Raw genomic sequence first — 144179 nt, 5'->3', positions numbered from 1 at the left:
AATACTTACATTAAAAGTAACACTTTCATTTGAAAAAATACAGCAACACCAAACTTTTGAAGTCTCTTATTTAAGTGGTATTTTTAAAGAAAATTCAGAGCATCTCCCTCCCCATCTGGCAAAATCTAATTAATTTCTGAAGCATCCAGGAGTAGCTCAATGTCTTTTTGCCAAAAAACCTTTTATGTGAAGATTTTTGCCCAGCAATTTTGCTAATCACAGTTACCTTGTATACAACAGTTCTAATTGTGAACACTAAAAACATACTTTTCAGAGTTTTCTGATAGTTTGAGATAAATGAAATAGATAAAAACCAAGATAGGAAACCAGATCCCCATGTGACCAATGCAGCCAGAGGTGTCTGTTACAGCCTGCTCTGGGAATCGGTGAGATCTTGCCACACATGATCCACTGGAAGATGAGGTTATCTGCTGGAGGACAAGGTTTATCTTATGGAGGATGAGGTTTATCTCCTGGAGGACATGGTTTATCTGTGAGAGGATGAGGTTTATCTCCTGGAGGACATGGTTTATCTGTGAGAGGATGAGGTTTATCTCCTGCAGGACATGGTTTATCTGTGAGAGGATGAGGTTTATCTACTGGAGGATGAGGTTTATCTGTGAGAGGATGAGGTTTATCTACTGGAGGATGAGGTTTATCTGCTGGAAGACAGGGTTTATCTGTGGAAGGATGAGGTTTATCTGCTGGAGGATGAAGTTTATCTGATGAAGAATGAGGTTTATCTGCTGGAGGACACTGCATCTCCTCATTGCTGATGAAAAGAGGCTGGAGATGAAGACCTCCTAATCCAAGCATCCACCCTGGCAAGGAGAAGTGAGGCTTTCTGAGTTCTCTGTCCACTTGCAGCACATTTTCCACCCATTTTTCTTCTCACTCACTCTCTTATGCTTCACATGAAAACAAGACTTTATTGATAATCCATCTCTTCTTTAGAGCCTGAAGGCACTCACTCATGATCACAATTTGATCATGAGGGGGCCACAAGAAAGTCATGTTTGTCATCTTTTCTTTATCTGACAAACAGATGATGTACACACAGGAAAATAATTAAGTGATTGTCTTGAAAAATTCTCACCTTGAAGGAATATTCCAGACCAAATGAAAGGATCTGTCCTGTCTATAGTTTTATATATTTATAATCTCAGAAATTAATGTGATGGTTCCCTGTTTTCTCATTCAGAGACCTCAGAATGAAAGGATCTGTCCTGTCTATAGTTTTATATATTTATAATCTCAGAAATTAATGTGATGGTTCCCTGTTTTCTCATTCAGAGACCTCAGATTACTCTGCATGAGGGTCACTTTTTCCCATCTCTTTAGCAATTCATTCAGATCAGGCATAAGATTTTGCACTAAGGTACCTGACCAATTACACAGTAGGAGGAAAACCCTCAATTTTCTTTAATAATAACACTGATTTCCATTGTATACCTTTCAGGAGGGCAAAAACCAGATGTCAGTGACATGCTCTTCCCTTATGACTGCAATTCAATAGATCTTGAGTTCATAACAGATGGTTTTGGAAACAGTTTCCAAGCACAAGTATAGGATTTATTTTTTTTTTTTATTTTCAAGGAAGAAGACATTCATGCTGTGCAAAGTATTTTTACTAACTATTAGCATGCTTTCAAGGGATTCATGTTGGGTACTCACCCCTATGCCTTTAAAAGAGGGAAAATTGTGAGTATATAGTTACTTTAGTAAAATCATACCAGAGTCTTCTGAGAACACATAGAAGGTAAATATGTAAAGCAATGAAACCAAGGGAGTTACAAGGACTTATCCTAAAGTAAATGAGTTAATGTGGTGCATGGATCAGTAATAGCTCCTATAGCTGCCAACAGATGCATAAGTAAGAAGTTGTATATATTTTCTTACCATAAAGCATGGTAATTGGAATTGTTCTTTGCAGGTGAACAAATGCTGAGCGTGTTGCACAGAGACAACCCTCCAGCCCTCTGGAAGAGAAAGTGTTTTCCCCTGGTATTTAATGACCCTTGGTTAATGTAAAAGTACTGTTTATAGGCCTAACTGAGATCAGTAATTAGCTTTTTGTAGGTAGGAGGTAGATTGAGTTAATGTAAACTCTGATGGTAATGGACAAAAAAAAATAATTAAATCCTCAGAGTGGAAATCATTTGAAGGAGTGTTCTAAGGAAAGAAGAAAGGAAAACCTGTGAGTTCCTGATTGACTTAGGGCATTATTTGGAGTCATGCACAAGAATAATGGTGTTACAGTTTTGTTTCTTTTATTTTAAGGCTACATATTGACTGAGACCTGTCAGGGGACCTCATTATTATTTTCTGACTGGTTTTCCATTTATTGTTTAAATTGAGTGTATATTAGGCAGCTTATTTTCATGGTAGAACCATTTTTCTTCCAATAGCAATTGAGTCTGAAAATACCAATACATGTCGGCTTTGCAATCTGACTAGAACTACCTCCTGAAACTGAGCACTGCCATCACAACGAGCTGATAATTCCAATCTCTTCTTTCCTCCCTCTGTGCTGTTACAGCCAGGCAGGTGTGGCCATCTCCAGAGGAACTGCAGCTGGAAACCCTCAGCACTTCTACAGGGTCCTTCTTGATGTTGCTTTTATTTGTTTCTCCTATGAAGTTCTAGCTGCCAATGGTGTATATTTGGTCATGGGAGGGCCAAAAGAAAGTCATGTTTGTCATCTTTTCTTAATCTTGAGCTTCACAGGGGATAGAGCACTGTGCAAAGGATAAAAAAAAATCTGATTTCCTATAATAATGATTCAATTAAAATGTGAATGGGATACGCATCTGTCTTTGTGGTACTGGAAGGGTTGTTAGAAACAGGTGGCTTTTATTTATAAAATAAGTATGTAAGAAATTTATTTGTATTTAAAAATGAGAGAACAACTTAATTCTAATTGCTACCTATGGAAGCAGCAAACAATCTTCAGCTTTAAGCTTGTAAGGAATTTAGCAAGGCTACAGATACAGAAGATTTCAAAGAAAAACACATAGAATACAGATGTTGAAGGAATCTTCTAATGTTAATTAAGTAAATTATACTTAATTGGCCAATGATTCAGTCAGACCAACTTTTATTTTTCATTTACACAACAGAGTGTGTTTGTCAAGACTAAATGCTTTGATACTTTGCTTAAATATTGTGTTCTGTGAAGGACACTCTATCAGCTTGTATGTTCAGTGCTTTGGTTTTTCCTGTTAGTCTGAGTATCTTCCTCATCTGTGTTTGATATTAAAAAAAAATCTCTTGCTGAGTATTACAAGGCTATTTTTCCACTTTGAAGTGTATTTTCTCTCCAAGATGAGAGTACTGTGAAAATAAATAAATTCAATACACCATCTATATAAGAGCATGACAGATTAATTTTGGGTCTCATTATGTGAGTGCCAAAGCCCTCATCATCCTCTCCAAGGAAGGATTTTGCATCATATGTATTCAGAAAGCCAGTCTTATTTACAGAGAGACTACTTTACTGTTATTGTTCAATAATTAGCAATGTTTTAATGTTGGGTCAGCAGTGAGTTTCCATAAAATATTTTAAAAGAAGCCCTAAGTTAGAAATTGTGCAGCACTCCTCCAGCATTTCCCTGGAGCTCAGGTGTGCATTTGCTGCACAGATGGTGCAGCAGCAACACCACGCAGGGCTGTCAGCTCCCTGATATACCTGTGCAGCACCATGAGTGCAAGATAAATGAAAGCCTGAGCTCCACATTTCCCAGTGTTTTAGGGATTAATTCTCCTCTTTATTGATTCACTGATGCCTCCCGGAAAACTTAAAAAATATCTCTGTGAGAATATTATTCTGCATTTGAGTTATACTAGATGGTGTCTTAGTTTGCTTTGATAATTTTTCATTATTATTGATATTTCTTTAAATTTATGTGAGGTGGTTTTATATCTTTTTTTTTTTTCCTGAGGAGTTCATAATCCATTGGGTGGAATTCTATCAGATATCATAGTCATGGTTTGTGAGGCCAAAGGCTTCCATAATTTATCTCTGCTGTTAAGGGGCCATTGCTCAACTCTTGATTTTGTAAGGCCTTGTACAATCTTCAATTAAATTTTGGGGGAGAGTTTTTTTCAAATTTGATTTAATTTTTTGCATGTAGTTAGGAGCTACATATATGTACTTACTGTGTTATAGGTAAATATGAATATTTTGGCATGCATTATATTGCACTGAGGCTTACACAGACACAGTGAATGAGTAATTCCTGATTTACTGGCAAAGTTTTGCATTTGTACAAAGAAGAAACACATAAGAACTCTCTGAGCTTTTCTTTCATGGGAAAATGGACTTGAGGGCGTCCTGATGTATCTGCCCAGCCTTTATTGGAATTATTTTAGGACATTGAACATTCTGGTCAATGTTGTTGTTTAATTTGTGTTATAGTAGTTTCTAAAAAGCCTCTCTGTACATTCATAGTGAGGGACCCTCACTTTAAAAAATAATTAAAATTAAAGAAGTTACTTCCTCTGCCATACAGAGACAGACCTGGTATGGTAAAGAAATGGGTTATTTGTCCAAACATATAATGGACATACAGCCAATGGGACTCCTTATCTGCAAAGCACCGTGCCTTAGGTCAGTTCTTTCTGCTGCTGCTGATGAGTATTTGTGCATTTGGAAGTGCTCATTTTGTGCTATCACCCTGCTGACATGAAGGACTGGTACTAAATGATTGCAAAGGTAATGCAGCCAAAGCTGGGCTTGGCAAGAGGCCATGTCCAAGTCAGGACATCACAGCACCTCTGCTACATCCAAAACCTGGATGTATTCACTCTGCTTCTATTATAAAATGGAACACCTGATTAGAGCAGGTTTTCTAAGGTGATGTCAAATCACACAACAGGAATTAAACCCCAAAGTTTTACAAGTGCCAGATGCTGGAAATAGTAAAATGTTTATCATTCTCATGGGCTGCTGCTCAGCCAGCAGTTCCAAAAATCTAAATTCTACTTATTCCCCATTATGTGCACAGTAGCATTTTGCTAGAAGGGAAAGAGGAATTTGTGAGGTTTCAGGGAAGAGGTGATGCTGCAGCATTTCCTAGCTAATGTACTGTCAGAGCACATCCATTTGTAATGTGCTGAGTTCCCTGGTTGATTGCCCAGGGTAGTGCTCAACCTACCAGAACAGCATGGCAACAGATACAGTGGCAAAGTTAGAAATAAAGCCAAAGGTGGTGGATGAAAGATATTGACTTTCTAACAGTGAGAAAGTGGATCAATGCTGGACTCAGACTTGTGGCATAGGGCTGTTCTCAAGCAATCACTCTGTTGATTTAAGATCATTGGTCTGGAGATGCTACAGGAAGCTGAATAGGTATGAAATCTTTATTGTGTGTCACCTGCTTTCTTCTTTCTCCTGTACTGAAAAATTTAAAATGTGTCTGTTCTCCTATGAAATAAGACTGGGTTTAAAGACTCCATAGTTGAGGAGTAAAACCCAAAATTCTAGTGCAATAATTGTCAGCCAGTGAGGAATTAAATACTCTTTAGCTTAACTAATTTAGTTCTGGGTTTAGCCATTTAAAATCAGAAAGGATTATACATTAAGTGTTATACAACTGGTATTGGAACAGTTTTATTTTGGATTAGATTTGATCAAAAGTCGCTTCTATGTTACACAATAAAGTGTGGTTTTTTCTAAGAAGAAAGAAAAGGTCCATTATCCCAAATTTGTGCCCATGATCGTTGCCAGCAGCTCCATGCCTCTGGCAGGTAATGGGGATGGTTTATTTCTGGGGCATGGTCTCACCACCCCTCTCTCAGACCTTCCCTCTCCAGTGCAGGGAGCTCTCAGCTGCTCCTGCACTGGCCTCACAGCATCTCTAGGTTCTTAAACTGACCCAAAGGCAAACCTCTTGACACGTGGCGCCCTTAAATAACTACAAAACACCCACATGAGGTGCCTCAGAGAGGGCCAGGTAGGCAGCTGGGGGTCAGAATTGCTGCATCCATCTCAGGCTGAACCATTCTGCCCTTCAAAGAAAGAAGGTAAATTATCTGTGGAAAGATCTGCATGTCCATGGAATCCTAAAATCGCATACCCAGAGCGGCAGTCAGCTGCTCCACTCTTCATGCTCTCCCAGGCCATTTCCTGCACGTCCTTTAGATAACAGTTTGAAAGAGAACATCCTGAAAGCCATTGTGCAAATGCTAATGGGGCTTCACACAGGTAAGGAGAAAATAAAATGGCAATTTGTGCTTGAGCTCAAACTCATGTACAATGCTTATTTTTATCCAAAGAGATCAAAGATATTTTCATATATAAACTCTTTTTCCCTTTTATTCAAATTGGCTTCAGCAGAACAAAATGATTATGAAGCCCATTAATCTTAATTTTTCACACTGAGATTCATTTTACAGAACTGGAAGCTACAGAAATGGAACCATCCGCCTCTTTCTCTGTCACTTGGACATCTAAATGTAATGCAGATTGAAAATTAAATGCAAGAGACAAGATAGCAGTTCTAATAACCCAGTAATTTCTAAATAAATAGATTGATGGAGGGGAAAAAAATCTGTTTACCCAATAACACATGATAGCAGTACTTGTATAAAGAGTCTTGTGTTGATTAAGATTTTCTAAAGTTTAAAATGTATTCCTCCAATCTATTTAAATATATGTGGAGTAGAACTGATACTCATATCTACTTCAGCCACTAACAGGAACTTGTAAACTGGGGCAGATTTGGATGACAGGATTTCAAATCTCCTTTTTAGAGTTTTCTCAAAAGGGCAAAATAATCAAGAACTTGATTTGGCATGTTGAATAAATATTCACTTTTCTTAATGTAGTATGCAACCTCCATGAAGTGCACAGCCCCATCCAGCAATGTAACATTAAATGCTGTGATATTTTAAGAAGACTTTTTGGATCATGTTTTATCTAGTTGACATCAATTGTTATCTAAAAAAAAAATAATGAAAGAATGCTATTTTGACTAACACTTTTACTGGAGAAGAAAAGGAATAATTTTCCACTACTGAAAGGTTTGTGAATTTAAAATAGTAGGATAGAATTCAGAAAATTATTGGTTCAGGGTTAACCTGTATATCCTCCTAAAACGGAATTTGTATTATTTTACATCTTTGAACTTGCTTTTGTTATGTGATATTTCAGTATTCCCCAAAAAATAAAAATAGAAAAATCTCTCACTTTTCTTGCTTTCATTTAAACTCCAACAAGGTTATCTAAACCCATTAATTTCAGCTGATATTGGTGGAAAACTACTCCAAGATACCTTAAAATTTGACATTTTCACAATTCAGTTCAGAATCTCTGTTATGAAAATTTCAAGACACTCAGGTATTTTTTGAAAATGTTATTTTTGATAAACTTTAAGGGATGGACTATGAACTTCCCACACACATTTATAGTCTGTCAGTAATTACCGGGTGTGTTTGACAGGAACTTTGTGGCTTTTGTTTTGATTAGGAAACCATTAACACACTTAACTCATGTGAGTGCCTGCAAGGCCTCTGGGTTTGTCAGCAGCTCTTGAGATCGACTCTGCCCCTGGATGATGGCAAAGGTGGATTGGAATCATGTTTGAGTGCCTCTGCTCCTCACTCCCAGAGAGATCCCAGAGGAAGGTGCTGGGTAATTGCTCCTTCACTAGGAGAGCTCTCTCTTCATTATAAAATAAATAAATGAATGAAAATGAAAGAGGAAATTGCACCATTTGCTAAGTAGACCAAATGTTACTTCATAATTGTTCAGCAGAGAAGAGGGGAAACCAAATCCTGAGCTCTGAAGCGTGCAAGCACAAGAGAAGAAATAGAAGAAGCTTCTGGATCTGTGTTGCAGAGAACTGTCTGTCTTTCACCTGGCTATTAGGTAAGGAACTTCCCTTTGTAAAGCCATTTTGCTGATCAACATTAGACCGGAATTAAAAAAAAAAAAAAGCTGAAGCTGAACAGGCTATTTTTGTAAATTATGAACGCTGTTACAGTTCTCTTTTTGTAGTACAGATGTGAGGGGTTTTTGTATATGTCAGTTTTATTATGACAGAGGTTTGAGGAATGTGTAAATCCAGCTAAGATGGACATACTACCCAAGTGTAGCAGTAAATTTATTCTATCACTTCTGCTTCTTGAATTGCTTGGCACACCCCAGTAGAGTGGGATGGAATGGCAGGTGTCTCTCTGTCAGGGTCTTGTGACCATTAAATGTGAACTGACACCTGCCAGGAGCAAGGCCAGGGCAGCCAGGAGGGACCAGGCAGCAGCAGAGGAGAAGGCTGAGGTAGAACTGATGGAGAAGGTGGTGTTTAGGACATGGAGCACACACTGCAGCTCTCAGGTGGTGTTTAGGACATGGAGCACACAGCACACACTGCTGCTCTCAGGTGGTGTTTAGGACATGGAGCACACAGCACACACTGTGGCTCTCAGGTTGTGTTTAGGACATGGAGCACACACTGCTGTTCTCAGGTGGTGTTTAGGACATGGAGCACACAGCACACACCGTGGCTCTCAGGTGGTGTTTAGGACATGGAGCACACAGCACACACTGTGGCTCTCAGGTGGTGTTTAGGACATGGAGCACACAGCACACACTGCTGCTCTCAGGTGGTGTTTAGGACATGGAGCACATAGCACACACTGCTGCTCTTCCTGAGTGTGTCAGGTGCCTTGCTTTGCAGTAGATGTGGCAGGCAGGCTCTGGGATCTCCTTTCAAGCCAACCAGGACAAGTTTAGGAAGAGAATAGTTTATAATTTGCTGCCTTGCTAATAAAAGGGAGATGTGGAAGAGAAGAGCAGTTGTCTGCTGGGCTGAGTGACTGAGGAACAGACATCAGAGCTCTGCAGGTGCAGGGGAGGGTGGGAAAAGTCGTGTTTGCAGCTCAGCCTGACAGCAGAAACAAGGGTGTTGAACCAAGGATTTTGTAGTGGACAAGGTTGGATGGAAGCAGTTTAAAAGGCAGCAAGATAAACCCACTCAGGGCTGCAGCTGCTTCGTGATCCAGGACACAAATAGACACTTTGCTTCACTATTCCCTTGGATTTCAGCTATAGAGGTGAATTAAATTGGAGCTGTTTTGTTTCAGGTGCCTTAGTGTTTTGGTATTTTAGAATTTTATTTCTCTGCTTTTCTATTACAACATTTCCTATTGCCAGGTTCTCATTTGAAAATGTAAGCAAAGAATTGCATGTTTTTATCTCAGGGTTAGATTAGACAGCATGCTGATCAGTCAGATTCCCCTGACACAGGCTGCCTTCAGAGAACACTGGGGCTCTGTGCTGATCCAGGAAACTAATGGCACCTGCAGATTAAACCTGCAACAAATCAACAAAAGTCTGAAAAGAGACAAGAGTGCACAGTCTTCCTCAAATAATGCACAGTGTTATAAAAGAATATATTTATTATATAAATATAATTCTCTATTTGCACATGTTCACAAAACAATATATTGCTATCAGATTGGCATTTGCTAAAAGGGAGACTTAGGATAACTCACCAAGGCTTTGGAAGAAACAGTAAAAGGACACTCAGTTAAAATATTCTTGTTTGTCGGTCACCTCTCCATAATATTTTTCTTTTTCTGACAAGAATCCAGAGATGACCAATAAAACGAATAAGGAAAGACACTGAGGAAAAGCCATTTGGGGTTACAAGAAATTGCTTTAGAACAAACTTGATACAAGGATAAGCCTCTCCATTTGAAGAAGTAACTCTTTTGCCATTTCCTCTCCCAAATTCTCTCTGATGTCTCTGATATTTCTAATTGCAACACATCACTTAAAATAAACTTGAGAGCACAATAGTCATATGGCATAGAGGTAAAAATTAGAAATAACTGCAAATATTTAGGCTGTTACTGTCTTGTACATGGAAGTTCCCAGGACTGATGGCAGGAAATGCGGGAATTCCTCAGCTGCTGCCCCTCAGTCCTGCCCTGGCACAAGGGCCTGGCAGGGCTGCTGGCTCTGTGGAACCTTCTGGCAGTTTGAGCAGGACCAGACAAGGGTCCCTGCTTGTGCTCATGCTCTGCAGGAAATCTTCCCAAGTCCCACATTTGCCAATCTATTGTATGCAGAGTGCCCTCAATCTCTAATCATAAGAAGGAGAACTAAATCTTCAAAAGGATATCCATTAAACATATAGATATGGATACATATATACAGAGAGTGAGAGATTTACACACATGCACATACACAATGTGCTTTATGTTTTCTTACTTCTATGAAAACTGATGAATACTAAAGAACAATAATCATGCAGAACCAGAAGGCTGTTGGATTGGGAATTTGTTTCGTGGTCATCACAGGGAGAGAAAAGTGTGGAACACTATTTCACAACATGACACATGTCTATTTTTTTTTTGTAAATATAAGAAAAAGTTGTGGCTATCATCTTTTTAGTTGTTAATTACACAACACGAGTCCAAAAGTCCCCAGATGTAAATAGACCTAAATATTTATAGTTGCATCTGCATATTTGGAAATACAGTATCTTGCATATAATTCTACCACTCTATGGGGAGTATAATCTTGACAGAAATAAGATATTTTGATTCACTAGAAAATACTTAAAAATACAGCAGTAACAAAGTAGTGAACAAATATAAAAATAATGATGGTATTTTTATATGTACATATAGTGAATTTCTTGGAATATATTATGTCAATCCTCATTTATTTCATCTTGAAATACCCAAACTGTTATTTCCTATATTACACCCAGTCTTGTAATAATCCCAAAACATTATTAGTGTCCAATATTGTGAAGTCAATGGCTTCTAAAAAAAACCTCTTGAGCTCAGTGCAAAGAAACCCACATCCTAAGAGTTATTTCTGATGGAGTGCAGGACATTAAAATGCTGCTAGATGATATCCCAGCTTGGGTTTAAAGAATTAATGAAGAACAAATGTTCTAACTGACATGTAAGCATGAAATTCTCTCTGTGGGTTGACCTTCATTCTTCTGCAGTTAGTTAATGAGGATTCTCTCTGTTATCTTTCTTGCTGAAGAACCTCAGGGCCTTGTATCATTATTGAATGAACACAATGTCACCTCAGCTGGCAGAAATGTTTTGTCTTTTGTCAGGAAAAGAAGTTTCCTCGTGTCAGCTGGTGAAAGCACAACACAGCAACAAGCAATTGAGACCAGACATTTCAGTTCAGCTAACTTAGCCCAGTGGAGATGTTGAACCTGCTGGAGTTGTTTTGATCAAAATATTCAGCCTTCATTATTCTACGACTCTTGCCTGTACTCCTCAAGTTTTTGATGCATTGTTATAAATTAATGATAAACAAAAGCATTTTATCTGGAGAGCTGCTCTCAATATTCCCCTTTTGACAGCTAATTGCCATTTGTTGCAGAACAGGATGTATTTCCTTTGAAATGAAAGCTTAAAGAACAGCTGCTTTTTATCCAATTCAAAATGACAAGTGTATTGTTAACTACCTGAGGATCTTGTGAGGTGGGGATCACATCTGCTCAGAAAACTGGAGCTGTAACTCTGAGCTCTTCTGTGAGCTGTAGCTATTATGCAGAGCTGTAGAAGTGGTAGAATGATAATTGCTAATTTCATCCAACATGAGTGCATTATTTGGGGTGCCTCCAACACTTGTGTGGTTTCCCCATTGCTCAGGGTACCTATGGTCATTGCACACAGCAGAAAAGTCCCTCTCTCCAGCAAACCCCACCCCCCCTCAAAAAAAGAGAAAAAAACATAAAAAAAAAAATCACAAAAAAAAATCCCCTTTTTCTATCTGTACTTAAAACTGGTGCAGGATGAAAGTGCACATAGGAGGTGAAAAAAGGCGTCCATGGGAAACAGTGCAAGAAAAAATTATTCATTAATTATTCATCCAACCATAACAAAACTCACAGAGCCAAATCCTGGCCTTGAACACTTCCAGGGACAGGGAATCCACAATTCTCTGGGCAGCCTGCAGTGCCTCAGGCAGTGCCAGTGTCTCACTAACCTCCCAGCAGTGAAGAATATTTTCCCAATGTCCTGTCTAACCCTGCCCTCTGGCAGCGGGAAGCCATTCCCCTCATCCTGTCACTCCAGGTCCTTGTCCAAAATCCCTCCCCGGCTCTCTTGGAGCCTCTGCAGGCTCTGGAAGGGGCTCTGAGGTGTCCCCAGAGCTTTCTCTTCTCCAGGCAGAGCAGCCCCAGCTCTCTCAGCCTGGCTCCCTTGGAGAGCTGCTCCAGCCCTCTGAGCACCTCCCTGGCCCTCCTGTGCTCTTTCCCATCACACAAAGACACATTCACATCTTAATCAATCACAGCAGGATCAGTCTGCTCTCTGTCAAAGCTTCCTATGAGAACCATCCCAGAAAAGACAAAACATCAGTGATCAGGCTTTCCTTTGGAAGTGAGAGACATAGGCAGGAATCCTTATTCCAGTTAATATTTGTCTATTGTTTTTACTCAGAGATGGCCTCTCTCTAGGATTTTTACTAGAATTTCATTTTGCCACTTTTTCTTTCAAAAGTGTGGGGGAGCTAGGATATCATAAAATAAATTGTATGTGATAAATCAGATGAGAAAACAAATGTGGTTGGAAATTTCAGATCACTCCAAGCTGAACTCTTGTGTGGGATAATAGTGATTATTTTATTTAAATGGATTTGCCTACTTTAATACTGTGAAGAGCAATAGTCTGTTATAGTCTGTGTCATAAGGTAATGAACAACAGCAAATGATACCTGAAATTATATATTTTCAGAGGTTTTTTTATGTTGCACTTTGCCTTATAGTCACTTTCCCTTTTCTTTTAAAGTGTATTAGATTATTAGATACACATTATTATCAATCCCATTAGTTATTAACGTAAAAAGGGAAGGAATGGCATTTGTGAGGTTTTTTTATCCCAATATTCAGCCTGAGTCTCACAAACTGCATTTTTGAGCTGACAGGGACATATGTTTTCTTAAAGTCATTAAAATAATGCTGTATTAAATACTTATCTAAAGTAAGACAAGTACAACTGTGATACCTTCTGGTTATTAGGATTCATATGTCTAATATACATTCATTTTAGAGTCCCTTAGGGGACAGCCTTGTTATTAATACAGCAAAGAGCAGCTGAGTGAGCATATGGTTTATTAAGACATGCTTATATTAATTATATGTGAATACTATTCAAAAGGGTCACTGTTCTATAACTGAGAGACCCTTTGTGATCACTGCTTAGGAAGTCAAAGCTCAGTAGGATTATTCTTGATCCAATCTATTTGTCTCTGGCTGGAAAAATCATTATATTTGTGTCTAGGCTGGAAATTAAAGAAACACTTCAGAACTTAAGGACAACTCAAGCAATTAATGAATATGCAAAACGGAAGGAAATTTTGCAGGCATGATGATACAGAGTGTGGGAAGTCTCACATATTTCTGTTATACCTATGCAGCAAACTGATACATAAAGCAGCCTTGCACAATGTACACAATAAAGCAGAAAAATTTGGTAGTTGCAGGCCAAAACTAAAAACCAACTATAATCCTGTCTGCATGGCTCCCATCCATCTATTGCACAACTGATTTGTTTTTTGGAATATTGTGATTCCTGCTCTCTTACCTAAAGCAGTGAATATTGCTGCTGATCTGTTACTCTCAAGGCTGTTTTTCATTGCAGGAGATGCCCCAGCCCACCCTGTCTCCTGCAGAGCATCACTGCATCTTTCACTGGAGTGCCAGGCAGAAGATTGTTTCAGCATGAAAACAAAAGCCACGCGGATTCCATCTTGGAGAAGGACACCCAGTGGGGAGGAAGCTGAGGACTGCTCAGTTTTATCTTTATTGTTCCCACTCTAAATCTCCTCTGAGCCCAGAGGAGGCGCAGTTCATACCTGACACCTGGACTGACACGGTCTGTGTGAGCTTTGTGTGACTCCTGAGCGGCTGCAGGGCTGCTGCGGCAGTGCTGGAGCAGAGCAGGCTGCCCTCGGTGTCCCCTGGCTCCTGGGCACAGGCTGCACAGGGCACAACTGCAGGGAAAACTGCAACAGGAGGAAAGATGGTCTCATTAATCTGCCTCTTTGTCCTGTGGATAGAGAATGCCATACTGGATTATTTCCCTCTGTTAGCAGCACCCGAAAATTCAAACATAACGTGTTGGGCTCCAGAACTGTGAAAGTAAACCTGAACAGTAAGAACAGCCTTCCAGTAAGATTTTCTATTCAGTGTATTTCCTCTCTAGTTTTTGAAAATTTGGGCATATTTCTCAGTATTACATCAAGACTATTATTAATTCACTTCTGAAGTCCTTTCCCCATTATGCCATCAGTCTTGAAGCATTGAAGCATTCATACAAGCACCTGCTTTTTACAGTGCAGGGAGACATCTGTTAGTTTCATTGGAAATGCAAACATACATTTATAGAAAGTTTGGTGGCTGAAATGGAATTTTTATCTATTAAGGTTCATACTTAAAACTTTTTTTTTTCTTTTATGTGATTGTTTTTTCCTAGCCTAATTAGTGAACACTGCTGGTGTTTCACATATATTAAGTATCCTGGAAGCGGAAAAACAAAGTTCTTAAATGATGGTGTAGTTGGTAAAGGACTGAAATCTTCTGACACATTCAAACTGAAAATACTTGAAATGTAAGGAGCTGAGCATTTAAAAATTGACACAATTCCATAAAGTCTTAATACCAGAAGAGACAGGTGTTGTACTTTAATCACACTAGAAGAAACAGCTGATGCATAGTGCAACAGCAATAATTCCAAGCTAGAAGCCTACAAATAATCTAGCTGCAAATTATATTGTCAAGAGAATCCAAATACTTTGTAATATATTCTAATGCATATTAATTTGAGAGCCCTATAGGGGACAGTCTTGTTATTAATACACAGAGGAACAGATGTGATAGCATATGGTTTACCAACTTGTATTTATGTTAATTCTATGTAAATAGGATTTTAATAAGGTACCATTAGTCTATAGCTTCATTTTCCTAATATGTCTTTCTTCTTTGAAGATAATGGAATTATCTAAATTGGGGTCTAGGTTCATAGGAAAGGTTACTGGAAAGAGTCCATTTTATGTAAGACATAAAAGGGGGTAAAACACCATCCCTTTTTGAACATTTTATCATCATTTAAGCTTTCAATGAAAAAGTTTGAATTATTTTATTCACCAAAACTGCTTGATACCTACTCTTACAATTTTTAGATTCTTACCTATTTTGTGTTGATTTTTGGTAGTTTGAACTTCCCATTCACCTGTCTTTGGGAAACTTGTGAAATTTAGTAGAATGCCATACCATTCCCAGCATTGCCTTGTATCTGATGTCTATTGAACTTGGAGTGCAGCTCCTCTTGGCTGTCAGCTGGAAAAGCTGTGAGTGCATTTCTCAGTTAGCTCAGGCTTCTCTGCAGCTTTCTCTGGGGCACAACTTTTTTTAATTATGCTCCCAGGCACTGCTTGGAGCCATTTCAGTTTGTGATGAGAACAGAGTAAGCAATCTGTGTTCCTGCAAGCAGGAGAGGAAATACAGCCCTAATCAGCACTAGTGCTTCAGAGGACTTTGGAAAAGTTTCTGCCTGCTATTAGGGATTTCTGGTTTCAACTGTTGAATCAAACTTTTGTGCCAACTTCCGTTGAGCTGCACTGTTATAGTTTGGAATATTGTGTGTCTGGCCTAAAAAGCCCTAAGTTTCATTGCCTGTAACTTCCAGTTAATACTGGAAAACTGTAAATTGAGGAAAAGAATTATTTTTTCCCCAGTAGAGCTATTGCTTTCTTCTTTCAAGAAAAAAAAAAAAAAACACACTTGAAACTTATTTTGCAGATCTAAAGAAGAGGGAGCTTGGAGGGTGAGAAGTGGAAATGCTAAACTTGCTTAGCTTAAAAGCAGTTTATAAAGGAGTCTAGCAAAACTTTGTTGTGCAGGTATGTCAGAAATACTTTGGGTTTAGTTGATTTCATTTTTCCTCCAAGTTAAGAGAAGTTTAGAATACCCCATGTGCCAGCGTTCTGTGACGATGTTTTGAATAAGTCAGCAGAAGGATTTGGAATTGTAATTATTTGAAAAATGCTGATAAATGTAATAATTCAGTGTAAATACCAAAAAACTTAAGGTGCTTGGCTCTTCCCTAGTGTCTTCTTCCAATCCTGTGTGTAATCAAGGACCCACAAAAGTAACAGGTGATTCTTTCTAGCAAAATCCTACTTCTAGGGTGTAGTGGAGAGAGCAGGAATGCACAGTAATCACAGAACGGGAAAGGCTGGAAGGGTCCAACTTCCCTGCTCAGGCTTTTGGAAATAGCAAATATGCATCTGGACAGCTCTATGGAAACAGTACTTAGGACACAAGAGACAATGAAAGTACTTTTATTTTTTAATTGTCTAGATAGATAAACAAATACCCTGGGAAAAAAGTGAAATCCAAGCAAAATAATTTAAAAAATTTAGGAGTTTTGTGTTCCTGTGTCAAGTGGTCAGCAAGGAATATTTCCTCTCACCACGAGATACATCTCTGCTCATAGTAAGAAACACTGGAGATTCATTATACTTAAAAGTGAAAGGACTGTTTGTGTCATCAGCAGCAGGGGGATATCTGATCATACATCTTTACCTGACAAGAGGTGGCAATTTAATCTGACAAGTTTCCTGCCAATGAGGACAGCTTTAGGAGTTCAGCTGCCTTGGTAAGGATTTGACATGTCACTGAGGGATGTTGTGCACAAGCTTGACAATAAACTGGAACTTGCTAATTCAGTTTAGGGTAGATGTGAAAATTTATTAGAAACCTGAGTCTGTAAAATTACTGTACTCCAGAAATGTTTTTCCTTCCCTGCTGAATATATGCGATATTTAATGCATAACTCACATTTAAAAAATTGTTTCCTGATCATGTAAAACAAATCTACAGTAATGCCCATAAAATGGCAAGGAATTCAGTTAAAGACATGGGAGAATAAGCAGAATGAGAGGGCAGCCTTCTGTATCCAGAGCAGAAGCCTGTCTAAAGTGAAGGTTTGATTGCTGAATTGATGTGTCCTGCTTGGAAATCTTACCAATGTACCTGGACAGGGCTTGTGGAGTTTAGAGGCATGAAAAGCTTCAGGTGCTATCTGAGGAACACTTGCAGCTCGACACCAGGCTCATGATATGGGTACTGGACCAAAGCTTGCAGACACCTTTCAGCAAACACTCCAACTGCACTTTTAATTCTGGCTACCAGCTGAACATCAAGGACAAATAATTTTTTGGTTTTTTGAAAAAGTATGGAAGCCCTGCAATGAGATGACACTAAATGTGAAGTGAAAAAAACATCATCTACATATGAAATAAATTTCTAAGTTTGATATGGGGATTTTTGAGGTGTTTGGGATAAGGCATTCCTAATCCCAAATGGTAAAACAGCTCTTGTAGCAGTTTAGCACTCTGAGGTGTGTTGACAAATGCCACCTGGAAGAATATTAGTTATGAACTCATAAAATTTGTGAATAAACTTTTGAATGCAATAAGTGTGTATAAAAAGAAAACTGGAAAGAATTGAAGGATCTGCCAGAGTGCATGTTAAATCATAGAGCCTCTTTTGAATCATTTCCTAGTTAGCTCCTGATAACCCTTGGAGAAAGGCACATTTAATACACCTACCTTTCCTAATGTGGGTATTTTTATAATTTCTAACCAGGCAGTAATCTTGAAATTTCATGGTAACAGAAAATGGTGTCATTGCTTGAAAATGTCTTTGATTGCTGAAGAAAGATGAATCCTTGTACTCTTGCTGCACACTTTGTGACTTCCCTGAGGCAGATGTCTGGGCAAACTATCCCTAATAGTGTTTGGATAGATTTTTATAGTTGTCAATATTAAGGTGGGTTATGATACCAAAATCCTGACTCTTCTTTCTAATGGCTGTCTTTAGTCAAAAGGGGAGTAAATTAAATGTCAGAGCCTGCTCCAGAACAGACATAACTTGGTACATATCAAGGCTGGGAAAATCCCAAGAATGTTTCAAAGCTGGTTTAGTTTGTCCTAATTTGTTCCTTTTATTCTCTTAGTACAGAGAGACTGTATTGATCTCACAAGTTAATGAAAAGCCTACTAAAGTCTTCAGAGAGTCCTTCCAATGGCTTTCAAACACATTACAACCAATTAGGAAACCGAGGTCACCATGGGTGTCGCTGGTGGCCAGAGCCAGTCTGAGAGTGCACAGGGAGCTGTTCTCAGGGTGGGCTCACACCTTCCACCTGGCTTTGCTGTTTCTGAAGCTCTGCTTCTCTCTGTAGCTGCAGTTGTTCACTAATTGCACACTTTGGCTCTTCTTTTGGCATATTTCTGGCATGTGGTGGCATCAGCAGTCTAATTGTATTTTAATTAAAAGTAGTTCATGGACTTCAACAGCATGTCTTGGCAGCTGGGATCTTGCTGGGGCAAGAGGCTGGAAAAGAAGGGAATGCAGTTTTGAAGAGTAGTTGTGTGCAAGGGGGCACCTTTTTAATAAAATTCCTTGGACAGCAACCCCTATTTTATAAGTGATAATAGAAGAGCAAAGGTCAGTTAGGGAACTTGGGTTGTATGTAATTTTATGTTATTAGGCCTGATGACATGATTTGTATTTGCTCCTGACTCTTGAGATGGCTTCTGTAATGCTGTAACAACTTGGCCATTGAACTGCAGAGTGTAAGCACTGTTCAAAGCCAATTTGTGCTGGAAGGGAGTTATATTTTGGAAATGAACAAGGATATCCTGCTTTGAGCATGGTTTAACTGTTAAAATATACCCAAAATAGATCGAAATAACATCAGGGGGTTTTTGTTGTTGTTTAAACAAAAATTGTAATAATAAAATGAATATGAAAAGTGGTGTCACAGATGCCAGGATTTTGCTGAGAAGTGAAAACTGTAATTCTTGAGCAGATTATTTTGTGACGGGCAGGTAGGGCATGTTTGTTCTACCAGAAAGTGCCTTCCTGGACAGCCTGCCTTTCATGCTTATTGTTCGTATACATCTATTCCTTGTCTACCCGAACTCCACTGTTGCTGAAACTGCAGCAGCCCCCCAGCCTTGCACACTTCTCTGCTGGAGGGGCTGGTGAGCTGCAGTGTGCAAGAGCAGCTCAGCCAGAGCCACACTGGGCAGGGCATTGCTCAGACTGTCTTACCCACCTTTGTGCTCTTTGTTTGCTTCTCTCCCCTGCTGCTGCGGGGGGGATCAGCTGTGTGTTGCCAATTAGGCTCATCAGCATTGTCAATAACAGATGTGGAGCTCCTGGTAATCCCCCACCCTTGTTAGTGGACTGCAAGGGCTTCTGGCTGTTTGTGATGAGATTTAACCCTCATCCCCCACAGGGAGCCAAGTCGCTCTGTCAAAGATCAGGAGTCATTTTATTCTGTTCTGTATTTTAAGGATTCTTTTACCACTGCCTTAGTCCCAGTTGGTTTGATTAGACTTTGGTTTTGGCTGTGGGTTCCAGCTTGCAGTAAAACATAATTAACTTCATCAGAAATCAATATGAAAATGATAGTTGAAGCACTCTGCTTCAAGCTAAAGGTAATTGCAAGAGGTTTCATTATCTGTCAAGTATATTATTTGGACATGTTTTGAAATGCAAGCTGCGAGCGAAACTTTTCAGTTACCAGCCAGTATGCCATGACAGGGCAGACCTGAAAACGTGTTCATTATACAGGATGCTCAAAGATTTCAGCTTTTGCATGCTTGCTGTCACTTTTGCTTGGGGCATCCCCTCAATGCATGTTCTTTATTTATTCCAAGATGAGGCAACTTCAGTGCTTGTGCTACAGTGACTCTGCTCCTCCCAGGGGAGTGATTCTGTTTAGGGAGAATGTAACACTTGGTGACTTCTGCAAACAAGTACAAATCAAAGTGGTCTAGACTGTAAATTTGTTCCTGTGAAAATCTGTCTTGCAGGGTTCAGTTTTCCTGTGAGAGCAAGCTCTACCTGATCTTAACATTTTTTTGCCATCTTACTAATGGCAGGGATTGCTGGTCTAGACATGTCATGGAGCCTGTAGCTGTACAGGGAACCTACAGATTTGTTCTGTGGCCATTAAACAGGAGTGGGTGAGTGTCACAGCAGAGTGCTCGTGTTCTCTCTTTGAGCTCAAGAATAGTATTGGAGGACTGCCACAATAATGAGTCTAAATTGCTGCCTAATTACTAATAGTGTTAAGATAAATATTTACTATCTGAAGTTACTCTCTCATGAGCAACCTCTACAGAGTGACATATCAAAGTATTTATGTGCATGCTATGGAGCCTTGACACTGTGAGTTAAACAAGGAAACAAAATCACAGTGTTTGGTGAGCCGCTTGCAGCCAATGACAAGGTAATGCTCATGAGCCTCTACCTTTAGGTGCCAATGACAATAAGTCAAGAACATAGGGAAGTATAGCACAAAATTGGAATTTAATTTCAGAAGGTATCATAATTTTATTTTTTTTAATTTGACAAAGACTGTATGACAGCCTGAGGCGCAATTTCTGTGAGGAAGATGAATTATGGTGCTAGGGAAATGCATAGTGATCTGAAATAAGCACAGAGTATTTGACTTGTCTGATTTGCAGCTCTGAATAACAAACTTGTTCTCACCAGTAACACTCTTGATGCATTTACCTATTGAGATTGTGTTTTCTGGGATACCTAAAGTCTGAACTCAGACCTAAGCAAAGCACCTTGCTGCTGCCTTTTTTTTTCATTAATCAATGCAGTAATTTTTTCAAAGCTGAACAGAACATCCTTAGCTATTCTTCTCAGAAATTTTAGTAGAAATTTAAATGCCAATACAATACCATGGCTGATGGACTATTGATTAATAACAAAGTTTTAATCCTCCGGATATTGAGTATATTATGAAGGTATTACACTGATATGAATGCCTTCCATCTCATTAGTCATTAGCAAGTTAAAAATTATTTAACTTTGGTGCTTTGTCAGCAAACTTTTGTTGAAATTAAATTTGCTCAAGTTAACACCTACAACAAATTTTTGAAGTGAATTATGAATCACTTGAAATGAGTTGATACCAATTGATGAGTGCTTAGGAGTTAATATTTGAATTCTATCTGAGGGGGGAAGACTAGGTTTTCTGGAAGGTAACTTGTAAGTGTTATATCTTGAAAAGGAGTTTAATATCATATTCTATACAAGGATGAGTTTGTTCTCAATGATTATTTTGCTTTCTATTTTGCTGAGCCCACTGGGATCTGTGGGAAAAGCATTTCATGGGAAAATGTGCACTGGGGTGAACATACAGGTCTGTTTATGTCACTCTGGATTGGCAGAATGGGGAGTGTCTGAAGAATATTAGGTTAAAACAAAAATGTCAACTGGAGATACAGGTTCCATCATCAAAAGTGCCATACCTTTGCCTAAATTAGGATTAAATGACAATTGCTGCATAGCCCTGAGTGTTGATTTTTACTTTCTTTGTATATCTGAAAAGTGGGTTTTCATTTACTCCTGCTATCAGTTCCTGAGTTGATATCTTTGGGTTTCCCATGGCAACAGATTTCTTTGTGACTGAGCAAGTATCATTTTCTTGCTTTGGGTGTTAGCTAAGGTATGAATGCAGAGCCTCAAACAAAGAGATGGTAAAATACACTTTTCAAGGAATTCTTTCTTTAAATCTTAACTGTTGTGTTTGTTGTTTTGGTTAAAAAAAAAACCACATTAAATTGGTGTATGGTTTCTTATCCATTTAGTGCACGTAAATACTGCTAGGATTGATAGCAAGAGTCTTTGAAAGCAAAATGCCTTTAGTGCTGGAGATCAGAACTTGTGGAAAGTTGAATGAATAGCTCAACTTGGTGGTTTGCTTATTGCTTTTGTGCTTGGCTTGTGATCATTTAAATGCTTGGAAGAGGCTGTGATGCTAATTACACTAAATACACCTCTAGTCTTCTCTTTTTATAGAGATATCTAATTTTATTTCCACTTTTGTAGGTGATTTCTGTGGAAAAGCCACTTTTTGCCCAATAAATTCAGTTATTATAAGATTAGTTATGTCCACTATTTCTATCCTGATAAAAGGGTTTTTTAATCCCCAGGGGTTACATTGACAAAATGTGAGATGCATCCCAAAGAGCAGAAGACTCCCTTCCAAGAGACATGGTGTTGACAAAAACACGTGGTAGTGAGGAATGGATCTTTACTTTTCCTGATTTGTTTCATTATGTATAATAACTCCCACAGACACAAGAGTCAGTAGTTGCACTGCTGAAACTTGAAACATCCAAACCAATGGATGTAAGGCTGATACAAATGTCTCATAATTAACAATCAGTCAGAAATCAAAGCAAGCACAAAGGCAACATTTCACTGCCATGAATTTCTGCCCTGATGAAAATACAAATACTTTTGATAGGAATTTCTTGTTGCTACAACCCTGTGAGATCTGGAACTTGAGATTTTTAGGACCAACTTGACTGTGCTGTAGACAGCTGCTTGAGTCAATTTTGAGTTCACTTTCTCTAAGTGGCATGATCTGCCAAGCTGGTCTTTCTTCAAAAAGCTGTAGGTGCAAGTAGTTCTCTGTTAGTATTTGTTCAATGAAAAGGAAGCAGTTTTTTAAAATAAGATAGAATAAAATGAAACAAAAAAAAAAAAAAAAAAACAAAAAAAAAAAAACAAAAAAAACCCAAACAAAAGTTCTTCATGTTATTTTTATTCTTAGTAGAAAAATAATAGTGTCTGTAGCAAAGAGCCAGAAGCAGATAGTGATGCAATCTCTAGGCAGTGCTCTATATGTCATTATCTTGCAGTTAGACATAAGCCAATTTTGTGCAGTTTTTCTGCCCTGAGTATTGCAAGAGCCGATTGCAAATACCCCTTGACCATCCAGTCACTTTTTCCTTCTCCTATCTTCTACCACAGTCTTAACCCAGCAGATGTATGTTGCTAAGAACACGGAGTTGTGGTGCAGCTCCATTCTGAAAATGTGGGCTTGTTCTTATTTTTGTGTCATACTCTGCCTTTATTCTGTACAGAGATTGGAAATCAATGAGTTTGACTGAACTTGTTTAAGTGCCAGGATATTTTCCCACTTTTTGAGTCAATGTGCTGCAGCTCTGTGATAAGTAACATCAAAGCACATTTTGTTAATTCATTACTCTGCACAAGGTTTAATGTTTGCTGCTCTGCAACTGTGCTCCTTAAGCCTGTCTTACCTCTGACTTTTGATATATGAGAAATAGGAACCTGTCATTTCACTCAATTGGTTAGTTGTTAAACAAGATGGATACTGGCTGAATAAGTTTGTCAATACTGTTCTGTTTTAAAAGTGAAGAAAGTCCACAAAATCTTGTAGAAGAGTAGCAATAAACTTTAAATTTAAATATGAAACTGAAACCTAGGCTTAAAAATACTTATAAATTTAAAAATAAAATTTATAAAAATATTTTAAATTATAAATTAATATTTATAAATTATTTTTTAAATATTTATTAGAAGTCTAACCTTCTTATTCAGTACTTGTCACATGCTGGTTTCTGCATGCCCAGTATGCAGAATGCAATGAGGGTAAGGTGAATCTTCAAAGTGGCCTGTATTATTATACTTGTCCAAAAGTTAGTTAATTTTCTGTTTTCATTGTTTTGTTATTGTTTAAATGGTGATTTGGAAAAAGATGCATGATGTCCCCAAACAAACCCACTAGCAAGCAGAACATTTGTCAGGCAGTAATCACTGCCAGTGTTTGAGGGATGAGATTATTGCAATGGAGCTAGCAATGGTTGACTTAGCACTGAGCAGCTCTTAGTTGCAAGGCATTTATTCTTCATCAGGATGCCAAATTGGAAGGGCATCTTTTCATATGGTCATTTTTTATAGGAGATATTAATAGCTATTTATTAAGGTTGAAACTTGGGTACAGCACAAAAGCTCTCATCAACTCTATTGTGTGATTGATAAAGCATGATATTGATGATTCATCACAATAAAAAAAAAGATTAAAATCTTTGTTGAATAAGATTATTTTTTGTCATGTATTGAATTATGAGAACTCAACATCATAAATCTTTGTTAGAGAGGGAGGATATTTCCTTTGCAGGTCTGCTGATCAGATTTCTGCAAAATTGTTGACATGTTAGAAAGCAATTTAAAGAAGAGAAATACCAAATAGTCACCTTCAAAATTGTGTAATTGGACCCAGCTTGCTTAGGTTGCCAGTAAACTGCTGCAGAACTAGAATTCTCTCTGGAGTCTGGTTTTAAAATCTGTGGTTGTAAGGAGAGGACTTTCTCAAAGCACCAGTGTAAAATTTTCATTCCCAAGGACTTCTATCAAGCATTCTCTAGGCAGTGGTCAGTTATGGTTTAAAGGGTGTTTAAGGAATAGGCACCATTTGACTATGAAGGCATGTCCAGTTTTGCTTATGTAAGAGGTTTTGGGCAAACCATAACATTTTCCTTCGAAGTTTGAAGCTGGAGCTCTGCATTAGAGCCTTGAAACTCTAGAGGTGCTGCATTTCTCATACTGCTTGTGTTGTGTGTGTAAGAACGAAGCTAGGAAATAATTGGGAGGCTTTTTGTTGTTTATTAGCCTGTAACAGATTTAAGAAATGCACATCTAAATATGTCCAACTACTTAGAGAAACCACATCCATTGTGTTGTACATTGTTTTTCACACACCTTTTTTGCCTCTTAAATATGGAGCACTTCTTTATCAAGCAGCAGGAAGTTTTACAGTGTTTTGCACCAGTCATTTTAGTGTTACCATAAAACCTCCTTTCCCCTTCCACCTATAAAACTCATAATTTGCTGCAAGATCAGTGGAACCATTTGTAATATTTTTTTAGGTTTAGTCTTTACCATGAGCCCAATGGGCAGATTTACTGGGAAAATGAGACTATAGGTTGAATGGGAATTTTTTGAGAGTTTGCTCCAGGGACAAAAGTTTTTGCTGTTGCATCTATCCTTGGTACTATTTTTTCGAAGTAATCAGGTTTTAGAAATGATTAAGTTTATTAGACCATCATCAAACTAGCATTTTGAGGAACTAAAGCAATTGAGATGTGACTTAATCCTCTGACTGTGTTTATATGAAGCACTGTGGTTTATAGAGAAGTGTTTGAGAGTGCTTTTTGAGGTGTCTGAGAAATGCAGGCCTACAAAGCGCTCAGGCCTGGATGATGTAACTTGACATTCATTTCAGAGCAAAAAGCTTTGATAGAGCAATTAGAAATAAATTGAGTGGCTCTGTTATACCTGGCAATCTGAAATTAATTTGGTTCATTAGTTCATTATAGCTTAAGCTTCACATTTAAATATCAAAAATGTTGTAATTGTATTTGCAGATTAGCTTTGTGTTTTTCTGCTTTCTGTGATACATGGGCAGCTGTCATTGCTAATTTCAGGGAAATGCAATCAGAGAGAGTTTAATTTCTTGCGTGCGCAGCTTTTTTGCTATGGTAACAAAAGCCTTATGAAGCTTTTTGTCTCTGGATCTCACAAATATATAGATGATGACCTACCCTTGAACCATAGCTATGCGATGTTTTTCATGGTGAAAGGTTCTCTATTGTGAGTGAGTAAACCAACTGGGTTTGTTTTGACATTTATGAAAGGAAGGGAAGGAGAAAGCACAGCTTGGTTCCATTAAAAAATGATTATTCCATTTTAAGTATTGGTTTTGAACAGATTTAGGAACTTAGAGCTCAACTCGGCACTGAAAGCTGTCCCTTAATGCAGGCTGATGGCAAGAATGAAGCTCTGGAAGGGAATATGGGGGGACAAGCAGAGGCAGTGCTCATTCAGGGTCCCTTCAGTGCTGTCACCTGCCTCTCCATGGCAGGGAGCACAGAGCCTCCTCATCAGTGTGTTCTTTGATGATATTTGCATAGATAATCTGATAAATAATACCTCTGACTTACTGTGTTTAGGGTAACTGGCCCAGCTGGGTCATGTCATTACTGAAACAAGCTTTACATTAATTGCTGTTTGGGTCCTTAAATTGATTATGTGCTTTGACAATGATCTTGGAGGCCCTTAATTTCCCATTAAAACTTGTCCTTGTAACCTAAAGAGGCCTCTCATTCATGCCTGTTACTGTAATGTCCCATTCCTAAATGAACTTCTGCCCTTTGGGGCCTGAGCTAAATTCTTGAAAATACTTGCACTGAAAACTTCCAGTTTTGAATGAATTCTTGTGAATAACTCAAGTAGTTGTTATGCTGCTTAAGTAACTGCAGCTGGTTTTATACTGTCCTGTGGTTTTTTTGCTTGTAATACCATAATTTTTAAGCAAATCTCTTCAAAATTACTTGCTAAAACATCTAGCTGGAGAAAAAAATAATATATTGCCTGAGGTATTTGCCTTATTTAGGACATGTAGTTTGGACAGCAAGACAATGAGCCTCAGCTTCATGAATAGTCAAAGAAGTCTGAAGAAAACACTCCATTAATTTAATGTTATGATTACCCATGTGTTATTCCTAGCCTTCAGTGGATCCTAAAACGAGGACTTGCACATCTAGCTAAATCATGGACTCCCTTAAAGAATGGGTGTTCCAATGTCTGCAGTCTATTTTTTTCCTCTGTCTTTAAATGAACATCTTTTGCTGAGCCTCCACACCTCACCATTTGTCTGCAAGGCAGGATCTTCCCTGTCAGCAATTCCCAAACCCTCTGGAAGAGCTCTGGGGCAGAGTCTCTGGCTTAGATTTTTCTTTAACATTTCAGGACAGTGCATTTTATCTGGCTTTCTGCTTGAGCCCACCCAAAGACTGCTTTGCTGCTTGCACATTGCTCTGCTTCTATTTTTCTGAGTTTCACGTTCTTTATCAGTAAGGATTTTTCCTCTGCTGTAATCGAGTTTAAGTTGGAGCCCCATTAAATTAATAGCTGATTATGGAAATTAGGAAAGAGGGATTTGGTTTTGTTGCCTTTTTTTGTCATTATAGAAGATAATTGTTGGCTTTGTAGGACACACGACCTGCCCTGCACTGAAGGGTGCAGGTGCCACCAGGCTGAGCTGGGCTCCTGCTTTGGCTGCCTGGGCCATCATCTGTCCCTGTCCCAGGGTGCCAGCACAGCTGTCCTCTCCCAGCCTGTGGCTGAGAGCAGTGAGTGCCTGCAAGGGCAGGTGTCTGGCTCTGTGAGCAGATGCTCCTGCATCTGGGTGCTGTTTGTCACTTTAATGAGTTGGCGCCTCACCATCCCTGCTCTGAATTCCCTTAATGTGCTTGTAACCACCAGTCCCATATTGTGGCCACGGGCTGATTTATGGGTTCCTGTCTTGCTGACCACTCTGCTGGAGCTTCTTGTGTGCTGCTGAAGCACGTGGAATGTTTGGTGTGGCTTTCAAGCACCTGAACAGTCTAAAGACCACCATGGCCAAATTGGGCCATCTGCCCCCAACATACCCTTATCCTTTCCTGCCCTGGGTCACTGAGCCAAAAGTAATACTGACATAGAAAAAATAACTTCAGAGTTTCTGAAAGCTATTGGAAAAGGCCAGGAGCTGTATATGGCATTTGCTTCATTTGTTGACAAGTGGGTGAAAATAGGCAAGAATTAAATTTCAGGTAACTATTTACTCCCCTCTGCAGTGTAAGTAGCTGGCACATTGTTGGAATGCTTTACTTTTGACCTTCATCCACAGGACCTCCCTCTTTTAGAGGGGATTTGTGTCTGGTTGCCTGAGGATGCAGGATAGTTACACAAAAAAAACCCTGGATCTCAGATATTTGTAAAAGTTTATTCATTATTCCTTCAATAATACCTTTTTACTTCAGCTGGTTTGTATCTAAGCTGGTTCTAAATGCATGTTATATTTTTAAAGCCCAGGAAAATAGGCATACAAATATGAACATTTGTTAGGGAATTTAAATTTTTAACAAGGTTTTCACTTGTCAGTTTCCTTACCTGAATTTTCCTTAGAGCTATTCCCAGGGGAAAAGCTGTTACATGGAGGGCACTGCTTTCCTTGAAAAGGCTGAATACTAAAGGATGGCTGTTCTATACTGAGCTCCTCCAGACAGCTTTAACAAAACTGCTGCAAGCAATATGTTGGAGAGGGATGCTGCTGCTGAGGCCAGGTGAGGACAGAGCTCCCCAAACCTGCAGTGTGTGCAGGTGAGGGCACTTGTTGTTGGCTTGAGCTGATGCTGTCCTAGCAGAGAAAAAGTGACTGGGGCTACTTGGTTTTGACAGACTCCCTTCTTCCCCATCATGATTTTTGGGGTTTTTTTGTAATGAATATTTTTCTTCTCACAGAGATGGTTGTTATTGAGAATCAAAACTTCCACAAATGTGATGTTTCCATCATGTCCAAACCTGCACAAAGTACTAAAGCACACAAATTCAAATTGACTGGCATGAGAACCATTCTATCCATGGATATCCTGCAGCATATCCAGTACTGATTTCTTATCAAAAATATCTATCTACATTTCCAGTACTGATTTCTTATCAAAATTTTAGTCCAGTTTTGTACCAAAAAATATTTTGTCAATTGTTTATTAATAAAAATATTTTTGAAGGAGAAATGCCAAGTTTCTATATGGGAAGTACATTCTTGTGGAAAACCTCAGCTGATCCTTCATTAGCAGATGTGTTGCTTCTTTACCAATAGAGGAATGAATTATTTATTCAGTTTCTCTCGAATTTAAATGCTAAAAGAAATATAATATATTCTTTACCTACACCTTTTGGTAGACAATGATACAGTTAATTTCTTCCAATTTTGTCATGGACAACATAAACTTATCGGTGCCTAAACAACTAACTGGGAACTACAACACTGCTGAGCATAATGCAATATGAACAGCACAGAATTATTCACCGAGACCTGAAATAGATCTGAGTGCAGCTAAGTCAGTGCTGCACTGCTCCAGGTAATGGCTCAGACTTTGAAAGAGAGTGTAACCAAAGAGACTTGAATTGATTTTGCTTCAAACAGCACAACTTAGGAGGATAAAATTGAAAGGAAGATAAGCAACACTGTGTTGCACCAATACTTAGTGCTTCTCCAGGGGTTTTCTGTGTGTGTGCTTGCTGGGAACGGCTCTGCAGACCATGGCACTTAAATCTGAAAGGTCGCTGGCAAGGGCTTTGTGCCCAAAAAGTAATTGTAAGGTATTGTATTTAACTAAATGAGGAAAAAAAAATTGAGGTTCAATTTAAGGTTTTCTTCTATGTAGATGGCTTGTGTGCTTTAGATGTGTTTTTCTGTCATGTATGAAGTTGTTACTAGATTTGCAAATCAAGAAGAAGAAGGTAGGTAACAGTGATAGTATTCTAACAAAGGGGAAAGGCAAATCCAGCTCTGATTCTGTTGATAATGGGCAAGAGCAGCAATAATTCAGCTTTGAGTCATGACCCAAAGATGTTACCTGGATAATGTGGTGTACAGAAAAGACACATATTTTTTGTAAGAATTATTAATGCACATTCTACAGGATAATGTGGATTGCCTAATCTGATTTTGGGCTGTCATAGTAGCAAATCATATACAGGGCTAGATTTTAGCAGGAACAGAGAGGAGATATGCTAATGGCAAGAGATTGGAGGATGGCAGTGAGACTAGCTCATCATAAACTAAATTGTGGCTGTTCTTTCCTAAATCTGCAGCCACTTCCACTTCAGGTTGCTCTGGGTACACTCCAGCATCAGTGGAGTTACTGCTGTCACACAGATGTTCCAACTCTCTTCTACAGCTATGCTTTGTGCATCTCAGCTAAACTCTGTCCTTTGATTTCTTCTTTTATTCCTAGATAGGTCACATCTCTGAGAATGTTTCTAAGAGTACTCTTTTAAAGGAAATAATAAGAAAAAACAAAATTGTGGAATTGCTTTCTTCAGTAAAGTAATTTTGCATTGTTTTCTGCTAGTTTGGGATTTGTCCTAAATCCAATTTTTTTTTGTTAAGTGAAAACTGGAGAAATAATGGAAGGGGGGTGAGGAAAACAAACCTTACTGCTGAATTTCCATCTGAATTTAGTTTCTCTTCTCTGGTCTCTAGTCACTGCTGCACTGTTATATAGGCTGCTTATTGTTAGGTAATGTGCAAGAAAGAACAATCTAATTTCTTACTGAAATGATTTAGAGTGTTTTTGGGGTTTTTTCTTGGTTTTTTGTTTGTGGGGTTTTTTTGTTTTTTTGTTTTATGTTTTGTGTTGGTTGGTTGATTTTTTTATTTTTTTTTCCCCCTGTGGAAAAAGTGCTCAAGCTGGCGCAGCAGTCTTAAAGGACCAAAATGGAGTTTTTGCATTTGTGAATCACTGAGCTAAGGGGAGATGATCATGAAGAAACTCATTTATGCAATGGAGGAAGTTCATATTATCGTGACTGCACCCAAGGACAAGGCTGTCCAACAACAATGACAAAACCACCCTTTTATAGTTCTGGAGGAGATGAGTAGCAGGGTTTTCATTATTGACAAAAAGCATGGACTTAGTACAGCAAATGAGTTCATTGTTTGTGGCACCTGCAGAGTGCAGGCACCTTGGAGAGGAGCTGTCCCCAGTGGAGCTGTGGGTATTTACAGAAGCAAAGCTTTGCTGTGAAGAGCTGTAAAACTGCCAGAGGGCATAAACAATGCTTGAAATGCATTCAAACACACTGGTCATGAATTATAAATGTCTTTTTGTGACCCTTCCTCAGCGAACTGGCCACTGGGGTTAACTGTCATCTAGTCAGGGTTTATGATCCCATGGAAATGTGGTGCTGGATTACTTTGTGGTTCTGCAGCCTGGAGGAGCTACCAACAACAGGAGGAAATAATTACAGACAGGCTTGAAGAGAAGAAAGAGGAAATAAAAGCTTTCTAACAAGTTCTTATTGCATTAGTCCATTAAGAGAGAAAAAAAGGCATTCCTTTAATATAAAAAAGCACTTTAACTTGTGAACAAAATTGTTATTTTTGCTTTATTATTCCTTTTATAACTTTTGATTCACATGATGTTAATTTCTTTAATGCTTTGTGAATTATTTATGACAAAGAGAACTGCAATGTTTGTGCCCCTTTCTCAAAGATGGTAAATGGGCTTCTAATGTTGGTAACTTCACTTCTGTAAGGTGGTGCTACTGTTTGATTTTGCACACAGCCAGGCGGCTTCTTCAGCAGAATAAAAGTTGATACAGAGACCATAATGTACACCACAAAATGTAGCTTCATAGAAAGAAAAAAGGCATGTGTGTCTGTCTGTGACTGTGTGTGATAACTTGTGCCTCCCAAAGTGACTGTGTCCAAAATTTAGTGAGCCTCAGATAACCTCCCCTGTGAGTACTCCCTAAAGCAGTCGTGTTTTCTGAGCCTTCACTAGATGGTCTGAGGCATATCCAGATAACTAAAGCTTAAGATGGATAATTTTTCTAATATTTACAGTACGTGAAGCCCAGATTCAGGTAAGCCATGCAAATAAGTGGTGAATAAAAGCATTTCTGGAGTGAATGGGGTTTGAAAACTGCCAGGTACAGCAATGAGTGGCTGGCTTTGTTGTGAATATGACACCTCTTGTGGTGTTTGCTACATAGATCTGACAGTGAGGTGAGCTCTGCTGTATCCCAGCAGAAAGATGGAATGTTCCACAGATTGTACCTAACTAATTAAAAGGTGATTTTCTCTTGATCTTTCAGTGGTCGTTGTCAAACCAGCCTGACTGTCTTGGATAAATGATGTTATTCTTTTGGAGGATGTGCTGAGCAGCCAAAGCACTTGTAAAGGAATCCCTGTATTCTGTTGGGTTTTTTTTTTTCACTTTTTCTGCCTTTAGGAGTTATGTCCTTTTTAGAATGTTACCTTGAAGTTCCCCTTGATTCAAGCCAGATTAAGGTAAAATGCAAATAAAGGATTTATTTTCATAATACCTAGAATACACAGCACAGCTGCAAGTGTTTATATAGAAGATATAAATGAAGGAATAAATAGGTGGGGGAGAGATTAAATCTGAAAAATCTCTCTTTTGTATATCTACTTTGCTGCAGCTGCTTTCCCAAAGAGATATTATCAGGGATTCCTTTTTCTGTGTATTTCCTATCTCAGGGAGCATTTTTGAGAAAGTGACCTCTTGAATGCTCTGGATTACTTGTCATCGTTTTCATTTCTGTACAGTCATTTTTTAGGATACATAAGTGAAAAATGGATAAGGTAGAAGTAGCCAGTTAGTAATAAATTACTTCTTCTTGTGACAGTGTTCACAGGGGTCCAAGGAAGAGGGAAAAGATGAAGGTCTGACTCCATCTTTCAGAAGGCTTGATTTATTATTTTATCATATGTATTATATTAAAACTATACTAAAAGAATAGAAGAAAGGATTTCATCAGAAGGCTAGCTAAGAATAGAAAAAGAAAGAATAATAACAGAAGGTTGTGTCTTGGACAGAGAGTCCGAGCCAGCTGACTGTGATTGGCCATTAATTAGAAACAACCACATGAGACCAATCACAGATGCACCTGTTGCATTCCACAGCAGCAGATAACCATTGTTTACATTTTGTTCCTGAGTCCTTTCAGCTTCTCAGGAGGAAAAATCCTAAGGGTAGGATTTTTCAGATAATATCACGGCTACAGCTTCTTACTTACTTGCTCTACTTGTCCCAAACTGAATGCAGAACCACTTAATGTTACTTGATGTATTTGTGATAATCCAGTCAATCTGTGTGGAAATCTTCCATTTACAATTTTAAATTGCGCATTTTGGAGAAGGAGAACCATGGAAACTCAGTAGTTTTCTGTTCCAAGGCTATTCCATACCTTTCACATCCCTGCCAAAGACAGAGGAGTTACCTAGTTAGTCAGTAAATCTGTGTTTAGCTGGCAATTGAAGAATTCTGCAGGTTTTAGTTTGATCTTAATTCAAATACCAACACTGACTATTTTTCCTGTCTGGAATAAGCCAACCTCAGTCGTGCAGTGACCATGGCCCTCAGCTACTGTGGGCTGAGCTGACCTTGAGCATCCCCTGAGCAGCAGCAGGAATTTCTCAGCTGTGGTTGCCCAGGGCTCTCCTCACTGGTGCTGCCCTCAAGGCCCCTTTTCCCCCTGCAGGAACTGCAGCAGATAAATCTGAGAAACAAAATAAGAAAGTTGGTGTTGGCTGCACTGAGTAATGTTCTCTTTGCAGTGCTCTCATTTGGAGTGCGGTGCTGATGGCAGATGGGAGGTGGATGAGTTATTGTTGTCAGATTATTTTTTCAGTTAATGATTATGCAGTGCTTTGAAGAACTAAAGTGCTATATCACTGTTAAGTATTATTATTATTCAGTTCCCAAAAGATCACAGAGCAGATAAGGTTTTTATGATATTTTTCCCTTGGATTTTTTACTAGTGTGGTTGAAGCAGAATGTGAACAGGCTCTTTGGCTGTGGGCAGTTTAAATGTGTGTGATTTAAAAAAAGATTAGATGTGATGTTTCTAACTATCTCATTCAAACTCATTCCAAAACACTTCATCTTCTGAGTGAAACAGTTCTCCTGCCTGAAAATTAATCCAAAACAAGATTCTGTGCTAGCTTTGAAGAGCTGGATTGAGCTAATTCATTTGTTGGGTCCAATCCATCCGTACAAATGTGTGTAATACAGATCCTGCTTCTCGTGTCATTGCCTTCTTGAGACTATGCAAGCCCTGCACTGTTTTATCATCTTTAATAAAAATTGAGGCACTGATTTCTGAAGCTAGAAGCAAGACAGGGAGAATAATAAAACTGTAGAGCTAGATTATTTATGAATTTCAACACCTGTAGGTTTTTTCTTCCCCCAAAAAGTATGAAATTGAACTCTCCTGTAATTCTGCCCCCAGCAGACATCACATTACACTGCATTCCTCATCAATATTTGTTAACTTTAACCTTGCATTATGATCTTCTATCCAAATCCCCTGGTTTTCAGAGGTGGAGCCAACCCCATATTTGGGTTCTTTGTTCCCTTTCTGGAATGCTTTGGCAATAGCAGTTCATGTTCATGTGTTTTGCCTCCTAGGTTTGAAGCCACATAGCTAAAATAAATTTTCAGTGAGAATTGCTGCAGAATTGAGCCAAGAGGAGCAGTTGTTTTGACTCTGAGGGAGACTTTGATTCATTGATTTGAGTCAGTGCATGCAGTACGTGAAGGATCTTTTATTTGGGCACCGAGTACAAGCAAAGTTAATTTTGAATGTGCTGTTCTCTCCTGCTGCAGAGTGGGAGGTGGGTGGTGCTCAGCTTCTTGAGTTATTTGCTCCTGGGTTGAAAAATACCAATTTTCAACACACATGGTTAAAGTTTAAGTTCTGATGAAGTTTCAGTGCTTGACAAAATTCTGTCAATTTTAATAAATTTTATTTTAGGAAGGGAGAAATATTTCTGTGAGGAGAAATGGGAAACATTTTTTTGTTGTTCTTTTGGAGGGTGAAAGCTTTAAATTGTGCTATTGATTTATCATATTGAAAATTTTAAATGCTAATAATTCACTTATACTGAGGGAAAAATTCCTTTGACATTTTCTTTCATAAAAAAGAATGGCATCTTCATGACCTAGATTTCTTTGGCACAGCTGTTCTTTCAGAATGAAACTTGTTACTACCTACCAAAAAAAAATAGATTTCTTTTAAAAAGACCCATTATCCTCAGTGACAGTGAGGATTTCTGGCTCAAATTCATTACATAAAAAAATTCTCTTGTGCTGTAAGGTTTTGGGAGCACTGGCAGAGACAGATGGGAGAGTTCTTGGGGATGTTCATAATAAACAGAACCCACTCCAGAGCATTCTGTTGCAGCTGCCTCTGCTCAAAGATTGGGGTGGGAATGCAGATGCCATGTCCAGCCTTAAATATATTTGAACATGTAGTCAATTCTTCTGAGTTTGTCTAAAATAGAAAACATTTGACACTGGGAGAAGCATTTAAAGAGGGAGAATACTACACTTGTTTTTGGGTTTGGCTTGGCTTGTAGTGGATCTTGTTCCATTTCTCATTTTCACCCTGTTCAAGTATCATGGTTAGTTGTGCTGTTGATCTTAATTGAAAGTCCTACAAAAGAATATTTTGAGTGCCTAGAGCAAATGAGCTGGGTGAATGAAAAGATTATTAAAGATTTAGATCTGGAATAGCCCAGGATCCTTTGGACAAGGCAGTGGTCAGGACAAAAGGTGGGAAATGAGTTCTTTGAGGCAAAATTTTCCTAGAAGATATTGTTGAACTATTTCTTTTCAAAAATGTGGTAGCACGAGTATTCACTGTGCAATTTAAATAAGCTGAACTGCAGATAAAGCAGCAAGGTTCTAAACAGATCAAATTTGCAAGTGGGTTTCAATGTATTTTATGCCTTGGGAATCCCAAGCTACCAAACAGCCTGATATGCTAATACTGTGCAGCAATTGTTTTTCCTATTTTAGTGTTTCCACACTCAGTACATTGCCAACTAACTTCTGGCATGTGAAGAAAAAAGTGAATTTGTCACTAAAGACTGAAACTTGTCCCTAAATTCTAAATGTAACTGCAGGCAGGTTGAACTGGATATTGTACAATGCATCCTCCACTGATTAATTTGTCTAATCTAATTCTGTCTGATCTGGTACCTGACTGATTTAACACTGCAGGCCTGAGTTAATAAAGTCTTCAGGGAATTGGACACTGGGCTGGTTTTAACCAGTCTTATTTGGAGGAGTAAAAGGGGACAATGTGTGTCTTTATACATTGGGACCTTGGTAATAAGTTGCAGTAGTCCATGTTTCTACTGTTAGCATTAATGTAGTTAGTTTTGGTATTATTAGAAGAGCAATTAACACCTGCAGATATGATCAGAGATACTATCAGAGAGGAGGAATGCAATTTCACACTGAAAAGCTTAGACTTTTATTTCTGAAACAAAAACTGGGTACACACCATAGTTGTGGCATTCTGTTTCTAAATGTGACTTAACTCATTATAAAACTGTAATTACTCTAAATAATGTTTACATTAAATCTCAGTGGGAGTAAACATAAACTCAGTGTAAGGGAAACTCCCAGGATACTCCCTGGGACAGGGTGATCCAGGCAGATCTGCTCTCAAATCCTATGTTTGAGAGGTTGTAGCAGCAACAACACTGCAGTAAACAGTTGTAACCTTGGATAAAGACCATGAATGACCATGGCTGTGAAAACGTCTAGGAAATATTGTCTCAGATCTGAAGTGACATTCACATGTGAACACTTCATGTGTGGAAATCCCTTGTGTGTTCATTCTGAGTATTCCAGCATTAAAATGTGAATACAAGTAACACAGTGATGAGTAAGGGGAAGACCTGGCAGTGGTGACTGGCTGGATGCAGACACACTACATGCAAATTCTCACTGTTGGTGGTATGTTTTGGCAAGTAACATGTAATTGCTTTTAGACAACTGAGAAGCTGATAGCACATGTATCACTTACCACCACCGTGTAGAAAGAAGTGTGGTGGAAAGCTGAGAGCAGTAATTGAGCCTTTGATTTCTGTCCCTCTTTCTGTGTGGAATTTCATATTTCACTGGGGATCCCTGACATGCTGTTCCTGACCAGGGATGTACTTTGATGCACAAGCTGTGGTTGGGATCACCAGTTGCAGTCAGGCACTATGCAGATGGGATTTGTCCCCTGTGCAGGGCCCTTGTGAAATACTGAAGTCCTGTTTGAAGAAGTCTAGACAAACAAAATTATGGGGATCGAGGAAAAAAGTCATGGGTCAAATAGAGGGGGAGATGTTTTAATTTTGTCTCTCAGATAAATGGGACTCTTCACTATTTCTAGTTAACATCTCCAGTATTATTTCTGGAAGTAACGTTAAATGACTCCTTGCTGCATATTGTGAGGTGTCATGGAGAAAAGAGATTTATCACCATCCATGGGCTTAAAAATTTGGATGCACTAATGTGTTCCCCTGTAGTCCAGGAGACAAACAACTTGTTCTTTTCTAGGCTGAAACTTTTTTGTGTTACAGCTCAAATTTTGGCTTGGTGTTGGATTTTGTTTGATTGTTTGGTTTGTTTGGGGGTTTTTTGTTTGTTTAAAAATAGTGAAGTCTGTTTCGAATAATTTTTCCAAATGGTTTGAGGATAAATAGCACCAATACTTCCTGATAAAATTGCACCCTCTCACTTTTTGGTCTCAGCTGAGACAGAAAACTGCCGAAAACCAAGGAGGAAACCTCCAAGACGTAAAACTGTTGCCTCTTCCAGTGCGACAAATAATTACAGAGTGCTGATTGTCCAGCTAAACCCCTGAAGCTCTGGCCCCTGTGCCCTTGATAAGGTAAGCCTACAGGCTGTATATAATGCCCTGGGCTAATACCAGTGTGGAGGTGTGGGGACTAAGCTGCTTAGGGCACGCTCTGGCTTTTGTTCTGCGCCGGGGTCGCCTCCGGAGCCGTGGGCTGTGACAGCTCTGGGGACTCTGCAGGGCTGATCTGCAGCAGCGCACAGCTCCCAGGGTCTCTGTGTGTCTGTGGGATTTGTTTTCATTGCTTTATACCCTAAACTTGTAGCACAGCCCTCCCAAAAACACCCGAACATATTTTCACTGTGAATTGGCACTGATTATTTCCTTTTGTATTTATTTATCTATTTTAGGAACGACTCAATTTCATTTTTCCCTTCAGTTTAGGTTGTCTATCTGCTAGAAATATTGTCTGATATTGTCTTCCCTTTATCATGGTCAAAAGAGTGTTGCCCAAACTCTGTCTCATCCTCTTGAAAATGTCTGAATAGGCTTTTCATGTAGACATTTAGGTTTGCTTCAGAAAAAAACCAAAAAACAGCCCTAAGTGAAATTAAGCATTTAGTAGGACTTTTTATTATGATTCAAAAGAGCTACTAGACATAAAAAATAAATTACAAGTAATGAAACATGGCACAACAGCTTTTCTTAATGTATTCATCTGCTACTTATGTAATATTGCTATGCAGAGTCAGTATTTGACAGATCTCCACAGAGGAAAAAAGGCCCCCAAAACACTTCCACAGCAAATAAAAAGGTTCACAAGAAAAAATAAAATATTGCTCCCATTGACCACTAGGTGATAGCCTTGCTCAATTTATTCATTTTATCAAGGTCATTTATATAAGGATTAAAAATGTTTCACACTGAAGCTCTTAAAGAATTGGATTCATGAAAAATAAATCTTTTCTTTCCTGAACACCAAACCCAACTTTACTGTTTTCCTGGTTTATAAATATTTATGAGTCATAACACAACCTTTTTCATTGCTATATTGGATTTATTTTGCTATGATGACTCCCCAACAAACACAAAACAGTGCACACTAAATGCACATATACTCATCTTATTAGTCTGCCTCAATGACACCAGTGCAATTAAAACTGTTGGGTTTTGGTGTAGACTCAAGTGTTGACATTTTAAGTTTGATTTTTTTCATTATTAGTCTTCATAACCAAGGAGTCTAAAATATTTTCTTGATGTTGCTGACTTCATCTGTTATTTAAAGATGTATTTTTTAACAAAATAATTCCCAATCTTTTTTATATATCAAGACACTGAGACACAAAAGTATTTTGATTTTGTGAAAGGATTTTCTCAAATCAGGCTAGAAAAACCCAAAATATAACCTAGTTAATAATTGAAGCATTGAGTCTTCAAAATATTGAAATTCTTTCTGGAGAATTTATTAAGACTTCTCAAGACGTGACCAGCAATAGCCTTTGCAGCTTTATTAAGTTAAGAAATTTCCAACATTATAGTATGAGTCAAAACCAGTAACTTTGAAGGTATTTTCTTTGATCCAGTAATACATTAATATGTTTGGTACTATTTTATTAATTCTTACAATATTGTATCTCTATCTTCATATTTTTGAGGAGTAATAAAGACACTGTGATGATTTCTTTTCTAGAATAAGAAAAGGGTAAATACCTGTGAATGAATCCTTTGAATTGCCTTCAGTACTGCTGTAGTGTCTCTGAGTCTTTGCTTGGATGTGCTGACAGTCTGACATTGAAAAGTAGCTCTCCACATTGCCTGCCCTTACTTTCATGCCAGAAATCTTTATCAAAGATGAATATAGAATAAACCAATTCTATGGAAATATTATGCATACCACTGTAGTGCTAGAAGTGGAAGCAGGACTCCAGAGAACATGCTGAAATCCATATTCTATGAAAATGTGTCTTTGAAAATTTGCATTGTTCAGGTTTCATTTATTTGTAAATCATCTACTGAATGCTCACACCAGGATCTTCTTAGCTTTGCCAGAACTCCACTTTTGTAAAATCATTTCACATTCTTTCCTGTGAAGCTCTGGGCATTTAGGGCCGAGGAACTGGGTGGAATTTTTGGAAGAATTGTCATGATCCAGATGATCCATTAATGATATCTGCATCCCTGTTCCAGTCCTGGCAGCAGTTACTCTTCCTTCTCCTACCAGTCTGTTCCAAAAGAAAACCAAATCTGCTTTGAAGTTAACTTTTATTTTTGCCTTGTGCTAGGAGTGCTCATGGCTGATGCATTGACAAATGGATGTTGAAATCAGGGAAAGTTGTCTTACCTGGCCTTGATGAGAATGCAGAATACTTTGCCTTACTTTGGGGAACTGACTTCACTGAGACCAAGATTCAAAAGACACTTAATCCTGTCTGCCTGTGGTCTGTAGTAAGTTTTCCTGACTCCTAATCTTATTTAGAATTAGGAAGAAAGAAGAGTTATCATGGTTAAAAAATCCAAAGGAAATCAAAACAAAACCCAAAACCAACCCTAAAACAAAACATCCTGTTAATTGTATTCCAGAGGAAATGAGATTTAAAGTGTAGTTCATGAGGTCATTTCCTTTAGACATAGTCAGGTCCTTCTGTCAAAGCCATTCCCTTTTGTCAGGAATGGCCATCCCAAAGCAGAGCTGTATTTGTGACACTCATCCTCCCCTGCCATTGCTTCCATTGCCTCATTGTCCATAATAGTTCATTTCAAAAAGAGAGTACAGCAGATTGATGGGACTCAGAACTTCTGGGAGGAGACGCTGGAACTGGCTGTGTCCAGACATGGAACAAATTGGGAACAAGAGCTGATGAATTTGAATTAATTGAGAGAGTCAGAGAGGGGGCTCAAAGGAAACAAAGAGCACTGTCAATTTTTGTCTTTGAAGAATGTTAGTCTGATGTAAAAGCCATCTACAACCCATCAATGTGTGCAGACTTCAGCCAGGAGAAAATATGAGAAAGCAAAACCAACAAAATGTAAGGAAGAAGGCAAAATGTTGCTGCGGCTCCTTGTGAGGACTCAGGAGAAGTGAACATGTGCAGCCCTGGATGGTGAGGCACTCTGTGATGAGCAGCTGGAAGAACGCTAAGTGGCATCTGCAGTTATGATACATTCCCATGTACCACATGCTTTTAGAATAGAGCTCATTCAGATATAGCCTGATGACTGATCTCAAACTTGCCCTTTCTCTTTTTTTTTTTTTTTCTTTTTAACATTTTCCTTCCATTTCCTACTGCTTACCTCAAACCCAGCAGGCACTGGAGAGTATTGAGTAATGCTGTGTCAGTAAAACTGCTGAACCTTGGGCCAGTGCTGTGATTTCTCATGTTTAGCTGGCTGAAATTTCATTTTCTAGTATTACTGGATGGTTAACTTTACTAGGTTTTGTATTTGTGTCTGTAATAGGCATTTTGTTTTTAATGAGGGGGAAAGAAATCCATGCTGCTACTTACAGGGCAGGTTTGAGCTCAGATGGGGGAGATACCAGGAGTTTTACGGTCATCCTTCATAATTGCATTTGTAGAACACTCATGAGAATGAATGAGCTTTTGGTACTTCCTGTACAAGTCATATTTCCACGCATTTTTCCTGGTCCCATGCTACTGTCAGCTGTACTTATTCTTTTAGTTATTAGGAAGAAAAGACTAATAAATTATATCCTAGTAGAGAAACAGGGCTCAAATCCAAGCCTAATTTAGAATTCATCAAGATTTTGACTGGAAGTGTTCTGTAGCCATGCAATAACTATTTGTGTAATAAATTTTAAAAATATCCTACAAATGACTGACTTAATGGCAGCAGTAAGTACAGAAAGGCAGCAGGTAGTAAGGGTGGCATGGTGAATTAGTATTACTCAAGATGTTAAAATTGTTAGGGGTTTGGAGTACAATATATGGGGACACACTGGAAGAGCTGGGTCTCTTCTAAGGAAAGACTTTAGGGAGGATCCCATTGCTGTTTGCAATTACTCAAAAGGGTTTTATAGAGAAGATGAAGACTCCTGGAGGGGTGTAGCAAAAGGGCTGAGGAGAACAGATATAAGCTAGAACAAGAGAAATTGCTCTTGAATGTGAGGGGAGAGGGCAGATCCCAAAGTGATGGGAGCTGGAGCTAAGAAAAAAGTTTGTGTTCAGACATGTTCAGAACTCTGCTGGATATACAGTAATGTAGTCTTGCCTTGGCTTAAACTTGAAGCAGTGGGGCAGTGCTGGGGTCCACATGGGGCTGCACTCCCACTGCTGCTCCTTGCACTGCCCAAACACAGCCATCGGCAGTGCCAGCCCCACTTCTCTGCTGTGTGTCCAAGGAAAACTGAAAGTGTTCATCTTCCTGCAGGGCTTATCTGAGGGGCAGGAAATTTGTATGGATCCTGTGAGAAGTGAGTTGATATTTTGGAATTAGGTAAATCAGCTTAGAAGAGGCCAGCCACCTTCAGAAGAGATGGTGTGGCTTTTAGAACTCCTTTGTTAGAAAAAATTAATGACTGTAATGCTCCTTATATCAAAATTTTCATTTTCTGGTGTGTGCCATGCTTTATTTTTATGTGTGTATCACTTTAATTTAGATTCTAATTACAGTATACATGCAGCATTAGAAATCTGAAGCTACCAAGAGTTTCAGATTTTCTCAGTTCTCTGAGTACATTCCACCCCACTGAAGCTGCACAGAAGCTTTCCTGTCATTTTCAACTCTAATACAAACAAAAGTAATTTCTCTGCTTCAACAGATTTAAAAAATAATTATACTGCACTTGAATAAAGTAATCTATTTCTTTTAACTAGTGTGTCAAAAGATGTTCTGATCTTTTGTGTTATCCACATCCACCAAATGTCTGACATGTGTCCAAAAGAATCTTAAAGAACAAAACTGCTTTTTAGAGACTGAATTCCTTTTTCAAAGATAGAGTACTCATTTAGGGAAAGACATACCACACTTAACCTAATCTTTTGAACTGCCATCCTTATCTTAATATTGCTTAAGTCATGAATGTAATGTAGGATGCTTATGATTGAAGCATATATGTAAGAGTTTCTGGAGGATTTGATATCTTCTCCTTGAATGATTCAAATTATTTGCCTTTATACTGGGACCATGAAAACAATGTTGAATTTAACAGTAAATTAGTGAAGTATAGACACTCCCATCTTTTTGGGAGAGTTTTTGTCTGAAAATTGAGATATGAATGATACATCAGGTAACAGCTCCTTTGTAATTTTTGTACTCTCACAGTGCACTAAGGCTGCATTTTCATAACTGATTCAACTAGGGCTTTATATTTCTTAATTTGTGAAGATTTGTAAAAGCTATAAAAACTTTTTACCCCAAATGTTTGCAAATAAATAGAATATCGTAAAGCTTTCACAGCTTTGCCCCTTTCATAGAATTGGCTAAAAAATCCACTACTGCTGGTACCAGGTTGTAGGGGGATAGAATATAAGAAAATAAAGATAGTGTAGAAAGTAGTCTTACCCCTAAGGAGGTGCAGCTGGGCCAATTATCAAAGATCAGGAACAGGCCTGGCTTTAACAGGCTACAGCTGTGAGCAGTGAGAAGAAGCGGCTATAAAAGAGTGGGGTGGCTGGGTGAGAGGGGAACTGGAGTCAGTGGCTGCTTTGTGAAGAAGAAAGAGTCAGTGCTCTGAGGAACTGTCCATGAGAAACATCAAGAAGGTATGGAACTTTTGTGATAAGGAGACAGCAGTATGGAACCCTTGCAATAAGATGGTAATAAAATGTAGAGTTGTTCTGAACTCTACAGAGGCTACATGGGACAGAAAGAGCTAGAGGTTCTACAGTTTGCATTTAGGAGCATGAATTGAGCCTGTGTCAGTAGTGGAACCGAAAAAATATTACCTTTGAAATTTCTTTTATGGGCTCAGAAGCACTGTTTCCAGGGCAGAAACATTTTTGACTTTGAATTTCAGTGAAGGGTTTGTGCTGTAAATTCCTATACTCTGGCGTCTTGATTTCTGCAGTGATAACAAACACCAGCTGCTCTCACAAACTGAAAGGACACTTCATTTCCTCACTGCATACACCTTCCCTGTTGTATAATCATGCAATGTAATGGATAGCACCACTGGTTGCTTAATGCCATTGTATATGAAATTAAGGTGATTGTGAAGTGGTAAATGTGTCACTGTTTCTGTTCCGTGCAGTGTAATGTAGCACTGGGACATGCAAAGGCTCCACAACAGAAGCAATGTCAACAACTATAATAGCCCCATCTATCTTAATCCTAAATTTCATCTTTTTGTATCCAGGAGAAAGGCACTCACAAGAGATCAGTGACTGTGTTTCTTTTGTTTAATCAGTAGCGATGGCTTGAATCAGGAAAGAGAATTAATAGAAATCCGATGTGAAAGCCTAACAGGTGGTTGGAGTGAGAGCCTGTGAGTTCTGGCACACATCCAAGTGACTTGCACAAAGGTGTGAAAAGGGGCAAATTAGTGATAGAAGATGGACTTTAGGAATCCCCAGTTACTGACTGAAAAAAATGTAGCTGACATCTGTTAGTCGTTTCTCTATAGAAAAGATAAGAATTGCTCTGCTGTTATTATGTGGAAGAAAGTGAGCACTTGCCATTAAGCAGAAGCTTTCACGTGTGGCTTGTCACAAGCTGACAGCAGCCACGTGTCCTGATCGAGTTAGTGCATTCACTTGGGTAAGAAAGGGCTGTAGCATGAGAAGAATTGGCTGCTGCTGCAGGAGGAAATGTGGACACAAAGGTCTCGTTCCTGCCTTACCTGAGGGAGCAGAGAACAGCCCCAGCATCAGGAGGGCAGCGTTTGAACCCTGCCAGAATGCTCCATTAATGCGTGTGACTGCTTCATTAAACAAGTTGGCGTGACAAAACAAATGTGCCATCCCACAATGAGAGCTGCTACCTGCTGATGGACACAGAGGCAAAAGGGCAATTTCTGATGGGTGTAAAATAGCCTCATGCCTCAGCCTCCTGCTAGTGCAACTAGTGGACAAAATATGGGAAAATTCTGCTGCCATTAGTCATGTGCTCAAACCCACCAATGTCACAGTCATGTTTTATGAAAAATCCTATCCTCAGGATTTTTTCTTCTGAGAAGCTGAGAGACTCAGGAACAAAATGTAAACAATGGTTATCTGCTGCTGTGGAATGCAACAGGTGGATCTGTGATTGATCTTATGTGGTTGTTTCTAATTAGTGGCCAATCACAGTCAGCTGGCTCAGACTCTCAGACACAAGCTTTTGTTATCATTGTTTTTCTTGCTTGCGAGCTTTCTAATGAAATCCTTTCTTCTATTCTTTTAGTGCAGTTTTAATATAATATATATCATAAAATAATAAACCAGCCTTCTGAAATGTGTAGTCAAGATTCTCATCTCTTCCCTCTTCCTGGGGCCCATATGAACACCACCACACACCAGCACACCTTGCCAATCACTTGATTTTTCCACAGGATTTCCTCATTGCAGTAATGCAGCCTCTGCTGAGTTTTGGGGTGTCCCTGGTGGGCTGCAATGGGTCTGGATAGCTCAGTCCTGCTCGGCACAGCCTGTCCCAGTTCCCAAGCAGCTCCCAGCATTTGGCCACCTTAGCAACCTTGGCTGATATCAGCTCCCGTGGTTATCAGCTCACTTTGTGATTTCAGCTCTTTGCTTGCTAGGTGCTGAGGCAGGGAGAGAGAGGAGAAGGCTGGGTGAGGTTCCACAGGGATGTCTTTATTGAACCTTCTGTGAAGGTCTCAGGGACGGCTCTTCTGCCGAGATGGGCAAAAGCAGAGTTTTTATAGGATATAGGGGTTTTAGGAATTGTCCAATAGTAAGAGTCAAAAGGAAAGTGACCTGTGTTCTTACAGAGAGATAAGCAAGAGTCTGAGAGTGGGAAAAGTTACTTGGGTCCAGCCATCATGACTCGGCATTTCCTATCTTGGGCTGCGGACGGCCATGGAGGCCTGGCAGGCCTCAGGCCTGCTACATTGCAGATTGACGGAAAAAGTGTTAAACCCCCCCATTTATTGCACAGTCACTCAAACTGCTAGAACCAGGCCCACAAACTCTAACCTGCATTAACGTGGAATAAAGTGTTTTAAACTAACCATTTGGGTTTAGAAAATTATTAGAAATTCTTGTCGTGCTTACTTAGGCCCAGTGATTTCCACTTCCCGCTTAGTTCTACTCACCTAAAATCTCTGACATAAAGAATATGTTTTTATATCATCTTATGTCTTCCTAGTAGTATCACAAAATCCTCTCTGTCCACAGCTGGAATCCTAGAGATTCTGTAGTAGAAATAGTAAATAAGCAGGTATAATAGCTGCTCTGCACTTGTAAAAATGTCTGTCTTAACATGAGCTTGCTGAAAAAGCCTTTTCCAGAATAAGACTGTTATTAAAAAGAATATTATGTTATATTGTTATAACTAAGAATACTTATTCCTGAATGAATCCATATTAATGCTGCATAAACAATCTAAAACATTTCTGTTTTGACAGGGAATTTTCAAGCTGCCTTTTCCTGACATAATTTTCATTTTATATTCTTTCAGGAGAAAACTTAGCTGGTTCTCATCAGAGTACATCAAATACAACACTCCTTCTGGTAAGAATATCTGATTATTTAAGTTGTATTATAAAATGTAGCTCTCTGCAATCTGACACATTCAGCTGTTTTTCATTTTCAGTAACTGCATTTAACAGTTCCATCTTCCTTTCAGCAGCGCTTTAATTCTTTTTATTCCTTTGTTACTATCTCCTCTGCTTTCTGAATTTATTCTGCAACTTCATGAACAATGCTGTAAATCTTCCTGCAGTCAGTATTTCAGACAGTCAGAGTCAGCATGTGGTGTGTGAAATCCAGGCATTCTAAGATCTACTTTTATTTATCCTCTTGTGTTTCTGCTCATTTTGTGAAGGTTTTGGCATCGTTAGTGATGCCAAAATTGAGCATGTTGCCCTAGAAAGACAAATATAATAATATTTTTTCCTGTGGAAAAGGAGAATGTTCAGGAGACACCTAACTGACTCCACTGTGTTTTGCCTTTCAAAGAACACACTACAGGGATTTTTTGTCAATGTCCCATCCTTTCTCTTTGGAGGACCATGCTATGTTCCTCCATCACTGTTTTTTTTGCATCCAAATTTACTATTTTTTACTGGTTCTTTTTAAATAAAAATTATGCTCTTTTTTATGCTATATTTGGGAAGGTTTTGAGAGCACTGCTTATGTAGCTCTGTCTTATTTTGCCTTCTGTGATTTTGGATAATAACCTTCACATCATGGTTTATAATACTTAGTCCTGATGCTGCAGCATTTTTTTTCCTGCCAATGAACTGAGGAGGGGAGGAAGCTGCTGCTTCAAATAGTTTAAAACAGTATAAAGGAAAATATTGTAGGTCATCTCTTCTTTGGACTATTCTATGTTTATAAATGGAGTGCTGAACTTGTGGCAGTCCCAGGGGATCTGGAGGCCCAGACATAAGAATTTCATATGTGCAACTCTACAGAAAGGAAGGAATTCTTAAATCTATACCTTTAGAGAGTTGTGCTTGCAAAGGTGAACTATCCCTTCCTAAATGCATGCCTTCATATTTCAGTGTAAATTATTTCTGCATGGTGTGTGAACTCATTTCATGTTTAAATGAATGCCAAACAAATAACAAAACCAAATGAATACAAGCTTCTGAAAACTGTCATCCCTTCAAACTTACTCTGAACTGTAGAAAAGTTTGGAATTTGACAGTGATTCTGTTACAGTGCAGATATTTGTAAGAGATACCATGTTACTGCTGAAATGAAAGTGCTGCAAGAGAAATACATCAAGAGGATTAATAGACAAAATGCTTGATGTCAAAATGCAGAGCTTTTTAGTTTGTTAGATCCATGGAAACCCTTTTCCTCTGTTAAGAAATAGAAAAATTGAATGCTGACCCTAAAGAGACTCAGTCACTTCAGCTGTGTAAGTGGGAGGGTCCAGCTTTTTCATCTTTTGTTTGCTGGTGATAACAGAAGTTCTATTTCTATTTAATTTGGCAGTCTAGGAGAAAGGATTTTCTTTTCATTGTTTTACATTTTCAATGAATGTGTGTGATGACTTGAGTTGCTGAATGCTATTTTTATGCCCAGTTCCTATTAAATCAGACAATTTATTCAGAAAAACCAATTCCACCGTGTCATAACTGGTACTGCAATCTGTCCTGTTGTCTGTGGGCATGACCTCCTGAAGTCCTTCCAATCTCAATTATTCCCTGATTCTCTGATTCATATCAAAGTCCAGTTCTGTGAGCCTAATTTTCAATTATTCGTTTGCCATCAACCCTTCCACTCTGAGCTGTGCTGTCTGCAGTCCTTTTTTGACTTCTATTGTATACCAAATATGACCATCTTTTCTCATAGCAGAAGAAGTGCTTTTAAAAGTATTTATATTTTTATTTTATTTTAAATAATCTGCAGAGGAACTAATGAATCTAGAATTAATGAATATAGTTCAGCATTCAGATTGATTGAACTTAAACTGACTTTTTTTGCTGTTCCAAAATATCTCTCATGATTTATTTTAAGAAAACTTTGTCACCTTTCTTCTTGTGTAAAGTCAGTAGTCCAGGAAAACTTGTGTTTTCTCCTGCCTTGAGTAACAGATTTGTGTTTACATTTATAAATTTAACCCAGAAATAGTTTTTTATCCTTGTGGTTAGTCACACTATCATTCATCTCATGATCTCCTATTAGAAACAATTAATTGATTAAGCTGCAAGATATAACAATACTTAAATATGTAGGAATTTCTTCCTTCAATATGTAAGAATTTCTTACTTAAATAATGTAAGAAATGTAAGAAATATACAATAGTCACTTGCCACTGCACTAATGTGCAGTCACCTCTGGAATAAGAAGTTGACACTTCACCTGTGTGCTTTCAGAGGGTCAGTGCATGCAGGTGAAGTTTCATTCAGAATTCAGGGAATGTAATTATTTTAATAATTAATTTTACTTTGATTGGCATTTGGCCAGTATGCTTAGTCAAATAATACTTCTAAAAATAAAAAGAACAAGTGGGGAAAGTTTTGTTATTCCCAAGTGTTGTGATTTTCTGCCTTGGAATAAAAGTATCACTAAGCAAAACAAAATTCAAAACAACAAACCCACTCCTTGAAACAATTCAAAGCAAACTGTGAAACTTGGAGACTGGACTATGATGAAATGACAAAGTGTCCCCTGCTAAGTGATGGATGCATCTCTGCATTACTGAAGTATTGATTTGAGATCTTTCCAACATTGACTGGAATTAGGTCACAGTATTTGACAGAACTTTTGCTCAAGACACACGATAAACTTGGATGCCTTGGATATTTCAGATATGTTAAGTTGATATCAGCAGGTGACACTTTATACCACTGTGATTTAAATCCCTCACAAATCGTTTGGCATCAGCAGGAAAGAGAAGTAAGTGGAATTATTAATAGGATATTGAATGAGCAAACACCTGTTTGTCCAGATGTTTGTTTAAATAGATATGTTCACCCTGTCACTGTATAAAACTATTAATGATTGTGTTTACAGTCATAAAATCAGTATTTCCTAAATTTGAAATATATCAATTTTAAAGATTCCAAGGGCAGAATTAAGGAAAAAAAAAGATAATTTTAGTAGTAGCTAATATTTGTATTTAAAATGTTAATCTTTTAAAGCATCAGGATTGGTGCAACACTATTCAGCTGAAATCTGTTAATGAAATAACATTTCCAGTTCAGTCCATTTTCCAGAAATTCCTTGGTTTTGTAGGCTTAGTTTTGCTGTTAACCTCAAGGAAAGTTAAACCAGTCCCGACAAATACAATCATTGTGGCTTCCTGGGGCAGGATACCTTGTGCAGGGTAATAAATAAATGTGTTCAGCAGTGGATGCGAGGTGTTCTGCCTGCTCTGCAGTTCCTGGGACATTTTAAAAGTAGGAAGAAGGAAAGAACCTCATCATGAAAGAATTTTCAGGCATTTAGAAGCAGGTAAATTCCAAGTATGATTTATGTAAAGGTATAGGCGAGTCTTTCTTAAACTGCTCCATGTGATGCTCAGGTGTTGTTTAATACTTTGTTGCTTTAATCACACAGAAAATAATTCTTGATTCCTTCCTTTCAGAAAAGCTGGCATCAGCCCAGTTCTTCTAGGATAAGGCCAGAAGTAAAACACAGCTGCAATGTTTGTCTGTTTATTTTTGTGAGCCAAATTATCCCAACTACCCTCAATTTGGGGTCCTGTGCTTTAACCAGGAGGAGAGCAAGTGATGCAGGTCATAGTTATGGAAATAATTTTGGGTTTATGCTATTAACATTTTGAGCATTTTTAAGAAGTATCTTTTTGTGCCAAGCAGATGGAAAGGTTTATAAAGCATGAAGGATGGTGCAATGGAATAGGGCTTGAATTTCTAGAATTCAATCTCTTGAAAATCCCATCCTGAAAACACTGACACGATTTCGTGGTTTTTATGTAAAATGCAGGATTTTTACGAATGGCTAACTTTCTTACAAGTACTTCCTTATAAAAGATACTAATAACTTTAAAGGAACAATTAAAATTGTGGGAAGAAGTTCTAGTGAGTGAGGACCACTTGCTTTAATCCTTGAGAAATAATAAGGAAATGAGCTAACACCATTTACCATCAGAGTCCTGTCAGAGCCAAACAAAGGAGGGCTGAGAAAGATGTGATAATGGCTCAGGAAGGGTTGGATCACACTTTCTCTGGCCAACACCAGCAATTATCAGTCAGATGCTGTTTGTTTTCACTTCAATTAACTGCACTATTACTGAGCTACAAGAACTGCAGACCAAATAGGCAACACGTTTGCTGGCATTTGCCTTGAGAACCGGCCTGTTTCCATAGCTGTTCTTGTGTGGAAATTAGAGTGCTTTTATGATAATACCGCTTTTATTTCCTCCATCCTCCCTTCCCCCCCCGCTGCTTTTACTTTAGCTTAATGAAACTCAGAGCATTTCTTTGGAAGAAAGCTTGTTCCATAGGAGTGGTTTGGTTGGTTGGGTTTGGGTTTTTTGTCCCTGTGCTTTCCTTCCCAGCTACTCTTCTAATCCATTTTCTCTCTTGTTTTCTCCAGGAGATTAAATTCGTAATCCTCTCTTTGCAGCATCACCAAATAATAGCATCATGCACACACACAGAGCAGCCCATCTTGCTGAGCTTTTTATTTCTCCAAGAGCATTCATATGGCTTGTGGCTCCTCCTTAGGGGAAAGCAATATGGGCCAAAGTGAAGCACTCATTCAGTTTGTGTGTGGTACAGATATTTATAAAATATTTTTAAAAACCCCAAACAAACAAGAGGAAAGTCCGAAGTTTGCATTAAACCTCTCATACCTCAGCTGTTGCCAGAAGCCAAAGGAGGCAAGGCCATTGTTCTCAGAATAAAAAGTTGAACAATTGAACAATTTCATTGTTTGGCTTCATGATCTTACAAATCCAACACGTGAAGATTAAGGTCAGGACTTTGGATCCACCTCGAACAGGCAAATGCCTGCTGGGTACTCCAAGGCACAGGGGCTCAGATTGTAGAAGAATTTTGATATTGGTCCAAGCTTGATAGTGGAACAGTGTGATATCTCCCATTATTGGGGATTGCTCCACTAGGATATTAATTTTTAAAATCTTAGAACTTTTTTTTTGACTTCAGCATCAATTACATTTTGTATCCACAAATGCACTGGATTATCTTTCATACCTAAGCAATTAGTTGAGAAAAGAAAAAAGTACCTCTGTAAAATGAAATAAAAAGAAAAGCAAAGATGAGTTGTTAAAAGAAATACCATTACAGATGTTGCTTCGCTGTTCAACTTTGAATTATCTGTTAATTTTCTACTGAACATAAAAAAGTCATAAGAGAGAGCAATATTTCATGTGAGAGATAAACCTTAATAGGATTATGAGTTTAATAGCAAAAGTAATAAAATTTACCTTCTCAAAATGCAGAAGGAATTATTACAATTTCCCCTTTATCTTGAAATTATAGGTGGGGCAGGGTGGTAATGGGGAAGTAGATGTAGAATTTGTTTTTTTAGTGAGTTGCAGAGCAGGTGAAAAAGAATAGGCTTGGTTGTTTGGGGATTGAACATTGAAGCTAATAATGGTAATAATGTTCTTGTCTTTTTGATCCATAAACTGAAATTGCAGCGATAACTAGTGCTTGGACAAAGCAGTATTTTTTGAAACAAAAATCCAGGAAAATATTTTTTCAGTTCATGTAAGAAACAAAAGCTTCTAGAAAAAGAGAATTTAATGAGAAGTGATTTTGTTTTTAAGAAAATTATTATTTCAGTTTGGCATTTGAATGCAAATAGTTCTTTTTCAATGAATTTAAAGTTAAAATGTCACTTCATTTTGATTTGGTGGCTAAAAAAAACAAATTGACATTTCAAAATTAAATAAAAATATCATTTTGAATCAATGTTAATATGAAAGGTCACTTGGTTTTCATAGCCAAAAAAATCCTTCTGGAACAGAATATTTCGTAGTTAAGCAAGAATTAGTTTTTTTTCAGAATGTCTTATAGAAAAAATATAATTTATTTTATATGCAGGAGCATCAGCTCTCATTCACACTACTTGCATGAGAAATATGTTGTCTGGCTGTACCAAAGCTATATTTTGTTTGAATTTCATATCTCTGCTGTGTTAGAAATACTTCCCAACTCTCTGCAGCTGGAGCTTGGTTAGAAATGTGGAAATGGGCTTTCCACCTGTGAGCCTGGGCAGGCTGCTGCACCTTCCCATGGCCTGCGGGTGCTCCTGGAAATGCCCTTCCGTCCTCTCCTGGGCTGGGATGCCAGAGCTGAGAGCAGCTGCCCCAGGGCTGGTGGTGCCTGCATGGCAGGGGAGCTCCTGTGCTGCCATTTAGGGCTTGAACACGGGCTGGGGAGAGATTGGGGTCCCTCTCCTAACCTCAATCCTGTAGGACTTTGTGGGCACAGCGCTTCATCCCTCAGCTGTGGAACATGCAGATAAGGATAAGATGATACTCAGTTGTAGAAGAGTTCAAAAATATTGGCTTGTTCCTTTTATTGTTTTTCTTGTTTCCTTTCCCAAATGAGGGAGTCTCGTGCTGTGCTTTGCAGTGTACTCCTGCTTGTTCTACAGGAATGTTTACCATTTTTCTCAGCTCTTGCAAGCAATTAGTGAAGATGCAATTTTGTGCTTAATGAGCAGCTGAGCACTGAACCTTAAAAGAAAAAAAAAATGCTTCCCCTCTCCAAATAGTAATTAATCTTTCAAGTTAAAATACTGTAACCCAAGCATCCAATTTTAAACACTCTGACTCTCAAATACTTTTCAAATGGTCAGATCGTTCATTTTCTTTCAAGGGCTCACAGAAGGCAGCACAGAATAAAGAAGCAAACTTGTAAGGTTTTCCTGCTTGTTTGGTTGTGTACGCTTCCTTTGGTATCCACAGTGCCCAAAGGTTTTTCAGATGAAGGTGCTGTTAGTGCAGCTGGAGACTGAGCAGCTCTTCCCCTTCCCTGCCTGCCGTAGAACCTCTTTGCCTGGTGCAGGTTTCCTTCTGGTTTCCCCTCGGGCTGGGACTGGTCCCTGCTGCAGGGAGGAATATCCAGCCTGTGGAGCCCCTGCCTGCAGCTGGGACCAAGCTGGGCCGGGGAGCAGCTGCTACTGGGCCTTGGTGCCTCCAGTTTTATAATTTCCAGAAACTGGGAAAGCTGCTGCACCTCCTTCTCTGGGGTGAAGCAAGTATTAACGGGCAGTAGAGTCGGTAGGATCTTAAAACCTCTTGTGTCTGTTTCTAGTTAAGTAAAATTGATATTTGATGGAAGCTTGTTGCACAATTTCAGTTTGTTTTTTTTTTTTTTCAAACTAGCTAATGAAAGAAGGTAGATATTGCTGTACTTTGATGTTTGCACTTGAAAAGAGAGAAAAGCTAAGTTTGTAAGATTTTTGTTCAAGGTCTTTTAGTTTCTCTAAAAGCTTCTGAATACTTACTCTTTAGCCTAGCTTGATTGTCTCTGAACTCAAACTGTACAAAGCCAGAAGGAAAAATAGGTGTAGATAAATCAAATTGGATGATAATTTTCATTCCTATTGTGGCACTTTCAGAGAAAACAGCCACAGCCACATGGGTGCTTTCAGACTGGCAGCTTTGCCAGTAAACAAAGGTGTAGGTGAACCAGATCTTTGATACTTGAATCTAGGAAAGGATTATCTGTAATGTTAGAATTCATCTCCAAGAGAAAACCACAACCCAGATATAGTGAACGTGTGTTTCAACAGAGAAACTAGACAAAAGAAATCTTCCAGAGTGCCCACCCACCCTGTTTAGAGAAACAGCAGCTGGTGCTCCTGCCTGCTGCTCACTGTGGTGCATGGACCCAGCAGAGCAGAGGAAATCCCTGCCCTGAAGTGCTTGCAAGGGAGAGGCAGGAGCTCAGTGAGACCTGCGGTGTGGTAGGAAGTGTGCAGGCTCTCATGGGTACAGAGCACAGAGCTCATTTGGATATTGCGGCTTTTGGCATGTGGGCTCTGAGAAATATTCACTGTTCTCTCAAGGTTTGGTTTTCATTAGTGTCTCCAAAGAAGGAAAAATGGCTTTTCAATTTTATTAAATTGAAGGCACTGCTATTAGTGATGTCAGCAGCTGAAAAAGTAGAGAAAAGATGTGATTATGGCATGTAGTAATTCATCACTGACATTGATGTAACTTTTTGCAAAACTGTAAACATTGTGAGGCTGACATAGGTGCACAGGATCTTGTTTTGTTCTTGTTTTTTTCAACCTTAGTGCAAAAATATGGCTGGGTTTTATTCTTGCTTTGCTGGAAATGCTGGAGAGCGAGTAATGTGGGTTCCCATGCTGTTATGTAGGGACATTTCAGTTTACTTTCAACAAGTTTGTTCTAGCAGGCAGTTAATTATAATCAAGGGAAGTGAAAAACATGCTAATATCTTTCATAGTTTCATAGTGATACTATTACAATGAACATGGTATCCACAGATTTCCAACTACGTGCAATGAAATAAATCTGATATTCTCTTCCTATGGTTTTCCTGTTAAGAATGAAAATACACCATAAGATTAAACTAGACAGGGAGAGATATCAGTAGGATCTTGGAGCTGTTCTGATTAACAGCTGAGCACTTCCAAGTCATAAATAAATAAAATAAAAATATACATTCAGCTTGTCAGCCTCTGGGCAAAACTGCCTTTGGTTGTTGCAGCCCTCTAGGTAGCATTACTATAAAGTGTTAGCAGAAATGCAAAGGGGAAAATACTTCAGTATTTTTCCTTCTTTTTTTTTTTTTTTTCCTTTCTTTCACACTTAAATTTTGCATTCATTTCAGGGCTGTGTTTGAACAAGCCAGAGGGCTAGGATGTGGATGCAATGTTAATATGTTGTGGGTGTATACACATGTGTATGAGGATGTGCCTCATATATCTACACAAATGCTTTTGTTTGGGGAACCTGTACACAGAATAATGTGCTCAAGTAGGGCAAGCCCTTTTTCCTAGTCTCTTTTTTGTTTATTGACACCTTCTTCAAACAGTATATGTATAAAAATATTTATGAAGATAATGCATTTGTAAGTAAGATAGTGTAATTTTTAAAATGTATTTTACTGGCTATTACATTATGCTGTAATAGATTCTCTCAGTGCTATCTAATCTTAGAACTGTACCATGCAGTGAAACCTCCATGAATTATTAATTCCTAAAAGGGTCATATCAGAGAATATTTTCAATGGGATAGTTCAAAATAAAAGTGCAGCACCGGGCAGAAAAGTGACTGGTTAAATGGGAGAAAAACTCTTAGTTGGCATAAAGACTATATTGTATTGTGTTATTTTTGCCTTTTTTAGGAGTAGCGTGTATGCATGTTCTGCCCTGAAAGGCTTGGGGTTTTCTACTTTTTTCTTTTTTTGCTCTTTTAACTTCTCTGTGTTGCAGGATCTGAGTGTACTTTCTATTTCAGTCTGTATTGTCAACTGAATTCTAATCAAAAAGTAATAGCAAAGTCAAAGAGAGGAGGCTAGTGTCTTTCTTGGTAGAAAGAAAGGGGCCTAATATTATCCTGAGTATCAACATTTTTATTATGAAAAACATCAAGTGTTGTTATGGAGCCCTCCATGATTACACAGTCTCTATTCTATTCGGGCATGAGGGGCAGAGAGGCTGCTTCCTTCTAGAAAATATCCACAACATTTTTTCAAATGGCTCATGAGCAAGGGATGTGCCATTGACCTTGCTCTGCTGCTGAGGCAGGTTTGAGAACGTGGTGCTGCCATTCCCAGTCTGGGCTGGCCCTGCTCTCAAGGCAGCATTGAGATGTCCATGGCTTTCCCCTCCTGAAATGGATGGGATGGGCTCACAGGAGGCAGTGCTCCAGCTCTCAGAAAGGAGCTGCTCTGACAGTCAGCTGGAGAGATTAATTTGCATCTTTAACTGACGAGGCTCTTTGTGAAGTGAACATCTGACCATAGCTTCAGATTTATGAGATCTTATTCCATGTTGTATGTAATGCACTGACTGCAGTCAGGTGAAAAATTCATCTGTGACTTCCTCTGGGTTGTTTCCATCCCATCTGTACAGCCCAGTGAGATCCTTCTGAAGGTGTTTGCTTTGAATTTCTTATGTCTTTATCAACTAGAATTGTTTCAAGGTTTTTAGTTTATTGCTAAGGGGAGGTTTTATACTAAAAGGATGTCTCATTTGATCTCTTACTGTAATCTGTGAATACAGACCCACAGTAGAGAGACAGCAAAATAAATAACAAAATGTCCATATGGTTTAGTGGCTTTGCTTGAATCTTGGTGGAGAGAAACCAAAAGTCTTTTTTGTGATGAACAACTCTATCCTTGTAATGTATGGCCATATGCTTTCAAGGGATGCCATGTATGTCTTTCAACACAGGAACATGGCAAAACCAGTTGGAAAGAACTCTGTTCACCCACATTATTTTCATGAGTTATTTTTTCTGAGTAAAATTATGCCTACTCTGAAAGTTACGTCTTCAAAAGGAAAACCTCTGAAAAGGAGATAACAAAGTGACTGCAAAGCCACTGGAAGATTCTGTCCTACATGCAGATTGGCTGCACTCGATGTAGATAAGAAGGATATTTCAGTCACATAAACAGATGGAACAGGAGTGACACTTCTGGTCACCTCTACAGACTCGTGTTTGACACTGGCAAACAGAAGTGGGTTAGAACCCTCATGCAAATGCACAAATAGATCTGCAGCTTCTCACATTGACCTGCAGTGATAACAAACAGATGTTTTTGGCTTAATGTTCGCTTCTGAGGATTATTACCATAGGTTTAGGTAATACATTCATGCTGGCAAAAATAATAAACGTGATTAAAAGGCCTCCTTCAATGAGCCTTGTCCCTGCCCAGTGAGTTCATGTCGAAGCTTTATTGACAACTTGACCTTGAAAATAAAAGATAATGGTCCTTTCTGACACTTCATTTTCCTATCACTTTATTAGCTGAGGGAATCTGGCACAGAAACATTAACTAGACATAATTAATTTGCATTGATGACATCAATCAACCTCTATTTAACTAATATAATCAAGTGCTGTAATTTGTTTCCAAATATGATGAAAGACATGGCACTCTGTGTCCAATGACAAAAGGAAGAAACACAGTGTGAATGTTATGACAGAAACTTTGCCTACACTATGTGGAGGTCTAAAATAGAGAGTTGGAACAAAATAGCCATTATTTTACATTTGGATATGCTTCTTTTTACCTTAGATGGCAGGCAGAACACAGCACATTCAAAACCAGCAGTCTGCTTTCATTTGGGCAGGTTGTAGATTTTCATTGGGAAGGTGGTAAGTGCTGCTTGTAGTTACAACTTTTCAAATGGGAAAGAAATTCTTTTTTTTTCTTCAGGTGGGAAGGCATATTTTTAGCAATTTAGTGGTAGCAAAAATCTTATTCCCATGACACCTCCTTTCTGTCCACTGCTATAACTTTTTTCCCTGTTACTATGTGAAGAATAATGCAGAATGTAACTGCTTTGAAAATAAAAGAATGGTTGTGCCATCAATTGCATGGTGGGTAAAAAGATGGAGGGAGCAGGAGGGCAAACAAATGTGACTTCAAGTAAGACAAAATGTAAGGAAAGCAGGCTAAAGAGAGGTCTGCATCAACATCTGATTAACATAGATGACAGATCTTCAATAGTGATGGGAGTATCTTATTGCTGTGGTTGTGTTAGCTCCTCCTAAGGGGTCAAACTCCTGTAAACAGAAGATGCAAATGCACCTATAATTACCTAAATGTCTTGCATAGTGATGAAAGACAGCAGGTATCTTATGAAATGATCTGTAGATAGACATTATCATAGAAAACAGTTGTCCACAAAACTTTGTGCTGTGTAGCTTTCTCTGCCTGACAAAATCTTGAGTAGAAATACAAGGAAGAGGATAGACTTTTTCAAAAGATAGGATTTCTTCTGTAGAGAAATTCTAAATAATAATGAGACTTAAATATTTCTGTAAAAAATCTTCCATGCAGCTTGTGGTTGAACTAAGTTTTTTTTGGTTTCTTTTTTTTGATTTCCATGAAAAATACTCATCTGTAACTCCAACTAAATACAGAAAGTCATTTATTCTCCCGATTTCAGACACAAATGGGTCAAAACAAGTCAGCACAAAATAGCCACCAGTGTCAGGAAAAGCTGGAACACAAGGTATTTTGTCGACATGTAACAAATGTAGAGACAACACAAATTTTTTACGTTTTCTTTATAATACTTCTATAAGAAATACACATTTGTATGAAAGAAGTGTCTCAGATAAGTAGATATTTTGATAGAAGCAAAAGTTCCTCCATAGATAAAATAGTTTAGGCTCTGTTCACATTTCTTTTCTGATTCTAAACCTTGTTTTAAAATTTCATTCAGAAACTCATGGTCAAAGTGTGGAATCTTTTTTTGTCTCAAAAGAAATACTATAGCAATATGAATCTTAAAGTAATTGAAGGGAATTGATCGCAGAAGCTCTGTGATCCTGATCATTGGTGTTTGGTAACTCGCCCTGGCTTGACATAAGTGGTATTAGAGCTCTCCTACTTCGGTATAATTACATTATCGCTGATCAGATTTAGTTCTCTGGCTTGCTCTGCTTTGATCTCGCCTCTCTCATTCTGTTCTATCCAGCTCTTCTTTTTTACGTTCCTTGTTTATATCCTTGTTTATATCCATTATATCCTTATCTAATATTTTACAATGGCTCTTTTTCATTGCTCAGGTTCTTGTGGTTTTTCCTGCTGGCCAGTGAATTAGAAAGCAGTCTGTTTATATAAGCAGGTGAGCTGCACATTCCTTTATCAGGAGTGCTGTATCTAACACATTGGAGTTGGAGACCAGGGGTTATTGAAGTTAATAGAAGTCTGCTCTAACAGCCTCTTTCTAATAATTGATTTGATTTGGAGAGATGTTGTTTGTTCATATAATTGATCTCCCTTTTTTTTTCTACATGTACTTAGTCTAGTTTCCTGTGTTCATTAGCAACAAACTTGCATCTCTATGCTTGTGATCTGGATAATAGATGCTTGCAACATGTGATGGTTCTGTCACCATTTGGGGCCAGAAAGAAAACCAGGTGCTCGTATCATAGTGGAGTTCTTCTGCAGAGTGGGTTGAAATCTTTCTGTTCCAATATTCAAAACCCTCAGCTTGGTAAATTTGAAGTTATGCCATCATTTATCCAGTACAGTAGCAAAGAAACAGTTTACTAATTTGCAGTAGAGAAATGAAAAGAAGGAAGCATAACCTCTAGCTGATACAATAAATGAATCATTTATCCAGGGCACAATAAGCACTTAGCTGTTTCCATTCCTGCTTCTTTTACTGAATTATTTTCCTTCATTTTCTGTCTATTTCTGAATGCTGTTCATATTAAAGGGAAAAAGGTCTCTATCTCCCAACTTTATTTCCTCATTGTTATTCATTGGTCCAAAGAAGCTGAGATGGGCATCTCAGTTTATTTAATCAATAGCTCTCTGCAAGGGAGGTTAGGAATCATCTCTGTGTATCAGAACTGATATGTAGCAATGCCCGTCAGAAGAGATTAGTAGGTCCATGTCGAGGTGGAAGCAGCAGGGTAAAATGAAATCTGAAACTGGGTTAAGTAATTGGGTTCTTGTTCAATAAAAGTGCTTGTTTGTGTGTTGTAATGAAAGATCTTTGGTGCTATGGACGTCTGAATCCAAATATCCTCCGGATTTTCTGACGGATAAAGTGATAAGGGTGAAAGGGATTTAATTTAGGACTGCTGAAAAACTTTAAAGAGATTAGAAATTTGTAAATGTGCTCTCTCTCCTCCTTATCATGGTGGCTTTTGTGTCTTACCAGAGCCCAGCTGGGTAAGGAGAGGAACCCAAGGTCAGGGTTCTGGCTTGGGGTGGGGCTGCTCCTTTCCAATGCCCATTTGAGGTGCAAGTGCAGAAAAGATAATGAAGAAATTTTTGACTTTGTTTGGGTTCCCTTATTTTGGACTAAGCAGGATGACTCAATATTTTATTTTTCCAAATTCATGATCAATAGCGTTTGCAATTTTATTGAAGTATTTATTTTTTTTATTTTTATTTTGCTTCATTGTAGGATTGTTTTCAAGGCTTGATTGCCATCAGATCTCTGGTAACTCCACATGCCATGTTTCTTAAAGCTTAGACATTCTTTTTGTCATGTTTTATTCAGGTGTGGTGATTTTCTCTGACTGCAAAATTATGGTTCTGTGAAACTACTCTAGAAAGTTCTCCGGATTAATTTTTTATATAGAAAAAAATAACAAACATGTAAGAATAGAATGCTGAGAAAATGGATAATGAAATCTTGCCTACCTTTGAGACATTGCTATCTCTGAATCTTTTTTTCTGTGTCTGAACAGAACTACAACATCCAGCTTGGAGCCAAGTTTTGTCTTGATCACAATTTTCTATAAGGGTTAATTGTCTTTTTGCATTACTATATCAGCTTTGGAAAAGATATCAAACTCTGTGAAAATAGACTGGTTTGGTTTGTTTTCTCATTTTTTTTTTTTTCTCAAAGTTGATTTAATGTACTTGTTTTGCCACAAATTCAGAAGAGTTAAAAGACAGAGTAAGACCAAAGGTTTCTAGAATTAAAATGTTGTGTGAAAGCAGCTGTCCTTGGAAAACTCTGCATTTACAGGCACATGTGTGCACATGTATAAGGAGAAAAGGCCACATGCTTGAAGGAATTTAAATGTGAAGCACTTCCCTTGACTTGTTTATGCCAGTGCTTATTTTACAATGTTGCTAACCTCAGGCATCCTGACATTGCTTGTACCTCTTGTCCGTGCCGTCCTCTTCCCTTTGTTCCCTGAGATTACAGGGATGCATTAGGGATGCTTTGTTTTCCTGGCTTTTGCTACAATTCTAAAGAAGTAAATAGAAATCTTTTGTGCTCTTTTGTTCTGAGGATTGCTATAGCAAACACTTCCACAACTGTATTATAAAAAAATAAGATTTGGAATGAACATCAGAGTTGGTAGCCTGTGGCAGCTCAGATGATCTGAAATGCTCAAAGAAACCTTTCCTTGTAGTGGGGAGTTTTTTTCAAAATGTCTTGCTCCTTAGGTATTTTCAGTGAGAATCATATTTTACTTCTAGTTAAAAAACAAAATGAAAACAAGACAAAAAACCCCAAAACAATGAACTTTTACTTTCCATCATGTACTGGAGAATCCTCTGCAAAAGGTAACATACCCTGCCTTGTGATTGCCGTATTGCATCTATGCATTTGTCCACAAGGTCATTGTAGTGAGACAGTAATGGATTTAATCAAATTTGAAGATAGATAAGTTATTAAATGTTTACAGTTTCTGCAAACAATAATATCATCTGATCAGGTCTTAAAATCTGACATCTTTCATTTTATGAATCAAGATTTGTCTGGGTTTCTTCACATTTCAGTCTCCATGCAGGTGTTACAGAACAGCCAGAAGAAATGGTCTCAAAGTCAGAAACTTTTCTTTGGCTTGTGAGGTCGGGGTGGCTGCACAGCTCATTAATTTCCACTGATATTGACACCAGGTGCTTCACTTCAGGAACTGTGTAACTTTTGCCTTTGCCTGCAAGTGTAAAAGGATATTTTCAATATTTATTTCCTGTCTGCTAACATGAAACTCTACCTCTCAGAGGACAAGTCTGAGTCAGATGATCAGACTGTCTCTGCTTATCTCCATTTGGAGCTGCAGGAGAGGATATAATTGATGTCCCTGTGATAGATGAGGGGAGCTCCCCTGCTGCCCCAGCTCATGCCAAGGCTATTTCCTACCAGCCTGGCAGTCAGTTTGGGGATGATCTTCTCCTTTTTGTAAGTGATGCCAAAGGACAATCCTTCCCTGTGGTGGTGTTTGCAGGGGTCTTAGGATGAGGGAAGAGACAAGAATGTCGACTCCATGTTTCTGAAGGCTTGATTTATTATTTTATTATATATATTATATTAAAACTATACTAAAAGAATAGAAGAAAGGATTTCATCAGAAGGCTGGCTAACAATAGAAAAAGAAAGAATAATAAATCCTGTGACTGACCAAGACAGTCTGGACAGCTGGACTGTGATTGGCCATTAATTAGAAACAACCACAGATGCACCTGTTGCATTCCACAGCAGCAGATAATCAATGTTTACATTTTGTTCCTGAGGCCTCGTAGCTTCTCAGGAGGAAAAATCCTAAGGAAAGGATTTTTCATAAAACATGTCTGTGACACTTCCCCTTGCAGCTGGGTACAGCCAGGGGCATGCCTGCTCCAGTGGTGCCCTTTTTGTCACTTGGGGAGGGGTGCAAACAGAAATTGTCACTCACACTCACAAAGGAAAAAAGGGGTCCTAAGTAACAGCCTGGCTACTGGAGCTAAGGGATTCCTGACCCCAAAGGAGGGTGAAAAGTGTTTTTTCCCCCTGCCTTGACATGCTCTTTAATTGGTACCTTGTATCTGAGTGTTTAAACCTTGATCACGTTTTTAGCTTCTACCCCCAAAGTCCGGTCCCTGCTCCCCCAGCAGAGCAGCCAGACCTCACAGGGGGAATGCTTCCCTTGGGCCCTCTGCCATGTCCTCTTTCCTTGTTCTGACAGTGCCTCCTGGTAACTTGTGTGCTTGATAAATGATGGTTCTTACAGCAACATCTCTATTAAATGCCTTTTTTATTTTTGTAGTGTGTACTAATTGTATCGGGTAGTGATGGCATGCATGACGAGCTAGATATGCATAGCTTTTCCAAGCCATGCTATTTCTTAAAAATAACCCTGATCTCTTCTTTCCCCAATTAATTCAAGCAATTAAAATTGAATAACTTTGGGAAAAGCAGAGCTAAGTTTGGGGCAGAGCTTGTATTTTTCAAAAGGGAGTGGTTAATAGCTGATAAAAATATTTTCAGATACAAAAGTGGACACATTGGTCTCTTCTGTGCATTTTTGTATATTTAGAATAGAATTGTTTCAGGGAGAGAATTATTTATGTCATTCATTAGAAGCATACTTTCCAAGCTTTAGTTTACTTAAAAATAACAAAATTACTTAATAAATAATCACAATTTTTCATTGGGTTAGCTAATGTCAAAAAAGAAATTATTTCTCAATGCTCTATTTCCAGAGATAAAAAGGTTGATTATTGGAAAAATTGCTTAGATTTATTTTGTTTATATATAAAAAAACAAGGCTGCTTCAATTTTTATGAAAAATTAGCTCCCAGACAGAGGGGTACTTTATGGTGTAATAAGGATTTCCCTGCATCAATTTCTGTGTTTGTGTATCTGTGACACTTTTACAGTGATGAAAACCCACCCAAACCAGCTATCAATATGCCACCTCAATAATATTTCTGTGAAGGATTTAACTTATGTTTCACTTTGCTGTCAAGATATGTCCCAAGGTAAATTTGATGTAGATCCATTTTTTGAGCTGAAGCTCTCACAGGTGGCCAGTGCCAGCCTGAGATTCCCACCCAGCCCAAAGGCTGCAGTGCCATTCACATGGAGCAGCACAGTTCTGGTTGTGTCACCGTGTCCCCTTCCCCCCAGGTAGTGGCACTTAGTGCTGGCACTCACTTTACCATGGAAAAGCAAAATCAACAGTTGTGGCCAGAGATGTAGGCCTGCTTTATTCCATGGAATGAAATCTTATTCTATTCTATTTTTTTTTAAGGCAGCAAGCTCTGTTGAATTTTTTTTTTTTATGCCTTTTTTCTTCCCAGAATATGTGGCCTATATTAAAAGCAGGCAAGGATTTTCCTAGCTGGCCAGCCCTATACATTATTATTTCTAGTGATAAAATGCCAAAAGGATAATGCAGCTTTACACACCTAATGACAGGGGGGTTGTCTCTTAAAACTGACATTATTGAACAACTTCACAAGGCTGGTGCTGATTTAAACCAGCTTATGTTCTCAACCACAATATTCAGCCTCTGGTGGTTAATCACAGAGTTTGTAATGAAAAAGATGTTAAGAAAGATTTCTGAGTACTGGGGGGAAAAAAGTCAACTCTAAAGTAATTGATGTATTTTCTCTGTGCAGGATTCAGTGCCAACTGTTTGATAAACAGGAATAGGGAGATAGCATGTAAAATAGTGCCTTTTTAATACATGTTCTGCACACCTGTCTAAAGCATTCCTTGCTCCTTTTCAGCACAAATTCCTACAGTATTTTACTTCTTCCAACCACTGTTTCATCAAAAGGATAAGTTATTTTCAACTTTCTCAGCTTCATTCTCAAATGCTATTAATATTATCAGCTAAGCAATGGCTCTAAATTCTGTCCTTTACTGGTGGAAATATGGATGCTTCAGATCACTATAATTTATGGCCCCTCCTGGGAAGGAAATATTTCCCTCAAAGTGAGTAAGTAAATGAGAAATCACTCGTTCCCTTTCTCTGCACTTGTTGAAAAAACCACAACCTTGTTTTAATAACTAAATATCATCCAGAGGAGAGTCACCTGCAGTAGCTCTCCAGGTACCATAAATCATTTGTCAGAGATGTAACTAAGAGACATGTGAAAAGTCATGGTTACAAAAGGTCTGTTTTAATTGTAGAGGAAAAGAAACTGTAGTAATTTTCAGCTAGAAATAAAGCTGCCATTTTCTTTTTTAGGGGAACAACACTGAAAAGATGCTTTGTAATGACATATTTATCAACAATTTGTCACATAGGGAGAAATAATTGGGGCATTAGTACTTGTGCTATGTTCAAAGGATAGTTATTCTACATGTTGCACAGCTTTTATGGAAATTGTAAAAATCTTTATTCTTATAAAAAGAGGGAAGACATTGAGGAGCTGATGACATTAACTTATTTTGCCTCTATCATCCCACAATTATTAACAATCTATATATACATGAAGCTTAAAATATTAAGCTGTGCCCCCTTTGGATAGCAGCTTGTTACCCTGACCAGGAGGAGATTACCTTGTGGACAAAACTAATGGGGTAAAGTGCTGTTCTTTTGGGTAAAAAAACCAAAATAGCCAATTTTTCTTAGGATTTTTACTAGCACTAGGTGCATGCACTGAAGAATAAGCTCTGCCAGTGAAGCTGGTTTAGGCCTTTCTGCCATTGAATATTTTTGTAAGAGAGCTGCTTCTACAGACTAGAAATCCAGACAAGAGGGGGCAGGCTGGCAGGTGGCCACGTACAATTCCCACCTGTTCCAGGTGTGTTCCAGAGCTTTTTGTGTTGGGCTTTGCCCCAGAGCCGGACCAGTGGGGAGGAATGAGAGGAGCATGACTTCTCTGCTAATATATTTGTGTGTTTTAGATTGGGAATGCTACAACTTTAGGTCATAAAAATCAGTGAAGATGAAATAAATGTCTTTAGGAAATGTTGCAAGTTTCTGCTTATACCACCACCACAACAGCACAGAAGTTCTAGCTTTTAAAATTCAGCTCATCCAAACCATGTCTGCTTTTTGCTCTCCCCTTTTTCTTCATTATACTGTTCAATCATCCAACCCATAGTATTTCTTGCTCTGGAAATTTCAAATAATATGAAAAGAGAAATAAAACTGTTATCAGGACAAGTTTGAAGGAGAAAAAAAAGAGAAAATTCTAGTTATGGAAGAGAACATGGTATCATACAAGCACTCAAATCAAAGAAACAGTGAATCAAGAGATGCCTGTCTGAATGCATGAGACAGGAATTTTGGTGATGTGTAATTTACACAAAGGCACAATTTATATAATGCAATAGCTGAGAGCATGCAGTTGTGTGGGCTCTCAGATGAATAATTGTGATTCCGCAAATCATGTGTCAGGAGCCCTGGATGCTGGAAGAAAACAGGAGACAGATGAATAGTCTGGTAAAGAGAAAATTTTATTTATAAGCAGCATATGAAGCAGCTTTTTTTTCTGTATTTTTGACCACAAATTGATGTCTGCAAACTTTCTTTTAAGGTTTTTATTTATCGGGGAAAAGCTCTTCTTAACAGGAGAAAACTGTAGCTGAGGCAAGTTAAAAATACTTGTCATTTAAGCTGGGTGAAAAGCAGAACACAGTGAATGAAATATTTTTCTCCATCCTAAATTTTTCTGGTGCTTGAACAGATGACATCTGTGAATCTGCCACCTTCTTAAGCCAATGATTAAGTGATGTGTGATTACCAGAAGGAAGTTGTGTTCCCTGTGGGGTTGGTTCGGGACTGTAACTGTCTGGGGTTGTAGCAATACCCCAAAAATGATGGGTTTGCCCCAGCTGAGACCTCAGCAGCCTGCCCAGAAGGGCTGTGTCCCTCTGGCTGCCCAGGCTGGAAATCTGTGCTGAGCCTCTCTGGTGCCTCTGCCTGTCCCACAGGGCACTCAGGGCCCTGGGTGTTCCTCAAGCCAAGTGTGGCTGAATTCTCTTCCATTCCCCTGGCACTGATGTAAATATCAGCTGAATCTCTGGGTAATTTAATTTATAGAGAGGAAATTCCAGTCTGAGTCTCAGTGTTACATTTGTTGCTGATATTTTGTTTTTCTTCTTTTTGTTGGGTAGGAATAGGGGAAGAGGAAAGAAGAAAATGTTTTTCAGGGATCATATGTTTTCTTCTTTTTCTAGAGCTGTAAATGTGGAGAGTAGAAAATACCACAGCAATTTAAATGTTTTTTCCAGCCTGTTTGACTCCTAATATTCTACAGTGTTTTTTACCTAGTTCTTCTAATAAATTTTAAATTCCTTTTTTTGACTTAACTAAATCTTATGAATGAAACACCAATGGGGAAAAAATAAAGCAGAAGATGATTTTTTAAATGGGTTCTACATTATATTTCTAATTTTGAAGACAGAAGACTGCTTGTCTAAGGAAGTTCTCTCTTAGGACACACTGCAAACATTTCCAGTTTGTATTACATCTACCTAATTCAACAGTATGAAAATGGCTAATCTATTTTAATAGCAACCAAAATTACAGGGTCAAAAGAGAAACAAATAATAATGTAAAACATCTTACCCTGCAGTCCTGGCTGTAGGATGGCAGACCTCCACAACAAAACATGGTCAGAGTTCTGTGGAAGCTTGGTGCAAAGCTGCAGTACAAGAAGAAATCTGAGTTACACTTGGTTCTGGTTTGTTAGCTTTCCTCATTTTTGAGAGAAAAAGGGAGGAGATGAGGCTATAGGAGCAGTAGGTATGATATAAGGTCCATGAAGGTACAGTGATTTGAAAAGTCTGAGTGGCATTGACCCCAATATAATCTAGCTAGTAGCTTTATGGATAGGAAAAAAAAAAATTGATTTTTCTTTTTTTTTTTTTTTTTCAAGCTGCTGCTGTATGATTTCTTAACTCTTGAGGTTTTGCTTTTGCTGTATTGATCTCTGCTGATGCTTATCTCTGAGTCTGCATGCAGTCTATCCCAAAGAGTCATCTGCCCAACCCTCAGTCCAGTGCAGGCTGCCTCCAGTTGACCTCAGTTAAACTTTCTTGCTTTGGCAACATCAAATGCTGAGAGAAGCCAGCCCTGCTCTGGGATCCTGATCCTGCCTGTTGTGTGCAAGGCCTTGCTGTCTGTGGAAACCTTTGCTTAGGATGAAGTGCAGGCAGTGATTGTGCTTTGGATACAGGCTGCTATTCCTTTGCAAATGTGAGGACAGAGTCAAAGCACATTCTCTTTTAGCTTTTCTTCACCTTTGCAGAAGACTGTAGAGGTGTGGATTCTGATCTCATGGTACTGTGAGACAGGATGAGCCCTTCTGAGCATAATGCAACAATATCAGTATAAAACCAGAATAAAAGTGGTTAGAATCTGTTCCTCAAAGCTCTAATTTTAAAAGGTGAAGTCCTTGTGACAGTTAAGATAGCAATATATTAACTGATTTATTTAATATCTTTTTAAGGTCAGAATGTTTTTTTAATGTTTTTTACTTGGAATCAAGGTCATAGGTCCCAATTAGTAATAAAATAAATTGGAGCTCCAGTAAATTGGAGCATACCAATATTTTTTTTAAATATTTATGGTATTCCATATATTAAGGTTAAGGTTACTGGGTTGAGCTCTAGCTCTCTGAATGTAAAATTTGGGGGCAGAGGAGCAAGACAGACCAAAAGTACTACTCCTTTCATTATGCTCTATCTGTAATAAGTAGTATCTGATTCTGCAGCTTGTTAAGTCATCTGATATTCTGTAGCATGTATGAGAAAATCAATGACAGAAGCAGTGTTGTGTAAATAGACATGAGAACCTAAACAATCAACAAAAGATACTTCACAGAGTTCATGCTATAATGTTCTGTAAACGTGTGTCTGTCAGGACACTGAGATCCAACAAAGTGCAATTGCATAATGATAAAATCCTTAGTACATGCCCACTCAAGGTAGTAATGCCCATTCCTTAAATTCTCTGTTCTTGTGGCAGCATTTCTTGCCTCTACAGGAAGAGATAGGTACCTTTCCATTAGGAAAAGCAAATAACCTTAAACTCCTTGTTTATACCCTTCATTCAGATAAAGCAGAATTCACAGAAAAATAGCTATTTTGAGACTGGATTTTTAAAATACAGTAATGGTCTTAAGAGATATTTTCAAAAATAGAAACTTGACCAGAATTGCTGGCTTTGCTTTAATTTCCTGTTTCCTTATTATTCATATAACAAGGAATTGCTCTGAAAGAGTTTCTGTGCCCTTACTCAAGCTCCAGTCCTTCTCAGAGAGTTCACAGGAATTGCTGTAAATCCTCTTTCCAGACCTTTCTCAAGAGAATACAGTTGTGCCTTGATGCTCACAGTGTGTGAAACAAGTGCAGGATTTGGGTTTATATTTAGGAGCTAGGAAATACTTTTGCTTTTCAATGTGGAAGCTCTGTGGATGCTGCTGATCTGTACAGAGACTGCAGATCTATGTGAATGAGAGCTGAAATGAGTTTTCTGAACTATATGGAGAAAGAGGCCTCCCCAGAGTATTTTTAGTTCCTGGCCTTTTATGGCATAAAAAGAAACATATTAACGAGTGCATCACTCACTGTTACATGCACACAGGACATTATGTATGTTCATAAAATATAACGAAGCTGATCTCAGTTTCAGTAGAGGTGAGCCTTCATAATGTCCTCTGATCATTTACCAATGGCATTTGGTTAGCACCCAGAGATGGAATCATCTTTATGTCAACTTGGTGCTGCTGTAGGAAACTGCTCAGCTGCCCTTCTTTGAGATAGGGCTAAAAATACATTTCCTTTAAGAGGCTGGACTTGGAATGTGAAAAAAGAGTAGGTTTAGGTTTTTCACACTAAGTGCAGATGCTATTTGATGCTTTCAGACAGACTTCATGGTACCCTTTCTGCCCAAGATAACATTCTTGAGTGTGCCTCTATGGCATTGAAATGATTTGGAACAAATTATCTTCCTCTGTGGCAGTCAGCTGACTCCTGTGAAGTTGAACCAGTAGAACTGGGGTAATTTTGTTGACTTTAAAGCTTCCTCTGCTTCCAAACACCATCCATGCTCAAAATGCAGTCAGTTACCAGCACAACTGCTGTTATTTTGGATTGTTTGACATGCACCATTGATTTTAAATTGTTTAAGAAGTTGTAAACAATTTCTTTATATGTGAGAGGGATGTGAGTAAACAGAGGATTAAAAATAAGTATTGCTTGCATATAAAACATAGATGTGGACTTTTAGAGAATTGATTTCATTAAACATTTGTAATGCTTTAGGTGTTGAATTGCTTGAATTTCTGGTGAGGGCTGTATAACACCACTGCTAAATGCATGATGAAGCACTATCACTTCTCTTAGTATTCAGGGAATTAGCTTGAATGCTTCTGGATTATTCCAGCTTTAAAATTTCATTGTAACTGTAAGTCTGAATGAACTCTTACTTGCTCAAAAGTGTTAATAACTACTGATTTATTGCAACAGTGCTGGATAAAGGAGCTTAAGAAAGCATATAAATTAAATATAAATTAAAATGGGGTTTATGATAGTGTCAAACTGCATCAAGGTTTTCTTGAATGTTTGCTTTCAAATTTTTAATTTAGAAATGTTCTTTCAACAAATAGGCATGTGGCAGTGTCAAAGAAGAACTTTCCCTTTCACAGTGCTAGTTGAACCACATTTATAGAGTATGAGCAAAGTGTAAAATCAATAAAGGAAGTTGATTGTTTTGTAATATCCCTCTATTTCCCCAGCAAGTCGTAATAACTTGTTCTGACTTTTGCAGTAGAGAGTGCATTCCTGCTGTTAAAAGTAAGAAAAGGTGTTCACACCATACTTTTCAAATGTGTGGTTGGAAAAATTGACCACTTGAAGGTCATTAGATTTTCTGCTTTTTCAATTTTTTGGGGTTTTTTAATAGGAGTTTATAAATCAGGAGTGAAAATTAATTTATTAATCTGCCTACATAACAGTAATATTTTAAAAACATAGTAAAAAATTTATCTAAAATATTTGACAAATCTTATCTCCTCACATAAATTAAACAAAAGGATCAACCCTAAGACAGTTGAGCAGGAAGACCTCTCTTTCATGATGGCCCAGGCTGAATTTGATATATAGGTAAATTATCTGGTAGAAAGCTCTTTGCAGATTTGCACATATTAGCAGTGCTGTGCTTTAGTGAGTACAGATACTCTGTGTGTACACTTGGAGCCTGAGCCTGAGATCTCATTTATTACCTTCAATTAAAATGAGCAACAATCAGGAATATGATTTAGCATAAACCCAAAACACAAGCCACAGCCCTTTAGTAAAGAGCACTTGCTTCAGTTTTGGGCATTGTTCCTGAAAAAAAAAAAACACTGAATGTTTGGAGAAGGACTGGGAGACAATAAAGAATACACAGCAAACTCAATATTTCCTAAGAGGACAGGAACTGGCATTTTTGGGGCTAGAATGGTGGAAAATGAGTAGACGCATTAAAACTCTTTAAATATGTAGTCAGCCACTGCAAAGAGAAATGGAGATGTATTCTGACATTTATTTGGAAAAAGTGAAGAATGTATCCTGAAGGAAAATTTGCTTTTAAAAAAATCCTTTTCTAGCAGTAAGAGACCCGAAGCATTGCAATATTGCTTTGGGAAACTGAGGAAGCCTTGTTATACAGAAAATCTTTTAGAGCAGGTTATGCAAATTTCTTTCTGAATCATAAGCTACAATGAATGGATTAAATGGTCTAACACCCTTTCCACCTCACTTTTTCCCATATTCTGTGATTATTACATCTTTATGCATAAGGATATGGTATGGGTAATCAGTCTTTTTGGAACCAATCTCTGTCTTGTGGAAATCACCTGAAAGAAGCTCTAACCCACAAATGACTGGAATACATTTATGTCAGTCATGATTTTGAGCATCTAGCATTATCCTTCAACAAAGCTAAGTGAATAATTTGGACTGGTAAAAATGTTAATGGAAAATGATTGCTCAACTCAAGAAGCAGGGACAATCCTAGGGAACATATCTAGCCAAAAATAACTGGGGAGTGCTTCTACAGTTTGGTTAGAAAAGTGCATTTGATTTTGAAATCACTCTGTCATTAGTGTGTGTAGGAGTATTTATTTATTTATCATGCTATATTTTTCTCTGCACTGATTCATGTTTTTTATTTTATTGGGTTGAAAGTATGCCAAGTTTGACATTTTAACTACCTTTGAACTACTTAAAATGGAAATAATTTCCATCCCCTCCCACTTATTCTTCAGTATGCTTCCTCTGCTCAAAATTGCAGAATGAACTAGTGCAGGTCAAAAGTTTTGTTTAATGAGAGTTGAGCATTTTCACCGTGGAATAAAAGAAGAAGAAAATGAGGTTACCTTACTTATAGAGATGTTCTGCAGTGAGGAATCCAAATGCATTTTGGTTCAATTCAGATTGCAATGAAACTAGAGAAATTAAAGGTCTAGTATTTGATAAAATGTTTTATAACTTAGCTGTGCCCCACATCAACCCTGCAATATCTGCCACATCTTCTCTTAAAAGAACAACTTTTAATCTTCATGCTGGAAGGAGATTTCACAATGAATCATAAGCTTAGTAGAAGCTGAAGTCTGAAATTCTCCCAAAAGCAACTTTATGTGCATTTTAAAAATCACAGGCACATTTTAATGCAATACTATTTCAAATTATTTTGCTCTCCCTGATGGAAATGTAGGATCCCCTAAATAATGAGCAAAATGTGGTGTGAAAAATTTTGTGTTCTAGAAACATTAAGTGAAAGACAGAGATTTGCAGAGGGAATGAAGTATCCTGCCAGGATGTAAAATTATTTCAGGCCAAGAAAACTGAGTCCAAGCTGTTAGACATACTGTGGGTATCCTGTTTGGGCAAAGGAATGAAATGCTAGATTGGAACATTCTCTAAAGTGTTCGAACCCAGCTGGTATTATATTTCACTTTGTGGTTTCTAGCACAGTCACACTGACAGAAGTTTTCAACTACAGTTGGCAACTTCTAGAATGCAATTCTCTTGAGGGTGGTGAAATTTGCCTTCACAATCAAATCATGAAAGGTCACGGAGCCAAACATGTCAATAGAGTCTGCCTGCAAGTGTCAGGTCTGGGAAAACGTGATGGGATCACTGCTCTTAGCATGGCTATGCAAATGTCTCAGTGAGCTGCTAATGGCGGGTTAGGGGAGCAAAGTGTGGCCATTTCCCTTTCACTGGCTGGATTCTGCCTGACTTCAGCTGGGAAACTGAGCCTGCCCAGGACCAGAGCCATCAGGGGGGGACCAGCTCTGTGCAAACCCAGGGCACCAGGAATATTTCTGTGTCTGCTCTGGGGTGCCCTGAGCAGACACTGAGCCTGTGGGTCAGGGCACCCCAGAGCAGACCCTGATTTGTGGAGAGTTTCCTAGACTTCAACATAGACTGGAATCCACAAAAGTGTGAAATAGGTTATAGAGAACAGTGTAGGTGTATCACTTGGTGAGAAATTTAGGGTTTGAGATTTTTAGTGTGTTGTGGATGGCAGCTAGATGGAGGGCACAGGGTGTCATGCTGGGTTTCTTCTTCATGCTTCTTCTTCCTTCTTCTCCGTGGGTTTGGGTGGCATTTTGTAATTGGGTAGAAAAGTCCACACTGGGGGCTCTTTGGGATCAGTTATTGGGTTTAAAAAGGAAAATAATCTAGGTGTCAGTTCTTAATTGGATAGTTTAGTCTTAAAAGACCTTGTAACCAGAGATTGTTGGCCATTTTGTGCCTTCTAATGAAAAGCTGCCAAACTCACAATAGTGAGACTGTTTCACTGGTAAGAAATAATAAGTTGAGTCCAAACATGAACTACTGTCTCAAGTGCCTTCAATCCAGACCCAGAGAAACCCACAACTGGGGCCCCCACACAGCTCCTCCTGGTCAAACTCAGGAGTGCAAAAATACTGCATGAAAAAGCAGTAGAGGGCATATGAAATCTGTGTGCAGCTGTGAAGCTCCTCTTTAAATGCCAATACCCTGTGTGTAAGAAATACTGTGTGTCTAGCATTTTAAATAACAGGGATCATGCTTTAATTATTGGATTAGACTGAAGTAATCTCCGGTGTTGTGCAGTTTTGTGGTCATAAATTCTGGCAAAGATATTGTACTGAGTGGTTGACTTGTTACTGCATTTTAAAATGTTACAGGAAGGAGGAAAATTTATCAGCTCAAAAATCTTCATTTGTCAGAAAACAGTAAATTTAAAGATAGTTTAATGTTTATAACCTGGGAGACAAAGTTTGTTACATATGCAAAGATTTCATTTCAGTAGAATTAAAAACAGTTTTAATTTAAACTGAGATGGTGAGGAAAAATTGCTTAATACAAGTTTTTTTTAAAAAACAAAACAGGATGTCAAGAACAGTTATTATAGCATGCACTTCATAAACTATTACAAACTTGGTAGATCACAGCAAACTTTAGTATAAATAACATTTTGGACTTTTCACTTACAGTTGTATGGTTGTGTTTCATCAAAGACTGTTTTTTAAAGACAAGCAATATCAAATAATTGCTTCTTATCAATTCTGTAGACAATCTAATAACTTGTAAATCTCCAGCTAAAAGCATGTGGCATGTACTGAATCTGAAAATGCATGCACTTTTGAGAGGCTCTATAGGAACTGTGAAATCATTAGTATGGTATATCTAGTGCCAAAATCTTAAAAAACTACTACATGCAGCACATATTTGTGCAACCTGACCTTGTTCTTAGCCATGGATGTATTGATTCAGGCTTTGGATGGACAATGAATATGCCAGGAGAACTTGTGAGTAGCAGAGTTAAAGGTAACACCTCAGGTTCTGCACAAAGCTTCTGAGCACACAGAGGGCAAAGGAAACACAGCTGACAAATGTGCCTCAAACACTGTTCAAAAGTGCCACAAGATTTCCTGCCTTCCCTTCCCTCTGCTTGCTCCTGTGGTTATTGGCTGAAATTTGGAAGACCTAACAAAATTTGTCAAGGTGTGTGGCAAGGCAGTGTAAATGTAAAGGAACCTTAGGGCAGTGTGGTCATCACACTGGAAATCATTACAGCTGCCCCCTGTGGGATTCTGCAGCTTTATTGAGGCTAGGCAAATTTGATAACTAGTGGCACAAAACATATCCCTTGTCAGGGAAGCTTTCACCTGTCTGAACTGCAAAAGTCACTTCCAAACTACTGAAATTTCTATGGAAGTTTTTGTATATGAGGACTGGAAAGGCTTTATGGACATGGTCTGTCCCAGGTTTCCTGTCAGGAGGAGTATTGATACTGTCCCTCTTTGCTTTTGGAAAGCACTGATTTGTGTAAGACTAATTTAATTATTGAAAAAAGGTTTTCTCCAAGTTCTTTCCTCCAAAGACATTTGGATACTTCTAGTCAGGATCTGGATGTTTGTGGAACAGTGTCCAGCTCTGGGGCTCCCAACATAAGGACACAGATCTCTGGGAGAGTCTGCAGGATGGCCAGGGAGATGTTTAGGGGCTGGAGCACTTTTGCTCTGGAGCCAGGCTGAGGCTGTTCAGCCTGGATAAAGAGAAGGCTCTGGGGAGACCCCACAGTCCCTTCCAGTGCCTAAAGAGGCCCCAAGAGAGCTGGAGAGGGGCTTTGCATAAGGGTGACAAGAAGGGAATGGCTTCACATCATAGAGGGCAGTGTTAGAGGGACGTTAGTAAGAATTTGTTCCCTGTGAGGGTGGGGAGGCCCTGGCACAGGGTGCCCAGAGGAGCTGTGGATGCCCCACCCCTGGAAGTGTCCAAGGCCAGCCTGGATGGGGCTTGGAACAACCTGGGATAGGGGAAGGTGTCCCTGCCCATGATGAGGGTTTGGAATTAGATGAGTTTAACGTTCATGTCAGCCTAAACCATTCTGTAATTCTATGTAATTGTTGCAGGGCATATGATGCACTCCATGGTCCTAAATAGGAACCTACTGCTTGATGAATGAGTGAAAGGAATAAAATGAAATGCTAATGAAAGTGGGTAAGGGCTAAAAAACTGTATTTGAATATCTATTTAAGACTTTAGGGGCCTGTTTCTTATGAATTCAAATATTTGTTCTTTCAGCAACTGAAAGAAAATTTGGGATGATCTTTGATAGATAACCATGGCTGTGAGATGCAGGCTTAATGAGCTTTGTTATTCAGTGGACTTTAAGTATCCCTTAACTCATGGCTAAGCTGATTATAACTGCATTAAAAAATTCCCTTCTGTGCTGGAATAGTTAGAGATGCTTCTGCACTTCCTTTGATATGTACCAAAATGCATTTCCATTTGCACAGAAGCTCAGCACAGAAGTGCTCTGGTGTTATGGAAGGCAGCAGCAATAGCTGTTATTGAAACTTGATGCTTAAGGATTAATAAGAAGCATCTAAACTGAAAGCTCTTTTTTTTCCCTCTGAAAAATCTGGCACATTGCTTCATGTTTTCCCTTGTTTTTGCAAAAATAAAAATATGATAATAATTTTTAAAAAAAAGTTTATTTCAGAGTTCTGTGACTCTGGAGAAGTAATCATTTGCAACAACCTGAACATATCCCATGCTTTTACTCTTTTTGCAGTGCTGTACAATGTCTGCATGTAGATCATTGTTTTGCTAAAACACACCAGTTATTCAGAAAGATTTAATTTTGTTCTCTTAGAATGTGTTTTTAAATTCCTGTATTAATGGCAAGTTGTTTATGCAAACATTTCATTTGTATAGACCCAGTCAAGGCTGTAGTTGTAGATACATTATTGCTCCTGATTCCAGGGTGAAAGAATGCTCAAAAGACTTCTGCTGTCAACAACTTTCATTATGAATGTAAAATTAATTGCCCACAAGTTTTTTCTCATATATCTTTTGGTGTTAAATTTCTATGAACATTCATGCCAGTTAAAACTCTTCTGTCAACAAAAGCAGAAGAATCAAGACATCAAGACCAAAACAAGTTTGTCGCAGAATTAATCTTTGCAAACCTAGGACATTAATTTGAATCTGTTACAGATAATGTTTAAAATACTGGTATTTCAAAGCTGTCTGTGTCAGCTGTATTTTGCAGCTATTGGAAATTAATAATTAGAGATATTAATGCAAAAAATTAACCAAAGCCTCCCTCTCATTTTAATAAAGTGCTGGTTTGCTGTCACCTTGGGAGACCTCACTACTGTCCAACGCCTTTGCTGTGTAACTGGTCAGTGGTGTGCACAGTCATTCAGTGGGCAGCGAATATTCAGTTACCAGAGGAGTCTGGCTTTGTCTGAAGCCATAACAGCAGGACTGTGCTGAAAGCTGGAGATTGGGAGCACCTTCCTGCACTCTGCCAGTGCCTGGCTTTGCTGGCATAGCCGAGGCTCAGTGACAGTCACTGTGTGCGTGACACACAGCGCCCGGGGGGGTCACTCTGTGTGTGACAGCACCTGGCAGTCACTCTGTGTGTGACAGTGCCTGGCAGTCACTCTGGATGGGACATACACACCATGGCGGTCACTCTGTGTGTGACACACAGTGCCTGGCAGGGTCACTCTGTGTGTGACAGCACCTGGCAGTCACTCTGTGTGTGACAGTGCCTGGCAGTCACTCTGGATGGGACATACACACCATGGCGGTCACTCTGTGTGTGACACACAGTGCCTGGCAGGGTCGCTCTGTGTGTGACACACAGTGCCTGGCGGTCGCTCTGTGTGTGACACACAGTGCCTGGCAGTCACTGCACGTGTGACAGTGCGTGGCAGTCAGTCTGTGACACACAGTGACACACTGTGCATGGTGGTCACATACGGCACTCAGTGCATGGCAGTCACTCTGTGTGTGACACTCAGTGGGTGGCAGTCACTCTGTGTGTGACACACAGCCCATGGCAGTCACTCTGAGTGTGACACACAGTGAGTGTCAGTCAATCTGGGTGTGACACTCAGTGCCTGGTGGTCACTGCGGGGTGGCTCCTTCAGCCGTGGCTGTGGTGGCAGCTCCGGGCCAGGTCCTGCAGCCCAGAGCCCGCTGTCCCTGCAGGATGGGATGTGCTCTCAGCCTGCCCAGGGAGCAGCTCCCCTTGTACCTGAACCTCACACTGAAATGGCAAGAGCACTCACATAAAATACAGGCTGAGAGGGAAAATGTGCCTGCAGTCTGGAATAATGCAGAGCTGTGGCAAGTAAAACTGGCACTTCAGCAAAGGATAACTTTTTTTTTAAGGTAGTCTGTATTTTTGCCTATTTCTTCTTAGAACCCCCAGGGGTTGACTGTGCAGACCAATGGTAGGATGAAGGCATTGAAAATAAAAGTTCTGCAGTAATTTGCTTTCTCCCTGGGCTGACCTTGCTCACAATGCTGATGGCAGAGGTGAACTTCTGCCTCTTCTCACCGAGGCTCCCAGCTGAGGTGGCTTAAACAGTTGACAGGGCAAATGATTGAGGCCACAGTGTCAGGAAAATGATCGAGGAGGGTAGGACTTGCTCAGTGTGCGAGGAGCAACGCAGCATTTCCCTGACAGAGGCACAGAAAGGGACCCAAGGCTGTCAATGGTGTCACTTGCTTGACCTTGCTTGACCTGCAGGTTCCTTAAGATGGAGTTGTGCTGAATATGATTACATTTTTCTCCACTTGTTGTCCTACAGTGTCCACAGACTGGCTGTACAGCGTGCACATCTTTGTGCAATAGTTACAGTGGCACTCTGTAGCACACCGTGTCTCTGTATCTATTGGATCATAAGTTGCTCTAAATTACTTTCTATCAAAAAAAGTCTTGTTCTCTGACACATCTTCTAATTAGACTAAAAATTTTGATCAACAGCATGTATTAAACATCCATTCCTCTTTAAGTTTCCTTCTGGGCACCTGCTGTAGTGCAGGTCACCTTTTACTATGCTTGGGTGCAAAGTTCTGCAAGATAATTTTATTTTTTTTTAATACTACAGGTTGTTGGATAGGTTTGCTGAATAAGCAATCAAGCTTGTCCTCCAGGGACCCCTACAGTAAATATATTACTTTTTAAATTCTGCATAAACTTTGCTGTAATGGCTGTTTTGAAGACTCGAAGTTCACTTTTCTGCAAATATCACTTGACTCATGAGCCATAAGAAAATAATAAATTAATTTTGTCCAGTAGAGGTAACTCAAAAACTCATGTCATTTTCACATATCCAGTGCAGTAAAATATTTCAACCAATTCATATAGTCCAGGTCTCATGGAAGATCATGGAAATATGGAATTTAAAGCAAAATATGTGGAGAAAGTATCAGTAGTTTAGAGAACCTCTTCTGAGCAAAGCATCAGCTAAATTATTTGTTCTGATTTATTTGCTTGGCTTGAAAACCTTCCATCATGTTACTTTTTCAGCTCTACAAATCTAATAATTTGACTTTTAGGAATATCAACTTATCTTCCTCATTACATCATAGCACTTTTACAAAATCCCCTGCCTGTTATACCAAGTAATTGTTTCTATCAGCATTATCCTCTCCCTTCATATCCATCATCTCTAGAACATATATTGCTTTGCCAGCTCTGTTTTACCCTGTCTGCATCATATTAATAATGGCACAGATGGAAGAGTTCTCTGAGGTCACTCAGTACAATCCATTTCCTGATGCAATGTTGGGCTTTTATATATTTTCCAATATATGTAGCCTGATGGTGAAGGAGTCAAGTGACTGGATTTTCACAATCTCATTCCAGCCTTAATGCAGTATATTTTTTTCATCTATATTTTTCCCCTTCTCCCTTCTTACATTTCTTGCAGTAGCTAAAAAGTGCTTCTTGACAGATAAGAAATTGCATAGGCTTATGAAATCTGTGGCACCGTGTCAAGCACATCATATTCTTAACAGCATTATTAATATGTTAACAGGTGGAAGCTTATTATTATTCAGTGCTTTAAGTGTAAAATATCTAATATTCTTTTCTATTTTTTTATTCACCTTTGTAGTTTCCAGTTAATTTGATTAACAGCTTTGGCTGATAACATCTTAAATTTTGTTTCACAGAGGCAAAATACAGTAGTTTGAAATTCTTTTGGTTTTGATTCCGCAGCAACACTCCCTTTAGCTTTTAGTATGCACAAAATCTAATTTGAATGTTTTTTTTTATCAGTGTAAAATAAGTCCTTAATCTTGATTGCCTAAAAGCACTGACAGAAAACAAGGAAATGAAAAAGGTGGGGAATGTCAAAGCAACCAAAGCAGAATTTTTTAGAATTACTGGCTCCAATTCTGAAAAGTAGCTTCCCATATCTTGTCAGCAGGCATTGCATCAAAATAAGAGATTTTAACAATTTACTGGCTGAAATAGCCACTTTGAGGCTTTTTACAGGCCAGCTGTTTAGAGTGGTGAAAATTGCCATAAGAGATGGAATAAAGCAGGAGGCAAACTGCTCTGTTCAGGCCAGCCTATGCATTTGCTCTCTATATCATCTCTCTCAATCTTCACCTCTGTTTGAGTGTTATACCGATTTTTCTACCCCAGCCACCTGATTTACACATAAAATATATAATGATTAAAAAATTATGATTTATAATGCTTCAAACCTATGAAAGGAAAAGGTCACAAGACTCAGAGCTGACCTCTTCAAACATAAAGAGACTTCTCTCCCTTTTGCAGAAGGGAACAGATTTGTTGACTTGATCCAGTGACCTGCTCACTTGGTTTTATGTCCTCTGTGCTGAGCTGCTCCTCAGCCACTGCATTGTCACCAGGGCAGGTGTCTGCACCAGCCCCACACTGCTCTGTTTGCTCAGGTGACACACCAAAAGTCTCACTGCTCTCTGCAATAGTCTCCCATTGCAGGCAGCAGCTCAGACACATCTGTGCTGTGTGTGTCAGCTCTGTATCCCCATTTTCTCTTTTTCTCACACGTGTGTTTGAGTTTTCCTTTTGAGTATCCTGTGGAAGCTCTAATTCTTTAACAAGTAGTTTAAATAATATTGGTTAAAATATACTTCATAAATTCAAGTATTCAGATAGGAGATACCAAATCCACAGGCATGTATATTTTTTTATAAGCAGTCTAATAGTGTCAAAAGTGAAAATAATTTGTGGTCTGGAAACTGTCATGTGATATTGGCCAAATGACTTTATTGGAACTATTCTGGCTGGTTTTTCTCTCATTCTTCATTTAAATAAGATCCATGGGAGAAAAATTTTCTACTACACAATATTTGCAGAATACCTTGTGGAATTGGCATTATTTTGTTGCCTTCTGGAATTTAAATTTCCTTTGCAAATATAGCTTAAGGATCCTATAGCTATTGCACGCAGAATCCCCTAGTAAAATTCCTTCTTAGCATGTCTTCCTAAATGCACATCTCAAATACACTGCAGAGAGCCAGTATTGATCCTCCCTACTTTGCACACATACAGGGTACCCCTGAAAATGCAGACCAAGACAAGCCAGAGATTTAGACTTGTTTTACAGTAGAAATTCTCCTCATGTTACCAATTCTGCCTGATGGGAATGTAAATAAAATTTTATTTTAGTAAGGCTTCTCTATGAGGAAATTGGCACAATGAAGTAGTGTATTTTCATTGTAAATGAAATCATGTTAACATGATTGGACTGCTATCTCTTTGTTTAGGAACTAGCAGAACCTCTGTCTCTAGAATCAACTGTTTTACCAACGTAAGTGTTGTACCTACAGCAGACATGATGATAGTTATACTAGGTGACATTTTTAGGGCTTATTATAATTTGCAGAAGACATCTATTCAAACTGTTTGAAATGTTAAGTATATGTTACAGTTCCATGAGCACTTAAAGGTAATATAATCCTGCCTCTGGAGAAAGCTTTTCTTTCCCTTCCATCCGTTTGAGCAGACTGTGAAATGAACCAGATGAGATGCTGGTATGGCTTAAACTGGAATTATTCCCTGCTCCCCAGTTTGGTTGAACTCCATCAATTCCCTGTGTGGGTCATTTCAGAATGCCTTGAAGACTTGCACGAGGGAGAGGGCAAAGAGGGGAGATGATGTGGAGTTGCTGAGCATGAAAGGGGCATCTTTTGAATCAGTAAAATTTCTGCCAGGTTAAACTACTTGCAATACTTCATGTTACCTCTGTTATGCTCATATAATGTTCAAGGAATGAAGTGGGGCACGGGGTTATGTTTAGGAATCCTCCAGCTGTCTTGTTAATGCATCTCAAGTTTCATATTGGCCAAAAGTTTTCAATGATCTTTCAGTTGTTTGCATCTCTTTTTGTATATTTGTGAGACATTGTCCTGTCACTCTTATTTATGTCACAAACACTTTATTACTGTTCTGCCAACAAGCAAAACAGGTGATTGTTGTCAAATTTTTAAAATGAACTCTGCATATTTTAATAATTAATTGAGCACTACCATTAATTAGGCTTTTTGCTTTTTTTTTTAAGAAACAAATTTTCTATCGGACTGGGTCTGCTTTTCTGTGAAGTTCTAACACTGATTACATATCCTAATCATTCAAAAGAGCTGGCTTCCTGGACTTTTGTGTTTGCCCTTCATTTGGTGGAAACAGAAATTTCGACTTTCTTTTTATTCTTGTGGTTACTTTCTAGGGACAAAAAGTGTTCCTGCTAATCCTTTTGTGTGGAAACACTAGCAGGACAATAAAATCAGTTGTTGATACTGAGATGCTATTTTATACCCTGTAGGAACTCTGTAACTACCAAAAATATCAGATTCTATATTAAGACCAATTCAAATCTTGTGTCTTCTGATACTGAAGATAAATTGAGGGTGGATAAAGGAAGGAATGGGACCATAGTTATGCGCTGTGTAGCACAGGTTGCATGTTTGACACATCAGGGCACAACATGCTTATCTGGGGTCTGAAATGTGTCCTTGCCCGTGTGTTACAGTGAGAGTGGCCCAACGTATTCAATGTATGTCTGTGAAAAGGAGAAAGGAGTACAAGGTTATTAAATAAATAAAAGTCCAGGTGTTCTGTCCTCCAGCATGATAGCTGCCACTTTGTGTTCTCTTTCAACAGCACTTTCTATTGATATTTTGCAATATTTCTGAAGGGTGCTATAGCTATTTTGAGGTTGAAATATTTGGGTCTGAGTGTACTTTTGATGCATGGCTGCATCTAATATTATCCAACTGCATTGTTGCCTTAGGTTGCCTTGGCTATGATCAGCAATGAATGGGGCTTCAATCTCAAATTACATAGTGGGGAGAGAGGGAGGGAATTCAAGTTTATAAAAAAGACAAAGCCCCCTAATGTGCTTAGGGGATAGAGAAAAGGAGATTTGGAGGAAAATCATGGGGATAGGTTTGGTAGCTGGGCTGCAGAGCCTTGGCATGGAGAGGGTTGCCATGGCTACTGGCACTCCACAAGCCAGGTGTTGGAATTGGGAAGGAAAATGTAGCTGCTGCTTTCAAAGTTATGACACTTGCTATGCTTCTGCTCTTTCTTTTAAAGGTTGTTAACTGTCATTTTTCACCCAAAATTGGCTCTTTTGGTGAGGTTTTGTGTGGAATTTAGATACTCCCATGCTGTCTGTGTGAATTCCTAATTTGATGTATCTGGCTTTTTGCTTTGGGTTTTTCTTGGAAGGATTAGAAGATGAGAGGAGAGTGAAAGAAGAGAGAGATTTTATTGCAGGGCTTATCTTTTTCTTTCCTGTGTTTTGTTTCTGAAACAGTATATGTGGTGATTGTTTTTATTTAAAGATTAAAAATCCCACTGTTCAATCCAAATTAGTAAAACACAGGCTTATATTTTGATATCCAATATACTGAATTAAATATTAATTATTATTTTGAGCCAGAAATTCTAAATAAATGATTTTTATAGAATGTCTGACATCCCACTCTGTATCAATGCTTATCTAAATACTAGGTCAGCTTCTGATGGCTCTACCAGATAGCTTCAAGATTAATATAATACCCTACATTGAGTGTGATGCTGACTGAAAACCTTTCAAGCATTCCACATTGTGAAATAAGTAATTTCTTGCAATTACCCTGGAAGTGGCAGTTTTATTCACAAACAGATTTTTTCTAAAGTTCAGTGAAAGATGTATATAAAAACAATTGTGATTCTTGCAGTTGAAGCATGATCTACAGTGGCGTTACACATGAATGCTTAGTGATTATTTGAGTGACATGCTTTATTTAAAGAATATAATGCCCTTTCTCAAATGCAAAGTATTGAAATCCTTGCTCATAGTGAGAGAACGAGAAGGGAAATAATCTTGCAGTTAATAAGTGAAAATGTGACTGCTAAGTGCAGCAAATGGAGCTGATGATTTGTTTTGTGTCAGTTCCATTTGGTTCTAATACAATTATTGCTGAGAACTACTTTCTTGATGAATATTGTGAAATATTTAGAAAGGAATGAAAAAAAAGATTTTGTAAAAAATTGTGCTCGAACCTTAACATGTGTATAACCTAGGTGTGGCATATATAGGTGAGTTCACACATATATAAATTAAAAGATTTTATGTCTTTGTACAACATTTTAGAATCCAGAATAGTTAAAACAGTCCATGTATTCTACCTTTGTGCCTAGTTAGATTATCTGTAGTAGTGTTCCAGAGGCCTGGAAATATTCCTTCAGAGGTATGTTCTGCTCTCCTCCAGTTAGCATTGTTCAGGAAAATACCATGCAGATCTCAGGAATCCTCAGGAATTTTTGCCCAGGGCCTGAATACAACAACTCTGCAGTCAAAAACTCAGTAAATGCATGACAGACTTTGAAGTTTTGTGTGTCATAGCAATGATTATATGATAGTAATTATGATAGTAATTCTAATTTTTAATCCATGTTCAATGAATCTAAAAAGCCAGATTGTTTCAAGGTACTTGTGGTGTTTTTGGAATAAAAAAAAAATCCCCAAAACACTGTAGAAATGATTGTATAATCTAGTCTTGTAATTGTGATTTCAACAACTTATAATTGGGTTTGCACGTAATTTTCATTACAAAATTCCTTAGTACAATAAAGCAATAAACTGGTAGGTATAGTGGCAGTGCAGGTCTTAAAAACAAATCAAAAGCCCAAACAAACCTGTAAGGCAGGATTTGGAACTGTGCTGAGCCTTTTGTGTGTTTGTACATGCATAGCTAAAGAACTTCTTAGGGTTCAATGAGATTTCTAACAGGGTCAGATCACTGCTTTATCTTCAGGCAATCGTTGCTTTAAAATGCATCTCCTGTATTGTTTTCTCTCTGTGATGTCAAGAGAAAATAATCATTGTGGTAACATCAGCTAAGCAGTGCTCCTGCAATGGCACTGGAGTCCAGCAGAGGATTTACCCAGGGCACTTGAGCAGCAGGAGCTGGGCAGGCTCCATCTCTTCAGAACGCATGCGAGTCAAAGTCATTGCTCAGGCAACTGAAAGATTAAATAATAACATTCATTTTCTTTATTGAGAGTGTCTTTCTGTGCATGTTGGGCCTGAGATTTTTGTCAATGTACCTATATCCTGGGTAGTGTAGTAGTGACTGAACCTTAAATCCCTTGCAAGGCCCAGCATATGCTACAGTTTGTTTTTTCTCTACAAAGTTCTTTGTGGATATATCCACAACAAAAGAATTGTTCCACATCAGAATTATCCTCATAAATATCTTGCTGGCTTTTGTCAGGCAATGCTTTCATCCTCTCTTATCTTTTTATTGATACTTTTCAGAATACCCTCTTTCTCTCTTAACCACACAAAACTCTAGAAATTACTCAAAAACCCCTGTCCTGAACAAGGGTTTTATATTCCTCCTTTGTCATATCTTGAAGTGCTAAGGCAGTGTACAGAAATTCTTTTAGATTTATATTCATTGATACTGTGGAAGTGTGGCTGTGTACGTCAAGGGTTCTGTGAGGAGAGGTGTGAATGGGCAAGAGCAGGTGGGAAGCTCTCACCTCTCCAGGCATCAGGACACAGCACAGGCTCCTCCTTTGCTCTTGGCTTCTCCTGCATGTACCCAGAAGGGGAGGGACTCTTGCTAAAATATCTCTTTTGTAATCCTCATCTCATCTTGCCCTTTGTGTTACAATTTTCTTGCTGATCCTGTTTCAGAGACTTCTGAAATGCTTTTGCTTCTTTCAATCCTGCATTGATTTCTTTATGTTGGTGAATTGCTTTTGTGGAAGTGTGGCTGTCTACAACAAGATGGGAGAGGGTTGAATCAATTACAAGTAAAGCATGAACCAACCCATAACTAAAAATGATTCCTAATTTTGCTGGAATCCTGTGTAATAGGAGCACCCATGATTGCCTGTGTTGCGTAAAAATAATTCTATGAGCAGACACCAAGGTTAATTTTAACTCAAGCCACAATGACCAAAGAATGCATGAAACAAGCAATGTTAGAGTATAACCAAACAGCATTGGTTCAATTAAAATAACAATAAAATAACAAACATTTATTTTTCTTTGTCAACTTAAATTGCATTTAGATGCAAACTAGCTCACCAATACCAATGAGTTTGAGTTACAAATTGCACTTTTAGTGTACCTGTGAAAAATTAGTTTCTCTGATTTTGGCAAAACTGCCTGAATATTTGTGACTTTACCCTTCTTGCTTTTCTGAATTTTTTTAGTCAGCTTGTCACTTCTACCTCATGCATGTTTTGTTGCCATGGGTTGGACAGATTTTGTCCTAGTGGTGCACACAAGTTTTCCCAAAAGTTTTTCTTGTTTGCAACTGCAGTTCATCAGGCCTGTGTACAAGCATATAAACAGTATTTCATCTTATGTATTTTCAATTCTGTTTGTGATTTCATGTAAATACTCAAGTTCCCTAATTTGCTTCATGTGGTGTTTTCAATAATTTAACAATTAGGATGTATGTAAATTAATTTTATCTTGTGAGTTAGTAAGTAGAGTTCTAAGGACTGAGTGGGATCTCTGAAATCTTTCTGAATTAATCCTTGCCTCTTCTGATATGCTTAAATAGATTGTTACACAATCATGCAACATATATTCTCTATAAAGACAATTTTGTACAATGATTAATTAATTATGGGTTGTTCAGCCAAAGGCTTACCTCATCTCAGTTAACTCTAATGCACTGAAGTTAGATCTGTGCACAGTTTTAAGTAGTTAATTTGTGGTCAGGGCAAAGACTGAGGGCTTTATGAAATTTGGCATCATTCAGATTCTGTGGTTATTAAAAGCATATACCTGTAATAATTTCTGACATTTTATCAGTTTTTGAAAAAGTTGGAAAAAATTTAATCAAGGAGATCTCAAGCCCCTCCTAAAATGTAAACATCCTTTGATTCACTTTTTTGGATCAAAGCAACAGCTCCTTAGAACACAGAATCATATGACAGCTAGCCAAGACCTTCCGGCATGATATAATTAAATTATCAGTCTGTTTAATCATTGCTATATATCCTCTGCTAGAATCAAAATATAGCTAGGATTCAATTTAAAAACCTGTTCTTAATTTGCCATATCTTGCTATTTGATATTTTCCTCTCCTTTTAAGGCACTGCTGAAGTGATTTACTATAGGTGTCTGTTTTCTTATCGAGGTTAGAGATTATGTTGGGGAAACCTGGAATTTATTATTCAAATTGTAATTTGTTGCTTGCAGCAGATTAATCTTTCCCAGGTTATAGAAATACAAATCTGCTTTGTGCAGTGCAACAGTGAAATTGCCAACATCTGGTAAGAAGCTCTGAGGGAGTTATCTCCATTTTCCTCAGATCCTTATAGGGGTCTCTCCAATTCCTCTTCACTGACTTTCTTATTTATTGCTGTATCCTCCTTCAAGACTAGGGCAGTATCATAGTACATTTTAAATTTATTACATCCAAATGGTTTTGCCCTCTTTGAAAATGTGATTTCTATGTTAGTTCCTGAGTGTGTTGGAGAGAACAGGCTATCTCACCTAGCTTTAATATGAACATCTGCTCATATTTTATCCTGTGGTCGTCCTGTTTTCCAAGTGCTTACATGGAGGATAAAGAAATTTCTTACATTTGTCACAGAGGTTGAAAAGCTTTCAACAGAATGGGTCTCCTATTCCTTACAAAAGCCTTTGGGATAAGTTAATTACAGCAATTCAGCATAAGGTGTTACTGCAACACATACAGCACATAAATGACATAACTCGTGTAGGTCACACAACCTTTTACCTGTCCTTGCATGCCAGCAAAATGCTGAGAGCAAGGGCTCCAGCCTGCGGCCCTGAAGAAGGTTTTATGCTTTGTAGCCTCCCCAGGTCCGTGTTTTATGAGCAGTCAGGTTTCTCTGTGTACCCAGAGCAGCGTGGCTGTGCTGCTCTCCCTGCGCCAGTCTCAGAGTGTGCCCCCAGTCCTGCAGTGTGGCTGCATTCCTCTGCACACAGGAAAACAAGGCACAACTTCCCAAGGAAATTTTCTGGGAATCGCAGTGACAACCTCGGAGAAAGAGGAAACGGTTCTTCTCTCATTTGCTGTGCCTGTGTTTGCGCCAAAGCAGAAGGCAATATGGAGATTGTTCACCCAGAGTGATGGTGTTCGGTTTCCTTGGCCTATCAGGGCCAAGACTGTTGGTCAGGATATAGTCACAAGATTCTGTTCAGTGAGTTGAGTGCTTGTGCAGATTCAGTTTAGATGTAATATAGTATAATAAAGTAATTAATTCACCTTCTGATATTAATGGAGTCCTCCTCATCATTTCTCCCTTTGTCAGGGGTCCCCTTGAACCCTATATCACTGTGCTGGGATGGCTGTCCCAGGCCCTGCTCATATTAGCAATGCTGAGCTTCATGGGTCCTCAGAGGAGTCATTCTGGCTCTGGCTGAACTCTGAGTTGGTTCAAAACCAGCTGAAAGATGCCTGGATTTCAGCCTGGGTTGGGAAGCACCTCTGAGCATGTTGGAGGATGTATGCATTGGCATCTGTTGTACAAACTGCATGGATAATTTTTTTTTTCTTCTGGGAATGTTTAACTCTTAGATGTAAATTATGGAGGAAAGAATGGCACAGTTTCAGTTCATCTTGCAAACCTGACTTTCTGTTAGGATTCTTGGTGATTAACAGTATGAAAAGGAATGATATTTGACATATGGGCCACCAGCTGCTTTAGTCAAAGAATGATCCGTGTGAACTAGTCAGGAGCCTTTGGTGAAACACACTGATGTATCTGGTACTCTTAGTAATAGATACAAGAGGGTTTAATTATCAGAACTTTGCTTTTACAAGCAGTGTTTTCCTTCTTGAGTGATTTACATCTGAATCTGCATGGGTCCAAGCACTGAAGGATATTTTTGTTTTACAATGAAGCTGTATGTTTGCCTCCAGTATTCTCTCAGATATGAAGATGATGCTAGTGAACAGAAGCAGCCATCCTCTAGACTAGAAAATATTTCTCTTGGGTGTTATGATTTCCTGAACTTCCCAGAAAATCACCTGCTGTAATCAGTGCAGACACCAAAGCCCTGCCTGTGTGCGGTTTTCAGTGTGTGGTGCAGCCAGTCCTGAGCACAATGAGAACTTCTCTGAGTGTCAGGGTACAAGGACAGGACAGGTTTGCAGCCATGATGAATATGCAGAGGCAGAAGGCTCATCAGGGCATGCTTAGATGTCTGAATCTGGAGTTAGATGCTGTGTAACAAGTAAAACTTGCAAGAAAACCTGCAAGATTTTGAAGGAGTTCAATTTTTTTAATAAGCTGAGATACCTTATTTATGAATGTTTAGATTTTTTGTCATTATGAGAGAGGCTCCGTGTCATGTTTCCAGACAAATTGAGATTTTTTTCCAAGAAATAGTGGCTTAAGAAGAGTGATTATTATGCATGGTAGGTATAAATGAATTATTTATCAAACATGTTTCTGTTCTCAGTAAAACTACTGTTGATCTGCTTTTCTAAGTGTTGTATTGTAGTAGTCATTTGCACACAAAGCTAGTCTTTACTTTAGTAAATGTTTATCTATCACCATTCGTATGAAAAACGAAAGATTACCAACAGAATTGATCATGCTGTTTTGATAATGTGCTTATATTTTTTTAATAAAAAACTCTATTTGTCAAAAAAAAAAAAAGTTCTAGAACCAAAGAAATAAAATCAGGTGTGGAAATGGAGCTGTTAAAAAAAAAATCAAAGAAATTGTCCCAGGTGGGTAGCAGCAGTTGCTTTTGGATCATCCAGATTGCACTGAAGAATCCTGTTCAGTTTTTGCCTTCTCCTGGGTGGAAACCTTTCTGCCTCCCCTATTGGAACATTTTCATTCTTTATGAAAAATTACTAAGAAATCCTTGATGCTGGGACTGTCATCCCAACTGATTTCCCTGCTCACTGTTAGCTGTTCAGAGGCACAAAGTGCTGTTGTCAGAAATTTTGAAAGGCTTCAGTTTGTCTTTGCTTGGAATGAAAATAAGTTTTTGCTGCCACATTCGTGATGAAATATTTTGAAGGCATCAAAACAGTAGTTAGTGAACAATCACACCATTTCATAAAGCTTACGTAGACAAATAATTCTTAGAGTACACCACTAAAGCAGCATTTTAATCCTGGAACAATACATTAGAATTTCAGCTTTTTAGGGAATGATGGAATCACACTCATTGAGGTTGGAAAAGAACTCTCAGATCATCAAGTCCAACCACTAATGCAGCACTGCCAGAATTGCCTGGTGTGTCAATCTCAGTCTTTTTATATGGAAGTAATTCAAGCTATGCCATAGGCATAAAGGAGAGGACTGAAGGCAATAGAAGGTATTGGACAAATTGTGTTTCATGTATAAGAATTTCTCTAGAATGGATAATTGAAAATGGGTTTCCTATCCTCAAGTTAGCTTAGGCAAGGGGTTTGCTGTTTTTGGCTGATGGTGCATGGCTGTCCTGGTGGATTTGTGCCAGGATTAGTTTTGCTGTATTTCTTGGCAGATCAGATGAGAATGAAAGGAAACGTGTAGGAAGGGCAATAAGTGAGTCTTGTTGTGAAACATCAAAAACACTCAAGCACATTATTCAAATTAACCGTCATGTAGAAATCAATCCTCACTCTGCCTTGCTTTTTCACTGAATTTTGGAGTCTGACGAACAAAATACGGTTCTGTAGGGGTAAAAAGACAAAAGCATGGGTTTTGTTCCTTAGGATTTGTGCATTCTGAGTGGATACTACTGTATGTAACCAAGTAAGGTGCAATTTAATCCTCTAGAGATAGCAGAGACCAAGACTGAGCTATGAATGTTAAGTCAAGGGAAAAAGGTTCCTAGTGAAGCTTTGGTTTTAGTGTAATCAATAAAATTCATCATGATCATAGGGGTTGCACAGACCTTCTAGGAATGAATGAATATAAACCTTTAGGTCTACAAAGAAAAAAATTAAACCTATCACTATTCTCTGGATAATTCTAAATTTCAGAGACAAATGTGATCTTAGTGCTCTCAGCTCATTCACTTCCCCACAGATGAGTGCCACTGGTGCTATTTGAAGGCACTGCCTGTGTTAAGGCAAGAAGAAAACTCTGCTTTTGAGGAGGAAAGGAGAGGGTGTTCCATCACCCCTGTCCCATCTGTCCCTCAGGGGACAGGGGCTCTCTCGGAAGCCTGAGGTTGGGCAGGAGATGGCTGCTGAGGGGGTCAGAGCCCAGCACCCAGAGGTAGAAGACTCTCACATGTGGGCATGGCTTTAACAGAAGGAATTAAAGCTAACCTTTGCCTTACAAAAAAGTGAGTAGCTCAAAGGTCAGAACATAGTGCTAGAGATCTGCCTGCATTTCAATTCAAGGTGTTACCTGGTGCCTTAAAGGATAAAAGCTACCAGAAAAACATTTACAGCTACACTAATTGACCCCTGCTGCAATTTGTAATTCTGCTAAACAGCAATGTGGAAAAAAAAAAAAAAAAACAAAAAAAAAACAAAAAAAAAACAACAAAAAACAACTTCCCACATTCGAGAAAACTGTCAGCTGCTAAACATACATGAAGGGATTGTTTAGCCAGGCTTCTTCACAAGCTGTCAGGCTGTAATAGGGAATTTAGCAAAGGCAGATAACCCTTCCTCTGGAAAGTTGATTTTGACTATGAACTTTAATAAAACAATTTGCCTCCTGGGCATTTTTGGATTGTGCAAAATCTCTTTTCAGGTAAAGCACTTACTTGATATGCACAGACACATGCAGTGATCTCTGAGATGGAATGAGTTAACTGCACACAGGGACACAGTTTTTAAAGCACAGCATGATGTCGTTATTTTCCTATGCAACCACAGTAATAAAACCAGACATTATGGGAAGAATATCTTTGTTGCTGTGAGTTGTAAAGAAAAATGTAAGGAGTTACTTCAGTGAGGGATTGGTTGAGAAGGAGCAATGGGTTTCTGAGCCTGTACATGTCATGCGAGGGGGAATGAGGTGCAATCAAGCGCTGTGATCTGTGAACCAGGCAGGACAAGGAATGAGCATGAAAGAGCTTTTTTTTGCCTTGCAGCATGGTGCTCCAGTTGTGATGTAAATGGTGATTTGTAAAGCTGCGGCAGGAAGTGACAAATGGCAGCGCTGTGCTTGTCAAGGGCTTCGTTAGCACGGCCCCCGTGTGTCAGCTGCAGGAGAGGGATCAGAGCTCCCTCTTCTAACAGGGGACACTTCCAAGAACTGCCAGCTCATTCCCCATAGCTGCAAGAAGACAATTAGACTAAACTGAGGACATTGTTGGGAAGTTTAAAAAGTTGACATTATGCACTGTTAAAAAAAATTCAAGAGAAATTCGACGCCAGTTGAAACCTGAAACCAGCACCATGATTTGGAGAGCGCAAAACAGTCCTAGGTGGGCATTCAAAGAATAATGAAGGTTTTAGTATCCCTAGGGAGTAAAATAACATGAGGTGTCTGCATGTCAGCAACTTGCCTGCAATCTTTTCCCTAAAAGAATATTGGCTTTTGGCATCATCTTCACATCAAGAAGCATTTTTCCCTGTTGTAAAAATAATTAGCGTGAATCACGTGTACGTGGAAATATATCACAAGAGAATGAACTGCAAGTGAAAATTAGTGAGGGTAAAAAGAAAACTTACACAACTGAAAAGAAGATTTATTGCCAAGAAAGTTTGCACATCCAGAAAAAGACAGCAGTCATGAGTATTTTAGAATGTTGCATAGCTAAACCCTGGGTGAGTTCTGATGCTGTGTGGATTGAGGTGCTCTGGAATGAGGCTGCACCTTCTGTCCCCTCTGGGTGGGAATGTCTGAAGTACAGATGTGCACAGTGCCAGATGTTGCTCCTGGAGGGAGGAAGGTGAGGACACTGTCTGTTGCACACATGAAGTGGTGAATGTAATTTGGAGTTGTTAGTGGTTATGGAAGAAGGCTTTGTGGTCGGTCTTTTGTCCCTGCACAGCATTTCTGCAGTCTTTGTTAAAATGAAATTTCTTTCCCCTGTGTAGCTCTGTAAATGTGAAAACACCAAGAGAGTTCAAGTAATTTTCTAAACTAGTACAGGCTGAAATAAGAAGCTTTGCTTTTGCCAGACAGGAGCACCTAATAACACTGAAGAAACTATTTTCACCAAGGGTCAAAAATGATAATGAACTTTTTCTCCCACTATCTCTGGAAATATTATAACTTAACACAGATGCAATGCCTGGACATCTTCCCAGAAAGGCTCAAGTAAAATTATTTATTGCCAATAAAAACAACATAGTGATATTTCCCTGCTGCTGTTAAATTTAGGATTGATAGGGTGAATAAAGTCAGAGCAATAGAAACTTCCTCTGCCAAGATGCAAACTGAAGGAAGAGTTAATTCCAAACCAGACCAAATATTTAATGGTCTAAGAAAATGATTTAACTATTATAATACACAACAATTTGGAACAGGACAACTTAAATATTCACTTTCAGGAGTCTGCTTTGGAAGGGAGACTCTACCACCTTTAAGTGTAGCATAAATCCATTAAAGGATTTTTACACCACCAAGTGCATCTTAAAAGGAAAACTGGTTCTTTGCTGGACTCAGTTCCAAGAGCTCAATGTATGGCAACAGTAATAAAAAAACAGATGTTGGAATCATAAAAAATACTCTTTCATTCAATCTGTACCATTTGTGCTATGGATCTTTCTTTGTTTTTCTTAGGTTTTTACCCTTTTCTTATTTATTACTTCTAGCCAACTTTCCTTCACCTTTTCCCTAAATGTAAAGGATTTCTCTTGATAGTAGAGAGCTTCTGCAATAGTTACACTGGAATGCTTGATGGTTTATGCAGCTTCACAGCTGTGAGGAAGGTAGGCACATATTGTAATTTTATCTTGCTGTGTCAATAGGTTGAGGAATATAAAATATTAATATATATTCTGAGAGGTTCTTCATTTTTTCTCATTATTTGATACACTTGTGCAAATGCCTACAAATGTCTGGGAATTGGTATTCATTCCTCCACAGACATGCATTAAAACTTCTGAAATCAGTGCTTCCTCTTTCAAGGAAATAAGCACTTCTTATCATCACCTTTTGAGGGGTATACACAGAGATGTGTTTTCTTATTCTGATGTTTATTTTGAAACTGATGAATACTTGCAATTTACTCTAAATATTTATGGAAAACAAAAAGAGTTCAAGGAATTAGAACAAAACAAAGCTTGCTTATATTTCCCACTTTTTCCTCTACTATTTAAGATTTGTTTTTGAAGTGTGTCTTTGAGATGTCCAGACAGAAGAATCTTTGTGAAACTGCCAGTCAGCTTAATGTCTGGAGTCACCAGCTATCCAGTTTAGAACCACAAAGGTTTCCTGACTCAGTTCTGAGTGCACTACAGGTGACAGCATCAGGCCTGACATGCACACTCATAAAGATGAAGTGGTTTGTTCCTTATTACTCTTTCATTACTGCAAGATACATTTTCTAATAGCTGGTTGTTAGAAGAAATTTTCTCACTGAATTACCTTAATTTTAGAACAGCATTTAACAATAGCTTTGAATGGACATTACAAATTAGTGCCAACACCCCATTTGGCTCACAGTGAGCAGCACAGTGAAACTTTCATGAGGTTGTGCTAGCTCTGCCTTGGGTTTTCCTTTCAAAAGGACTCAGTGCAGGAGCACCTCTGTGGCTGCATTTTAGAGGATTTCTGATGCATAAGAGCAGAGCTAAAACTGACTTTTCAGGAAAGAACAGATTCACTTAAACTCAATTCTGTTCTTTGCAAAAGCTCAAAGAGCACAATCTGGAGTCTGTTTCAGTTGCTCAGGAGCTCTGCTGCTTTCTGCTAAGCCCTTCCTCAAATCCAAATCCACTGATATTCATCCCCCTCACCCCCCACCTTGTTTTCCAAAATCATGTTGAAAGTTTGTGATTCCTCCTTTAACTTAAACTTCCATTGTAGCACCACCTAAGATGAACTGAGGAAGCACATTCCTACCTGTTACACTGGTTTAACAGCTTGTCTTGCCTGAATTGCTATTGATTTTAAAGCAGGATGTGGGTTGCTATAGCAATCCTGTACTTGAACATTCAAAGGAGAATACCACAAAACCCATCACTTTATAAATTCTACAAACTTAAGTTCTCAGGCTAAAACTTTCAAATATATGTTTTACATTGCATTTCTGGCGATGATTCATTACAGTTGTTAAGTTAATGAAGTTGTGAAATTAGGGAGTTGGGCATTTTGTGCATGTGTCTGACCCAAGATGCTTTCTCCCTGACCAGATTGCTCATAACAAAGAGAAAAAGGATCAATTTCATGCATGTAGTCTCAGGGCAAGCTTGTCACTCGTGGAATAACAATCTGAAATGGGTGACAGTGCTCACACCAGCTGCTTGACATCCAGGCAGGTGCAGGAGCCTTAGGAAATGTCAGATTTCCATCAGAGGCAGCTTCAGAGAGCACAAGTGGCTCCAAAGCTTTTAGGCACAGCCATCACCCCGGGCCATGGCTGACACCCCAGGCCACGTCAGCCAGTGCTTGAAACCATTGCTGACCTGTCACTTTAATAAATGAGCAGCCACTTGCTTTTGATCAGCATTGTCAGGCCTTATTCCAGAAGTGATTCTGATTCCATTGCACAGCCCAGCCAAAGTCAATTGGTACAATTTCAAGGTGAATTTATTCATTCTTTATAAAAGTTCTATGCACGCATATATCAAGACAGTTGCATAAATTGAAATAAATAGACTTGGAGCTGCATAGTCTCCTGGTAATTGAAATAGTTTCCCCTCAGTGTATTTGTAGTAATAATGCTACCTTTATGAAGACTGGACTGTCTACAGATGGGAAAGTGTGGAATTATCATATTGATAACATATTTGGGAAATGGAATTGGGCCTAATATGTTGAAAAGGATAGCTGAAAGTTGCCCTTGCCATCATGAAAGCCTACCATCAAATAATTGTATAATTAATTTCTTCTCCTAACTTTAACTTTTCCTTTGTTTTTAATGCAGATGTTAACTTTGAGAATGTAGAATCTGATTGGTAATAGCTGAGGAGCTGATTTCTCCAAAGCATGCTGTATGAACAGCCTGTTTTCTACAATTTAAGGATAGGAAAAAACAAGTAGAAGATGTCAAAACTGTACTGTTTGGATTTTTCTTGTTTGGTTGCTGTGTTTATTGGTAGATCAGATTAGAATGAGTGTTGCAATATCAAATGTCCCTGAGCTTTAGTTGTCTCCTTAGTTTCATTAAAAAGAAAAACACAAACAAACAAAAAACCTTTTCAAATGTTGAAAATATTTTCCTTTATTCAGAAAAAAAACTTGAGGTGAAAAAAGGGCATAAAAATGTTCTTAGTTTTCTACAGGGAGCAAAATGAATAGAAGTGAGGGAAACAGAAGGCATCAATTAGAAAGCAACAGTTCATTACTCAGGTGGCTTTTCAGAGTTGGCAACTACCTCAGCTATCAGAAGTGCAATTCTGCTGTGAATCTCTTCTCCAAGTGCTCTCAGCAGACGTTGCCAGGGCAATGGAGGTTTTAGAAACTTTTAAAGGAGCCCTTGCTGTTTTTAAATTATGCTTCTAAAACAAAGCTCCCCAAAAACCAGAGTAATTTTCCTGACCATAAGAGATGAAGACATTCATTCTTCCCTCCTTGGTCTGCTGCAATGCAAGGGTGACAATCTGCTTCTTTGGGATGGGGACCCCTTCCCCTGTGTCCTGGCAGGTGGGAATTTGCAGTGTCACCTTGCCTGCAGGGCTGAGGGCTGCTTGGGGATTTCTCCTCGGCTCTCCCTTCCCAAGGAGGGAGGAGTGTGGGATTGGTCCAGGCTGCAGCTGCTGCTCCACAAGCTCTGCTCTGTGCACTTTGAGTCATTTCAATGCACAGAGGAGAAGACCCTCCTGACCCGGTGGGAGAGCATGGAAAAGGCATGGGGAGAGAGGGATCTGCAAGAGAGGCCTGGGGAAGGGAAAGGAAAAAGCCAGTCCAACAGCATGGGAAGGAGAGAGTGGAGTGAGTGATACTCAGTAATGAGCATGTACTTAACTGAAGCAGGGAACATAACAAAGTGATCAAATGTGTTTTCTTCTTACTTTTCATTCTCACTCATCTTCATACAGCCTTAATTACCATGGTAAGAATGAGCCCAGGAATGATTGAGTGATGAGGTACAATTGTAAAGATGGGGAATTAAAAAGTGGAACTCCAAGTTTTCCACAGAAGTTAGGGTACAAAGAACTTTTTGAAATGTCAGCCCTAAAAGTCCATTTGTTTTATTTCTTTTTGAATCATACCATTTGAAGGTGAAGAAAAGATTTCTGACCTATTAACCTTGCTCAGCAGGTTTTGTTCTAGAGCAAAATTTTATAGATCATTTCAGTATCCCCTAAAAACTGAAGTTTTTATAGTGGCATCAGCTCCTTAACTGACACAAGCTGTGCTGTGCAATAGGAGAGAAATATGTTTGACTTTGGGAGATTCATCATTTTCCCAAATTTTGATTAGGAGTTGGCAGGACAATATAGCATTGAACTGTATGCAAAGATAGCTGAGATTTTTGCCAGAGTAAAAGATGACAGCTCTAATTTCTTCAATCTGATAATTTACTTGAGTTTGGGGCAAGTCTGAAGTGACTGCAGTCTCGAGGCAAGGCTTACTCATTTGAAAAGCGTTATACACAAACGTGAAATCTGCAAGTTTTGCTCCATTCTTATCTATAACTTGTACAGCTCAGGGGAACTGATCTACTTTTGGAATGTAAAGGAAAAATTGTGGAGTAGCTGCAGTAAATGTACTGTGATTTATTTCTTATTTATATCACTTCTATACAGTGAGCTATACTTATTAAATTGCACAGCTCCCAAGAGGCCACAAGCAGCATCCTCAGCGAGCTCAGGTTTAACACCTTCAGTGGGATTGTTAGATGAGAACTGTGCAATTAATGTATGGATCCAGAATGTTTGGGCTTGAATTCATTGGGTTCATGTATCTTGGGAGGTATAAATGGAATAGTTCACTGATAATTCTTTCCAGGCTTGCATGAAACCAAGGGCATGCACAAAACTTCAATGCCAGGGAAATATTTTGCATCTCAAGTGGACAAGGTGATGGGTGAATTTTTTTTTTTTTTTTACAAACTAAACAAGGCCTCATCTTGTGACAATGTTTTGATTCTTTTCCTCTACCGACTAATTTTCTTGACTGCTGCAATCCCTAATGGTTTGGAAGCTACTTCTGAGCCCCCCAGGAATATCTGTAAATATTTCTTTATAAAACTCTCTAAAACAAGGTCAGTTCTCACCATTCATTCATGTAATACTGTAATTTCCTTCTCTTCATCATAGCTAATCTGGATTTACTTAGGATCAAGTAAATCAGCCTTTATAAATGCCTTAGTATTTCACCAAAGATTAGACAGATCTTTCAGAAGTTTAATTTCCCTATCAAAAATGTAACCAACTTGATCCCCTGAAAAGCATCTTTAGAAGAATGATAGATACAGGATTTATGAAACTGAAAAAAAATTATCAAAATTTAAAAGAAAAAATAAATGGGGAAATGCTTCATTAAATTGGTTGGGTTTTTTTGGGTTTTTTTTTTTTTTTTTTTTTTTTTTTCTCCTAGTTCTCTCTACAAACCTCCCCAAACACTGAAAAAGCCTTAAAATATTTTCATAAAGATATTTTAGAATTGGCCTATTTTATGTAGTAGTTCCTATGTTATGATTTGATGGTAAATTCATCTATTTGCCTGAGCACACCTGAAAAGTAATGATGTGATAAGCTCTGCTCCTTTGATTGCTGGATATGCTTAAGGCAGCTTTCTTGGGTTGGCAACACTGCAGAATGTGTGGGTGTGTGGTGTGGAAGTGAAATGAATTGTTAAAATAATACTGCACCCCAAGACTGTGTTTGAAAACCATTCTGATGCTTTCCTCCTCCTTAACTCCAAATCTGTTGGAAGCCTTGTTGGAACTTTGCAAATTTGACTTTTGTCACTGTTTTATTATTTCCTTAATCAGCCATCAGCAAGAATTAGAAAAACCTCATCTAGGCAATAGTGAGCAAAAATACAAGGAAGGTGCCTATTAGTAATACACAAAATCCAACAAATTTTATGTAATAGCCTGAGCAATCAGATAAATTAATTTTTAAATCTAGTTGAAGAGAAAAATTAAATAGATGCATTTATTCAACCATGACCTTTCCGAGTTTCATGTCCACTGGAGTGTCGGTCCTGACACATTATTAAAAAGATGAGATTAAAATAGGAAGAAATTTAGCTAATGAAAGTGCAGGAAAAATTCTGTAATGTAATTGCTTGTTACATTTCTCAGCCTTCTGTCTGCCACCTGCTATGCTCTAGTAAACTGTATTTCAGGAAAGGCCATTATAGAATAACTTTTTATATTGTAACAAGATTATGTTTTCCTGCATTGACATTCAAGCACAAACACTTACAATTAACTCTGGGAATATGGCTAATCTGTACTTTGTTATCAGTGATATAGCTGTTTTCAGAATGTGTACTGTACCATTGCTCTTTTTAGCTGTATCCTTGGCATGAATAAATGTAAATTTTGTAACAGTGTACAGACAACAAAGAAATCAAAAGAATGAGAAGACATGAAAGAGGATTTGCCAGAACTTTGGTTTAATAATGCAGAATTTATTATCAATTAATGTTTCCTGTGATAGCACCTTGTGAAAAGGTGATTATAAAAACAAGGCTGTTTACTGGTGCCATACACTGCAATGTAAAAGGATGCCTTGACTTTTCTTGTTGTTGTTGACTGTAGCTGTGCTGCCTTACCAAGGAGTGAGTGCTTCTGGAGATCCTGCACATGCCCCCCTATGCCTTGCCTACACTAAGAGACTGATTATTTGAGTAGTTTTCCCATCAATGTACTGCTGCCCAGCCATTGTGCTTGTGAAACAAGCCACTTGTTGAAAAATTGAATGAATTTTCTGATATCTAAAGCTGTTTGTTTGGTTTGAAACTGACAGTGGGAAAATTAGGTAATAATCTCATTATTTAAGCATGCCACAATGCTGTCAGGACATGAGATTCTGGAGTCAGCCACAAGGCCAGGTGTGAGCCAGCTGGTGATTGCCTGACAGCTCCTCAGGAATTCCTCACATTTCTTCTGTGTAGGTGCCATGGTTTCACTGAAGTACAAGTGATCCAGTCTCTGACACTGGACTTGTGTGTGGGACCAAAGGTGACGTGCAAAAATAAATGTTATGTGAAGTGGGACCCGCTTTCAAGGGAAAAAGTCTGCTTTTCTTTCCAGAGCTGTGAGGGGGTGATGTCCTTCTCTAAGCAAAGTGTCCTTCCCTCAGCACATTGAGTGTTCTTTGAAGCTTTTTTTCCAGTGCTAAAGGTCTCTGGCACTGCAGGTTTTAACATCGTCATTATCCAACTTCTGGATTTCCCAGATCTCCCAAGCAAAACATTCCTGCACCAGGTGCTGCCTAGATACTTTATAGGGACAGCTAACTTAGCTGATGTTTTATAATTGTGCCTTTACATTATGGATGTCTTGGGTTGTTTTTGTTGTTGATTTCTTTAGTTTCGATTGAGTTTGGTTTGTTTTTTGTTTTGTAATTGATGAAACCATTTGAAACTTGTTACATGCATCCTGTTATTAACAGCATGGAAGGAAGGAAGGAAGCAGCTCTGTCGGGTACAGTGACAGCAGTTGATGCCCCAACATCACTCATCTCATGGGACCATTGCTCAGATTTGAATCCTGCTGTGGCAACATTGCAGCTTTTAAAGCAATGACTCAAGGGAAAGTGGTCCTGCTCTAAGTGTATTTTTAGTGGGAATGGGGGGAGGAGGAGGCCTAGGGGACAGGAGAACTGCTTGAGGGAGGTAAGCAGATGATTAAAGTTGGATATTTTCATTATTTCTGGCACAAAGCAATGGGACAAAACTGGTCTTCATAGCTATATCCGTGAATGTCTTTAAGGTGAAAGATTATCAAACTGTTGAACTGTTGACACTTTCCTCAGGAAAAAAAAAAAAATTAATGACTAGGACAATCTGTGTTTCTTCCCCACCAAACACACCCTTTGGTAGCCCAGGTGTGCCCTCTTTGTGAGGCAGGTACTCCTCCCATAGGTGAAATATTTCAGTGTTGCTATTAATCATCAAGGGTTATATGGCCACGTGTCAGATCTGTAGGATTTTTTTTATAATATGGTGTCTTGCAACATTGTAATATTATATTGTTACAAGAATTTCACAATACTTAGTCAAATTATAGCTGCCTGAAATGAAAATGTAGTTGAGATTCACTGCAGGAGTAGTTTAGGCAGATATTTTTACATTGACATGCGAATATCTTTGATGGAGTCTTACATTGCTGTAGAAACAATACTAAAATTTTTTTTTTTTTTGGATTCTACATCATTCACAAGAGAAAAATACTCTAGCTTAAGGCTTGGTATGAATTAATTCTTTATGTCAAGAGCAAAATGGTGCATTTCTCTTTTTACAGGAAAAACAAATGACCATCAATTCTAGCACTGACTTCTGATTACAATTTGTCCTCTTTGTTTATTTCACAATTAGTGTACATAGATTAATAATTACAATTCCTGAACCTGATAATTTATGCATTAGTATTTAGCCCTTGTCATGTCTATAATTTTTGCAATTAATTGTTTTAATAATGGAAAGGTTAATTGCACTATTCATCAGAACTGCTTGCTGTGAAACGGCAGACAAATGAGAATCTTCAAAGATAAAGGGCAAGCTGAGTGCTCTGAGCTGTCATTCCAGCAAGGGAAACTCACTGAATCAGCCCTGCAGCTTCACTCCCTCGCTGAGATCTTGGGCATGTAAACTCATTCCATCCAGACAAAGGGAATTGTACCAAATCACAGGTCATTAACCAACCCCAAACAAACAACACCTAACTGGACAGTCTGTGATGTTCTCTGTCTGCACTGTGGTGTGGCCCACAGACACACAGGGCTCTTCAGCACACTCTGAGAGCAGGTAGAACGTGTTTTCAGACTGCTCAGGACTCCTGTCAGGGCCTGGGTGCCGTTTATATCCTGATTAATCCCTTGTACTACAAGGCCTTTGTCATTGTGTTGCTGCCTGAACCTGTCAGCCAGGTGCTGCTCAGTCATTAGACCTGCGATAAAGTAAATGCATAATTGGGGTATACATGTGGTTATAGAGATACAAAGTACTTAATGATCCCTTCTTCTTAAACAGGAAGCAAATATGCAAGTGTAGGTAACTGCAGGAATGACCACACTGGGATTTAGGTCCAGCGTAATTGATTGAAATATTTGCATAGGAATTGACTCATTAAGTGTTTGCCCTGCTATACTGGTGCTAACTTTCTATCTTTTTATATCTATGTAGTGAAGTCAGGAATAATTAAAGGAGAAAACAAGTTATAATTCTGGAGCCAACTGGAGACATTTTAACACTGCTCTCTGGTGATCTTCAATTATGCTATTGATAAACCTTGTGTATTAGAAAATAAACATAAATAGCAACTAATTTTTGTTAGACCACAGCCTTTTATCTTCCCTTCTCAATGCTGTATTTCATAAGGCTTCCTGTGATTACAACTGGACTGCAGAGATGCTTTCTTTACCATGGCTGCGATTAAGGGTCTCTCCACGCAAAAATTTTTGATTAAATCTTTGTTCCATTGATATTAACATAAAACTTTTAATGTATTTTTCCGGGCGTGAAAACTATATCTGTTTTTTATAATTGCACACTTGTTTGAGTTCTCTTTTCTCAGCCCAAACTCAGGCACTTCACTGCCATTTTCAGCTCAACAGCACTTTTTATTCCAACACTTTAATCCACAGCACTTGCTCTAAGAAAAAGAATCAAATGCTTTTATTAGACAGCCTTCTGAATTCCAATGCAAATACTTTTTATAAATTGTGCGTGTGTGTACATATATATTTAACGTATACCACTGTAGATTTTTCTTTCCAATCTTTTGTACAGTTTTTATTCTTCCTGTGACCTCACAGAAGCTGATATTTAACATCAAGGACTTGGAGAATGCAGCACTATTCAGTCACACTTTGCTCTGTATATGATGAAGAGTGCAGGTTCTTGATGTCTTGTATTTGCAGGGTTCCTAGACAGAGAAAGGAAATGCTGAATCTGACTCCATCTTCTTAGAAGGATAATTTATTTTTTATGATACTATATTATATTTAAGAATTCTATACTAAAGAATAGAAAAAGGATACAGACAGAAGGCTAAAAAGCTACTAATGAAAACTTGTGACTCTCTCCAGAGCCTCGACACAGCTTGGCTGAGGTTGGCCATAAAGTCAAAACAATTCACATGAAACCAATGAAACAATCACCTGTTGGATAAACAATCTCCAAACACATTCCAAAGCAGCAAAACAGAGGAGAAGCAAATGAGATGATACTGTTTTCCTTTTTCTCTGAGGCTTCTCATCTGTCCAGGAGAAGAATCCTGGGCAACGGGATTTTTCCAGAAATATGGCAGCGGCATTGATGGATGTTGGTGGAGAAGTTGTCAAGTCTGCACCAGGAGGTCACAAAGCAGAAGGGGTAGGAGGCTGCTCTGGGCTGCAGGCTGCATCTCATGCTTAGCTCACTCTGCTGGGCAGGTGTCCTCTTTAACCAGCAGGGACTGGAGAGCTGGGTGAGGAGTGCACAGAGCTGTGTTCCTTTATACCTCCACCAAATCTCTGAGCTACTGCTGTATTGCTGTGTTTGGTTAGTAACCTGGCAATAGGCTCAGCCTGCTAAAAATGACCCTCTGTTGAACCATGAGCTGCAGTCACAGCTGTCCAGCTGCAGGATGGTGACCTGATTGTGGTCTTTGAGGAGAAAACATTCTCTGTTGTGTGCTGGAAGTGAAGCCATGGATGGTGTCCCTTACAAGAGGGAGCTGTTCTGAAGGCCCAGGTGTTTCTTCAGCCCATGATGTTCCAGGGATGATGTGGGCTCAGGCCTTGCTCTGCAGCCCAGCCCGCCCTGGCTTGCCTTGGAAAGCTCTGAGGTTTGGGTTTGGCAGAGGTTTGTCCCAGCAGCTCTGCTCCAGCCTGGCTTCCTCTCCAGAAATGTCTGTATCACCCAATTTGGAGCAGCATGACTTGAGTAACTGGAATTACTTATCTGCACATTGCATGAATTGCCTGTTCAGTCATGGGATAGTGAGAAAAACTTGCTTTTAGGTTATTCTTGGTCTTGTCTGTTACAAAGAATTTTGGTGAAGGCCTAAATGTTATCCTAATCAAAGAACACAAGTACCAAAAAAAAAAATTTAACAACTTTTTTCCAAAGAGAAAGAAATAGCGCTGTTAGTCTTTTATCTAGATATGAGCCATCTTCTATGACAATGATTTTTTTGCTACATCTATAAGCTGCCTTTAAAGACACCCAATGAAAACTTACCACCACTTAAAAATAAAGCTTGCATTAAATATTTCTGGCTGAAATGCTGTTTGAAACAGCACACTGCTCATTATGTTTGCTTTTTTCCCTCTGATGCAGTATGCTTACAGATCATGTGTCAGAAATTGAACTTTCTGATATTTATTAATACTTTTAAGTGATAAGCAAAAATTACATATTGGAAAACATAACTACTTGTATATAGCTACTCATCTCCACCACAAATATGGATTACAAACACCAAACAGAATGTTTTGTACTTTGGCTGTGCTGGTGCTGAAGGCATCAGTTAAATTAGAATCCTTTGATATGTTAATTATTTATTGTTGTAAATTATGCATCCTCTAAAATCAAAGAGACACATAACCTATAATTTATTATTCATTTAACATGAAAATTTGTCTTCATATAACAATTTCTCAGTTAGATATGGAGTTCTGATTTGAAATAAAACCTTTTAATGTGGGCCACAGTTAAAACATAAAAGAGGTTGAGGTTTTTCTGAACCTGTAAAATATTCTCTAAGACAGTTTAACCCCTACAACTTCTTTACAAAGTTTCTAAGCTCACTGGGTGATAGATGGATTCATTAGATATTTCCTAAAAGTGACTGGGGTTTCACTTGTATATTTGTTGTTAAAAGACTGGTGGGTGAAAGTGGATTTTGTTTGTGCAAGAACTCTGAAGAGCAGCTACATATGTTTTCATACACAACAAGTTTTGCAAATTGTGATTAATTTTTACTTTGAGGAGGAAGCTGTGAAACTCTTGGACTGCATCTGACTTGCTCTTTGCATTTATTCAGTTTGAAAGTTTAGAACAAAATTATGGGTTTTGAGTTTCAGGCAAACCAAAATAACAGATTTGCACTGCATGATTAGACCCAGGGATATTTGTATAGCAGTTAGAGAATTGTAAGCTTTCCCAAACCACCATTTCATGTCTTCATTTTCCTCTTTGTGCACTGTGCATTCTCTTCCTGTTGGAGCAGAATGTAAAGTAAATGCTGTCTGGATTGCTAAGCACTTGGAATTTCTTTAAGACTCTTCTGTTCCAGAAGAGAATAGAAGTGGGTAGGAGAGAGAAAGTTTTGTTTCTGACTGGGAAATGGTTATGCATATGCCACACTCATGTGCATAACATGTTTTGAACACACTAAAACCTTGGGGTCAGCAGAGAAACAAAGTTCTTATTTCTTGTGGTTTGTCAGGGAAAAAAATGCTACATTGCAAAATATTTTAGCAGTCTGAATTTTAGTGTGAGTAAAGAATCATGAATGTAAGTAAATGTAAGTGCAGTAAAACAAAGGTATAATTATGTTCTTTAAGTTTTTGAGAACAGTTGCTTTGATCTTCTTATGATATTAAATACCTGGGGAAATTTCAGTTTTGTTACTGCACTTACAGGTGTCATAGAATATTTGTAATAAAATATTTGGAATTGCTCTATATGGAAGTTTTTACCTCTAATGTAAAATCTGCATAGTTTCTGTGTAAGAACTGATTTTGCATAAGTTCCCAATCCAGCAAGTATGTGACACCCTTGTTTGATCAGGCCACCAGACCTTTCTTTCTTTGAGTTATAACAATGGTGTAGCAAAGAGTGGGAGTGAAAGACAAGTATTAAATTCACTATGGGCAAGTCATGTGATCTAATTAGATTAAAATTAAATTGGGATGAAGGGCATGAAATGAAGGAAAAGTCCCCAGACTATGTATAAGCATTTAAATTTATTTTTTGTGCCATTGTTCTGGGAGAAAACAGTGGATAAAAACATCAGCATTTTTGAATATCTACTGAAGAGTCCTTCCATGGCTGAGGAGGTCCCTTCTTTTATGTTAAGCATGCAAGGCTCATGTGCACATTTCTATATCAAAAAGAAGGAAATTTTTATTAATGACATCCACTGTCAATGGGAAGCAGGGCCTCAGCCAGGTTAAGAAAAGAAGAAGCATAAGTTTATAACAGTTCAGTTTTTAGGCACACAGTTTGTGGTGATTGGGAGTGGGGCTGGGGCCCAGCCTCATCCCTAATGGGCTACAGCTGTGTGCTCAGGTGAATGATATTGGAGATAACGAGGCATGGAGAGCCCAGGGGCACTGAGCAGTCACACAGGGAGCAGAGGGCACACAGGTGCAGGGCATCAACAGGAGGGGATAGAAGGCTGGGCTGAGGAACAAGAAGGGCAGAGCCTTGCTGCCCTCTGAAGTGGTGCGGCGTTACTCTGTATGGATGAATACCTGAAGCCTTCTGATGAGGTAAGGTGTTATTCCTAAAGTCTTATGAAATTGTGTGGTGATACTCTGTGTGTAGTGGCTGTGTCAACTGTGACATGGGCTATGACATAGTTTTTATAACAAATCCTGCGTTCTGTGTATTTTCATCTCTGCAATGAAGCAATGCTTTTTTTGTCCTCTGTCAGAAAACTCTTTAAAGCTGCTTATGTGCACACTGATTTTGTTGAAGAGTAAAAATGATTCAAAATAAGGAAGAGTTTTTCAATAGCTCTTGCAAATCCAGTGGGGAAGCCAAGGTCTGTCAGGTCTGTTCTGCATGTGAAATATTTTGAACAGCTCCAGAACACAGCTGATGCTTCTGAGGCTTCCTTAAGAAAAGGTCAATGCAAACTACAAAAAGCTGTAGGCAGTAAGTCAAAATGAGAGAAAAAAGTGTGTTCTTCCATTTTTTGGTTATGTTAACAAGCTCAGCTCTTCAGTGCTTATAATGGCCAGTGTCAAATAAGAATATAGCAGCCATCTTGTAGAGATAATGCAGGGGTTTATATACATCAGTGTAAGTTCTCTGTGTTTGTGTACACCTAAGTGTTGGTGTAGTTGTTTGCTTCTGTTTTTTAGCTTCAATTAGCAATTGCTTTTTCTCTCCTGCAGTAAGTTTTCCTACTAGCTGACCTTAATAATAGGCTTATTTTTTATCAAGTAAAACCACTTTTTGAAATGCATTTCTCTGTAAAAGGTGAACTGATATGTGTTAGCAACTTCTGGTCTGTTTGATTTATTGCCAACTGTTTAACATTGGAACAGTCATGCAATTTTTTTTTTTTGTTAAACTCTGGTGTCCCTGAATATAATACTGGAAAAAAGAAATCCCTGTCATCAAATAATTTTTTCCTATAACAAAAAGTAATAATGCTAACTCATTATTAAGGGCTATATTCTGTGTATTATAAATCTTTATATTGTTAAACCTTAATAATTATTACGTGTTCTATCTTGCTACTGGTATTCCTATTAATGCTTCACTTAGCAAGGCAGAAATGGTACTTCTGATCTTTATAGTGCTAGAAGAGAATGAAAAAACTTTTTGTGCACAAATCACAAGAAAGCATAACTTATCTGTTACAGAGCAGGGAGATTAAATACATGGCCCTAAACTCCTTGCAATCATGGTGACTGAGTAGAGGCTTTTTCTGATTGCTTTAATAAATCCTTTAAGTATGCTTTCAATCTCTCAGTGATTCCTGACAAAGCTTGTATGCTCTTGTTGGGCATCTGCCTGCATCTAAGTTCCAGTTATGAATATTTTATGTGGCTTATCACTGCACTTGTGTCACTGGCTCAGGAGTTGCTGCTGTGCCTTTTGTCAGGGCCTGTTAATGCTGTACTAGGCAGAATAGGGGAAGGATGGATATAGAGTTTGGTAATCTCATCTTTCATTTCCTTTTATAGAAGATATAAAAAATAATGATTGTGAATGATTGATGAGGTGATTGTATTTCACAGATTCTGAGATGCTGCTCCATTAGTAAAATCATTTTAAGAACTTGTTTTATCTTCTGTGTGCAGCGGAGAGGTCAGTGGTATTGCAATGGCATGGTGCTGAAATGGGATACTGGAAATGGTACTGAAATGGAAAATCTACTGTACCTGTAACTGCCTGGTTTCTCTTCTGGGGTAGGAAACCAGAGCTGAATACATGAGTGTCCTTGTGACAAGAGTTGTCTTTGCATTCAACTGTTTTCTTGCTTCTTATTCATGGATATTTAGACGCTTAAAGCTCTTTAGAAGCCCATCTGTAAGAATACATGCAATGATCCCACATCCTCCCATCTGGAATGGCAAGCTCCCTTCCCTACCTCCTTTGAAGCACTCCTGTGCTGACTGTGCCAATGTTAGGCACAAACGTGTGGCAGCAGCTCTGTGCCCCCAGAGAGCAGGCACCGGCCTTGCCAGGTAATTTTCCCTGGGTGAGGCTGTGAAAAAGCTCAGAGAAAAGAATTGTTTTAATTCTATCTCCACTTGCTGCGCCTGTTGCTAGGCAAATGTGGAATGTGTTATGGAGATGGGTTTACCAAAAGGTGGTGGTGTTCTAATTGGTTGACCAATGAGGTCAAAGCTGTATCAGACAAGTTAGAAGGGGTTCCAAGTCTTGAAGTTTTAAAAACATAGGATGAATGTAGTATAGAAGAATAAAGCCTTCTACATCATAGAATCAGTGTTAATTACACCTGTGTCAGGGAGACCCCTCTGGCAACACAAATGAACAATAAAATAAAATGGAATTTGTTTTGGTATCCATTTGGCATTCCTTTTCAGGAATACTTCATCTGAAGGAGTTTATAGCCAGGATTTCTTGCAGAAAAACATGTTTTAAGTCAATGCTAGTAAATACAGAATGGAAATTTTGGATTCCTAAGTGAGACTGTTTTCAAAACTAATTTGGTGGGTTAAATCTCTGAAAATTACATGATTTTGTATTCTGTTTCTGGTATAATCCTGCAGTATGTGTCTAAAAAACAGTTCCATTTGGGGCATTTAACCAAGTGGTTTGAGTTAAAGAAATTTTGTAGTGAAGTAATAAATGTTGAAGCAGAATATGGAACTAAACAGTGTAATGACATGCAAATAGAAACCACTGTAGGAGAAGTGCTAATGTGTCTGGGTACAGGACTGAATTGGGTTCAATAGTTCAATGAGAGCATTTCCTGACTCTTTACATTTGATGCTGCCATTATATGGGCTGATGCCTACCTTGAGCACATGTAGATAGCAGATCTGTGTAATTATACATTATATCAAAGTACCGCTCACCTTTAGGTTTTCTTTTTGCCTGTCATTATTTGTCTTGGTAGAAAACAGTTTCAAGAAGAAAGCTGGTTTGAGATTTCATGAACTTTTAAAAAAGATGATGATGCATTTGGAAATTAGATCTAAAACAAGCCTCACATTCTCAGTACCTTAGAGAAACTCCTTGCAGAGTTGCCAGTGACTGCATTAGTTTCTCCAGTCTGTGTTTAATGACCCTTCTTGCCTTAGGTGAATGAGTTTCTTCACCAGAGTTTGATTTATTGAGGTATTTGTCCAGAATGTGTTTATTACCTTTTTTCAGAGATTTAGAGTGTATTCAAATATTGAAAATTAAGTCACATAAATAAGGTTTTAGCTTCCTATACTTTCTGTATTCTCAAAAATGAGATACTACTATATGAAAAGCAGATGGAAAATTGTCTCTTTTAATTTGGCTGTGGTTTCAACAGCTGAGATAGCACTTAGATGAGCAAGAATAGTTACACAGATGAGGAACACAAAATTTGCATTTCCTTCTTGCAAAAAAGAAAGAAGGTGTAAGTAGTACTTGAATAATACCACATCTGTCTAAAGATTTTGATGGATATCATATAATCACTGAGGATATTTGGATGAATATAGAACTATGAAGATTATACTTTGATTTTCACAATGCAATTTCATGTCTGGGATAACACAGAAGATATATAAAAAGAGTGTATAGGTTCCAGGGATTTCTGAGAGTAAAATCTAATAATAATGCTAGCTAAATTCTCATGATTTTTTCAAGAAACTAACAATATGGATAAAAATATTTTTCTTCACGGTTGCACTTTATTTGGTTTGAAATATGTTGGCATATAAAAGGTGTAAACTATTTCGTAAGGCCATACTGGAGGGTTCAGTGTTTGTGGGGTATTAGCTGATTTATTGTTTGATTTTGTTTTGGCTTTAATCTGCTACTAGGAAAATAAATAAAGTTCAACATGCAATCACATAAGTTTCACATGTTTAAATTCTTTGAACTAGTAACTCTTGAAATGGATAAATTAAAAAAATTATTGAAGTCAATTACTTATCAAGACAATTAATGGAATAAAATCATAACTATTAAAATGCATTGTCTCAGCCCCTGAAGTCAGCTGGTGTCTCCAATTTTTAATGTCATTTCATCACCAATTCTAAATCCGTAATTAAATGTTTGATGTGTCTTCTCAATCAAAAACTGATAGGAGGCTAAACCATTTCACCTGAAGGATTTTAATAAAGCGTTCAGATTGGTTTTGGTTAGTGTTTGTGGTGCTCAGGTGAGGAGGAGAGGGCTGGAAGCAGTCACAGAGCAGGGGCTGTGCTGTGCCTGAGGCTCTGCCTGGGGCACACACACAGGGCTGCTCTCATCCCGGCACTCCACACAGCCAGGCCCTTTTGGCTTGGCATAAAATCGGTTCTTTTCCATTCTCACTGAAAAATCTTCTCTGCTATATCTTCCTTTATCCTGCTTCTTCAGTATTCCTGCTCAGCCCAGGCCTCCCATCAGTCTGTGTGATTGATTTTGTTCCCACAGTCCTTCCTAAGCTGTTCCACCATTTGAGGACTGTCCTTTTCATCCCCAGGCCCTCTTTGCTTCCAGTCAGGCTGATAGGGGCTGTCAGCTCATGTTCACTGATCCCTCCAGCACCTTTCAGCCTGATCTCTCTATAACCAAGCCTAGGATTTTTCACTGGGATGCTGATAGCTCTGATACAGAGCTGGTATTATTTATTTCTTGCTACCAATAAATTAGGCTTCGATTACTGCACCAAAATTGGTTGTGGGGGTCAAAGTGTAGTTGGAAGTGCATTTTTGGGGGTATTATATTTTGGAGGCAATGAATACTGAATTTAATATGTTGTACTTCAAATTTTAACAGCTGGATCAATGTGTATATGTTGTAATACCTGTGAACATTGTCTGAAGAGAAACACATCAATTCTGAAGTATCCAAGTATGTATGCAAATGTTAGTTGACCTAAAATGTTTTCTTAATATTTTCTGTATTAGTTAACTTTTGACTGTTATTAGTTAGCTTTTTAAACTTTTTTGACTGGTGTTGATAGTGCTTTGGTGACTAGAAGAGAGAAGCAACCTAAACTGTCTTCCAGCTTTAAGAAAATAGAATGTGCACATATAAGGAGAATGACACATAGTGAATGAAACTCCATGACAATGTAGTAGACAAGAATTTCTCAAGTATTTCCTTAACAGAAGAGCATCCATGGAGTGATTGAGAATATTGCTGCTACTAACAATAACAAAACCACCAAAGGTCTCATTCATTATTTTATTGTTAAATTCACAATACTTGAGGTCATGTAACCCAAGTCCTTGGCTTGAGTAAGAGAACACTTGAGATCTGTGCCAGCATGGCTGGAGAAGTTTGAAGTCATAAATATTAAAAGCTCCAAACCCAGAAGTCAACAGAAAGAAAAGCAGTGTACCTAACATTTGTACTCTCCAATTTGTTTTGGCATTATAGAAATTAATTTCCTGCTCTGTTTGATGGATAACCATAGACAGGGGGTTGGGACAGGTATTCTGGTATCTACTCTCTCTTCTGTTTCTTCCAGGAAAAAAAAATACTCAGGGCAATGTAACTTTATAGTGTTTTTACAGGTTTCTTTGAGAACTGGAAATACCTCACAATATACAGTGAGACAGGTTTTCTTTTGCTCACTGCGTCTTTGCTCCTTACCGTTGTGACTTAAACTTGGTTTAGGGCTGATTTTTATTATGTGTCTAATGAAGAAGGTCCAAGTCAATCACTACTACTATTTATAGTAGACACTTATTTCTGTAGTGTTTTAACTGGAAACCAAATCACATTTTGGTGTTGTGCTGTTGCCTTAACTGAAACATCCTCTTGCCTTAAGTGAAGATTCAATACCTGAGACATTCAGAACAGAGCTTTTTAGAAGAAATAGTTTATTTTGTTACTGGTTTGACTCAACTATGACTGTGAATTTCCAGAAATTAGGTTTCTCTAGGGTTGGATTTTTTTTTTTTTTTTTTTTTTTGTCTTGGGGGAAAGATACAGGAAATAATGGAGAAGTTAATATAATTAGGAACTTTAAAATGTTTTCCAACAATGATCTCCTGCTGAGCCATGGAGAGCCACCCTTGTGGGACGACTGCAGAAGGAGCTTGGGCTCAGCTGCTGTGGGTAACTGAGGGGGAGGGCACTTGTGCTGCCACCACCAAATCCTCTGTGGTAAAATAAACTGCTTGGACAGCTTGGGCTTGGCTCCCCTTCCCTGTTTTCTGCCCCTGCCTATCCCCAGCTCAGAGCTGCTCTCTGCTCTCTTCCCTGAGGGGAAACCAAGAGGGAAATCAGGCTAGAGCTGCAGAGAGAGAGAGAGATCCTGCTCAAGTATTTGGTCTGCTTTGAAAGGTTCTTGTCTGACTTGAGGTTATTTTGTGTGTGAATTTTAAGAGACACAGCAACTCATATTCAGTTTTAATACTTAGAATGGCTTACATTAAATGTACATAATACTGAAAAGATTTAATTCAATTTCACAGTAGTAATGAGTATACAGCAGTGGATTCTTGCACTGCAGTAAAATGGTCCCTTTGATAAAAAAAAAAATTAAAAATTAATATATTGGTAGCTAATGTATCATTTCCCCAAATAAAGTTAGCAGTTAGTGTCTAGGCTTCCTCCTATGAAAGCTGACTCATGTTAGCCACCCCTGCACAATGCTTTGTGGGGCACTGAACAGGAACCCAAAATAATGCAGACATTTTTTCAGTCTCATAAAATGATTAAAGTTAATGTAAAAGGACTCATTAAAATTGAGAATATTAGGATCATTAAAAAGTCATTATATCACCTAACTCCTCTGATTTATTTAACAATAACCATATTTGGTCTCTGTTTTAAACTCATAGACTCCCATCTTTTGTCTCTAATTATTGGCAGCCACCCACCATGCAGCTTGCGGACATGTTCTTGATGAATTCTTTCTTTTAAAGTCTTCTTTTAGGGTAATTCTTCAGCCTTTGCAGATCCTGCTGCTGCAGACTCTTTGGCCAAATGCTTAAACTCAAACATAAACAGATCAATTGAGATCTGCACAAGTGGTTGCCTTCTTAAAGACTAATGTTCAGGATATCAGGGCTAATTAAAATAACCCACTCCGATTTCTACTATTACCTTAATAGATCATATTTAATTCCAAGTGCTTTGCTTACAAGTGACACAGAATTTGCTGTAAAAGCTAAAGCAGATTCTTTGAAGCATACTTCAGCTCCTATAAAAAAAATCCAAATTTTCTTTAACCCAACATAGCAATGGAAATCTCAGACTATGGTGGGAAAAAGAGAGCTTTATCACAATTCTCATTTGATGTTGGTCCTTTTCACTGAATGACTCATACATTTTTAAAGATTGACTTTAAATGTATTTGCTGTCCCATGGAGTTCATGGAAGCTGTTCGAGTTCCAAATGAGCAAGCATATTGGGAGGGTTTATGTGGAGAACTAGGCCTTTCAAAAGGCCCTTTTATCTTTATGAAAAGCATCTTAATTTAAGCAAACAATAATAAAAATAAAATCATTTATGTGTCTTTACTCAAAGGAGGTTACTAGTACTTTTGGAAAAAGTGCTGCAAATGGGTAGAAAATAATTATTTTGGGAAAATTGTTCTCAAATTACTGATGGAGCTGTCAGACATACTGAGAGGAACAAAGGCAAGTTTTAATAATGATTTTGTGAGTAATTTGTACATCAGTTTTTAATTCTGAAAGGCATATCTTTAGAAGACAAGGGTCACTCAAGAAAAAGCAAAAGGAGTTTCACAAAATATTCTTTGATAAGAACCCTCAGGAAAACCAGTGTTTAAAGTCTTAATGTAATTTAGAAAGCCATAAATACACTCCCACTCCAGGAGTATCTCTAGTTTACCTCCCCCAGTGAATTCACTGCTCTGACTTGCTTGTTGGTAAAACCAGGAGTAGGTTTCAATCCAGGAAAGTCACAGTTATGGCAGGGAGCCACTCTCCAGTTTGTGATTTTTGTAGAAGGATGAATTTATATCCAGCCCCACCTTACCCAAAAGTTCCAGGTTCATAAGAAAATAACTCCCCCAGTGGGTCTTATACAGTGAACATCTTGGGCTTTAGGAACAAGACATTTGACAAAAATTCTCATTTTTCATAGCAACTTGACAGATACTTAATCCCACTCTGTGTCTAGTCCTTTCATTCTTAAGACCATAATTTTTTATATCTAGTTAATATTTATTACACTTAGTGCTTTCTTTTATACTTGTTTCCATCTTACCAACTTTAACCACTGCTATTTGGGCACTACATCCACAGGTATTTTTCTTTTTTGACTGTTAAAGCATCAAAACTGATCACTCACATTAAAACTAACTCATTATTTTCAACTATACCTTATATTATGGACTGAGTTCAATGCTCTGAATGTTTTCCTGTACATTTCTCTGACAACCATTTTCAAGAAAAAGAATGGTGTACGCGGTCATGTTTTAAATTACAGATTTTTGTGCAGGTGAAGTGCTTGTCTGTGGTAGTTGTAGGGACAGATAACAGTTCTCAGAAAGGAGTGTAGATGTTGGACCAACCAGCAAACAGCTGCTAGCTGCAGTTTTCCATCCTAATATCTCTCTGTATATTCTGAAAAGTATATTTGGAAATTCAAGCATAACTTAGAAGCTGCAACTTCAATATTTAATAGCAGAAAGGAGTGTTTTCAGTTTTGAAAGGCAATGTGCCAGGGGAGCTGCATTTGGGCAATACTTGATGGGAGGTCTCTTCTCATGTTGTGTAATGAAGGTAGTAGAGTTTTAATGGAGTTTTTTTTATTTTTTGTGTGCTCTATACAGCATGATCCTAATAGGATATAGAGCTTATTTCTGGGTGCTTCTCTAAGATTCCTCAAATCTTTTTGAAAATCTAGGTGCAAAAATAAGATTTGAGACTCAATGGTGAGTTCTATAAGAATTCAGCCATTTAAAGCAGGGCAGTATAGCAGAGATCTCACTTTTTGGGACAGTACCAGATGATTTATAAAACAGAGGTGGTCCCTGGCAGTTTTCTGCATTATCTACTTTACTTTTTATAAAACAGCACATTATTGTTTTTTCTTCCTGATATTATGCCTGTGCTTAATTTTCCTGTGCACTTCCTTCAGATCATTTGGCTTGACATGTAAATCTGCCATGAGATAGGAGGAAAACTGCCATAGATAAGTGCTTAAAACAAAAGGTACTTGTCAATCATTTCCTTCCAGGAAATCAAATGGACTTTTTTTGTCTGGTGTTGCTATAGTGAGAGTTGATGGTGTGCTACTGATAAGGCTGTCATTTCACTATGAAATGCTTCTGGCTGGAGCTGTGGTTAAAACATGATTTATTAGAATATAGGAAAAAGAAATATATTAGTACTACTTCTTTTATATGCTTCCATTTTCTAGTCACTGGAGAGTGTAGTAGGTAATGTACCAATTAACTGAGTGCCAGCTGCTGGTTGGGCTTGTGTTAACATCACAGGACAAGTTCTCTCCTAGATGTCATTGTCCTTGTGACTGCACTGCTCAGAACTGGATGGCCTGAGGCTAAACCCATGTTCAGCAAGAGAAATTCTCAGGCATTCAAATCTGGGATTTGCAGGTGCAAAAATTAAACCAGAATACAAGAGAGGATTGTAGAGCTGAACCTGTGTGATCAGTGCTTGTATGTGTCTTTTTTTAAAGCTACTGATGTTTTAAAATATAAGAATGAGTGAGTAAAAAGCACTGGGATGGTGACACCCTGGTAACATTCACATTGTGTGTCAGAGATGCCTGTGGAAAAGACAGATGACTTATGGAGACTAAATTTTATGAAGATTAAACTCCTAAAACGAGGCACGGTGACATATAGAAACCCTGGTAGAATCTCCTTTCAGCTAGTGACCCAGGAATCTAAAGCCATGCAGCCTCATAGAATTTGGAGAATTTGCTCTCCTCTTCAGAGAGCAATCAGCAAATGCTGTGCTTTGTTTTAAATCCATCTTCACCCATACAGAAATATTCAGGTTTTACTTGGCAAATTATGTGGTTTTCCTATGGATTTTAATTATAACACATTGGAATAATCCCTAATCTTTTGCCAGTTACTATTGTGCTGTAGTTTGGAGTATAAAGTTGAGTTTGAGAAGAAAGCCAGTGCAGCACCGCTGCAAATGAGTTTTGCTTTCCTTCTCCATTCTGCAGAATAGTCTCTGGGTCTCATCCCTAATGGTGTTTGTTATAATAAATTAGAGAGAAAAAGAGAGATCAGAGTGTCTTTGCACTGGGCATGTTAGTTGGACATATGACTGATAAGGCTAATGGACTAGTTTTTTACAAGACAGCCACATGAAAAATTGATGTCCTTGGTTACAATTGATATTAAACACCTCTTCTGCCCTTTGTGAAAATTAAAGTAGCTTTTTCTGTGCCCAGCACAATGCAAGATGGGCAAATTAAAACATTTATTTTTGTGCTAACTTGGTGCCAGCATACTGGAAGAATAGATGCAGGATCATAAATGACCTAGTCATAAAGGTGAGGTCCTAATTTACTTCACGGTTTTATTTCAGCTTACTTTTCCATTGCTGGGAAGCATAAAAGTTACTGACTTATAGTACATTCACCTCACGCTGGTCTCCTATCAAACAGAATATCAGTGGAACACCTCCACAGAGCTCTCTACATGAAATTGTCCTTTTGTATGTCTCATAATCTGCTGCAATGTGACCAAGCATCTGGTGGTGACAAGCAGATGTCTTTGATTTATTGGCTAATATCACTGCTTGTTAGTGGATGGTTGAGCAGGAGACTAAAAGAGCATAAAATCAGAGAGAATAAATTATGAAGGCACCGAACTGTGGCATTATAAACTCCTCCTTGTCACAGCTGTGACATCTCCTAGGAAATGTGGAATGAGAGAGACATCCTCTCTTCAAAGACAGTGGCCACTGTCTAATGATTTTGAACAAAATAAAAAACCCAAACAAACAGCCCATATCCACCAATATCTTGCCTGAAGGGGTGGTTTTCTCCTGCTTAAGCAGTCTGCTTCAAAACTGTTGATCTGCTGGGAAATGGAGTTGATTAGCAGCTAATTCAGGAGTTTGGGGAAGTTGCAGGATGCTGGGGTTACGGAGGATCGCTGCTGCAAATGGAGATGGTTTTCTGTAAATGCTGTCTAAAAACTGGATCAGACCCTAACTCTGAAAAAATGGGTTCAAGGTTCTTTTAACATTATTAGTCTTGTAAAGAGAAGAGTGTGTCTGGTCCCTTTTGTGCAGAAGGATTCCTTGTCCCAGGAAATGCATGGATAAAATGGGAATTAGCTTTGCAGACTGTGCTGTACTGTTTTACTCACACCATGCAGGTAACTAAGACATTCAGGTCTGCTCTGCATTGCAGGCTCTTTGTGGGCTCAACAGGAGGATTGCAATGGGGTAGCTGTGCAAATACACAACACAAGTCTCAAAATTAGTCTGCAGCATTCTTAAATGCACTTGCCATTTTTTATCTGCTTTAAATAGTGAGTAGCTACTGAATTAAACAATGTGTGTGACTGAAAATGTCTGGTAGTCCCTTGGGACAGGAATGCAATAGATCTCAGCTGTTGTTCATTGCTGACATTATTCTGAACTGCAGAGTAGTGATAATTGTGACTACTCACAATGTCAAATAAACATTATGTATATGTTTATTCAATAAATCAACTTGAAGTATGAAAGGAAGAAGGTACTCACTATTTCACTCCTGTGCAGTGCTGAGATGTTAAACTGACTAATGGCAACAAGCCATGCACTGATTCAGTAGGAAGCCATTCAAGAGTTTTAATGCCTTCAAAGAATAACTATGGACATGACTTATGGAATTGACAGCTTTGTTTTAAATATTTATGTAAATATTTCTCTTCTCAAGTAATAGATTAAGAATCAATTCAAAGGGGGATGTCACAGGTTGTGTTCGTTTCCATGGACAAGGTTAATTTTATTATTTCAATTAAAATCCAGTGTGACTTCTTGCAAAGTTTCCTTTAACCCCTTCAATGTTAGATGAGCTGCAGCCATAATGAGGAGATATTCTTTGTGCTTTTAACGAGCAGCACCAGTAACTGGTTATGACTTAGTGAGAAGTGAAAGAAAACTTTTAAGGGTGCCCATTGGAACTATTTTGCTACTGCAGTTATGTGAGGGTATTAGCCTGGAGCAGATCCTGGGAGCTGCAGCAAGAGGCTGCACAATTAAAAAGGCAGGAAGGAGCTGAGTGGTAGCTCTTGGTAAAGGGAAAGAGGAGCTCAGGCTAATGACACCAGACCCGCAGGCAGAGGGGAGTCACTGTAGTGCTACACAGCAGTTACATCACAGTGCCCTAAAACCATGTGCTCAAGGATTTCCGTTTACAAGAGCAAAACCCAGAAATTTTATGGAGGAAATGTTTGTGCTTGGAGTTTTTTGTTGTTGTTTCTTAAATTTCCTAGCATTCAGCAAGAAAGTCTTAGGAAGACTTGTGATAAAAAATATAATCAAAAGATAGTTGAAATATAACATCACAAATCATAAAATATCTCATACTAAGAGAAATATAGTCCATGGACTTGATAAGAGTTGCAAAGGGGGAATCTTAATGTTTCAATGTATTTCTCTGAGCAGTTCTTTTTAATTTTAATTTCTTTTTTTCAAGTGAGAGCTGTTCTGTGTAATGGATTTGAATGTACTGAAGAGATTTGAAAGGATTTCCTTCATGTTCACTTTATTTCTGGAGCAGTTCAGCCTGTTTCAGCTTGGAGTTACAAAATGGAACAAAGAGGAAAATCTCCATAAAATATGCATACAATTTTTAATAATGAGTTCCAAAAAACTCTCCTATAAATGAGAACTGCTGATCATATCTGGGTGGATTTTCTGTAAGAAGAAAAGCATGACACCTTGAGACAGAAGTCTGTTCTTTTTTAGGTAGTGGCTGTGTGTCAGTCAAAGCATTTCTGACAGTGAAAGACATGAAAAAGCCACAAACACACCCAATCTTGAAAGACAAATGAGATGGAAGATATTCTATTAATAGAAAACATAAAAATAAATACCAGCCAAAACAAGTGCTTCATTCAGAGTTTAAAAAAATCAACTTGTCAAAAATGTCATAGGCATCAGGATCTTCTTGAATAGACTTCACTGTCTCTGAGATGTTGCTTCTTATCATAACAAAAATTGGGGGAAAAAAACCTAAAAATAACTTGGGTATAGGAAAGGTAAAATGCATATGAGAAGAGACTTAAATTTCCAAGATGTGCTGCTTCAAAAATAAGAGATCTTTCATTTCGGTGTATAAAGCTCAGGAAATATCAACTCAGTGTGCAGTCCCAGCCAAATCTGCTGATAAACTGGGCAGGGCACTTGGGTATTTCTTGGTTCACCAGCCATACCATGGGAATTTGAGCTGTGTTCTCACTTGATGCAAATTTATTTTCCATTTTGCTATCTCTACAGCAGCTTGGAGTTAGATGGTAACGTGAGTCAGGAACATAATAGTTCCAGCTGCATTCTGTAACTGTGTTAGGTCCTATCAATTCCTTGTGATTTAGCACTTTTAAGGATAAATGGTTTGAAATGGACAATCAGTACATACAATGTACAGTCTTTGAACAATTCAAAGGAGCAATAGTTCATTTTAGACAAAATGAGAACTTAGATGTATAGTTATTTGTTTTGAATTATTAGAGAGAGTTCTGCCTACTTACAGGAAATAAATAGAATGTACTTTTCTGAAGTTCCCAGCCAATATTTATCTTTAATTTTCTCATGTGGTTTGGTGTCTGGTGACAATCATTTTGTGTTATCCAGACAACAATTATTCAGTATCTGTTCCTGATGAGATTATTTTTTTAAAGTGTCCATAAAGAAGTGGATACAAGCAGCAAGTTTTATTATTAAGGTTTTTATTTAATCTCCTAGAAACGTGCTGGAGAGCCTGTGTAGAGCTGAGTGCTTGAGCTGAACATAGAATGTGGACCTTGGTTCACAGTATTTTAGTGCCCATTGACTTGTGCTGGAAATACTCAGATATATAAAAACTTAGTTCCATGAGGTCAGAAAGAAACTCTAAATATGTTTGGCTTAATGCATAAGGAGGTGGAAAACTCCTGCAATCCTAATCAAAACTATAAAGATATCCATACTATGTTAGTCAATACTTTGGGTATTGAATTATTTGTAGGGAGCCTCAGAAAATGATAGAAATGCAGAAAATCATGATTCCAATCAGGGGGATTCTGAAGGATTTTTGTTTTGGTTTTTTGGGGGCTTTTCCCCCCTTGCTGCAGTAATATCTGTGCTTTCTAAGTGATGTGTTTGTGTCTGCTGCTTACGGGAAAGACATCCCATAAGACATGGGAGAGATCCCAATAACTGTTCAGACAGCTCTGTGTTTCAAGAGTCTGTAAATACTCTCAATACTGATCTCATATTATTACATTTTTTTTTTCTTTAAATGATTATTTTCAAAAATCATTAATAAATGTAGCCAGTGGAGAGATGCTTTTCTGATGGGCAGTTAAAAGCAGAAATGTGGTTCAGGATGCTCTAACCTGTTCTCTGAAGGAATGGATCCCACTGACTACATGGCAGGTCTGGTGTCTGTACTTACTCTCCCCTGTCACTTGGTGCACAACACTCAATATTGTATTAGACACGATATTTCCCTTCACAGTTGCTCAAAAGGAATGAAACATTCTACCAAGCAGGAATGGCAGAGTTCTATAGATGTAGCCCTGAGGTGGCTGCTCATTTGCTGATAACTCCAGATCTGAAGAAGGAACCTGGACTCAGCCTGCCCTGAGCTGCAGCTGTGCCTGCTCGGGCTCCCCTGAAGGGCTCCTGGTGGGATCCATCAGCAGCTCAGCATCCACCCCACTGCACAGACAGGTGGGAACAAATCCCAGCAGGGCAGAGACCTACATCAGAGGGGAAAAGCATTTCTAGGCTGCCAAGCCCCTTATCCTGTACAAGATTTTTGGAGAGAATATTTAACTATATAGTATAATTTGAGCTTGCTTTTCAGATGATAGAAAAGGCTCCATTACAATAAGATAACTTTCACCATCAGGTATTAGTTGCTCTTGAGCATCTTTGCAATTAAAACATTACTATTGCAAAGTCCTAGAGGCTTAGGAATAGACATGTCTTGTATACTTGAGTGGATGTGAGTGTAACCATGTGCAGCCATGTGTGGTGAATGTGTCAGAACTAACAGCAGGAACTTTGATAAGAGTTCTCCATCAGTAAACCTGCTTGATAGCTCGAGGTCTTGGAATTGTTATTATAAGTGGCATCCAGAAGGGCTGCTGCAGTTAAAGGTCTGTCAGATTTCCCCACACACAGGCTTCCCTAGGGATTTATTATATTTCAACTTCTCCAAGTTGTGTTGAGCCTAAAACTACAGCCAAGAACTTGTAGATACAGACGTGGTTTTATCTTTTTCCCCTGAATGATCCAATGGCTTGGTTCAAGAATTGGTGATGTGGAGGATCAGAACAATATGTGTGCTTTGGGGCACCCTGGGGTGAGCATCATTAGCAGCAATTAGTAAGAATGAGAATTGCTCTTCTGGAAAGGGAGGCAGAGCAGGAGATGAGCAGGAGACAGGTGAGGGGCAGGGAAATTAAAACAGATTACATGAATGAATTAATTTCTTCAGAGAAATGACACTTTCAAAAAGTTATTTATATGACTCAGAATTTGGAAAATAGCAGAAATATTATTTTTGAATTTGCATCTCCCCCTCAGAATTTACCATTATTATATTTACCAGTTTTTTCATTGATAATATGCAGAGACTAGAAGTAGACGCAAGAACAGATACTTCTCATTTATATGTGGAATTTAAAAGCCCTGCCTTGGCAAAGTTTCTGGCTTTCTCCTTTTAAGACTGGTCACAGAGAAAGTAAAAAAAGCAGAGTGCTTAGGCTGCTGAGCTGGCATGCAGTGGGGCAGGAGGGAAGAAGATCCCCTTTGCTGGAAGCAGTAGTAGTAGCAAAGTCATATTTAATGCTGTAGGTAGCGCATGTAGGTATTTATTCCTAAATCTGCTGTTCTCACACTTGCACAGCAGATTTAGGAATGTTTCTACTGTAACTGCAAAATGACTTCATAAGTGAACTTAGGCAGCTGCACAAAAAAGAAGATAAATGTGTCACCATTTTCTTGTAATCCCTCTGCTTCAAAGATTCATGGCAAAATGTGCTGAGCACTGTGGACTGCTGAAATAAGAAAATGGACAGAGGGTTTTAGTCATATATTCCTCATGAGGGATGGAGTAGGTCAGTACAGGGGCCCCATGACATTGGCTGAATTTTCCAGCTCTCAGTGAGTAAGAAACTGGTTTACTGACTCTCTGTGGTATTAAATCATGGTGCTACTTTGGGAATGAAGACCAACATGAGGGGTTTTATTCATCCTCCTCTCCTGCAAATAAGTGCTGCCTACCAATTCCTTTATGCTGTAATGTGCACTCAGGGGAAAAAAAACAAACTTAAGAAAATCTAAGCACATTTTTTGGTGTATCAGGTAAGAACTGTCCCATATTCTCAAATTGAAGGTACATTCATTTCAGTGTAAAGGCCTTCAGTCAGATTTTATTTTAGTGGTCCACTTCTGTTTGAGGAAGGCACTTGAGGAAAAGCACAATAGGATCAGCTGTTCCTTGTCAAGCCTTACTTTACTGGACATAGTCATTATTCATAACTCTGGTTCTCTCTCCCATTAATTTGTTTTCTGGTCTATCTCCAACAATTGTTTGAGGCATTTTATTTTTTTTTAATTCCTATCAGTTTGGCCTGTCCTTTTACTGCTTCAGGTACATACAGACATATCCTGCATGGTTTTTTGGGAGAGACAAATGTGGGAGGCTGCCTGAGTGTGGGCTGTGTAGGAATTTGGCTTATTCCTGTTAAGCCAGTGTCCTAAAGGGGCCCTAAGCCTGAGACAGACCCTACATCAAATTAAGCCCATGACAGGATACAGATATAGTCCAAACAGATCAAAGGTTTGCTTCTGACCTTCCTTGCTCAAGGCAAGCTCTCACCACACAAATAAATCCTAGATGAAAGAATTTATTCAACTCTTTAAATCAGGTCCCTTTAAACCCATAGTTCCCAACCTGAATATTACAGCCTTATTGCAGGACGCAAAACTTGTATTTCAGCATTACCACAGACAATACAGACAGGGCACTTTTTGTATTACAGTGGCAGCCTGACCTAGAGAGGCTGGGAATCAACAAATGGGCCTTGGTTTGAGTTCAGTGGGTTTGTGGGATTGATCAGAGGGGTTGGTTGATAGCCTTTGTAAACAAAGGGTGAGAACTATCCTTATCCGCTATGATTTCTGTGACACTTTTTAAATATTCAGAACGTGAAATCATCACTATCTCTGTACTTTATTCCCAATATAGTCTGGTGACAAAACAGCCTTGACTCAGCAGCTCACTGTCAGGGTTAAGCTTTATCAACACCAAATTTGAGTTTTGTTTATTTGTATTTAAATCACAGTGCGATCCACACAGTGTATGCATCCTCCTCTGCAGCCAGGGAGGTTACCCAGAATAATTCCCAATACATCTTGGAAGGCATCAGGGTCTCTCATGTGGACCAATCCATCCTCTCACATGGAAACCTTCCAAGTGAAAACCTTGGCTTAGGTGTTCATTCTGCTGAGAGAGCTTTGATCCCAAGGCACAGTCCAAGTATAAGTCCAATTTCTGAAATAATCCCTTGTATCCCTTTATGGCTGTCATTCTTTTCATTCCTTTGGGCCTTAGGCAGCTCCCTCCAGCTGCCTCTGTACCCAGTTTTGTGTGTGACAAAACATAGGTTTGGAACAGGAAAAGCTGAAATGTCATGAGACAAACTATTATATTTTAATTAGAGCCCAGAAAAAGGGAGAGATTTTATTGCTTTTACATTAAAATTGAAATGTTTTGAAATTTGGTCTCATTTCTATCAAGGTTCTGTGCATAAGGAGAAGGTTTTAGCCACTGTATTTTTTCTGCCCTAGGACTTTAGTATCTTCTCAGGGGCTTCAGACAGTGCAAGGATTTGTTTTCAAAAGACTGTTTCAGGGCATCTGGAGCAAAATACGGCACAACTCATTGCTGGAATGTTTTACTGGCATTTTACCCTATTTCAGTCTGAAATATATTTCTGTTGACCAAAATGTGTAGTGGAACTGGAATGCAATTTTTCATACAGCTGAGGAATTTTTAATGGTGGTTATACCAGGAAAATAAGAATATTTTCCCTTAGTTTACCATTGTACCAAAGGGAAAGAATATTGATGCAAATTTGAAAAACTAATAAAAATAATAATAAAAAGCCATTTAAAAAAGCTGAGTCTTTAAGGATATGATCTGAATTTGGACATTTATGTTTTTTCCATATCAAGCAGATTTTTGGTACTTTGAAACCATGGTTTAGGTGAGGAAAGAATGTAATTTTTTTTTTTTTTTTGTATGGATGGTTTGCTTTACCCCAAACACTTATCAGCTGCAGCTGAGCAGTACAATTTGTATCTACTTAAAAGTGTAGGGTGGGCAATGTGCAGTGGCTGGAGAATCTTCAGCTTTATTTAATCACTTCACTTTGCATTTGAAAAGTAATTCATCACGGAAAGTCAGTGGGGTATAGAGAGCACTAATTGCAGCAAAATATCAAGGACAGTTTTCCTCTGTCTTAATTAAACATTAATGAGTAAAGTTATTTGCAAATGCATGCTGCAGGGATGGACTTGTCTATCCAAGTTTTGTAAATACTGACACCGGGTGTCAAAATAAAACACCTTAATTGATTTATACAGAAATAGTTTAAAAGAGTACACCTGGAGTGACATTTCTCTAGCTTTTTATAGAGTAGTTTCCTGATGAATTATTTATAAAGAAACTTGGCCTGACCTATCTTAATTACGCAAGTGATTGTTTCCAAACTAATCAATTTTGTAAGCAAAGTGAATTCTCTCCACTGTCAGTCCTCACTGCATCAAGAAGGAAATGGAATAAGAAATGCACCTTTTGTAGGAACTGTCTCCTACACTATCAGTGCACTGCCAATAGCATCTTTAAAGTTACTGGGGAGCCCAACAAAAGACTAGTTCTCATCTCAATTTGTCTGTGTGTTAATGAGAGAGTCAGAAAATAATAAAAAAGACTGCAGAATCTAGTATCAATAACTAATTTTTAGTGCCAAGCCACAGGACAAATCAAGTAAATAGAGCAGGAAAAGGAGAGGTCAGATTTTTCAGTGTTAAGGGGTCTTTGAAAATGCTCTGTAGCAGGTACTCAGAAGCATCCCACTAAGTCAAGCTAGTAGTTCAAATTAAATAAAAGAATAATTTTCTCCCCTTCTGTAAGAGAATACTATAACTTTTTTTCTGAATATGTTCTATTTATGTAATTTTCTGTATATCTATTATGGTCAATTGTTAAAAACAAAAGCAAACAGGAGTCAATGACATGAATCTTGTGAGTGAGCAGAGTGAAGGAGTAAGGAGTGATAACTGCTGTGCAGCTGGAGGGCAGCACTGTCAGAGGGTGAGAATGGAACAGTCTCTTAGTGAATAGCTGTAATATGGAAATGTGGCTGTAGAATGGAAAAATTACAGAAATCCTTATTCTGAACTTCTACAAAATCATGTACTCGGTGGGAAAACGTGGACAGAGACATAAGGGAAGAAGTGATTCATGTAAGAGAAGAAAAAAATTAAGTTCTGCTTGAGGAAAGCTTTGCACTCTATGGAACTCTCCATTACTTTTTAATATAACTTAATTTCTTCCCTGCATCAGACATATCTTGTTAATAAACATTGCTGAAATGGTTATTGCCAAAATTATTTTCATGTGTCTCCTACAATTACCACACTTCAGCACATGTAGTTTAGTTTCTGAACATGCCAAGTATACTTTGAAATCTTCCTCAGCTTTGGAGGGGAAGAAACCATCATTATGATTGACAAACTGTTTAACAAAACAATTCTCAGAGCTATTTTCAGTGGTTCACTGTCATATCAGAGAAATGTACCAGGTGCAGCTCCAAAGAGAGAGGTGGCACAACTGAACATTTCCATGAGACACAGACCATAGAATTAAGAGTGACTATATTTCATTTATATGTGGCAGATGTATACTTGGCTACATTATTAGAGTGCAGAGTGATTTTGAGATGCTTGGAAGGAGCTTTTCCAAAATATTCTAAATTCATAATTTGCAATACTGTGAATTTGCAATTATTTTAATTTCCTTTTTTTTTGGAAATACCTATATGCTTTCAAAATGTGAATAATCATCTCATTGTTTGGTCTGTAGCAAATTGATGAACAGGAGAAAAATCCAGAGAATTAGCCTAAGATCTGTAGGTCTCAGGCCATAGGTTTCTCACTTCAAGCTATCCTACCATTAGGAAAACCTTTGCTCATGTTATACTTTTATGTTTTGGGCTATGTTAAGGCACCTTCATCCTATTGCATGCACTTGGATCACAATGAGCAATTCTAATATCAATGTCACAGGCCTTGCAGGTTTCTGGTCCTTTTTATTTATTTGTTGGTTTTATTTTTTGTTTCCAGTGCTAAGAATAAAGCCCTCCTGCCTTTTAATCATTGCTAAAGCTCTTGCCACAGGATGATACTGTCTTCTGTGATGTGATAATTTCTTTCCTTTAATTAAAAAATATTACCCAAACCTTTTAATTAACTATTTCTATAGGCAAGACCATCTTATGTTTCTGTGGGGCCTGGATTGCAAAACAGTCTCATTGTTTGTCTTAGCATGGCCCAGGGAATTGTTTAAAATGTTACACAGAAAAATCAGGAATAATCAAGTGGTCAAGGTCTGTTTGAATAAGTTTGTGCAGTGTGCATTCAAGCAAACCAAGCCATTGCTCACGGGCAATGTGGCAGTTTTTATTTTGTTGTTTTGCTCATGGCACTACTTGCTTCATGTCTCACTTGATTATTACAAAATAAGGGGCCTTTGTGTAATTATATGAGAACCATCATTGCCTGTGGCTGCCTTAGGTGTGGACAGACATTTTCCACTCAGCTGGAGGAAACACACCTCATCAGGCTCCCTTCTCATGGGCTGGAGCCACTTGCCATGTTTGTTTAGTATGAGCAAGCAGAAGAGAAGCTGACTTGTCCTTTAGCCTGCAGCTGCAGTCCCAACGTTGTACAAAACGTTTCTGTGCTCTCCTGTTACAAAAATATCTGTACGGTTGTGGAGGGTAGAAGGTTCTGCTTGTGCTGGGGTGGGAAGGGGGAAGGCAATTCTTGGAGGGATTTTGTTACACTTGGAGCACTTAGGACAAGAGTGTGGAAAGGTGGTGACACAATAGTTTTCTTTCGTGAAAACTATTTAAGTGAAACTAGTTAACATGAAAACCCTTTAAGAGCCATTCTCCATTCTGCAATGATATCTGCTGCTCCTACTAGTGCTATGAAATGCTTTCCTCTGTTTTTTCCCTGAGCCAGCCTCTTGTGCTGCTAAGGAGTAACTCAGAGCCCACCCAGGTTTGGTCGCTGCTGGTTTGCACACACATCCCCTGTCATCCCCTGGCAAGTTCCTGAGACATCCCCTGCCCCTGGGTGGTGGTGCCGATGGATAGCAGTGATCACAGCATCTCATTGTCAACAGGTCTTGGCATTGGAATAACTCTGAGAGCTGCAGTGCAGGTGTTGTAGTGAGGAGATCACGTGTGTTTAATCAGCACGTGGCAGTATTGCACATTTTCTGTGGTGCTACCATCAAACAGTGATTTTAGAAAATGGAATAATATGGCAAAATGGAAGCTAAAATGGAAAATGAATAGGAAGATTGCCTTAATGTGCAACTAATGGATCTAGAATCTGATATTCATAATCAGAATTGCCCAGGAAGGAAGTGAAAAGGATGGTCAAAGTCTTAGTGTGCTGCCATCCCTTTTCCTGCTCCCTGCAGCAGCTCACACTGAGTAGAACAGCCTGATAATTTACAGCTACAAATTGCCCAGACTGTGGTTTAGAGTCTCTGCATATGCACCAGAGCTTTCACTTACCAATTTTACACACATTTACATACAGTCTTCTATTTTTGTCAGGTTTGGGTTGAAAATCTTGTTGTACAATCATGGTTTGAAACTACTTCTGTACGTTATGTCAAACAGACTCTTCTTTCATAGCTTTTTTAGGCTGTCACAGCTCAAGACTGTTTGGTTTTCCAGCTTTTCAGGTCTGTAGTGTTTCCTTGGAGCTTCTGCCATGTGGACAGATATTAGTAGGTAAAAGTGAAATGAGAAATCCCCTTTCAATTTTTTAGGAATCTCCGTGTTAATTAAAATCTTCAGCTTCATTGTGTTGCAAAACCTACAAACATTGTAATTGACAACATTTTGCTTACTACTACCACAGCATTTCTAATTGGCAGTAGGTATGGTTGAATACAAGAACAGTGTTAATTACACAGTGATTAATAACTATGACCATTTATGCTGCATGTTTAAACATTTAAATCAAAACATGATTGGCATTAAAAAAATCAGTTTTTGAAAACTATTGAAGAAGCTCTAATTTTTCATTTCCTCATGTATTATGCAAATAATAGCCCATGGTGACATTTGGCCTTCAGCAGAAAGGTTCACAGATACTACATAATCTCTCTGATAAGCATGTCATTCAAGATGCTGTCTCTATCAATATTGGTGGAATTATAAATGGGTTAGAGAGAAATGGGATTAGGGATGAGATTTGTCAGCTTTAATCCAGCACTTTGCCCTTTGCCATGCAAGAAACGAACTTTGAAATTTGTTTACCCCTCATTATTATTTGTATTTTAGTTCTACTCAGCACTTAGCTATGCAGTTCGAGTTTTGCAGATGAACAAAGCAGTGTTTGAACTGAGGAAGTTGACTCAAGGAGTAGCCATTTGATAGACAGGAGAATGTGAATATCTAATAGCTGTGCAGAGGGTTTCTGCATAACATAGCTACACTTTAGATGAGGTATATGGAAAGTAGCATTGCTGTGCTGAAGTTCTTTAAGTGCACTATGGTGCAATGTATAAAGGGAATTGTTTGGGTTTTTTTAATAATACATTATTTTTGTGTAATTATGGCCATCACTTGGGCACTTTATATTCTCAGTTCTGTCGATATATTCATATATTCAGAATAAAGATTTCATCAGAAATAGCCAATGCATTGTACAGACATGTCTCTGTTGTGAAATGGATGAAGCTCAGCCCTGAGATTCCCTCAGCTAACACTGATGTGGGCCTGGCAGTCCTCACTGCTGGCTCCATCTTGCACAGCTCAGCATCACCAACTCTTGCTCACGTTCAGTTGCTGCTATCAAAATTCTCAAGGTGTTTCAAGTCAATGCATGGTATGAGAGAACAGGACATAAATAAGCTGTTGTTTAATGCTCAGGGACCTTTGCTTCTTCTCATTTCTGCATGCAGACTTTCCTAGCCCTGATTCATCCCTCCCCAAGATAAATGTATATTGGTGTATTTAAGAGAGTCATCCTTACAGAATTTTCATTATTTTTGCATCCTACCTATTTAATATTTCCCTTTTTGTACTGGGAGGCCTTAAAGAAATTGCCTGCAGCTCTCCCACATTGTCTTACTTAAGCCTGCCTGCTGTCTCTCCATTCCCTAATTATACAGAGCTAGTAAAAGGAGGATTTAAAGATCACCCACATTTTGGAGATAAGATCATCACTAACAGGTGTTTTATTTCTGATACATTGGAAAATTCCCCAGCAGGAGGAAAGTTTGTGTACATGGAAGCAGTGAATCCTCACTAATCTCAAAGTATGGAATAAGCTCTTCAGAAAGCTAAATTAAATCACTGCTTGCTGTTGCCTCCTTCAATTATGAGTTGTATTTTCCTTTTTCCTAATGTTAGTGTATAATTGTATGAATTACTTAAAATGACACAAAAAATGGGACATGCTGTCATTGACTCAGAAGTTTCTATTAATGAAATGGTGGGGCTTTCACACCAACGTGAACAGAAAAAAAATCATACCCTTACAATGCGTTTTAGGTGAGTCAAAATGGTGAAGTATGACTGTAATGACTGAAAAGATTTCATGAAAACATTTGTAAGATCAAAGTTGTGAATCACAGAGCACCATTCAAATTCAGTATTTGGCTATTTTTGGGGCCTACAGTTCTTATTTTTCATCCTGTCCTTGGAGAATGGTGTCAGTATAACCGGCACAAGGAGCTAAAATCCATGGGCTGTTCTGTTGTTTCTCAGCTCACAGGCTGGAGCTGCATTTGCACAAATTCCAAGTCAAACATAGGTACAAATAGTTTCCCATAACAGTTATGGGACTATGTCTCCAGAAAAGTAGCTTTTTCAGAATTAGCTTTTATGGCTGTTTGGTTTTGTCCCTCAAACTGTAGCTCCTGAGCAAGGCTCAGAGGGCAGAGTATTTGTACTGCTTTTCAAGCATCTGCAGTGAGCTTTTCCCTCTGCTGAAAGTGCAGCAAAAGACCCTGCACTTCAATTTGCAAGTTGTCAGGCCATAGGTACAGTGCTGTGTTTAAAACCATAGCATATTCAGACACCTTAAAAAAAGTTTAAAAATTACTTATAATGTGTCTAGAAGGCAATATTTAATATTTGTGTTAAAGCACAGTGTAACAAAGTATGGTATGTTAAGTAGGTGTTGCCTTAATGTATATTAACTATAAGTTGTATTGCACATAAAGATTGTGAATGTGTAAACAATAGTGACAAAAAATCCCTTGAAATTCTTTAGATCAATTTACCTGCATATTTTTTTTCCCCATGGAAATGTTCAAGTGCTTTTTCTATGGCAGTGAAGCAAAAGTCATAGAGCAGATAAGAAATGTAAATATAATTGCCTGCTTTACAGCAGTTGTATTAGCTGGGTGAAAAAAAAGTATTAGTGGTACCTCATTTGCAGAGCAAGAGGAGAAAGGAGGTGGCTGTAAATTGGCAATTGCTATGAAAGAACAAAGGAGGACACTGCTGGTAGTGCAAAGCCTTGAAACATAAACACAGTTTAAAAGGACTTGGACATCTGAATTTAAAATAAAACCCACAAAACTTTGAAAAAAGTATCTTAAAGTATCTTTACAGAAAGATTCTCAGAAAAGAAAACCATGGAGTTAAGTGTGCACTACAGTGTGCACAAAGTCTGCAGATGGTTTCTGACTTCACAATCAGTCAGGATCTGGAAATGTGATGCAAACACTGCCTTTTATCCAGGTCCGTGTGGCTCAGGGGACTGGCAGGGTCATACAGGAACTCCACAGGCCAAGAGCTGAAACTGGAATAGACAAAAGGGAAATATTCTTCTGTGAGAGGGGGTGAGGCACAGGTTAGCCAGGGAAGCTGTGGCTGCCCCATCCCTGGGAGTGTCCATGGCCAGGCTGGATGGGGTTACCCTGGTGGAAGGTGTCCCTGCCTTGGGACTGGAAAGAAATGGTCTTTAAGGTCCCATCAAACCCAAACTGCTCTGTGATCATCATCAATGAGTGAGAATGCCTTGCCAAGAATTAACAGACTGATTTTGTTTGGTCCAAGACTGCACAACTCTCTCCAGGGAAAGCCAAAGAACCTGAGGGTTCCCTGTGCTTGGGGTGTGAACTGCCCTCAGCCACAGCACAGAGAGCCTGTGTATGTTACCCCTTATTAACAGCAAAGCCGAAATAAATGAACATTTGTGTGTGAAGAGCAATTTCCTCGTCTCCCTTAATGCTTTATTATCATTCCACAAATTCAACTCTTCAAGCATCACAGGGGGACTCAGAATATGACAAATTTGGGAATCTGCAGTGAGTAGTATTATTTCTGAGTATCTGCATGGCAGCTGTTATTCCTATCAATATTCACATTACTCTTCAGCTGTAAGACAAGTATGAATAATGGTGTCAGCAGCTTCAACTTATAAGTAATTTTTATGTTTTCTGTATGAGTATTTATTTCAGTTAAAAATGTAAGTTTTTATTTTAAATTTGTTCTCCAAATAATGGACTCCTAGGTAATAAACTGTCATAAAAGACAATGTACATTTTATCTTGTGTCTGTTGTTCACCTTTCATAGTGGTGTATGCATTTTCTGTCAAGTTAAACAAAGTCTTCAAAGCAGAAATCTACAATTGAATAGATTTCAAGAAAACAATGATTGTGCCTTGTCAGAACTCCAGACTTTATTTCTTGTTAAATTCTAGTTTTAGTTAATTTTCTTTGCACGTGTGTTGTGTAGTGGTACCAAACCTGATGTTAAAATCCATGAGAATGAGCTCCATCTCCCAGACAGCCCCTCTGGAAGGGCAGGATCCAATTTATTGTCCTTCCCTGCTGCTCCCTTGGGAGAATTCTTGCAAGCACTAATCTCTGACATGTCTGATGGTACAAAGAGAGAGCTGGAGGTTAAGGAGCAGGAGCAGGTCAGAGCTGGGAAGTCACCCTTCCCTTTACTCTCAGTATTTAAAGATGGAGCTGTGTTTCTGCTGTTTCTACATTTTCCAGACCTCTCACCCCTTAGCACCTCTTAGCCCTGGGCACTCAGCTGGGTTGTGTGCCACAGAAGGGCTCAGGGATTGTTGTCACTTGCACTTTGTGTGCTGGCCATTCAGTGACAAGGCTGTGCTGCTACTCCTGCTCCTTTTCTGCTGCCTGAATTGCATCATCTATACATTGATGGCTTAAATCAGCAATATCTCAGCCAAAAGACTAAGAACATAATGTGTTAAATGAGGAACCTCTGCTATTTGGGAAAGCCATGCTGATCATCAAAGGAATTGAGCTTCTGGAACAAATAAATGATAAATGAATGTCTAGAACATGGCTTTTTAACTTTCAGTTTTATAGGCTTCATATAGTCTCTAATCTCCCTGAAATTTAGACAATGCCATCCAACAGATAAGTTGTAATGGATGCTAGTAATCTTACATGAAAATTTTTGAATTAAAATCCTTGTGTTTCTCATGTAAGAGTAATTCTTAAAATTAAGATTACAAAGCTGCTTTGTAATTTGCCTAATGTCCCAATTCACATTTCTTTTTCTTGCAGTCAATTTGAGCAGTTTCTATTATCTTCCAGTTTCAAATTAATCAATCAGCATCTGACACAGCCTTGTGGGTCCTCAGCCATGTTCGCCCAAGGCAATGAAACTGAAATCAAAAGCTACCTCTATGAGTAGGGGGTTATAACTCAACATAGAAAAATAATGTTCTACTCTGTTGAATACAATAAAATACACCATGAATAAATTAGACTAGCTCTATTTTCTGCTGGTTGTGAATTGGGATTTTTAAGCTTATGCAAGGATTTAATCTATCTAGTCCTTTAGGATCTGATTTTTGAAGCTGCCTTTCATTCTGGTCTGAAGGGATGTTTGTCCCTTTCAGTTCTATAGCCTGAAGTTTATACTCTTAATTGAAATGTAATAGGTTCCCTCAGGTTATGATAACTCCTTATTACTGTTTCTGTGCAGTTGCTTTGTTCATTTCTGAGGCCAAAAGCGAAATAAAAATCATCTTTCATTCTATTTCCTCCATTTGGAGGAATAGAATGTATGCCACCTCCAAACATTTTAGAAAATGCTAATGGTTTTTCAAGTGCCTTCTATCCATAATAAATTTTGTGTTTATTTACGTTCAAAATAATCAGTGACAACAACATCTGACCAGGCTATCTTGCTTGGTACCTGATTTGCCTTTGATTAAAACAAGTACTGAAAGAATGAATGCTTTGACCTAATTAAATAGAAGAAAACAAAGGGGATTTAAGTTCTATAGGTCAAATAGAAGAAAACAAAGGGGATTTAAGTTCTATCTTCAGTGATAGGACTCTGGGGAATTGCTGCCCAAGTTTTTGGGCTGTAAAAGAAAAGCTAAAATGTTGAGAGCTTGAATAATTGACTGAAGGACAGGTTAACTTGCTGGAATAAAAATGGCAGGACCTGCCTGAACAAGGGAAGCAGAATCAGTCATAGAATGGTTTGGGTTGGGAAGGACCATGAAGATGAGCTAGCTCTAACCTTCCTGCCACAGACATGGGTGCCATTTACTAGATCAGGTTGTTCAGAGCCTCATCCAACCTGGCCTTGAGCACTTCTAGGGATGGGACAGCCACAGCTGTTTAAATGCTGGGGATTTTGTTTGGTGCAGGTGGCTCTGGGTGAAGCTGCAGTGGGAGCTGCAGATTTAGCCCTGGGAGGCAAAAGCCCCAGAGAAGAGGCTGTGACCTGCTGACCTTGGCACAACAAAGGCTCAGGGACCTGTGTCCTGTGCAGGTGAGGGACACCTGGAGGTGCAGGATTCATGGTAGGATACAAGGATACAGACTCTGCCATGCATAAGACTGGGGGGTATGAAAGCCCAGGGGTTCCTTTGTTCTGGGTCCCTCCTCAGAGGCACCACCTTGAGCTGTTATTTTCTTGTTGCACCTTGATTAAATTTTTTAAGGATCTGAGACTCTGTCATGGGAAATGTGGTCTGAAACATGGTCTGGCTGTGTGAGTGGGGTGTGCAGGGCATCCTTGGCCTCACTGGGGCTGCCCCTGCACAGGGCCCTCCAGCCCAGCTCAGGTGGTGTAGATGGGATGGCAGCAGTGGCTCCTGCACGGTCAGAGGGAACTTCTCAGAACATCCAAGCCATGCAAGCCTTGCATTGTTCATCAAATCACTCCTGTGATGCTGGAGGGAGCAGGGGGAACAAGGGCCCTGCAGCAAAGTGCACTGGCTCAGCAGCAGAGCCAGCGTGAGCTCTATTAAACACAGCCCTGAGGGTTAACAATGTTCTGTCAGGATGTCACAGGCAGGAACAGGCAAGCCCAGCAGCAACTTTCTTGGTAAAACTCCAAACCAAGGGCACCAAAGAGGGATGTGCTGACACTGACTCTGTGGGTATGTTTCTATCCTTTTCAAGAATCCAAATTCTTACTGGCATTTGAGCCACAGTCTTATTCACACCTATAGGAGTACCCATGGCATAGCTAAAACAGCAATGTGCTGTTTGCAAGGCTACTGCCAATACTACACCAACAGTGGGAGCAGTGGAAAACCTGAATTAATTTAGGTCTAAGCAAGGTGTGTAAAGAATGAAAGGTCTGATCATGCATATGAAAACTTAAGTTCATCTCAGTTAACTTAAAAGCCTCTCCAAGAGTCACACAAGGATGCAGTTGTTCCTTGGTGTCTAGGCAGAGCGCATCTTGTGTTTAATGTTATCTCTTTGTAAGAGCTATAGTGCTAAGAAATCAGTAGTGAGACACGTGCTATGCTTACAGCATAATGATTTAACAAGACTTTACTGTGGATACTTCACAGACAAGAAAAGCTGGTGGCTTATACTTGAGGGAACCCATGTTTTCTTCATTTCAAACATTTAATTCAAGACTTAAAGTGTAATACTGGAAGATAGGCATGCTAACTTGACTTTCTTGTAGACTGGCTGTGTCTTTTTGTGAATAAACTAAAAAGAAATCTTCAGATTTAATTTGCATTTTAAATTCAGAAATACTTCAAAGCAGTGCAGAGTAATGGGATTCATTTGATAATATTAAATGAATTAATTTGTTATTTTCCTGAATATTTGAAAATGTGAGGAATATTCTGTGGGAAAAACCCTGCAGTGCAGTAATGGCAGCAATGAGGTTTCTAAATCCTGTGTTCCATTGCTTTTGAGTCTGTGCTGGAAGGAGTGAAGCATCATCTGGGCCAGAAATGGAAGCTATAAGTGATATCCTAGTTAGAGGCTTTTTGGATCAGCTGTGAGGTTTCTGTGATCAGAGCTTTAATGTCTGGTTTGAGGTTTCTGGCTGGTGAAGAGCCTGGTCCTGTGTGAGCTGGCACCCAGTGCCCTGCTGGGCTCTTGCCAGGCTCCTCTTAGCCCCAGGTTCCACCTTCTCCCAGTTCTGCCCCCATCCCACCAGGGAGCAGTGAGTGAGTGGCTGCAGGGGTTAAACCACAACACCCTGCTGAAATTCATGTCACAGGCACATGGCGAGGTTCTATCCTCTATTCCTGACCAAGTCCTTCAGACATTAACCATATCGATTGATGTTCTTTCCCTAATATTTAGGGGCTGTGTGTTCTTCTGTTCCAGTTACAAGTTTGTACATGGTTGCAATAGTTAAATATTTTCTGTAAGAATGGAGGGGAGGTGTGAAGTGAGGGAGATGAGCTGTCAGCAAGAGGTATTTTAGAGATGCTGTCAGACTTTGCACAGAGAGTATGACCAGGGTGCTGCTTCTTGTCATAAATCAGCAATTGTCCAATGGCCATAACAGATTAAGGTCACTTAATGGTGGGTAAATATTTAAAAGGCTGCTTTAACTATTTTGGGCACTCACCAAGGAAATCAGTCTTATAAATGGGAGGGAGATTCCACTGGCATTCTTGGTTGTGTGTTTATGAAGATATATTTGAGTCATATAAGTTTTTTTTTTTTTCAGTCTACCAGAATTTTGATTTTTAATTTTAATTAAGTGCTTTATAACTTGAATGCATATTAAAATTTCATCACAGGGTATTGGTGACCTAAGCTTATATTTTTACAATAAACAGATATCAGATGCTAATTGGTGAAAGTGTACCAGATAGCATGGAACTGCAAAATTGATAAATGGCAAAGTTGTCAGTGGTTTACCAACCGCTGCATTTCTTGCTCCTGCTTTGGAGGACAGCTGGAATCTGCTCTGTGTTCTGCTGTGTTTCAGAGAGCGTGGTGAGACAGGGTCTGCCTGTGCACGTTGCTGGGGCCCTGCCCTGTGCCAGCAGCAGCACAGCTGGGAATGAAGAGCTGGGGAAGCACAGCACTAAAATCCTAATAAATATATTTGTGGGAGCAATGCTGTAGTACTTGGTGGAGCATGGGCTACACAATCCTGCCTGCTTACCTACCTGCTGTGGAAGTGACAAAAGTGTGACCGCTGTAAACATGACAGACAAAGAAAACTGATGGTAGGAAATGCTGAAAAGTTCAGCACAAATGTTTCCTTTTTGCCAAAGCTGTAAATAGCCAAAATCATTATAAAAACTGTAGAAGCTACACCAACTCCTTTTGCAGCTGAGTGGTGGCTCACAGAGCAACACGGTCTCTTTTAGCTCTTTTATCTCTGAAAGTTTGTTGTTCTTTAGGTTTTGGTTTGGTTCTTTTTAAACTTAAAAATTTACAAGATTTATGTACATTGAGATACAAGGTAGTTGACAAATAAAAGCTTGATAATTAGACCCCAAAACAAAAAAAGTGTGTTCGGAGAGTCAGAAAGTACTCTGCTGTAGCAAAACTTCTTGCTCCTATGTGATACTGCCACAGGGAAGAGAACTACTTTGTGCATTTGACTTTTTAGAGAACATTTGCTTATACCATTTCCCCCTCTGCATCCACTCAGCCCCTGCCAGGCAGCCCTTTCCCCTTTTTTCCTTTACAATTAGCACAGGGGGTGTACAGATGATGGTGGGAAAGAGGAACAAATTGTCTCTTTATAGAGCAAAACAATTTAGATTTTAAGCTGTTATGAACGTTGAAAAGCTGAATTTTAAAAAATTAAAAAGAAATTATCAAATCTGGAAGTCTCTTTTATTTTCCTCTTAATATATTAGCATAAGTTACATATATATATATATATATATATAAAAGAGGAGGTTTTAATGCTAAATAAATTTTTTTTTTCTGAACCAGTATGAAATTCTTTTCAGTTTAGAGGGTTGATAAAATTTATATTGCTGTATTTGCTTTGTGTAAGCTTCCAAAATACCCTCCTTATATTTCATTGTCACTAAGTGTGTTGGAAGCTATTCATTTCAGATGAGAGGTAATTCCATGTCCCATGAAACTGCTGCAATGGAAATAAATAGATCCCAATTTTAGAATGCTTATTCTGTCAATGTTGACATCAGTGAGTGCTGTTATTAGTGACTGGCAGATTGCTGCCTCCTGTGTTACTCTGCCCTGGATAATGCACATCCTCAAAGCCAGCCTGGACACAATTTAGGGGAATGCACCAATGAACGTGGGGCACAACTTTGACTGTGGGAAAGCCCTTGCATATAAATGTGTCCCTTTGTGACTGATGCTTGCCTTCAGTAGTGTCCTAGTCTGACACAATTTTTGTTTGCTGCTTCTTTGTATTATTAGTTTTAGAAAATAGTTTAGAAGTAACAAAATGAAAAATTTGTAGCCCTGTTTTGAAATACTTATTTCATCAGTTAAGGGGTAACAGCAACCTCAGAGTAAGCCACTATAGGTGAGGACACAGTAGATATTAGGGTTTCTACAGCCTATCCATTTATAGTGAGTGTGAATTGAACAAGCCAAGGCTGCTAACAGTGTACTCAGCTCTAGCAGAGGATGTATGTTGAGGCTATCCTTTACTAAAATGCTTGATCCTCCTGAATAGCAAGGATATTAACTTAACTAATGATCCTTTAAATGGGTATGTAAAATATAATTTAAGCCACTTGCAACATGCAAAAGAGGGGCATCATTTGTTACTGCCAAGCTCACTGGCATGTGGAAATCAGAAAATCATTAGCCTTGATAGAAAGAGTTTAATATAGCAGGGAAGAGAACACATTATTTAGGGCAGTTAAATGACAATTGATGCAAATGCTGGCAAAATGCAGAAAAATGAGCGTGATTTAGCAAATGATAAATACTGCACTTAAGACTTATGCATGCATGCAAAACCTGAAAATCTTTCCTCGTTATAACATATATTTTACCTGGGAGACAAACTTCCCTTGAAATGCAGCATTTACCCTCCCTGATTTTTGCAACTTTACCTCTTGACACAAGCCCCATTCTTTTTGTCTATTACATGCCATATATCCACATAAGCAGTAATGTACAGTTCCATCTGTCATTCCATAACCACAGAAACACATCAAGAAAGGAGATTTTCACCCAGGTTTAACATTTACCAGGAGCAGCCTTCAGCCTTGTTCCAGGTGACATCAGCTGGCCCTGGCATGGAGAAACCAGCCCTCATTCTTACACATGTGAAAGGTGTTTTAGGAACCTCTGGAAGACATTTTATGAAGAACATAAATGTAATTTCAACTTTCTTAAAGGCCTCTTTTTACAGTGATGATAGTGGAAAGTGACATTGGGATAACTGAGGAGCAACTGGAGTCAGTTCCCCAGAGCAAAGCTGGGTGTACTGCTCAGGGCAAGCTGAAGCAATAAACACCTTGTTCAGTACTGGGAGAATGTAGCTGCATAGAAATTGAGGTTAGAAAGGGAGAAATTACATCAGTATACGCTCATCCCCTCTCTACCTATTTATCTTTCTGGAAATATCAAGGAAAAAGCATCCCCCTCGAGAAAGAAATAAACCCAGACACCACATAGACACACAGAGAGCTACACATTTCTTAGCAGAGCTCACTGTGTACTTGTCAAATACACTTTTCTGTGTCACTGAATTTCCTCACACAGGCAGGTTGTAATGTCAGCTTTGGTGCTGTGCCTGTCTGCTTTGGAAGCCGTAATGGACATGGCTGTATGGCTTTAGGGACATCCACCTGACCTTGTTAGAGCTTTCCCTGTCCTCTTGGTTTGGAGTGGCATTCCTGCATCACCCTGGCACAGGGGACCAACACCTGGCCTGCTGCTTTCAATCTCTGCTTTTACCTTTAATTATGCAGTGACAAATTTTCTCACAAGGAGAAAAAAATGTTCTGAACATGTGAGTTTTTGCCTGGGTGTCTACAAAGATTTGTGTGTTGTATGTCAGCTCTGATAATGGATGAAATATGACAGTGGATTTTTGACTGGCAGGTTTGCACATCTAAAATCCCTCCCATATGTAACAGTTATACTATTTTATTGCACTAATACAGATGGTGACAGCAAATTGACACCAGATTTCCACTTGCTGGGAAGGTGGTTCACATCAATGCATCAAAATATTGCTTATGACTAAAAGTACCTTGCTCTCTCTGAAATCACTTTAAAGAAAGTCATTGAATATAAGCAGAATTTATTAAAGGCAATTAAAAACCTTTTGTCAATGCCAAATTATTCTGGTCAGCTATACACAACATTTTCTGAGTTGTTTGTTTGTTTTTGTTTAGTCTTTTTTCCTCCCTCTTATTGTATGTATTTGTCATCTTAGAAATTCTCAGACAAAATAATTTGAAGTTTCTTTAGAGCTGCTATGGAAGTGTGTAAGTGAGCCCAGTTTTTGCTCCATACCCCTTGTACCCTCTCCTTCTCTCTCAATTATTTTTATAAGTATAATGAATAAATACTTTTTTTCACTTGTGGGGGTTTTGAAAGCAAAAGACCATGAAAAATCTGATTTTAAGGGTTTTGCTGGAAATCAAGGAACAGAAAAATCAATAGGAATAATGGATAAAAGCTCTCTGCTGTTTCCCTGATATTTTGAGTCATTTAAGTAAATTCAAATCAAGTACATGTAAAGGACCCAATGATTTTCACATATGCAGAAGACTATATGGCTCATTCGAATTATGAAATCTATTTAATGGATAGGATCAGAAAAGAGTGAAAAGGGCTCTTGATTTATACATATTTAACCTATACTTTCTTGCCACTGCAATGGGCTGCAGTTATCAGGGTCTGCCATTGAGGTTTTTGTTAGTTTGCAGTTTGGGGGTTGTAACTGAGGTGGACATCATTGTGTTTAGACATCTGACTGCTCATCACAATTTGGAAGCTCTGGGTAAGAGCCCATAAATCAGGTGGCTCACACTAAAGATATTTTTCTAAACATGTAAATAGTTTACACCTCAAGGATTACCAGCGAGAACTTTCTGCAGCTACTGTGGTTTGGGATTGACAATATCCAGGAAATTTGTCGCTTTATACTCTAAATTATCTGTCTGTCTAAATTTTTGGAAAATGGAATGTTGGAAGAAAGAGCAATGCTCTGTTTCAAAATGTGCTGATCAAGTGCTTGATCTGAGCACCAAAGCAATATTGAAATTCAACACGTTTGTTTCAGGCACAATAGAAGTAAAGAAGATAGACAAAGGTTTCAGAACGTTTTTAGCAGTCAAATTACAGATGTAGAAATATATTTTCATTGCTTCAGTACATAGTGTCATTTACGTTTCAAGTCCAGCTTAAAAAGCCTGAAGTACGAGGTGTTATGTGCGTATATATTCATCTGCAGAGGCAAGGCTGTGCTGCTGAATTTGTCAGGATGTTGCCTGTAGCTCTCATGTAAATAGGATCAGACCAAAATAAAGTGAGAGCGATTGTACCAGAGTGTGAATCTGCAAGACAGGACAGTATCCAGGAATCATAACATTCATGTTTTAATCTCTTTTCCTGTAAATACTAGAGTTGATCGCAGTGTTTTCAATGTAAGTGCCTGAATGACTTCTGCTTCTTCCGTTTTTAAGCCCTCCCAAGTAATTTTGAGTTTGTTCTTGCAAACCTGAAAATAAATGCCAGCCAGGACAAGTCTGTGGGCAGAGTGGAGGGGAGCCAGCATTTAAACCTTGCACATCAGCTGTCACTGAAACATCTCCAGCTGGGTGGCTCTTTCTTAGATAATAATGCTCAGGTGGTGTGGAGTGAAGAGGATGGGTAAGGGGAAAGAGATGGGATGAAAACTGCAAGAATGTGTGTGATTCTACAGTTCATGCTTATTCTTATTCTTTTGTTGTCTTCTGTTCCTTGAAGGCTTTTTGTACCTCAGAAGGATTTTGACCCAGAGTTTAAAAAAAAATTGTCAAATGCTTTTATCATTATTACTCCTTGCTTTTCATAACAGTGCTTTTATCAAAATATCCCTGCTAGAAGCTTGGAGTCCATTAATTCCCCTTGTTGTACAGAAATGACATTGACATTTGAGTTTGTTTCTTTAAAATGGAATAGAGTGAAAATTGTTTAAAAGTCAGAACCAGTATAAACATTACAATTAAAACTATATTTTCACTGAGGTTGGTTTTGTTTGTCAGATTCTAGTACTGTCTCCCTTATTTTACTTTTCAAGTGTACAGCTGGTAAGTGTTAGAAAATGGCTAGAAAAGTGCTAGAGTAATCTGCAAAGCTTATTTAAAATTGTTGCTTAATGGAAAATAATACGTTAGGTTAATTCTAGGTTAATTTTTTTAATCCTCTCTTGTACTTTACTACAAAATGTGTCATATGTTGTTCCCATAAGTTCATGGTTAAGTTATATGCAGAGTCAAGTAGAACTTTTGAGTGTTTCTGTAGTAGCAGATAAAAGCATCAACAGATGATTCAGGGTAAATCAGAAATGCAGTAGCAGAGAGTCTCTTGTGTTTAAGCTTTTGTACTCTCCATTGTCATCTGAGTTTCTCTCACATCTAAACAAGAACTATGGGTTTTGTAATGGAAAAAGCTTTTTTTATTTTCAACTTTCTTCTGACAATGGTAGTGAATGCTCAAAAAAACTGGGTCCATTTTAGGAAAGTACATACTCTCATAACCATTACAAGGTTTTGAATAAAAAAAAAAGTATCTTGCTTTGAATGAAATTAAGGGTCTGCTTGGTCCTTAAGCAAATCATAGTTATAATGGGCTTAAAAATAGAGAAATTCAGTTCTCTTTTAATACAGCAATTGATGGTTCAAAGTCTGTTGGGTGGGAAGGAGGCTCACTGTCTTTAGTTTCTGAGGAGCACAAGGAGGTTATTTAACTTGTCTTGGATTAACTTCTGCACAACATGACACACCTTTGTGCAGTAAGAGTGCATCCCCTCAGAGCTGCTTGGTTGAAACAGGTTCATCCTGTTAGAACATACTCAAGTTGAGTTGAAATCAATGTGTTCCTGACCAGGCTGAGGAAGGTGACAGAGCACCGGGAGGGAGGTGGTGGCTGTCTGGGAAGAATCCTCTGGAAATAGGGCTTGACATTTTTTCATGTAAATATCTTAGGGATAAGGTCAGGTTTCAGAATAGGGAGAGGTTTTGTTTCTGTAGGCCTTTTTGCCTTTTAGGCTCTCTTTTATGCCCCTGGAATCATTGAAACAGTGCTGCTGCTCCAGCAGAGGCTGCAGCAAATGTGCATTGCCCAGCACCCCCGGACCTGCCCAGCACCGCCTGGACGTGCCCAGCACCCCCTGGACGTGCCCAGCACCCCTGGACGTGCCCAGCACCGCCTGGACGTGCCCAGCACCGCCTGGACGTGCCCAGCACCACCCGGACGTGCCCAGCACCGCCTGGACGTGCCCAGCACCGCCTGGACGTGCCCAGCACCCCTGGACCTGCCCAGCACCCCTGGACCTGCCCAGCACCCCTGGACGTGCCCAGCACCGCCTGGACGTGCCCAGCACCGCCTGGACATGCCCAGCACCCCCTGGACGTGCCCAGCACCCCTGGACGTGCCCAGCACCCCTGGACGTGCCCAGCACCCCTGGACCTGCCCAGCACCGCCTGGACGTGCCCAGCACCGCCTGGACGTGCCCAGCACCCCCTGGACGTGCCCAGCACCCCCTGGACGTGCCCAGCACCCCCTGGACCTGCCCAGCACCCCTGGACGCGCCCAGCTCTGCTCCTGGGCCTCAGTGAAAGGACCAGAGGGGCTCCTTGCATTAGGCTGAGCTTCTGAGAGGTGAGAGGCTGAGGGAAACGCACACGAGTCAAGGAGGTGAGATGAGATACTGCAGGAAGAGGAAATGGATGATGTGAAAGGAGGCACAGTGGCAAAAAACTCATAGCCAGATTTAATAGCTGTGAAGTGTTACTCTGCAATTAAATTATAAATCCTGAGGGTTTAGAATTCTATCTTTGCTTGTGCCCTTTTAGTTTTTTGAGCTATCTCATTTGAGTTTGTTCCGGGTTGGCATTAAAAAGTTGATTTCTTTATGTCAATATAAAATATGCATAGATGTGCATATGGGTATTTAGATACGGACTACTACATACATATCTCAGTTAAATAATAAAACATTGAAATAATCAATTGGTTTTTATTGTACTCAGGAAGGTAATAGAGGTTGTACCAAAGGAAAAAAAGGCACTCTAATTTCCCCTACAGTTAAGATAAGTAGCAAGTGAATGCTGCTTCTAGCCTCTCTGTTTCTGTGTAGGCTGCTGAATAATTGGAGGCTGGAAAAGACTATAACTAGAGAGATGATAAAAAGGAAAAGTACTTTGATATTTATCTGTGTGGTAGATGGTCAGGCACAAGTACAGTTACAGTGACAGCAGCCAATACCTGCTGGCAGTGAAAATCTAAAGATTTACTTTGCAATGTTTCTAGTACTGGTTCCCAAAGCACCTATTCCATCCTCTGCATAAGTACTGATGAGTAATTATTGATTTTTTAAGTAATATCACTGCTTACTCTACTAAGAGTTCCTTGTAAATTATTGTCTTTATAGGACCAGATTCTGAACACATTTAAGTACTGGCTTTTCTAGTTGTGTTTTCTTTTCCATTTCCATATATTTTTTATGTGAAGATGTTCATTTACCGCAACTACAATTGTGA

At 38.7% G+C, this 144179-nt stretch overlaps 1 long non-coding RNA gene across 2 annotated transcripts; it reads left to right on the top strand.

Moving 5' to 3' along the window:
* The first annotated feature begins 42707 nt into the window (after positions 1–42707).
* On the top strand, positions 42708–92897 carry LOC132080513 (uncharacterized). 2 transcript variants are annotated; one of them, XR_009419573.1, is made up of 4 exons: positions 42722–42772; positions 45627–45679; positions 58341–58399; positions 59696–59930. It is a non-coding gene; the product is annotated as an uncharacterized LOC132080513 (long non-coding RNA). The 2 variants fall into 2 exon arrangements; XR_009419572.1 differs by lacking the exons at positions 58341–58399; positions 59696–59930 and adding an exon at positions 91300–92897 and having other exon boundaries at positions 42708–42772.
* The last annotated feature ends 51282 nt before the right edge of the window (positions 92898–144179 follow it).

Source organism: Ammospiza nelsoni, chromosome 16, assembly GCF_027579445.1.
Source record: "Ammospiza nelsoni isolate bAmmNel1 chromosome 16, bAmmNel1.pri, whole genome shotgun sequence".
In the NCBI taxonomy this organism is placed as follows: Eukaryota; Metazoa; Chordata; class Aves; order Passeriformes; family Passerellidae; genus Ammospiza; species Ammospiza nelsoni.
Note: the sequence above shows the minus strand (reverse complement) of the source record. Positions and strands in the feature narration are given on the sequence as shown.